We start from the raw sequence: 129,813 nt of genomic DNA, 5'->3' as shown, positions 1-129,813 counted from the left end.
TTGCAATATAAATTATATGAATCCAACTTCACATTACATATACCTGGCTACAGCATTACAATAAAATAAAATAAAAAATGAATTTAATCACACTGCACCTTCCACTAAAAAACAATAAAGGACATGGGATGTCAGTATAAATCTGTATTAAAAACTACTAAACAGTACATACAAAAAAGAGAGGGAATTATATGACAGTGGAGTAGAGGCAGGGAAGCCAGGATGTGAGCAAGTAATATTTGGTTATAAATTTAACGGTCTGATGGCATCGAGGAAGACGCTGTCCTGAACCTGTTGGCTCTGGAAACAATCCTCTGGTAATGTTTTCCAGAGAGTAAAAGACTGCATAGTTTGCGGCAAAAGGATGAGTGTGGTCTCAGATGATTCTGTGGGCCTCCTTAAAGCGTCTCCTGTGGTAAATGTCCTGGAGGGTTGCTCGTTTATTGCCTGTGAGAAACTATGCTGTTTACATCACCTGCTATACAGCTTTACAGTCCGGGGCGGTGCAGTGTGGACACCATACAGTGATGCAGCTGCTGCAGATACTTATAGCACATGTAGAGGGTATTGAGGATCTACAGAGCTGAGCTGAATTTACACATCAACATCACGCAGTATTGCTGATCTAAAGGAATTTGAAACTGCTGACTGTTTTCACTTAGGGCGTATTGATGAGAGCCAGTCTACAATTATCTCCTTCACCTTGTTGCCCTGGCCCTATATTGAAGCGTCTCACCTCTGCCTTGTATACAGACTTGTCACTGTTAGATACTATAAATATATGCACACGCAACATGTTTGTTTTACATTTTCTACACCCACTCCTTTCAGCTATCTATCTTAAACCTCTGTTTACAAGCGGCTGGCTAGAAATCAGATTTGCCCATACCCTTATTAGATTTCTGAAAGACTGAAATATTTTTTAAGTGTATTTAGATGTTATTAGTTAGTCTTTACACATTATGTCTAAAATACAATTTTACAAACATCCAAGTGTTAGTAGATGATATTTCAGAAATCCAGTTGATTTTTTTTTTCTTTCATGAAAGCACAGTCAACGGCTGTAGTGTCATTCTCAACCTGATGAAAGTGCTGCCGTGCTGTGCCTCACAGTTATGTGTGATCAGCGAGTAATGGCGTGAGCTTAGCATGCAGTCCTGGGTGTCCGCAGTGCTGAGAATGAGTGGAGGAAGTGCCAATCTTCCCCACCAGTGCTTTCAGAAAGTCCAAGACTCAGATGCACATGATGATTCTCAGACATGGTCCCTGAAGATGACAAGAATTAAATTTCAGGCTGTATTCAACTGTATTATGTGCTTTTACTGTCCACATGTGACAGAGCAGCCTGGGGTGCTCTGTGATATAACTGCAGACTGTATAAGTTGCCTGGAGGGAAGTGAGTCTTTGTGGTTTTTGAGCAGCAGCCCCCGGCATCCCATGATGACAGACGTAAGTGCAACAGGGTGTTAGTCCCTCAAGCAGGATATCCTTGGTTCCAGAGGGACAACATGTTGTATGCACTGAAACACTACAAACTGGAGCAAAGGGCAACGACTGAGTGGTTCCACTATCTGCGAGCTGATCAGCACATGCTCTTAGAATCATGCTCTCAGGTGCTTTCAGGAAGTTGTTACACCTGAGGGCTCTGCTCGCATTAGCTCCAGACACAGAGAGTGCTCTTAGACATGGCCTATTGTGTAGTCCTTACTGTAATCATCAAAACATGTTAAGGATGTGTTAAGCTTGTTTGGGAGGATACATGTGACGCACGGCTTGGCTGCCCTTTGTGGCTCTGTTTGTCCTCAATAAGTGACAGGCGATTGACAAAGTTGTGAAAGATTTCAGACACATGATGTTGTATCACGTTTTCATGTATTTCCTGGAGATGCAATTGCTTGCTTTTATTTTTTTTTAATCTTGTCTGATGAGCGTGTACATGCTGAAACTGCATATGAATATGTGTTGTCATGCTGTCATATACTATTGGAGCACCAGCAAGTTTGGGATTCTGTGTTTCTAATTGCAATACCTTATAATGTTTTTACCTATGTGTTTACCGTATATATGATTTCTTTTTTTGTACATTGTTTGTCAGTTTTTCTTTGCCAGATGCCCTGCTCAATTTTGCCTTAAGTTTGATTTTTTTGGGCGTGAACATTTTTTTCTTATTTTGGGGGATGATGCCCTGTATAGGTGGCTGCCTATGTTGCCTATAGGAAGATCTGCCGCAGAAACTCTTATTACAACTCACACTATATTGCTTTTGTGCAACATAATAGTTTTGTTCCCTGACAAACAATCGCTTTTACTGACATGACTTGTTTCAGGCTGTTACCCTGCTACTGTAAAGACCTTACTGTTTAGTTTGACAATACATGAATAGTAGGCTATTTTTGCACAATACTCACACCTGCTGTCCTGTGCAATTTCTCTCTGCAGAGTCCCCCACTTCAGAAAATAATTGCCTTTATCTTTGATGTTTTAAGTCATCTTTTTGCGGAGGCAATAACATGCACCATGATGGACTAATGTTCCACTTTACAATAACTACATCTCCTCCCAGTCTGCAGCTACATTACTGCTTGGATGTGCAAACTGTGCAGATGCATGCGTTCTTCTGATGTTGACATGTCCTGTACTGTCCCTTTGCACCACAGAATAGCTTAAAGTCAACTCTGTGTGTTCTTAAGGCATGTGCCAGTATGCCCTCTTTTACTATGCGAGTTATTTATGTCTCTAGTCTGCAGCAGTGCCACGAATACTAATTTCCATAGTTTTAGTGGGTCAAGTGTTTCTGATTTATGATTTCCACCCTCCTGGTTTCCAAACAGCATGCCAGCTTACTGTGAAGGGCCAGAGCATGTGAGGACACAAAATGGTTGGGCCAGGACATGTCTGACATGGGTGTTGTGGAGCAAAATAAATCCCCGTTAGCAGAACGGCTTGATCCAGAGCTGGTGCCAGACTTGGAGTCCACCCAAGCCGCAGGACAAGGATCAACTCTCCATGAGCATGAAACTAACACCCACACACTTTACTACCAGTCACTGTACATGAATCAACAGTCAACAAGCTTATGACACATGTCCAAGGTGCCGGAGGGCTCAGGATAATGCTAATTCCAGGGTTAAGACAGAACACTAAAACAGAGTAGCTGACATTGAACTTTGCACACGCATGCATGGGTTTTATGGAATGGACGTAATTGTTGAGTGGTCTGTATACTTTGGCCACACAGCAAGTAGCCTACAAAATGTGTAATGTAGAGTGGAATATTTAGGCAATGGGGGGGGGGGCATTTTGGCATTTTGGAGGCAAGACCTGCTGGCAGGGGATTTAGAGAGCAGAAAGGAAGTGTAAGTACAACACACTAGCTCTAGCACAGTGCTGACTGTTAAATCCATGCAAGTGATAAATGGAGGGCTTGTGAGAGTGCAAAATACCTGAGTTGATGAACACAACAGAGGTGATTTAGTAACTTGTTATGTAAGTTGTTAGAGGGGTAGGTTAAATATAGTTTTAGCCTGCATCTTTTTGGTTATTTCTAAAACCTGTTTTTGACAACCCTTCAAAAGCACTTGGTTGCATAGATTTGTATTATATTTTTAGAACTTAATAAATAAAATAATGATATTGCCTAATAATAAACATAATATTAAAATAGCACAAACATGATAGACAGAAGATGGGGTAAATATGGTACCATAACAAAACAGTTACTAAAGCTATTATTTTAAACAAAAATCATTTGGATAGGTCTTGAAAATATGTATGCCTGAAAGGTTGCTTCTGTTCTAAGAAACTCTCAATAATTTGCAACACCAAGATCTGTATATTTTCTTTACAGTCTGCACCTCATGTACCTCATGTTTTCAGGCTGCAGCCGCAGAAAAGAACGATTAGTTGGAAGAGGATATATGGTACCGGATGAGGCCCTGCTCTCTCTTTTCCCCTCTCCCTTTCGTATCTGTCGCCTTTACTGTGTTTACATTATAGACACACCCCTGACCTTCACCCAGACCCCCTCCACTGGCCCCTTAACACACACACACACAGAATAGGCCCTGTTTAGCAGCACAGTCGCTCATATCACCCTGATGAAAAACAAAACGATGTATATTGACGGGAAAGTTATTGACACATGTACACATTAGCATACAAACACAGGTTTGAACTTGCATATATAATGGCCACCCACACATGTACACACACACACACACACACACACACACACACACACACCATTTACACTAAATACCAGAGCTATGAGCACACAACCGTGAATGAACAAATGTCACCGAAATAAATAAGTGGGTGCAAAAAAAACAGTAGTGTTTATTATTATTATTATTATTTTGCTATAAGAGCGCAGAATATCAGCAATGTTTGCCCAGTGTGATTCTGTGAACTGAGTTATTCTCTATTTTTAGGCATACTGGGCCACCTCCCATACATTGCAAATGTATGGCAAGATCGCCATGTAGCGACTTTGCTTTCCAGCCTACCAATGTACTGCAGAGTAGACACACCCCTCCAACACACACGCCTCACTGCACACATTTGCAAAGTGTCAAAGAAATCATGGAGCAAAATGCATAAAACGGGGTATTTAGAACCAGGCAACGCTGGTGTTGTTATTTCATCTGCGTTATATCGATGGTTATGGTGTTATTGCTTATTTAAATTTCAATTACAGGGCTCAAAGCATCTAGCAGCAACACAAAGACACTCTGCTGCAAGAGAAAAACACGTCCTCAACGGGACGATATCCGCCCATTGAGACACCACGTCGTATCTAATGTTAGCGCGGTAATCCCCCACACCGGGCGTCCATTGATTCAGAGATCAGAGGCAAAACGATGTTGCTTTAAACCTCACGCGGTCAAAGTTGTTTACCTCTCCGTTACCTCTGACGTCACGACACACCCCTGTTTGAGGGGGCGGCCTTTCTCCATACGGGCACCAGAGCTGACCGATGAGAGCCGAGCTCAGCCGAAATGTCACCAATCACAGCACGGGAGAGACGCTGAGCCCACCTGTGATTGGTCAGCGGAGGGGCTGGGGGGGAAATCCCTCTTTTTTCCTGTAGAGGTCCTGAAGAGGGGGCGGTGCATAACAAAAAGTAATGGCCATCTATTTGGGTCCTGAAGAAGGAGGGGTATTTCTCGTCGGACTACCGTAGGTGTGATTGAGTTTTCTAAATGTAAGTGCGTACGTTTGTCCGTCAGTTATCTCCAGTTGCGTCTCGAGCGTTTTTCCGTCGGTTGTTCATCGGTCGCGAGCGCAGAGCGGTTAATAAGCTGGCTGAACTTGGTGCCGCGTTTTAGGGTTAAAGCAGCCAGCTAGCCACGCTAACGTTAGCTACTACCAGCGCTGCTGCTGCTGCTGCTGCTGCTGTGTGTGAGCCAACGTCTGGAAGGGCGTACGAGTTTGACGTTTTCTCCCCCAAGTCTCCTCACATTTCTTTGAGTTTTAGTTACTACAACGCGGTCCTGTCGCCTCCAAGCTAAACCCACCCAGTCAACATGGAGGGGACACACTTTGCAAGAGCATGAGCACGACGGCAAACGGCGACTAAAGAGGATTAAAAGCAACTCGGTCTTGACGGGGGAAAAGTTGAGCTGAGGTATGAAACTCGCATGCACAGGAGGAATGCTAAAGTCGAGACTTGAGTTATTGTAATCTCTGTTGCTCAATACCACAAGAAACAGGTTTAGCTCAGTTTAAGTGTGTTGTTTTTATCAATGTGTTAGCCTACGCTCTGCTATGTGTTGATTACAAATGAGTGTGTATGTTGCTGTTGAAAGTAATTCAGTGTTACATAAACAGAGCAACTGCAGGTCAGGTACGAGGGTAACGTTGGAGGCCCACTCAGTGACTTGCGACATGCCATTTTGCTTTTGTATTTAACAGGATTAACAACTTGGGATAAACTGAAGAAAGGTTTCAAGTCTTACCTATTGTACAAGGGCATGCTAATACCTCAGGTGAGACACTTTCATTTTGCTTTCAAGTCTGGTAATCGCGTGTGTTTCAGTCTTTTGAAAAGATATACTCTAAAATGGTCTCTTTACACGTACACATGTCCACATTTGTGTTGCTTTGAAGTTTCACATTTTTGCACAGATTTCCTGGGGATGTTGCAGTCTCGTGATTTCATAGCCATGATACTTTGATATAGTCACTCTCATCATACACAAGAAATATATATCAGTAAAAGTAACACACCAACTGCAGTCAACAAAAGTGTAATATCAGTATATTGACTAATGAATTGGAAATCTTAGTACTTTGTAAGACTTGAGTGAATTTCATGTGATCTGTCCATTTTTAGGGGTGCAGCAGTATACCGGTTTCAAGGTACACTGTGGTATGAAAATTGACGGTTATCGTATTAGTCTATGGTATTGGAAATAAATATGCAGCTGAGTGGAGAATTTCACGTTTCATATCAGTTATTTTTAGAAGGAGAACTTCTTACACACAACACACATATATATATATCACCCACACATATATATATATATATATATTTATTTTAAATGGCTTCAATTTTAAATTATAGCAATGAAACATTTGTTCATCTACATGAGGCCCATCTGTTTTTATTCCTTCAAGGGTCATTGTAACTGATAGTAATAATTCTGTAATACAGTGATACTGGGATTTTTGTTTTTTTTGTAAGACATTATCATACTGTCAATGTCTCATACCTTTGTGACCTAATTCAGTGACCCTCCTGGTCTGCCTCAAAGGGCAGTGTAATGAAATCTGCACAACTAAAAAGTCAATACAGTCTTAAGAGTGGAAATTCCTTCCTTTAATTATTAATATTAATTACTAGCTAGTTAGTGTGCTTTTAAAAACACCATAAAATCATCTTATGCATTTTTTGGGGTGATAAACACATGATTAAGTGATAAGCTGCAGTTATTTGAACTAATCAGTGAAGACTTCAGCCCTGTTGTCATGTAACATATCACCTACAGCAATTATTTGAGCGTGGCAGGAGTTCTCAGACTCTTAAACACACACACACACACACACACACACACACACACACACACAAACAGTTGCTTGGTAGAAAATTTATATATCTACACACATTCATATTTTTGCACCATAACCACTCACTTCATAGTAATGCACAACTGAGCTACTGGCTGATAAGGACATCATTAATTACCACGAGCCTCTTGTCTTTCTTGCATCTGAAATTTAAACAGCCTCCAGCTCTTCTCTCGCTGCTGCTCATCACTTCAAAGTATATCTGAAGGGGGCCAAGCGCAGCTAACAGTAAGGGGTACACATATATATTCCTACCTATTTTCCCAGTGAGCTTACTTACTACTATTATTCTCACACCTATCCGTTTCTGTTTTTGAAACAGTTTGACGCTTGAAAAGTGGCAGGTAGGATGTTGTTGTTATGTCAGCTGCTTCATCGCCTGCTTTTAGAAAAATTAATTTGGCGTCTCTTCTCAACAACTGGGCACACTTGGGATCAACGGTCACACGTGTTCTGAATTTATATGATGTGGGAATTTACAAGATAGACTGTATTATTTAGGTAAGAACAGGAGACTCAACACAAAAGAGGACCTTAAGCTTTTGAACTACTTTTCTGACCATTTGTCAAGTGATGAGAAGCTTTGGTTTGTGTCTTTATTGACTTTAACCGTGGCAGGTTGTTCATGGAGCTGCGTGCTGTGGTGATGGTACAGTCCATTAGGTCTCCTGTACAGTGAAAGACCCTGCCCCCACCCCCCTTCCGTGACTACAGTAATTGGTCGCTTCCTCTCACATGTAACCCTATAGAAAGAAAGAGGCTCCTGTACTTAACTGTAAAGACCCACTTGTATGTATGTACCTCTGTACATACGTGCTGTTTGCCACATATGTTCAGTTGCCTTTGAGACTAATGAAGTGCTAAGTTTTCCCTAATGTCTTTAGGTCCTCAATTACCTCCTGTGGTTAATGGTTTCTAAGCCAAACTCATCACACAGGTATTTTTTTATTGTATATAGAGCAGAAAAACATCTGTATACCACTGTTTGATACCTACATCAGTGGATCCAGATATCTTTTTTAACTGATGTCAGTGAACAACTCGATTATGTTTTTTTTTCTTACTTTTTAAAAATTTTTTTTTACCTTTTACATGTTTACTTTTTTATTAGAAATACTAATGGCAGTTGATTTTTATACAGTTTTTCAAGCAAAGTATTTCCTGAAAGAGAGACAGCATTTTATGGAGGTTATATAACTTTGACTTGTTGGCTAAGTGCATTTGCACCCACCATACCCACATCTCTGCTGTCTGTCCAGTCTTGTCCAGTTGACTGTCTGCGTGCACGGCTCTGCGTGCTTGAGAATATGCATTCTCTGTGAAATTCGGCATAGACATAAACAGGACTTTTCGATGTGTGTTTGAGTGGGCCTCTCCCTGCCTCGTCTCTTTCCCCTCTCCAGAGTCCAGCAAAGGGGCCCAGCATAAGGGGGCAGGCTGCCGTCACTGCCTCTCTCTCCCCTTGCAGGCCAGCACTGGGGCCTGGGCAGGGGGGGAGTGGTGCATAGACCATAGGGTTGGACAAGGGACATGTGACCCCCCACCCCTTCCACCCCAGTTTAGCCCATCCTGTGTGGGGCACAGGTCACCTTGTCATGTGCTATTACTGCTGCTGTAACATGCTGCCTGTGATCGTAGGAAAGGAGCATGATAGAGCTGAGGAGGCTGCAGGAGGGAAAACGAGAGGGCGAGAGAGAGGGAAGCGAAGGGACAGGACTTGACTAGTCTGCTCCGCCAGTTGTTTAGCTGCATTACAGACTTGGTTTGTCTACTTTGTTGTTGTTAGGTCCACATTGTCTCTTTGTCCATTGTTCTCTTCTATTTTCTGTCTGTGTGTGGTTTTCATTTTCTTAGACAATTTTTTTACACTGTGGCTTTTAATTGAACTTCCCCTGTCACAAATTCCAGATCATATTTTCTTTTAATGGTACATCTTTTCTTCACCTCCACCTTCCTCCGTTAAATTTCCATTTTCACTCTCTTTTCTGCCACTATTATAGGCTTAGATGTACTTCTATGTGTGAAACACAAGCCCCTGTATTTCCATTGTTGCCCAGCTCTTTCCGCAGCCCAGGTCATTCCAGATCTGATTTGTTTTATGTCTCTTCTGTACTCGTAGTGACCCAGCCCGAGGTATGCAGTAAAACACATCGCCTTATACTTTCTCCCCTCTCACTCCAGCCCTCTCAACAACTTCTCTCTGTCTTCTCTCTCTCTCTCTCTCTGTCTCTCTCTCTCTCTCCCTCTCTCCTTTAAATCTTTCTCCGACTCTTGCTCTCTTTTTTTTCCTTTAAGAGAAACTTTTGGCAGCATGGAACAATTTCAGAACCATTTGTGGGATTGCGTCATGTGATGTAGAGGGAGGATGCTCATTGGACTGTCAGACAGGGCCTCCTTCTCCCACTCAGGCGTTCCACAGCAATCCCTCTCTTTCCTCCAGTGCTGTTATAGGTCTGGATGTGATTCCGACTCTGACTCTTATGTGTTGGGATGTGGTCTGTAAGCTCATTGCTGACATTCTTGGGACGTGATGCCAGAGGTTTTTTATTTCCCGCTTTCCCCTTTTTCTCTTCTGCACGTCTGTGTGCAGTTAAAATGATCCCTCCTTGAAACGCTGTCTGGATCCTCCTCTTTACCCACTTTGTTATGTCTTGCCCCATCCTCAATCACATTTCATTTCAACGCCCTAGCACTAATGGCACCACTTAATTAGTTTTGTTAGATGGTGGGCGTTGGTGGAGGGTGGGTTTTATAATCACTTAATATTGACTTTGATGAAAGTTAATCTAACATCTGGGCTGCCGTCCAAATCTTTTTTTTTACGCCTGAGGTTTTGCTTAGGTCTTTTTTGTAAGAGGCAGTGCACCTGACAAATAAAACCAATGGCCACTTTCTCGTTTGGTAGTCACATACTTGGACAATGGTGCAGTCTGAAATGAAATGGCGAGTAAAACAGAAAGAAATAAGCTACCTTATGAGTGGCATTGGAATCCTGCCAGGTTCCACCTTGGCACTTATCCCTATATGAATATCTTATGGCGGCTCAAACTGCAGCAGTAATACACAGATTCATGAATAACCATATTTTAAGGACTACACTCATTGTGCAACATCATCGGCATGAAGTGTTACTATCTCTCATATTAGCACTTAACTCTCTGTCTCTCAGGTTCACGCCATCTGCAGTGAAGACTTCAATTTGGACTGATTGTCATCTAATGTCAACTAATTAGAGGGTGCAAGGTAGATGTATCCATGTGGGACGCTGGGATGCAGATGGTGCAAACAATTTACACAAATAATTGTGACACAGGTTGTGTGGTTTTATGCAAACCAAACGTTTGAGGGATGCTCCTTTGACTCCACCATAGTTAAAAATTGGCCAGGTGTTCAGTAATAAATATTTAATCACTGGACTTTTATGTAGTGCGGGTTAGGCTCGGCTTATTTAAGATATTCTGTTATATGACAAGTGGTTTTTCCAGACATGTTGATTTTAATTTAGTCCAGACCACCAAGAGCACTAGACCATTAATCCTTAGAATTGATGACTTATCAAATGTTCTGCATTAAGGCCTCTGCAGACAGTGCCATGTCTTTAAATCCAACCTGGGTACAGTTCTAACGTCACTCCCAGGATTATGAGACACATGCGTGTCACTTCAGCCATGATGTGAATAAATCAAAGGGGGAAAAGATGAGTCACTGCTCCACTGCATGCTAAGTAGCACTTGTTCTCCCTCCGCTAGTTTGTTGGGTAAAAAGAAAAGGAAACTCCCTGTCCTCTCCTCCAGAAGCACCACCAAAATTAGGGTAATGTCTTCATTTTGCAGCTTTCACCACCCAGTTAAAATGACAAGCTGGAGTCAGTTTGCGGTACTGCGCATAATTACAGCAGGCCTCATCTCTTGCTCATCGACCACTGCCGCGCTGTCACTCAGGCTACCAAGCCCCAGGCTTCCAGTGCACATAGCTTTTCCTTCATTTTATTCCTTAAGTTATCTGATAGAGTCCACAAGTCAGTTACGTCTTGTGAATGGATTATCCAAATAATGAGCAAAAGGTGCTTATTTTACACTATATGATCAATTCTCATCACTTTTGTCTGTAAAGAATTGTCATATTCTTAATACTTTTACTAGAGCTAAAATGATTAGTCAGTTAATCGAGTAGTTAATAGACAAAAAATAAGCAGTTTTGAGTATTCAATTAGCAAAGTTCATTATTCCAATATTGTCCTTATTCTAGCTTCTCCTTTTGCGTGGATATGCTGCGTTTCCCAGTTTTTTTATCATTGTGTTTCAATATCTTTGGTGTTCGACTGTTGGTCAGACAAAACAAGATATTACGTTTTCAGGAAATAGTAGTTTCTCCTATTTTCAGCCATTTTTAGGTTCAACCTAGAAGTCACCAGGTTTATCCAACGTCCCTTATAAATTTAAAAAACGGAATAATGATCCTGAGTGCTATTGTTATGGAGTACTGTAGGAATAACGTTTTTTGTCAGCCAACCATGAAGTTAGCATCACCCTGTTTCCCTCGACAAAAAGCCAATGAGATTTTTCCATTGGATTTTGGATTATTATAGAAAATCAACTCTGTAGCAAAATCAAAGTTTATGGTACTTACAGTAAGACAATCTCCACAAATGAACACCACTTTAATGGTTCGCTAGATAAGGTAAGATAATTTATTTTTTTAAGTGTCATGCACCAAAAGGTGCCCAGCCTGCATGGGCCTACAAGACACAAACATAACAAAAACAAGAATATTACCATTAGAGCAACAGAAAAAGTCTAAAACACCCCCATCAAGTTGGAAAGTGTGAGTTAGAAAAGTTTGAAAGAGAGCGACAGTGAATACAATGATGCTGTAAAGGTGAAGTAGTGAGTAGATGGTTTTCTGTGTTTGCTGTGATGATAATGTTAGCGATAACCACTGTTGTCTCATGTAGTCACTTTAGCTATTGTCTTTTTGAAGATGCATAAAAGCTTCAAATTTTCACAAGTGGGGTATTTAGTGACTGTGCAACAAAATGTGAAAATCTCATCGCTTGTTTTAACCACAGACCTTATTTCAGGCATCAGAATCCCACTGATGTTGATTCAAGGGAACTGGAAGTAGAAACATGTTACCTTATCTCTCTATTACTTATTGGGTTAGCAGAGGGTGTGTGTTGGTTATCTAATACCTCATTCTCACCGCAATTAGCTGCATGCAGTTTTTTTAAAACACGGGTAAACCCACTAAATGTCTGTATTCCCACTTCCACTGAATTTACCACTGGAGAGGGAGTCAGAGAACAGGTGAACAGTAGACAGCAACAGGAACAGAGGTCAAAACGTTTCAGTGGTTTATTCTCATGATTTATCTCTTACTTATGAAGTACCCCTTTCAAACTCGGTGCAGATGTATTTGAGTCTTTGCATCTCGCCAGTTATAGAGCTGAAATTACCACTTTCACCCGGGTGTTGCGTTCCCATCAATGCCAATCTGAGCCAGAGGCGATAAAAACCCGTGTCTACTGCAGAGTCATTTGACTGGGGTGCCGATTGTACGCATTCTCATTGCATTAAAAAGCCAGATGTTAGTGGCTTTTTAAGGCTAAAAGAGACTCACATTTACATTCAATATAGTTATACCAGTCTCTATCATACATACAATTAAGTTGGCCAGCCAACAAATTTTTCATTGTCACAAGTGTGCACCCACGCACAAACAATATCAAAATGTGCTCCTTGATTTTAAAAAATGGGAGTAAAGCAACACAAGATAAATCATACTAAAAATGTGATTCATGAATAGCAAAAAGCTTTTTACTCCTCAAGATGAGAAGCTGTCAGAGATGAGACATTTATTTATATTTAGCTAGTAATTGAAGTGGCTTATGACAGTGTATTTTTAGACAACTTTTTTAGATAATAAAATCAGGCTGTTTGTGTGTTGATTGCTTCTCTGTGGGCTGCTGCCGATTGCCTGCTCCTCGTGCTATTTCACAGCCAGCAGGGTATGCCTTGTGACACAGAAAGCGGTAGTGACAAAGAGGTCACCCCTCCCCTACTTGCTGTATCCATGTATATATCTGTTTTTACGCCCATCTCTCCAGCGTCCCCTCCACCCCACCCTTCTCTGGCCTGCTTCTTCGGCACCCCTCTCACCTCCCACAGCACTGTCACTGCTCTCTCCTATGAGCCGGCACTTCCGCTCTCTGACTGGATGCGGTCATGCAGAGGGCAATAGATGAGAGTTCATCTGAATTCTATGTGTAGTGAGGTGTAATGGACACATGAGCAGAGTAAAAACATGCCTACCACATGACACACTCAATAACATGGACAGAAGATTTCAGAGTAAATCATGTTGCTGTGAAACTGTTGCTTTAAATTTGAGAGACATTCAGTGTAAACAAAATTCAATGCTAGCATGATTAACCAACATTTTATTTTACTTACTTATAAGTATGCGGTGGTCTAACTAAGCGCAAAGCTATGAAGTGACTCATGTACTCCATTTCCACCACTGAATGTTATCACACATTAAAAAAAACACCCCCGTGAGCGTAAAAGATTCAAAGTATTTTACATAAACCAATGTAGCAGCCTAACGCTGTGGTAGAAGTGGTTCATGTTCAAGAGATTTGTCTCCCTCAGCTGATATAAGCCCATTCCTCCTCAAACTAGTCATGTGGCTGAGATGAGCTACCTTAATTACCCTCAGTGGCTCTCCACTTCACATGGAATACTTGCAACTTTCACATCACATCATTCACAGGCTGTAATTGTTCATGTTTTATTTTCCGAGGCCATTACTTTGACTCCGATATATGTCACAGTCAATAACAACAGAAACCTGCAATGACTCATATAAAAACACACCCAAAGGATATACAAAAGGTGAAATTTAAACTATAAAATCAAAAGTGCATTTTATATCTTAGTGTTAAAACAATTCCTATAAAATGAGTGTGGAGATATAGTTAAAAAGGGTAAAAAAATATATCAAAACAGGAATAATTGCCATATTTGCACTGTAAACAATCATTTCAAAGAGTGATATTTTTTTAATCCTCCATATTGGAGATTGCAGAAATGCAAAAGCTAATTAAGGCGAATTTTTTCGCACATATGTTTAATCAGATAAAATGATAAAGCAATTAGAGTTTATATCCACAAGGGCAAAGGTGAACTTCATTGTGAAATCATAATGTTTTGAAACACTTTTCTGGCCATTATTCATCATAACAGAAGGGGAAACATCTGGTCAGATACTGAATAGGTGTCACTAATCTTGGCTGCCCACCTTGAAACTATCCTGATTGTGTAGATTTCTAAGGTTGTGTTTGTACACAGACAGTGAAACAGAAAAATCCATTAAATGTCCATTTTCATATAAGATATCTCCATAACCTTTGACAGAAAACTGACCAGGGGGTGTTTTATACAATGGAAGATGAATGTGCTCAGCCTGTCTAGTTAGGTAGTTATGGAATTGTGGAATTATTATTAAAGTAATATGTAAAACTATAAGGTAAATTTGTGTTCTTCTATTTCACTTTAAAGACAAATGTTCAGATTTAAGGAATGTAGGAGTCAGTGAACAGCTTTAGTTTTAAAAATCACTGGTGCACTTGGAAAGTGTTGCTGATTTAACTTTCATGCAGCAGCAATATTTTGTACAGATAAATTGGAAAAGCATTTGACCATACAATATTACAGTATTAATTATTTATGATTAATTATATAACATAAAGACAAGAAATATTCTGTGTAAAAATCCCCTTTTCCCCCCGAGAGACAGAGAATCCCAAAAGATGTAGTAATCTTTTTTGATGAGTAATCCAACCTGTTTTCTCCAAGAGAAGTTTGTCATCAAAATGAGTTGATGAAACTTAAATGATTTTTTTCATTATGAAAATGGAGTTTAATTTGCTTATGCCATATTTCTTGTTTCCTGCAAATAAAATTAAACTGGGCTTTTTGAATGTTAATTTGATATCCCAGGATTGCATTCATGATATACATTATAACATAATAGCTGTTTGTTTAAATATTTTCTTTTCTTAAATGGAAGTAAAACACAGATGGACTTTAAATGAGAAATAATGTACATGTTACAATGTATCTTTTATGACAAGCAAAAATCCAAGGATGGAAGTAGTCTAGAAATATAAGCAATTATAGAAACTGAAGTCACAAGTCCACATTTGATATTTTACTATTGTAAATAAGTGTGAACATTCAAAAACAGATTAAAATATGACAGTGTTGTTTTTAGACATGGCAGTAAAGTCAAAAGTTATTTCTTTGTAAATAACTGTTTCAGCCATGTCATAGATGATTACATGTTAGAACAGAAACATACGTGTAGAAAGGGGATGTGAAAGACTGACTAGCCATCTATCTCCAAACTAGCAAACACAGCTACAACTGCTTGGTGTTTTCTGGATGATTTTCTATTTTTAGTGTATAATAATATTATAATATTCATATAGTTCATATGAACTGATTGAGCCTGGTGGCTCAGTGGATAGAGCAGGTGCCTCATGATAGAGGCTGTGTCCTCGCTGCAGCGGACGCGGGTTCGACTCCAGTCTTAGCCCTTTGCTGCATCTCATCCCCTCTGTCTCTCCCCCTTTTACATATGTGCTGTCCTATCAATTAAAGGCAAAAATGCCCCAAAAAAACCTTTAAAAAATAAAAAAATATTGCATGGTTTCAGGGTCATATGATACCAATATGACTTTGCCTTGTTTCCCCAGTTTAGGTGGGCTTATTTTAAATCATTATATTCATTCTTTTCCAATGTTAAGTCCCAGTTGACACTGTTTTATGTAAAACAGGTAAAAAAAATTGAGATTCTGAAGTCATTATACAGGACCTTTGTTAAAATGCATTTCTGTTTTATTTCTGGGTTTGCTAGAATCATTAAATGTGGAATACTTTTTTTTTGTTTGTTTATCATTACCATATTTCAGAGTAGGTATTTCTATATTATTTTAGAGAATAAAATGTGGCAAAAGAAAATCGGATGACCTGGAATAGTCATACATCCATAGAAACATTTCAAACAGTGGTGGATATCACTATTTGAGAACCAATTCCAAATTGTCTGATTCATTACAGCATGTTTTTCTGGCTGTTGTGCATTGCAAAACAATAATGTCATATGTATGTGCCTATGCGCTAGAAAGCTGCAACAAGGAAACAAGTCATGGCAGACAGAAAGAAACGGCCGAATGTGTGGCTTCATTTCACAAAGACAGATGACAACAGTGCTGCTTGTAATGTCTGTAACATCAGAATCTCAAATAAGACCAGAAACAAAACAAATATGGTGAAGCACCTTTCCATGCAACATGGGCTTAAATTCCAGGAATGTCATGTATTTGACACTACGCATATGTGCCACAGCTTTCCAACTGAACATCATGTCCGTTACAGAGGATAAATATCCTATGGTTTAATAACATTAAAGCCATACAGGTAGACTTTGCAGATTTTTTTGTATGACTAAAAGAAAACAAATGCTGTACAAAAGGTCTCTTTTTTTATTCATTTTAGATGAGGACATGCATGTTTTTTTTTTTTTTTGTAATTTGTTTCTACCTGTGTTTAGTTTAGAGATAAAACATTTGGGTTGATGCTGAAAACATGTGTAGCCTTTTTTTCCTCACAAAGACTTGACCGATAAGCAGAATTGATAATAGCATTGGTATAAATAAAATTGTATAAATTCCCATACTTTGGGTGTAGTGATAAACTTATTATGCAGCATAGCACGTCTTACTGTCTCTCTGTGTGCTCAGTGTGCTCTGAACTTCATATTTCTGCCAAAAATATGCTGCTGCTGTTTGCAGGGAACAACAAATCTGTTTACCACCTGAGACGTTTTTGGTTCCAATAGGTTGGAGTTTAACAGTTGCTTTAAAAGTTGTTGGACTCAATGTTATTCAACTAATACAGTCAGTGGTGATGCCTGATGTCCCTCCTGCTGCATGTGGCAGTGATTCTTTAATCTTAGTTACAATCTACAAACGCTTAATTATACCTGAGGGTGAAGAATCCATGCTTGCTTGCCCGTCATAGAGCAGGAATCAACTCTGTAAGCTAATCACATATCATAGTTACTGTTTTATCTTTATGGCTTTATGCCAATGTAACACATAAGACATATCTCGCATTATTACCGCAATGGCAGATTTGATTCTTGCTGCCGAAGGACAACATACATACAATATGCACTGTATATCATGAGTGAGACGTTCAGTAGAAACCTCAAGCTCCAAACCTGTTCCCTGGCTTTGCTTGTCCAAGACTGGAATGACTACAGATCTGGTCTAATAACCTTGTGCATTATTTAGCGCTTTCTCAATACTACTGTGCATTTAGTGTAATGGCCTGTCAAGGCTGAATGCAATCACAGAGGACTGACTTCACTGATCAGTTGATGATATGGTAAGGTAAATGTGTGTTTTCCCTGTTAGTTCACAGTGAGTGATGAGTGTGAATGCCTACTGGGATTGGATTGCCTACATGCAGTAAAACAGACTTAATGTTTTACAAAAGGCTGTGCCATTTGTACTGGTCACCATTGTGTTACATTACATTACAGGAGAGCAATAATGATTTTGCTGCTATGCCAAAAGACAAATTATATTTACACCAGCTGTAGACGCTGCTCTTTTTCTGTCGGGTCATAGATGTTCTCTGTATGTTGATAATGCGTCACCTCTCTAAACATCAGCGGGACTTTAGAAGGTCTTGTATTGAAAAAATGAGATTGACCACATGACTTTGTACCTCATTACCTGACCATGATTTCTGTGTTTATAGGCCAGCTCGTACAGCTGCTCACACTCTAAGGCCATTAAAGTAATCCTGTTTTTTACAGATATCTCAGATGAGGTTGGCAGCTCAGGGAAAATAGTTGCCGCATACAGTAAAACGTGCACCCCAAAATAAACACATTTGTTGCAATAGTGATATATAAATACTGTTGTTACAGTCATAATTGGAACAAGGGCAGCACAATTAATCACACTATTAGCAAAATTGCAATAGCCAAATTGCAGGAACTGGAGTTTTAATGTGGTAAAATGTGTCACATTTCATTGTCACTGAAGCATCGTGGTGCTACAGAGACGCCCTGGCCTACAAATCATATTCCAGATGGATTGTTTGTTACAGATCCTATCAAAAATCACATTATCACCACTGTTATATTTTTAGTGAAAGTGAAATGCAAAAATTACCACTAATATCACAGATCACACCTCAGTGGCGGCAATATCTGTCAAAGTAATGGCAATTGATTTTTTTATTTATTATTTTTTATTTTTTGCTTATTGTACAGACCTAACCTGAACAACAAAAAGTGGGCTTGTGCAGTTACTCGCACAAGCACAGACATCTGTTTTAGAGACAATGGCGAAGCAAATTAAGTTAAGATTCAATTTCTGTGGAGTACCAGACGAAACACAAACTGAAAAGAATTTCGTTCGCTTACTGCAATAACACTTTTAAACATTTTCATATGGCACATTTTCTTCTGTAAGCTGACATATAACATGTATAGTTTTGTCTAAAAATGGCAACTATGTTTAAAGTTTTTGCAACCAAAACCTGATGCCTGGTCACCAGCTTAGAAACTGTAACTCTAAGTTAGTATTAAGTCTTGCCTTGTCCTGGCTGATTCTAAAAACTCATCTTTTACAGACAAATTGGTAGTTTTATAATTGAGACTTGCTTTACATAGAATGAATGTTTTTCAGTGAAATTGTTTTGTTTTGTTTTGTTTTGTTTTTGTTTTTAATAAAGAACCTTGGCACTTCAACCTAGGATGTGTGATTAAGCCCAATCATGGAAAACACAATTTTTATGTGACTTCCTGGAAACATCCTGTTTAAGTTTGCCACATTTCATTTTTGGTATTTTCACACGATAAATAATAGCCTTAGAGTCTTAGCCAGCAGGGTTACTCACATTATGTAGGCTACACGCAGGGTGAGTGCTTGAAATGTAAAACCTGTGCCCATTTGTATTCTGTCACTTGGATGGCAAGTGTTACTGTGTAGTGAATAGCCAAAGGCTGCATTTTATTATGTCCATAGATAAACCCTGTTGAATCATTAAGACAATAGATTTCTGTAATGTGATTGTTGATTATGCAGCCTTCAGAGCCCGGTACATCGTTCTGAAGGACCTTTGACTCAACATGTGTACTTTACCTCTACCTCTGCGTGAGAGAGTGGGTGGCAGAAAGAAACACGTGTTGTGCACTGAGACAACTGGGGAAAACAAAAGAGTTTAGGACACAGCATCGCCTATCCTGTCACTAGAAACTAGTTAGTTATCATAACAAAACAAAACAATGTTGTGCAGAGTGACAGTAAATGTTCCACTGAGAGCAAATACAGTGTTATATTTGTCAGGCAGTGTAGATTTAACCCTCAACATCTGTTTTCTTTTTGTCTGAACATTGTGAGAGAGTGCTGCTCTGCTTTGAGTTTTCTTTGCATCAGCTGGTCAGAGCTCACTGTTTCAGGAGCTCAGTGATGAGACTAATAGTGTGGCGTGATTTCCCATCAACCTCTGTGGTCTGTTGTTTATCAGGGTTCAGTTTGACCTGTTTGCTGTATTCCTTCCACAAATATTTGCTGTCAGTTCTTGCTCCTTCCAGTCGTGCCCATATTTACCGTTTCACCGTACCGTAACAGGCGTTGTGTCAGATGTTCCTGGTTGAAGCATGTGGTGCTGAGATACAAGATGCCAACATACTGTCGAGGGTTGAGTCATTGCTGTCCAAGATGCCTGTAGCTCTGAGGAATTGAAAAGATCCTCTGTTTCCTTTCTTGTTTTGACCTTCTGTTTTTAAAAGGGACTACAAGTGCTCTTGGCCAGGGCTGAAATTGGTTTAACAGCAAACTGTTCATATTGACAGTTGTATTTAACAGAAAAAAACAGCATGAATAAGAATACAGCTGTTGCATTTACAGGAGTATGTGAGACCTTTAGCAGGACCGGTGGTTTTTAATTAGACATGAGTGATGGAGTGAAGTGTCAAAACATTTTAAATTATTCAGCTGGGCCCGCACCTCATTGGCTGTTGATCTGTGAGTTTGTTGAGGCTTGTATCGGTTTAGTTGCCCTCCCCTCCCTCAGCCCCTCCATCTTCTTCCATCATTTGCTTCGCTTTCACTCTGCAGAGGAAGCAAAGAAGAGAATAAGAAAGGAGCTTTGTGAAAAGGACAGTGATTGTTTGTTTATGAGGATGCTAGCCTTGCGGTGACATGCCTTTTTTCCCCCCTCCCTCTCATGAGGCCGTTAAGTGAAATAGATACTCGCGGCACTATGTAATCAAATGTAACCCAGATCCAGCATTTTGGAGTGGAAGAGGAGTTTTTCCACTTGATTCATATGGCTTCAGTTCCTCACCCCTGGACAAAAACACTGCAGTTCACTTCCAGTGGGGAGACTGGGGATGTGAATATGTCCTGAAGGAAGGGACAGTGTTTGGTTGACATGGAGACAAGGTGAAAAGAGACATGTCTCACTTGGTAAAGAGTTTTTACAGCAATTGTGCAAGAGATAAAAAACAGATGACGTTTGAAACTTTATCACTTAATCAAAAATATTATGATTGAAGGTCTTTTAAAATGGCTTTTATTTTTTTGTTCTTATATATCTTGTGAATTGCAATACTGAACAGATTATTATTAAAGAAAATATACTTAAATTTACTTCAGATGTTAGAATTTGGCAGCTTAATTCATGTTTTTTTTTTCGTTTGGTACTGATTGGTGGCAAAGTTATTGAGCAAGTGAACAGTTTGTATAACCAGGAGCTTATTTAGTTTATTTTTTCCTCTCTCTAATTTGTCTTTTTCCATTTGCCCCCTCTTCCTTTAGCGATGGAGTCCACAGTTGTGAGTACATCCACTCTGGCCCCTGATGAGTTCGATAGGAACGTGCCGCGGATCTGCGGTGTGTGTGGTGACAAAGCCACCGGCTTCCACTTCAACGCCATGACCTGTGAGGGCTGCAAGGGGTTTTTCAGGTACACAAATTTATATATAATGTCACAGTTCCACTGTAAAGCAGACAGAAATTGACATATTCAATGTATACACACACACACACACACACACACACACAAAATAGGCCCTGTTTAGCAGCACAGTCGCTCATATCACCCTGATGAAAAACAAAACGATGTATATTGACGGGAAAGTTATTGACACATGTACACATTAGCATACAAACACAGGTTTGAACTTGCATATATAATGGCCACCCACACATGTACACACACACGCACACACACACACATTAAATGTAATTACCACCCACGGTTACATAAGAACACACACAAAACCACTGACCACATCCGAGTTCGCACTAATGCCCAGCAGCAAGTAGAGAATACAAATGAGCTCGGTTCTGGAGTTAATGCCTCAGCTGCTGCCTGCTCATTAGCACATTTTAAACAGATATTCCGCTAAATTGCCGTTATATAAGCATTATGTTGCCCCAGTGTTTGATTTTAGATAGCATGCAGGCATTTTGGAATTAAAAGAGGTATGAAATGTAACACAACATCACCATGTTGGTTCTGTTACTGCCTCCGCTGCCGTCTTAAATATGTAACAGAAGTGCCTCTTCATTCTTTTTTCATACTAGAGCTGCAATGATTAATCAATTAGTTGTCAGTTTAGGTAATTTAGGTAACTGCCAACTAATGTCATTACAGACTAATCAGTCTGAGTATTTATTATTTAGAAAAAAGAAAAAAAAATCTCTGATTCAATTTTCTTCAATGTAAATATTTTCTGCCTTCTTTACTATTCAACGACAGTAAACTGAATCTCTTTGGGTTGTGGACAAAACATCGTCATTTTGGGAACATATAGATCAAACAACTGTTTGATTAACCAAGAAAGAAAATAATCATTAGTTGCAGCCCTAGTTCATTCAGTTTCTAACAGTGAGGCGAAATAACGGCAGAACGTTACCGCCTTAAACAGGCTATATGAAAGGGGCTATTGATACACACATGAGTTTTCAATTAAACTAAAGACAAAACTAGAGCAAGTCATGATTGTGTGAGCTTTTGTGTGCGTGTGCGTGTGTGTTTGTGTGTGTGTGTGTGTGTGTCTGTGTGTGTGTGTGTGTGTGTTTTACATATCCACCATGTACGTCTGTTCCTCACAACAGTGTTGGTGTTTAAAGGGAGAAAATGAAAAAGACGGATGTTTAATAACCTCCTTCCTCGTTTCTCAGCTGGCCCATGTTTGAACTCTCACCAGGCGTGCTTATCTGTGTGTTTTTGCCCACATCTGTGTATAAATGATCATACATAGTGTCCCTCGCTGACTAAATCACTACGCTTTGCGTCACTGTTTGGCAAGAGTCATCCTTTACCCCTGGATTCCTTGGCACTTATCCATATTTATGCTCCAGTCCCAGGCTTGAAGCACAAAAATATTTATCCACTTAGACCATGATTATTGTTTGTGCAGAGCACTGTCAAAGGTGCTATGGTGCTATATTTGTTATATTCACATTCTTTGCATTGAGCTCTCAACATACTTACAATCTCACCAAGCTCTGTGTGTTTAGACACATACAGAGCCTTTTTCGTCATAACTTCAGGGAAGGAATTTTTTTAACTATACTTTTGTGTGTTTAGAAACTGAGACATGTGTACGTATTTTAACAGACAGAATGTATACAATTTATTCAGGCGCAGTATGAAGCGCAAGGCCGCCTTCACGTGTCCCTTTAACGGCAGTTGCACCATCACCAAGGACAACAGGCGCCACTGCCAGGCATGCAGGCTCAAACGCTGTGTGGACATTGGCATGATGAAAGAGTGTAAGTATAACAGGTGACCCGTATGTCTTCAGGATAGTACTCTTAACATAACACTGTTTGATTTACTGCATTTACTTACATATGGAGTCTTTTGGGTTAAATGCATTGTACTTACGTAAATGATTTTAACCCTTTGAAACCTGAGCAATTTGGTTTGATTTATTGCCAAAAAAATGGGAAGAAGGCAATGAGCATGTTCACAGAAAATTATCTGAAAATAAGCACAAAAAATGAATAAAAAACAAGAAAAAGACTCATAAAAGTGCTGAAAATGAAAAAAACAAGTTGCTCATTTACTTTCTTGTCCATGTTTTCGATATAAATCAAACTAATTTGCTCATTTTTCAAAGGGTTAAGAAGCTGTAAAAGGGGTCTGAAAGCAGCACAAGAAAACTGATGTGGATCCATCAAGTTTTTGTGGTTGCCCAACACTGCTAAATGTAGATCAAAACTACATTATGGACTCATCCAAAACCACCCTCCCACTTAGACAAATGAGACATTCACATGTATATAAATGATGTTCAATTTGCTTATATTGTTTCTTTTTTGGATAGATGGTAAAATTTTAACTGCTGTTTGCAGTTTTGGGGGCCTACTGTCCCTCTTGTATTTATTATGTAATATTTGGACTAAGGTCAAGTATCTCTGGGTCTTTGCCCCCATTAGCATGTTGACATGGTCTTTTTGAACTAGTGGAGCCTCCCCACATTGTATAGAATAAGTATCTGAAGTTTAAACACACGCTGTTATGTACAATCTAGCAAGGCCTCTTCTTTTCCACACAGTCCTGTTTATTTTCATGGTCTGTAAATAGCAGGTACATTTTTTTCTTGTTTTCTCCTGATATATCCGGATATTGTCCCTGGGCCTCTTTAAAGTGAAGGCCTCTCACTTCCAGCTGAAGGTTCTTTCCCCTCAGAGTTTCTGGGAATACCACAAGAGCTGTGGCACCAGCACTGCGATTTACTGTACACGGAGAGGAGCCAGTGGCGTTGCTGTTGCAAAAACAGCAGCATGTTGTTGAGACCCAGCTCTCTCTCTCTCTCTCTCTCTCTCTCTCTCTCTCTCTCTCTCTCTCTCTCTCTCTCTCTCTCTCTCTCTCTCTCCCTCTCCCTCTCTCCCTCTCTCTCTCTCTCTCTCTCTCTCTCTCTCTCTCTCTCTCTCTCTCTCTCTCTGTGTCTGTGAGCTAATTCAGTGGTTAGAACAACAAGGAGCGAACAGAACAAAGACAATGCATTCACTTGTTCATTGCAGCAGGGGTCTCCATATGGACCGTCCCCTCCCATTCTCTTCCTCCAGAGAATAACACCCCCCCCCCCCCCCCACCCAACACCAAATTGACATAGCTGTCATCACAATGTAAAACACAAGTACCCCACCTGTTTTCTGTTTACGTAAAAACTGTATGCTTCATGCATGCTTTTGTGTGTGTGTGCATTTGTGTGTAATACTAACTCCTCCTCTTCCTCTTCGTCTCTTTGTACATGCACCCTCAGTCATTCTGACAGACGAGGAAGTGCAGAGGAAGAAGGACCTGATTCAACGAAGGAAGGATGAGGAAGCGCAGCGTGAAGCGGAGAAGGAGGCGCGGCGGCCTCGGCTTAGTGAGGAGCAGAGTCAGGTCATTGCCACGCTGGTGGAGGCGCACCACAAAACATATGACGACTCCTACTCTGACTTCTGCCGCTTCAGGGTTTGTGTCTTAATACAGTTATCTTCTCCATCATATCAACATTTGGCAGACAGATTTATTTTGAATTCACAAACCTCATGGGACATCAAACAGAATAAAATCACTGCTGATATTGTTTTGATACAGTTCCTGCTCTGTTAGACCAGTATTAGCAACTATGCTGCTTTAGATGGGCAGATTGTCACTTTCACAGGGATCTTTTTATTACCTGCATTAACCAGCATACGCAGTATTTCAGTGTTGTTGATTCCTCACATCAGACTTTTTTCTGCTTCAGCTTTATTCCACTGACGGTCAAAAACAGTCAAGCTTTGTTTTGTTTAAACACAAATTTTACACCTAGTGGCCCAATTCTCCTCTGAAACTGTGGTGAGTCACCTCCCTCAGACACCTCTGTCTATCAAACCTGTAGTGCTCTTGTCTATTTTCCATCCCACCAAATACACAAATGACCATGCTCACTTTGAATAATTCCATCCCATCTTTATTTCAGCAAATATTCAACAGAAATGCATAATCTGCATTGATGAGTCACAAACAGGACTCTGAACACAAATTGGTCGACTGTTAATAAAGATTGTGAAATGCACAGATTTTTTTTACTGCAGAATTATAAAATATTCCAATGTAACATGAAGTGACTTTTCAGTTTGGTTTTATTTTTGGTGACTTATTTGAAAATCCTCAGGTGTCCTTATATGTGCTTTTTATCCCTGCCTAGCCTCCTGTGCGTGAGGGCCCAGTAACGCGTAGCGCCAGTAGAGCTGCCTCTCTCCACTCTCTGTCTGATGCCTCCTCTGACTCCTTCAGTCACTCTCCAGGTAGGTATGAGACACACACCATGGACTTCTTGGAAATGTAAAAGTAAAAAACGTGTGTCTAAGGTTACAATGAAACTAGTTTGTCCTACACATTTACCCTATTGTAGGGCTCATGTAGACACAAATTTAATTTTGAAACAAAGAACATTAAAGGTGCGCCACCTAACGAGAATTAAGAGTGGTTTATTAAAGAAAAATGACATAACTTTCAATAGAAAGTGTAACGTGTGTGGTAGGACAAGACAAGCATTTTGCTTCTTCCTACTCCTTTTCGGACTTGAAATGTTAGTTAATGTTACTCATTGAAAATCTGTGATATACTTTGTACACTATTCATTTTGTTTGTTTTTTCACATGCATAGTTTTTTTTTATATAAATATTTTAAATAAAGTATGTTTTAATTCAATCTCACGCAGCATGTGCTAGGAGAATATTGTCAGTAGAGTTAATTCTTGCCTTAAAGGGATAGTTTGGATTTGTATGCCTCTGCTCTTTGTGATAGCTGTGATTCAAGTCTTCCGTCAGTCTGTCTGTCCCATTCTTGTTTACTGCAATATCTCAAGAACGCCTGCAGGGAAATTCTTCAAGTTTGGCACAAACGTCCACTTGGACTCAATGATGGACTGATTAGATTTTGGTGGTTATAGGTCAAAGGTCACTATGACTTTGTACATCTTATTCTCGTGATGTCTATATCTTTAGAACATCTTGAGGGAATTTATTCCAATTTTTCACAAATGTCCGTCTGGACTCAGGGATGGTTGAAGGTCAACTTCATTTTGACATCATTATATTCTGCAAAAAATAATTTTCCAGCCACTACTCAACTTAATGACTTGGGAACAAAAGGGGAGACATTTAATCAGATATTGAATTGGTGACGCTCGTTGAAACGGCGCTGATTGTAAAGTTTTTGTGTACTACTTTGTTGAAGATGTGTGTGGAGCATCCATGTTTCAGAAATCATAGCTTCTTTGCGGCAATATCCATATTTGAAGAATTGTCAACTGTCTTGGCTAAACTGTAACTTGGCTGGTTCACAGAGGCATACAGCCGTGAGGTGATATTAACGTTTTTTCCTTTGGTGTTATTAAAGGGATAGCTCTTGTTTTGTTTTTTAACTTTGGTGTTTTAAAAGAGTCAGTTCAGATTCACCACAGTCATGCAATATCACAAACAAACTAAACACCTTGGTAGACCAGCAAGTCGCAGGAGGGAGAGATGGATATAATGGCCTCAGCTGCCAGTCCGAAAGGGCTGTCTGACCGCAAGATAAAGCAGTTAAAATATTCTCAATTTTGCGTACACTTAAACTAATATTGATTTTTTTTAGGTAGGACTTTTTAAGGTGGCTAAATATATTTTGCTGTTGCCCTTGTATAAAGCAGTACATTGTTTAGCTTCTGTGGTGGTATTCCTGCATGCTTCCCCAAACTGGGGGGGGCGTGTTAACCACCACCTACTGTATGTAATACTCTGACTTAGGATGACAACCTCATACAACCCCACTTCAAAAAATCTGAACTATCTCTTTAAGACAGGATTTTTTTCCAGTTCAGCTGTTTTCTTGTTGGTGTATCTGTTACGCTGCTTTCTGAGAATCCAGTTGAAATTCTGTGAATAGCCTGTTCCCCCCAGACACCTGACTCCTACTAGTAAACATCAGTTCATTAATGCATCCGTCACTAATGGAGCGAACACAGCCAGGGACATGGTCACGTGGCTTACCGCCAACACTCAGTGGAGACAAATGACTCAAAACAACCCCAGCTAGCTCTGCGTGCTTCACATGTTGTCGTAGCTGTCACCCAAGCTTTCATCTCACTTCTACTGACCTGACACTCGTGTATTTTCAGTTGATTCTTTCCATCAACAAGCCCTCTCTGTTCCATGATTTCTTTCTGTTCTCTCAGCACTGACGTGTCTATTCACGGAGGAATAGTGTGACATTGTAATGCTTTGTGTATGAACACTTTTTTTCTCCCTTCTTTAATACTGTCTCCTTTCTTCTCCTCGTTTCTCTTTTCGCCTCCTCTATGCTCTGCTGTCTTCATCTTGCTCACTGCAGAGTCAGTAGACACCAAAATGAACTTCAACAACCTACTGATGATGTACCACGAGCAAGGCAGCAGCCCTGACTCCAGTGAGGAGGAGGGCTCCAGCTTCTCCATGCTGCCCCACCTGGCTGACCTGGTCTCCTATAGCATCCAGAAGGTCATTGGTTTGCCAAGATGATCCCTGGGTTCAGGTTTGTGTATCTTTATGTCTCTGTGTGTTTTTGTGGGGGAGCATGTTTCTATCTGCCAGAGTTTTGACTGTCACCCTGCATCAGTTGTTAACAACTGATGTTGGCCAGAAAACAACATCCCTTATCTAGAGAATTTGACTCCTAGGCTGGCAAAAAAGACTGAATGTTTACATGGACACAGATAACCCTTTTATAAGGCTTGTCTTGGTTATGATCATATTCAGGATATCATATTCCCCATATACATGAAAAATAGTAGTAACCCAGTTACCGATTACCACGTTCTATTTTGGCAGGCGCTTGTGATGTTTACACAAACAAAGCAACCTACTGTACATTTACTACCACTTGACAACTTAGTTGTTAAATCTCCCTCTCTCGCTCTCTTTCTCAACCACCCACACACACACATACACACACACACACACACACACACACACACACACACACACACACACACTATGTACTGAGTTAATATTATTCCTTAAAGCAACTACATAACTCTTACAACATGAATTCTCCACACCAGTCTGTGGTGGAAGAAGTACTGAGATTTTTTACTTAAGTAAAAGTAGCAATACCAGAAATACTCTAAAGCCCTGCGTTCAAATATTTACTTGAGTAAAAGTACAAAATAACTAGAATAAAAATATAGTTAAAGCACTGAAAGTAGAAGCGCTCTTTATCCAGAATGTGGCCAATTTTAGAATAATTTATATGGTATCATTGGATTATATGTGTTGATGCATTATTTTTATATATATATATATATATATATATATATATATATATATATATATATATATATATATATATATATATATATATATACATATTTCCATCACTTTGATGTTGCAGCTAGTAAAGGTGGATCTCATTTTAGTTACTTTATATACTGCTGGGTATCTCCAGCTATGTAATTAAAACATAATTTATTAGTTGATTATACTTAGTATTGATTATCAGAATAACAAGTAACTAAAACTATCGAATAAATGGAGTGGAGGAGAAGTACATGATTTAACTCCAAGATGGAGTGGAAGTACATAGTGGCAAAAAATGGAAATACTCAAGTTAGTGCAATTATCTCAAAATTTTATTGAAGTAAACATTCTTAGTTACATTCTGCCGCTGTCATCAGTGCCAGCCTCTCACTGTTGCTACCACAGTTTTGGGCAGGGGTGCAGAGGATAAAGATTTGCCGCCTCTTTCATTGCTGAAAGACAAAACTGTGTTTTTTTTTACCTCCAGAAGGGAGACACTGTCACTGCAACAATTGTTAGAGTTTCTGTTAGTCTAGGTAGCGTATTTGGCCTCCTCAGAAGCAGTATAAGGTCCTATGCTGTACTCTGAGACGGTATGTGGGGTTTGTTAATTCACTTAGATACAATACTCTGGGTTCTTCATGTCCATGTTAACACATTCATTGTCTTACCAAATTCAAAATGACCAATATGTGCTGGCAAAAAAAATCATCTTAGTTTGCATAAACAATTACTTTATAAGTATGCCATGCTGCTAGTTCAGTTTCAGGCTTCACTGTTTTGGATTCCACTGTGAAATAGAGATGTTTACATGTCTCTGAATGACTCTTTACCTAAATGCCCATCAAAGACTTTGTACACCCAGTTGTTTTTCTGCCCGATTAGTTGATATTGTGCCACAGTGATGGCCGTGGTCTAAAGGCCACAGATTACTGATACTGTATATGACAAATAGCTGACACGTTGTGGAAAATGTTGTTGTTCCTTCACTGGATGAGGTATATATTTGCCACAGTCATGTTGCCAGTGTGAAGTTCAGCCCTTTAAGTATGTTAGTAGGTGAATGTCTAACCTTTTAGAGTAGGACAGTCCTCTTGTACCCGACAGTGACCTATCTCTGCACGCACACCATCAGATTGTCTATCTGATGATCTCACAACATTTTTTAAAAGCATGTGATTGACATATCACAGGAGAAAATGACCTCTGTTTAAAAGATGAATGGCCCAACCTCGAAAACAGGGGTAAATGGGGAGAGATATACATGTGGAAAACACAAGCCAGCATGCTATTTGTGACTGTAAAGGCAAAATCACAATGACTGGCCCAGGGCTATTCATTGTTTCTTCCTCACATGGCAACTGCTGCCTTTCAGCGTGTTTGTCTCTCAGTGTGTTGACAGGGACAAAACGCTCAGTGTCTCAGGGGTCACCCCAAAGTCGAGGCTAGAACGAGTCAGGGCCTGTATTTCCTGAAAGCTGCCGCTCCCGCTGGCAGCGAGTGATGGACGTGGTCGGATTACCTCTGGAATGTTTTGTCCACTTATGATCTGCTCCCTAAAGCCCTGAAAAACACCCCAGACCTCCCCTGAAGATCTGCAGGGATCAGCTCATGTCTCCTGCTAGTTCAGTAGTTTCATCTAATAAACATTTAAAGAAACTTCATAACGTTACTACATGCAGGATTTGACGGTGATGACGCCTAAAACAGCATCAGTTTGATTTTTATCAAGTTAGTTTTTTATACACATGGACCCATTGCAGGTGGAGCGAGCAAACCGAAAGAAATATTTGGGATGTTTTTGTCTTCCTGCACAGCATTTATCTGATAAACCTTGAAGACTTTGGCTGACCTTTAACCTGTAGTCAGTAAACCACTGATAAGTAAATCCTTTGAAATGAAATATATACAGCTGAACTAAAATATTTCAGACATAAATTTGAACCTACTTGGTGTACTTGTTTACCAGTTACTTTATAATACTCCTGTAAAATTAAACCAGCATTAAATGATCAAGGTCGTATGGGCCCTATTAGTTTAATAATTTACTTTTCATGGTTCACAAACGTAGTAAGTGACATCTTTCCCTGCAGGGAGCTGACTGCAGAGGACCAGATTGCTCTGCTCAAGTCCAGCGCCATTGAGGTGATCATGCTGCGCTCAAATCAGAGCTTCAACCTAGAAGACATGTCCTGGAGCTGTGGCGGGCCTGACTTTAAATACCAGATCAGCGATGTCACCAAAGGTTAGTGTAAACCCGGCCACGTGTACAGTCTGACTGCTGTGAAGATGAGCTAGTGTTTAGCACTGTGCTCATGCATGCTCATCAACTCATTTAGCTCAGCTGATAGCTGAAGAAAACACATACTTCTGTTCAGACCTTAAAGGAAGCAGCCCAGAGTTAAGGAAGTGACCGGATCATTAGTGTGGGAGTACAGAAAGATCACTGGCAGTCGCCTGTGCACACACCCATAGGAAAAAGACGCTAATACAAGTTTTCTGCTAAACCAGTCTTACATATCTGCAGAGGCCCCTGTGGGCGAGGATTTCGTTTGCCTTTCAAACAAGACTCCTCTCTAAGGGATCAACCAAAGAATGCCATTCCTGACCTGCTCACCACACAAAACAACCACTGTCTGCAACAGGAGAAGCTGCTGTGTTGTGCTCTTGTTAAAGTATCACTGAAAAGTTGAGATGAAAATGACTTTAATGTAGATGTGATGTTGATTTTTTTTCATGTAATAATCAATAGTTTAGTTGAATTTAGTTGATAAGGACATCACAGCATTAGAACTGTACATTCATGCGCAAAAACCAGATGTGCTGCATTCAGCTTTTGTAGCGGAGTTGCTAATTTGCAACACCTGTCTACAGAAGGCCTCTTTTAAAAATTAAAATATAAACGAGAAAAGTAAGTGCATCCGCAAGTACACACACACACACACACACACACACACAGCAAATCCATACACACGAAATACATCCACAAACACCACAAATACATCCGCCAAAATACAATACTTATACAAATCAATACACAGAAATATATCCTCACAAAATACAAAACACTGGTTTGTCTACTGTGGTATTAAGTATGAGAACAATGTTGAATCTCTTTTAGCCCTGATTTAATGCCACTATTAAAACATTAAAGTAGTATTGCATTTTGAAATTACTAGTATACAAGTTTTTTTTGTTTTGTTTGTTTTTTTTTAAGTTTATCTCTCTTCCACATTTGGATTTCAAATTAATTCTGCCCCTTGTTTCACAGGGGTTGTTAATTAGTAAGATTTCTATGCATCATGGTCGTTATAGTTGCTGCTGAACATCATTAAGAATTTCCAGTACCCAATTTACTATCCAATCAAAGTGACAGTTTTCAATATTTTTAAAAGACATTCTTAAACTCAACTTTGAAAGAACCAAGGCCATTGCTTAATGATTAATCTCCCTTTTGTGCAAGGGAAACAAAGAAATGGCTAAACTGTTTTTAAGTCCATCAGCCTTTCATCACAATGAACACAAATTCAAACACACAAATTTATGAAACAACCTTTAATATAACCTTTCACATAAAGAACAGTTTTTCAGGAAAATTAATTAAAAACTTCTTTAGCATCTTTACTAACTGCTAACATAACTAGCTCTCCTCCTGCCGATGTCATTAGTTCATAATGTGGCATTATCTCTAGGAAACAATAGGGTGCATCCCCTGACTTGTTGATAGTGAGTTTACTACTTCTTTTCATCCCAGCAGCATCCCAGTTTGTCCCAATCACATTTTCTTTTGTCTCTGAGAAGACGGGACAGCATTAGTCTGCTTTTTAGCCCGTGCAAAATTGATGTGACACAACAGAAAAACATTGGCCACTGCCGTCAGTGCATGTCATCTTATATACCGATAGGCTGTGGCAGTCAACAAGGTGATTATCAGCCAATTCAGATGTTAGTCCGAAACATTTTTATATCCCTAATCCGAAAAAAAAGCGTTTGGTGTTAACATTATCCATCCTGAGTCAGTGCTCAGAAAGCATTAAGGTTCAATTTGCAGCCGCTGCCATAAAATGAGGAAATGAAGGTACACATGTGAAGGTCAATGAATCCTTTTGATCAGTATTTGTATGGCTTCTCATTCATGCTTCTACATTAAAGTAATGACATGTGTACACTGATCCAAATTAAAAACTTGCTAATTAAAAGAAATTCTCAGCTGGTAGTTCTCAGCGTAAACAAACGTCAGACGCACAGCATGAAGGAGAAAAAAAAATCCCCACCAGAGATGATTCCAACCGGCAAAATGAAATATTAACGAGTAAGCGGGATGGCAACATTCCCTGGAGGGCCTTTTCTTATGATACAGCGTGGAGCAGATTCTGTGTGCTGTACAGACAGTAATGATGTGCTGCGTCCTCTGTAGCGGGCCACACTCTGGAGCTGCTGGAGCCACTGGTGAAGTTCCAGGTGGGCTTGAAGAAGCTCAACCTGCGGGAGGAGGAACACGTGCTGCTGATGGCCATCTGCCTGCTTTCTCCAGGTACCGTAGCCGACTTTGTGGAGGAGGGAACATATAAAGGGGTCATGATGAATTGTTTATGAGTGATCTTGTTTGCCTCTTTCATTTCAGTACAGAACAAATTATTTTAAGTTTTTGTTTTGGCACAAGATCAATATTTATTGAGATATATTTTTGAGATTATTTGAAACATTGTTTCCATCTGTCAAGTCAACATAATTTACATTGAGGTGCAAGTCTGAGCTACATGAAGGCTTTCGTGTATCCCGAGAGCATTAGCCTCTATTTGAACGCGTGTGTATGGTATGCATTTGCTGAAGTGCATATATTATACATGTATAGTTATGCAAGCAAGCGTGCGTAACAGAGTGGATATTTGCATTCCTGTGTGTATACGAGGTGCCTCATTATTCATTAGATGTGCTCTCCCTGATCTAAAATTAGAAAGCCACAGGACCAGAACAGTAGAAATAAACACAACAGTCATGCACCTTTTGTGTTAATTTGCAATCTGACTGTTTTGGGGGAACCAAAATAAACACAAATATCCTCAGTTTTCCAATAACAATTTCAACAGATAATTTTGTTTGCTTTTTTTACAGGCATTGCAGATCCTAAAAAATCTTAAAAACGGCATTGAATTAATTAATCTGAAAAAAGGCCTTAATTGTAATTAGAGTGATTTCAATTACTTTTTCAAAAAATCTTAAAAGATGCTCAGGTTCGACTCCAACATGCGGCCCTTTTCTGCATGTCATCACACCCACTCCCCCACCCACCCCCCCCACCCCCCTCCACGCTTAATCTGTCCTATTACCAATAAAGGTAAAAGCCCAAAAAATCTTTAAAAAATGTTCAGGCATAGGAATCGTTTTCTTCTCACATTGCATTGTTAAATTTCAAAGTAATTGGTAAAATCTATTTATACCATGTAATAAATTCCTTTTCTTAAACTCGTCATGATGGAAATCCAAGCAGTGGACTCTAATGAGAAACACAAAACAGCCTGAAAAAAATGGCCAAAAATAACAGATATTTTCCCACTTCTGCTTTAAAACCAAAAAGATACTTTTATAATATAATATATTCATTGTCTTCCATTTCTTCCACTCTAAAGGGGTTCTCTTTTTTCAACATTTGACAGACAGAAAAAAGTAAACATCTGGGCAAGATAAAAGTTGTCTTTCAGTTTTTGTCATTAGAAAACTGGTCTTTAACTTAATTTCAGTTGGCATTAAAAAAGTCTAAGGTCTTCAATCTACCTCGACTTTATCTGCAGAGACCCTGTATTTAGCTTGTGGAACAGCAATACATTTCTTAAGCCTCTCCTCTCCCCTCCTGCAGACCGCCCAGGTGTGCAGGATCATGCACGGATCGAAGCCCTCCAGGACCGCCTGTCAGAGACCCTGCAGGCCTACATCCAGCTCCACCACCCAGGAGGTCGGCTGCTCTACGCCAAGATGATCCAGAAGCTGGCTGACCTGCGCAGCCTCAACGAGGAACACTCCAAACAGTACCGCTCGCTGTCCTTCCAGCCGGAGCACAGCATGCAGCTCACCCCGCTGGTGTTGGAGGTGTTTGGCAGCGAAGTCTCCTAGAACCCAGATGGGCAGAGAGGAAGCAGGAGACAAGAACCCTGCGAGGGTAAAAAGTGGAGGGAGGGAGCTGAGGATGCGCTGGATAAACTAAATGGAGGTGTGGAATAGGAAGCAAGTGGGAGAGAGAAAGTGTGTGTGTGTGTGTATGCGTGTGTGTGTGTGTGTGTGTGTGTGTGTGTGTGTGTGTGTGTGTGGGTGGGTGAGTGTGTGCGTGTTGGGTGTGTGCTTTCATGTGTGTCTTGTCTAAAGAAGTCCATCTTGGCATAACGGCCAAGGTTGTATGGAGAGCAAGCAGATGTTAAGCGTAAACAAGAAAGCTTCATTTAATACGAATTAAGCTACACACACAACTTCTGCCTATATACAGTGTTTTTGTCTGTATTTAAATCAACCAACCGCTGCTTCAAATGCCTGGACATTTTGTGTGCATACATGCACACACCGACACAACAAACACACTCAGTTATTCATTTAGCCATTCAGTTGAGCTACCTCTTTGTTTTACTGGGGTTGTTTTACATCACCTGCGTGAAACAGTAACTTTTACACAGAACAATTTAGATACAGTACGGAAGACATTTCAGTTTCTCGGTGCAAACGCAGTGCCTGCACATTACTTTGAGTTATTCATGTTTCAGAACTTGTATTTTTGTTGTTCATCTGCTTCTCTCCAAGGCAGCGTAATGTATATGACTGTGCATACAATTCAAACACATGCCTTTCGCCTTTCACCAAAGGTATGGTCAACTACTTTCTCAAAAAGCTTCCAGTACCTAAAAATAACCATGCTGCTCCATGGATGGTTTCACGTGTGCAGCCTCTCAACATGCTAGCAAGTTGTCTGACTAGCCTCACAGTCTATGAAGGAAACTGTCATTATTTTAGGTTTAAAGTACAGAGCATAGTCTGTAATTTAGGTGAGATTTTTGATAGGACTTTGGGGTGCCTGGTTTTGAGGTGAGAATTAGCCACTAAATGTGTTAGCTACTTTTACACTGCTAACTTTGTCAATCAAAGCAAGCCTGCATTACGGCTTGTTCCTCTCTTTCGAAATTGTTTTTTCATTCTTCTCTTTCATTTTCTTTGTTTCCCTGTAAATAGTTAATTACTACCACGTGTATCCTAAGCACTGTTATACCACCTTTTACTCAAGCCTATGTATTGATATACAGTATATGTTATCACAGATTTTAAAGGGCTAAGATGCCAAATCTAACTGGAATAGTAAATCGAGGCCAAAGCAAGGGGCCTGTCTTGTTAATATATAGCTGCATACCATACTTGGAATTGGCATATATACTGATGTAATTGCAATGTTTTTGTTTTGTTTTACACATCATTTCACCTCTAAAAACAATTCCATGAATTGTTCCTCCTCAGTATACAGTGAGCTCGGTTGGCGGAGAGCTTGGGAAGCTGCTTCAGACCTCCACAGATATCACACCCCTTTCGTTTCTGACAGGGAAGTGGATTTTCTAGAATGTCTGAGGGCCTGGCTGTGGTGGTAGGACACACCTCAACATCCAGGTCCTCTCGTTTGATGATGTATGCTGCGCAGCCCTCTAGTGGCTGCATTATGTAAATACCAGGTATATATATAAATATATATAATATGTCCGCCGCTGTACATAGGGCTACATAGATATTTCTCAAGGCTAATTTTTTTCAGAAATATATATGCAAAATACAATATTGACCCTTTTTTTCCTTTTTTTTTTTTTTTGATTCATTATCACTACGTTCTGAGACACTATGCTCTTTTGTTTTGACTTTGATCATGTTTTCCGGGGGGGAGGGTAAGAATGAGTTAGAAATGGCTTAAACAGGGATTGCTTGAGTATTTGACCTAGTCAAATTATTTTTTGTCTAGTGGTGGGTTGGTGTATTTGCCTAATTTCCATGGTTCATTTTCAGAAAGAGGACGAGCTAAACATACTGTGCTGCTCTCTAATATAAGCCATATAGATCACTAAGCTAGTTATACACCTGATACATTACAGTGCATCAACAGGATAACTCCAGAGCCACGGATATCCTCATTATATAATCGTCTAAACTCGTATGCTATTTATCCACGGCTCTTGGGAGATAAGCTTGTATATGATAGGAACTCTAATGCCTTTTCTCTGCTGTCAGTCATCTTTGGCTTATGCTTCATCAGACAGCATCTAATGGCTTATAAACCAAACTGCCAAGAAAATTTAAACGCTTAGGTTTAGAGGCCAGTAATGTATGGCTTGCTGCATGTGGGATTATGGTAAAAAATTATATGAGATGACATGTTTTTTTATATCAAGACAGTTCCCCAAAGAAGTGTTAAGTCAAAGTCTTGCAGATGATTTAACTAAAAGAAGTCATTTGCAGAAATGACAAAGTTCTCAAACTTTCTACATTGTCTTCTATTTGCTCTGTGACAGAAGACAGAAGTTAAAATAGTTCCTGTGATTGGGTCTCCTATGTCAGACAGAGAGCAGACCAGGGTTACTCTGTGATCTTAGAGGAAGATGGTGAGAGAGAGCATATGTTTGTCGTCGAGCTTGATGTGTCGTCACAACTGCTTTGTGAGAAGTTGTTGCTTAATTTTGTTCTGCCTGCCTGGTTTTTTTTAAACCTACCATAGGATTTTTAAGGTCCAGTGTGTAGGATTTAGCAGGATATATTGGTAGAAATGGATCATAAATATGTTTTCTTTATTGTATTATCACATGAAACAAGAATTGTTGTGTTTTTATCATAGAATCAACCGTTTATATCTCTACAGGGAGTCCTTGCTCACAGAGTCCGCCATGTTACACTGCCATGTTTCCCAGAATGGAAAAACCAAACACTGGCTTTAAATAGGGCGATTTGTGTATCTGCATTGGCCACTATAGTTAGAAACCCCTCCATAACGAGCTGAACAGCAATGAAATAACACAGATTTGTAATGCAAAACTGCATTTTTCGGTGAATTTACTGATTTAAATCATAGTGTCCGTTTGTTTTTGTGAGGAGGAGTCCTCTGCGGATAATTCGGCCCCTGCCCAAATCCTCCTGGATTTCAGGATCTTAAGTTGTCAGAAAAAAAAAAGGTGAGCACTCAGCAGCACGTGCTGGGCTAGCAGCCCTGTCTGAGGCAAGCTGAACAGCATCAGAGAAACTCCGATTTTTAACGTCAAAGTTAATTCTGCATTTTTACTGGATTTAATCACCCGTTCCATTTGTTTTGGAGAGGAAGAGACCTCTGCAAAACATTCGGCTCCCAGTAAAAACTTCAACAATGAACTCTGAAAGAATCCGAACTGGGAATTCACATTTGACACACGAGACGTTTCAGCTGGTTGCAATGTGCAATCTGCACCGTAGATGCCACTAAATCCTACACACTGCGCCTTTAAGTCCATTCTCTGTCACTGTGGCGTTATTCTAACTCTTAATCAGTCACTGTGACGCTCTGCAGGCTGTCCGTCTGGGCTGGACACGGTGATGAGCTGCACAGCAGAGATAGTGAAGTAGATGTATGTTTGCATGGTCACGTAATCATGATGAGTTTGGTTTTCTTAGTGAAAATCATTGGGATTCTGTTGTGTGTATATACAGTATGTATATAATTCCATGTGACCCCACAGATCTCCCTACCGTGATTGAACTTTAAGGAGTTGAGACTCGAGTGTCTTTAGGCAGTACCACTCATATGTATAGTATGTCAGTTTGATGAGGGGTATGATGTGCTTGGTTACTGAACACTGACTTTGAAGTTTTTGAAAAGTCTCCATGTTGATTTTCTCTGAATTGCATACTTCTGTATGTAGATATGGGTTTTGATTTAGTTCTTTATTGTTTTTGAGATAGAGATGCAGTGTTGATTTGTGTATGTCTAATACAGCCGGAGGTTTGGTGAACTTGTAAGTGCCACGGGGAGAGTTCCCTCCACACAAGAACAGGGTAAAAGAGGACTTGCTCTTGGGGATTAGAAAACCAAACAGGAAGAGTCTTGTGGATGTATCATATAGCTGTTATTTTAACAAGTAGATTTCGGTCAGTAGTGCGTAATTTCAGGGGAATTTTCACTAATCATAAGAAGGGAACTCCCTTTTTCAATTTTATGACTAAATATGTGATTAAATGCTGTTTTGGGGCCTTTTGTTTGATTCCCCACACAACATACTGTGCATAATATGCAAATACAGTTCAATGTAAATATGGTGCATCCCCAGAGTCTCCTGCTTGGTTTTACCACAGTAGGCTGCTCAGAATCTGTAAGTTTTTAACTCTGCAATGCAGCTGTTGAAAATACTGGAACTTGAAAAAAAACATGCATTAATGGAAATTCACCACCAATTAGATGGCTCCATCTTTGGGTGCGATTTCCACAAGATTGGCAACATAACACAGTAACAATGCCTGCAATATCACAACTCATGGTACACTATCACCAGCAAGCTTTACAGTTTATCATGTTAGTAGTGAAGTTTTTTGTATAACTGTTGCCATTACAAATCCTGTCTGTAAAAACATGTATGATATCATTCACAGAAAACAGTCAGCCATCTCCCACACAAAGGCTTTGAAGTCTTTTTAAATTTTCTTTTTTATGTTTCTCCCATTAGGACAGGGATTGTAATGGAATCAACTTAATTTAGTTCTTACAAAAAAGGAGTGTCCACAATGGATGTACACCATAATCTACCTAAAAAACCTACCTCTTTTAGCTCAGATTTTGCTTTAGCATTAAGCATTTGCCTCTGTTTTTACTTTTGTAATATTTGTATTCATGTTGGTATTTATTGCTGTCTAATGAGTCATACTTCAATGATTACCTCAGAGATATCTCACAGATTTTGGGAGAGTCCAGCTAATGAAGTCATTCATATTTTTTTGTACAGTTTTTTTTTTCTTCTCAGACTCAGCATTGCCTTTTATTTAGCGCACAAAATACCAGGAGTGTTTTAATATAGTGCCTGCACTCTGACCAACAAGGCTCAGACTGGCTAGGGTGACACTGCATTTACTCCACATTTTTCTCTACATCTTTGTCCTTTTGAATATCTCGGTGATACCCAGCAACGGATGCAGTCAATCTGGTTTGCATGTTGCTGATATCTACCTTATCTTAATAGTTCTTGAGGTGGAAATGAAGGGGACTTTGTGGAGTGAATGCAGCTGCAAAGAAGGAAGAACCTGAAAGACTTTGTGGCAGTAGGAGAAGCGGGAGGTGTGTTTGGGCTCCACTTGGTACTGTTAGTATGTTTTTTGCTCTGAAGTACGCCATCCTTATTTGCCCCGTCATTCCCCAACCCCCCCATACCCTCTCCGTGTCATCACCTCTCCTTCTGTCCTAAAGTCTGCTCCCGCACCTTCATCATTCCCTGCCAATGTTTGGTCTAACAAGGGAATTAGGAGAAGTGAAATCCTCAGTATCCATGCAATGCTGCTTTTATCTCAAGCACCACCAAGTTGTGTGTTATTGGCGCTACACAATGCAGGCTTCATCCAAAATGTTGCCCCTACCAGCGGCGCAGCAAGCCTCATCGGATGTCTTTTGAAACGCAACTTAGTGGTGCTTATTGGAAAAAAAAAATTTTTAAGTCCTTTCAGATCATAGTATAATTAACGGAGCAACTACTCACTTTGGTGAATTTAAACCAAGTTTATTTTGTATTCATGTCAAACTGCTTCAGGTAAACACTGAATGAAATAAGAGAGTTTTTATTGATCAGTGAATACTGAGGAACAATGTCGCCATGGTCACATCTACCCCTGAGCTGTGTGCCATAACGTGTCCCTTTTAATGCAGGGTGAGATGAGAGTGTTTATGAAGCTGGCTTCAGATGTTCCCCAGCACAATTCTAATCTGAAGGTTGCCCGAGTGTGAGATCGGCCTCTTAGTACTTAGCCAGCCATGTGTATTGATCTTCTGTAAGAAGTAAAATTCAAATTTGGCATTGAACCCTGTATTGTGAACCCCAAATAATGCCACGTTCAATTAAATATGCCTGAACCAACGAAAGCACTTAATGTAATGTTTGTAACTCATGCATACTGATGAATCTAGTAGCCATAAACTGCCTGTGTAGGTCAGCATTATATGGCTCCAATTATCGAAATAAAGTTAAAGTCACCTAAATTCTAATGTAATTGCAATTCATCTTTTGTCTCATTTTTTTCAAAGATCTTTTTTCTATTATAAATTGGTGTTTATGTAATGTTATTTTTGTCAGATGTTTTGCAAATCAAAAATAAACAGTTGTACATAGCAGTGAGCTTCTGTGTGATTCATATATGAGCTGCATGTCTTCAATGTATATGTCCATTTATCAGATTACCGCAGCTTACAGGCATTGCTTATCAAATTCTGCTTATTGTCTTTGAAGAATTATTTAGAAACGTCTTTATTAGAGAAACTATGCCCAGTTTACATAAGAACATTTCCAAGTACACCCACTATACCAGTTAAAAGGTATTTGCGATAAAGTGTGCCGCAGCATACAGATTCAGCTGTGTTGAGCCATGGTAACAATTTCTGAAAATGTTTCACCTTATTATGATGCCACAGGAGAAAAGGTTTGACTCTCACTAGACCAACCTTTTCCACCTCAAGGAGCCCCCTGATACACATAAGGTCACGGGGCCACAGTTTGCTAAGATTTCGCTCTAGGGACCTCCATCTGAGGAGATTCGGGTTGTTATACTGCAGTTGTCAGCTTCAGTTGAGAGAACCTTGGAGGAAGTGAAACCTGTGATCAGAATAGTCACTATCATGACCCATACATTAGGCTCACTTCTATAGTGAACTAAGATGTGAAAAAACCCAACAATTACTAATTCTTCTGGGGGCCTCCTAGAAATATCTGAAGGATGCTTGGTTGCAAACCACTGCACTAGACCAAAATTAAGACTTCTTTCATCCCAACATAAATTGTTTTGGTCAAGATTCATGATGCAGTTTAGTGTTTACATAATATACACATAGTGAAATATGAAAAACATACAGTGCATACTTAAATAATACAGTAGAAGAGGAAATAAATGAAAATGTTAAATGGACTTGCACAGCATTTTTTTAGTCTTCTGGACACTCAAAGCTTTTTAACACTACATGACATTTACCAATTCACAAACACATCACACACTGACCACCATACAAGGTCATACCTGCCACACAGTTAAAACATTCACACACACACACACACACGCTGACACAGCATAGGGAGCAATTTGGGGTTCAGTATTTTGCCAAAGGATATTTTGCTATGGGGCCTGGAAGAGCCTGCAAGACCTGCAAAGGGGTACCTACATGCTGCCCAAAAAGAGTTCTTAGATATTTGTTATATATTCTGTTTTTGGACAAATTACTAGTAAATCCCCTCTATCTCTTTTTATTCTCACAAATACATTCTCTTTTTCCTTTAAAGTTTTCACTTTTAAGTCTTCCATGTAGGTCTTATTTGGTAAACTTTAAATATTTTCATGCTCTCATTCAGCCACCAGAGGGCACTGTGTCTCATGAAGTGCCTGAAGGCCTCATTGACCCACTGACCTCTGATTCAACACTGATAACAGACAGAAACAGTTGAGATCATTTGGGGTATACTGGACATCCTCACCACAAAGTTGTGGTGTGTGTGTTTGTGTGTGTGTGTGTGTGTGTTGTAAGGAAGTGCAACGGTGCTGGTGACCACACACAGCAGGCTTGTATGAAGATATATGTGACACACAGACCAGTATGTACAACATGTCGGAAGAGATTTGAGCTCACCTCAGCTCACATCTCTCTGGCTGGTCATGCATGGAGCGAGATTGCATGAGGGGTGACGGTGCAGGAGGAACGAATAAAAGGTTATCAGAGAAATCCAGTCAGTGCACGACAGTTAATTGTCAGCCCTGGTACGGAGCAGAGGCACTTCTTTTGCCTGCTGATAAGGTTGCGCTCGTGCGGTCTGCTGAGCCGTTGCGTCTGTGCACGAGGTTAGATGAAGGAAAAGAGAGGCTCTGGTTGCAGCAACATCCCTTAGGTGAGGGCTTTCTGGCTGCTTTATCTCAGTACAGAGCAATGAGAAACTGTACACCGTGCACTTTTCCACAGGGGATGTATCTGTAGCTCTGCATTACCTTCTATAGATATAAACATTAATAAGCATCAGTGACAAGTCACAATCTCGTGCATCATTCAGGTGTGTAAAGGTGATCCAGCGACTGTACAATTTTAGGTTGTCCTGGCGTTTTTACATCAGGGCATGCATGTAATCTCCACAGGGGACAGGAGGTCATGTCCTGAGCACAGGTTCAAGCTCATGTGTTCTGCTACACTGTCAGGTGTCTACTAAGCGTAGTGGTGTTGTGTACCACAAAAGAAACAAAAGAAAATAGCTGAGATAAAACAGTCAGGTGATAGTGCTGAATTGTGTTGCTGAGAAGTGACCGAGTTATCATTATGCTGTAGGTTAAAATGCACAGAGAGCGCGCTGTCTGTGGTGCACAGTCTTTACCGCTGTGTCCTGTGTTTAACTGAACATCCAACATGCAGCAGCTGGTTAGAGACTTAATTAAATGCACAGAAACAGGAATTGTTTTGTTTTTATTAAATATGCCTGAATACAGACTGTGTGCCAGGTGTCTGCACATTTGGATACTAGAGTAAAGCTCAGGCCGCACATTCCTTTCCAAACCCAAATATCTGAGAGATTAATATAAACATTTTGAACGACTGACAAAAAAGTAGGCCTAATAACACTGATAACTATGATATATATTATATATATATATATATATATATATATATATATATATATATATATATATATACACACACCATACACACACACACACACACACACACACATACATACATACATATACAGTATATATATATATATATATGTATGTATGTATATCTGTGGTCCCAACAGAGGGCGCTTTTGTGCAGAGGAACATTGTAGACTTTTCTGTGTCAGACACCATAATGTTGTTCATCTTAAATAAATAGCAAACTCAAACTCAGCTTTGTCTACTACATGAAATATTTGCAATTATTTTTTAATCACATGCTGAATGCAGTTTACTCTCTATCATTTTTTTGTAATCTTGTAATGTGTGAATCTTTCTTTCTGCCTGATGCTGCTCGCCTGTTTCCTGTGGGGCACGGCAGAGCTGGCCCTGCACCTGCAGTGTTGTGGACGTGAAATGCGGCTGAACGTGCATGCGCGTGCTCAACGCGCACTTCGGTTTCGCACGTGAGGCCTGACCGACGGCCAGGGCCCCGGAAGCATTAACACTGATTGATTTTCCCGGCGCGTGCATGTCTTGCTATCTCTAACTTAGCTAACTACAGACTGACGCGTATTTAATTTACGTTATAGTGTGCATGATGAATTGTGTAGACTATTTAACTACTGTGCGATTTATCACTTTACTCCTTGAGCAGAAATTGGAAATAAAACGTTTGGGACCACATCGACCGGATGACTTAATCACATTTTAAGAAGGAAAAGCAGGGTCGTTCAACCAGGAGAGGTTCAAAATGAAAACTTGGCTAACTGCTAGCACAGCAAAAACAGCCCTGTTCTGCTTTCCGTGTCTTCTTTTTGGAGGTGAAACCGTCTGGACAACAGCTGCAGTGAGTTGCTGAGTCTAATTTATTGTTATTTCTGTGTTAAGTAATGACTGCTGTGTTGAGCCGTTGCTTTGAGCATGACACAAGTTTGCCATACAGGGGTCAGAGGGCGACTTAATGGACTTATTTCTGTGTGGAGTTGATGTAGAAACTCTCTCTCTGTGTGTGTGTGTGTGTGTGTGTGTGTGGGAGATGTAACTTGGTTGTTTGACTGTACTACATTGTGTGTAGCTTGTATGTTGACTGTCATGCATGAGGTGTGTGAGTTTTGCATTGTTTAGCGTGTACCTATGTGTAATTTAACTGGGGTTGACAGTGTAATAGGTCTACTGCAGTAATCTAGATTTTCACTATAAGGGGAGGCATAATCTATATTTATCTTCTATTGTTATATTATTTTATTTGGAATCTATGTAGATGAAAAAAACATTGGATGCTAAAGTTTTAATTCATTTCCATGTATTTTACGCTCTTTCAAACACTTTTTCTGTTTCATACACCACATTTAAATGCACAGAAGGTGGTACAAATTCACGATCAAAAGGCACTGATTTTATGAGCCCAAAAAGCTACAGTACATTTACATAGGCTAACTCATACAGTGAGTTTAAAAAGCGGCTTGTATATTTACTCAAACTTCACAGTTTTTCTTTCTGCTGACAGAAATCAGTCCCTTCAGCTGCTGGTTTATTGCCGAGGACATATATTTAGTTCCATATGTCCCCTAAAGCTGCACTAATCTATATTTTTATATATAGATTACTAAGGTGAAAGGGATCACTCGCAGTGACCAAAACTCACAAAGAATTATTACCTAAGTCTGCAGTCTACTTTACACAGATTTGCAGCATTTTATTATTATTGCAGCATTTATTGCTCATTGTTTTAGTTTTAATGTGACATTTACTGTTTTGATACTGATACTGTTTTGATACCTCATGCTTTGTTCTACAGTGCAAATATCGCACTCTTGAATTTTGAAGCTTTAATGTGTCTTAAAAGGCGGTTGCTATCAAGTGGCAAGTGGAGTGTCATCATGCGATTTTGGCGATTTTAAGCTATATGACCATAATGCAGTTAGTTTTATAGCCTAGTGCTTTTGACCTCTGGTGATTGCGTTTAGGCCTCAAAATCATAAAGTGGGATTCATTTGTTAACATGATCTTGCTGAACAAAACATGTACTCTCTATGAACTTTGCCACAGAGCTTCTTTTCAACAGTATTGCAAAATAATAGTAATAATAATAATAATAATAATAATAATAATAATAAAGGACAAGGAAACCAGGGTTAAACTAACTTCTACGTTGGCTTACAGAATAACATCATCCCTGGGGTGCTACATTTAGCAGCTAAATAGCCAGATATTTCCCTCAGAAGATAGTGGAGACTGAAGGAGCACGAAAAGTAGAGTCGTGGAGTGAACATTTAACATTCTCCAGGTGGACACAAGCATGACTCCAAAAGAATGCTAATGTTTCTCTGTGTCTGCCAGATCTGTAAACAACAAGTGTTTACCACGTTTGCCACAGCTTTGTAAGGTGATAAAGTAACACCACAAACACTCAAAACATTCATCTGCACTGCGTGCAGTGTGATGTTAGCAGGGAACGTTAATGCCTGCTGTGGCTGCAGCACCCAGCCAGTCTCTGCAGAGTCCTGCAGAGTGGCAAGGTCAACGAAATGGGACCCTCAGCAGGATGGCAGAATCATAAAGGAACTGAGCCACCCAAACAATAACCTTTATAAACTGTTGCTGTCAGGAAAGCACCATACAACTAAAGGGAGGCTTCTTCCCTCAGGCCGTCTGAACCCGAATGATGACACTGCCAAGGCAACAGTCGACTTCACTTTACCCAGCATACATTTACTTGCACCACATTTTATATTTTTTCTGCTCCTTTTTCAGTAGTTCAATTTGCACACACTATTTTATCTCTGTTTTTTTATATTGCGTTTTTAAATTTATATTTCAAGCACAATAGTGGAGGAGACAAACAAGCATTTCACTGCACATTATACAGATTTGTTGTGACGAATAAAAAAAACAACAACATTATGTCAGTGTTTGGTTCCCAGCACATTTTGTCATTTCCAAGTGCAAGTTAAAAGTTCTTTTAAACATGTCAAAGGTATTAATGTTTTTTTCTCTGATGGGCAATTTAATTCTACATAATGTGACAAAAAATGTAATTAAAAATAACAGAATTTCATTTCAAATTGTGCTCCTTCTCTGTATGCCAGACTGTGTACTCAGTGACCAGGGTCGCACCAGGACAATTTCTCAGAATGACTTCGTTAGGTTTTTGGGTGAGGCTGAGTCTAGCCATGACCACCAGATAAAGACCATCCACACACACACACACACACACACACACTGCAGATTGCCCTCAGTGTACAACCACAATAGGGTGGTCCTCGAAGGCATTTATTTCTGACTATAGGGGTATAAATATGAGTGGGTGGTTCCCTCATAGTACAGAGAGTGATAGTGCAGATCTGAGCAGCATATGTGCGCGCTGATAGACCGCAGCGTCTGTATGAAATGTAACTGTATGTTTTACTAAGAATGCCCCTGGCATAATAAGGAGTGTTTTATTTTTGCGCCCCAGCTTGGGGTATGACCGTTCAGTTGGCACACAGGCCGCCTGCAGGGGGATGTCAGTTGTGACTTTCCAGTAATAACAAGGGCGTGTTGTTTTCTGTGTGCATATCTCTTGTACGTCTGTGTGTGAGACAGAGACAGAGAGCGAGTTTTATTTCTAACTAAACAGTCAGTCACGATGAGAAAACAAAGAAAAAAACAGTCAGATCAGTAATGTGAAGCTCATGCTATGCATTGAGTGTGTGTGTGTGTGTGTGTGTGTGTGTGTGTGTGTGTGTGTGTGTGTGTGTGTGTCAGGCTGCAGGGCGAAAGAGAGAGGACCCTTTTTTCCATCTTTTCTATTGATTCTGTGCCCACTTATCTAGATTGGATGTTGGATGCCCTTTATGCAAGTCATCCAAATATCATTAGGATTAAACCCGCCATGTGGTTTCGGTTCAGAATGTGAGGAACGCATGCATGGCCCGTGGATGTTTCTCTACTCTCAGGCCCTCCATGGGGCGAAATAACATTCTCCACTCTCACAGCGCCGAAGGTGGAGACAGAGAGAAAATACATACATACAGAATATCAATAAACCTGCGTTTTATGAGAGATTCTGAGATGTAGCACTCAGGGGGCTTAAGTCACTTCGGCTCTGTAACGGTAGCATTGCATGCAAGGATCGACTCAGCGCAGGGGCAGCATCGTGAACAGTCTTACTGTTTATTATCACGAAGCTGGGTGATTTATGTGGAACGGGAGGAACATCACATTTTATACATTTTTAAAGAACAAAAATGTTAATTGCCATATGTAATTGTAACAAAGAGGAAGGAAAAACATAATGGCTTTTTAAAATTTCTGTTGTTCTTGTGCCATTCTTACTTTCCAGGGAAAAGGAAGAGGGCTGTGTCTGTGTGTGTGTGTGTCTGTGTGTGTGTGTGTGTGTGTGTGCGCGCGTGTGTGTGTGTGTAAGGAAGCGTTCTCCTTGGAAAATAATGGCTACAGAGTTGCATTAACAGCCAAACATTTCCTCCGTCTTTTCCCGTGCCCTATATTTATACTCTAAGTGCAGCACACACACACACACACACACACACACACACACAGCATGCCACTGTGTTTATTCACTTCGTAACCACTTCGGTCATGTGGTTTCTATAACGGCCCTGATTTCATTATACATGGAGTTTAGGGAGAAAGTTTCAAGAAGTGCTGGTTTATTTTTGAGGTGTGCTCCATAAACTCATTGTTAACTTAAACTGCAGTTTCCGCTAATTGAAATATTTATAAGTTAAAGGTGCACTATGCTGGATTTTCTTTAAAAAAACAAAAGTAATCTCTCTCAGTCATCACGTATGACTCACTCTCTGTGTGTGCCAGTGTATTTTAGATTCTGCCTGTATTTTCTTATTTTATTTTATTTCATTTTATTGTGTTTTCCATCTTAAGTCCTAAATCTGCACAACTACATACAAATGAAATGTCACTAGTTTTATTCTGCAGAGACACCAGGAAATTCTGACAGTAAACTCTTATCAGTGTGACCTTGCGAGGCATTTAAGATAAGAGATGCTTCACTGAAACAGAGTTAGACTGACTGCATCACACTTAAATGTTAGTGAGAATCACAAATAGGACATTGCTTTTAATTGCACGCACAGCAGACTATTGTGAACAGTGGTTGAGTAAAAGGATCTCCTCTTATCAAAAAAAAAATCAACAATTTGAGTAACATTTCTCAGTTTAGGTAAAAGCCGAGATCAGTGGAAAAACAGCTTGTATCGATGCATTGAGAGGTTTCAGGGGATTTTTCTAAGCGAATGTATAGAATGGATGGACAGAATTGCCTTCTTTTTCAGTAGTATCTCTCAATCAATTCATGTTGGCCAAGGTAGAAAACAGTCTGTCATACCTAAATGAGTTGAAAACCAGAGCAAGTCTCACACCTATCTGATGCTTGGGAAAGTAGTGAAAGTTTTTGGTGCTGAATTATGAAACTGAGAACAAGAGTCCTCCAGAATCTTTTAAGGTTGTTGCAAAGTTCAGCGGCTCCATGATTCACATGGTTTCCCCAAGTGATTCACCACTTCATGTTAAACTCAGATCTCATCATACAGTAAATGTGTAAAGCTGCTCAGTGTAAATGTACAATAACACTTAATAAGTCTGCCTTCACTGATCATACATCTATCATCTGGGAGTTTTTTCATATCTGAGCTATGAGTCTCAGAATAAATGGTGTTTATTCTGTAAAACCCTTTGGGGCAATTTTTTTATTTTCAGCTATAAATAGATAAAATGTACTTTTTTCCACTTGATCACTGTTTACATTGATTATATGTTGTGTGCATTTTATGGTCAGTCAACCACTTTGGTCCAGGCTGAAATATTGTTATTTGATAGACTGCCATAAAATTAGAGGATGAATCCCATTGACTTTGGTGAACCACTGACTTTCTCTCTAGTGCCTCAGCTAGGACAAATATTTCAACATGTAGTCGGTGTATTGGCATAAAAGTTTGTCGAGATAATCATTTTCCCCTCAGGCTGAGTTGTACTAACATCATCAGGTCAAAAGAGCTTGTCCAACAGTTTGGTTCATGACCAAATACCTGCAAAACTAACAACATTCCCATCAGCCTCAGTTGTACTTTGTACTTCGGGCTAGTAGGCAAATGTCAGCATGCTAAATTAAAATGGTGAAGATGATAATCGTTATACCTAAACATTAGCATGTTAGCATTGTCATTCCATTTTGGCATACCACTTTGCTGTAAAGACATAGCGGAGTAATGGCGTCCTGAGCAGAGGATGGAGTCACACTCCCTCTGTGTGTGTTATGATCAGAGCTTCTCTGTGGGTGGTTGCGGTAGAGGATCCTGCCAAACGTTCATGTAATGCACGTGAGTCCCTGTGCGTGGCTAGCTCACCGTCGTCAGTCTGTGCTGCTCTCCTTCTATGGTAACCACTGATGTTGAAGGGCACGCGGGAGCATAGTGCCCGACCTCCGGTTTCCCTCAGGTGACAATGCTAGTTCACTGTTGCAGTTGTTAGTTGTTAGCATGTTTATTGAGATAGCATTGTTTGCATGACTTTGCATAAAATAGAACATATTTTGTGATCTTAAACAAAAACAATGGTCACAAAAGAATACAATAATAATAATAATAATGGTGTATACAAACACAAAAAAACGTACATAAAATTTATTATCAGCTCTATCAATATAATATATGTATATATTATTGCAGTAGCCAAAACTAAAAGTTTAAACATCAAGGAGAAAGGTAGCCACCTGACTAAAATGTGCTCCTTTTGTATGTGCATGTGTGTGTGTGTGTGTGAATACAATCTTAAATGTCATTGTGTGGTGCTTGAGCTGAGTGTTTGTGGTTTCCTCAACATCTTGGACTTGAGACACTGAACAGACACATGTAGAGCACATTGCACAGAGACGCATTGCTGTAAAATGAGCAACATGTCAGATGAACCACTCTGTGGATAAACCAAAGTACAGGTTTCATTTAAAGTGTGCTACTAGGTGTGTGAGTGTGTTTCTGGGTTTTTCTGCAGTGTGATGTTGGCCGTCCAAACCAGGTTACTTTGAAAGTGAAAATGTTGCCCTGTTTGGGTGTGTGTTGGGGGTGTTGATGTTGGTATACTCTGTACACCACTACATTACATAGTGCAGTATGTACTGTGATCATTGTCAGTCAGATGTGTGTGTTCACGCCTCTGCAGCGAGGCATTTCTCAGTAAAAACCACAGTGTTTCTGATCACAACTGGAGGAAAGTGGGGCGGGGGGGGGGACACCTGTCGACCTCCTGATCAGCCCCTGTGGTCACCCTGGCCTACATACAAGACACATAGACAGAAAACACAGGTAACACAGGGTTGTCAACACAGGGGGGGTAGTAGGTTATTTCACGTTTGTCAAGAAATTCACGAGCGCTTATTTTTTAACATAAAGCTGCACAACTGCACAAAAACACAAAGCACAGGCTGCTTGCCTCTTATTCAGTTATACTCTGTGTATCTAGTTCAATTCAACATTTATCTGCAAAATAGCCTTGCTACAAGCTTCCAACCCTCAATATGGATTGTTTTGGCCAATTGTTGGTAGTGGAATAGAGCTATAAGCACAACACTGACATATCGTGCCCATCAACTACTAATTTTCACAACCAACAGATACAGAGCGACGTCATTTGTCGCACCTAATGAGTGTAAGCCCAGTACTTATTCTCTGTTAGTCTCCTCTTACTCCAGAGGGAATTATGTCTCTTTAAAATGATAATGTTACACTATGTTCACCAGTTAGTCGCTAGCTTTGTCTGTCTGCTGTTTGTTTGTTAATGCGTTTTTTTTTCCTTTTTTTTTTTTTTTTTTAAGAAAAATGTGGCTTAAACAAATGACAGATTCTGCCACTTCTTTTAGCATGTCATCTATCTCATCATCTCTTAAGAGTTTGCTCCTCTGATTAATTTATGTTTGCTTTGTCTGTAAACACCCCACCATGCTGAGTAGGAAGATGCTGATTGACACAGGACTAATATTATCATGTGATCTCTGTGTCTGACAAAATATAAGCAATTTGTGCTGTAATTTTATCAGCGAGGCAAGTTGCATCAGCACGAGGAAAGATGACAGAAGAAGAGCAACAGCGTTTAGTGAGCAAATTAGGCAGAACAAATTCTGTTGTGTGGGAGCACTTTGGATACGAGGCATTCGACGTGGAGCAGACATTTTATCTATTGTTAATTGAAAAAATATTGATTATAACAGCTGTAAAGAAAAGTATTCATTTTGTACAAATGTAACAGTTGTAAATTAAACTCCCGCTGAAATATTCCACTAAAATAGTATCCTGTTGTGCTTAAAATGATTCATGGTTAACCCTGAACTTAAACTGATGATTTTCCTGGAAAAAAAAATATTCAGAGAATATATATCTATGATTCCATGCATAAATAAAACTTTGAGGCCCACATTAAAGTTTATTAAAACTTAGATATTTCATTTTACATTCACTTAAGAAAAGAAAGCCAAAATGCAGCAGTGAGAAGAGACACGATTGCAGTGTGATCACGTTCAACAGCTCAAGTATTAAGGTTACAAGACAGAGAAGAGACCGTACAGGTGGCCAATGTGTGTACGTGTGTGTGTATATGTGTGTGTGTGTGTGTGTGTGTGTGTGTGTGTGTGTGTGTGTGTGTGTGTGTGTGTGTGTGTGTGTGTGTGTACGTGTGTGTCACACAGGTGCATCGTGAAATGTACACACAACAACAAACACAATTCAGATGCTGTGATAAGTGTCATCTAACCACGCAGACGGTGGGTATTTTCAGTAGATATGAGGAGGAGGGAATTTCACAAGAAGAGAAGCCTCAGAGGTAAAAAACTCTCCAAGCAAAGTGTTTATGTGTGATCCAGGTATGTGTTGATGATAGCGTGGAGCAACACAAAGGCAAGAAATAAATGTTAAATATGTCAATTTCTGAGCAAAGTACTTCTGCACATCTGTGTTGTGTGTTTGCATGTGTCCCTACATGATTGTGCATGTTTGTATCTTGTCTTCTGACTCTATCTCACGATCGTTTGTGGTTTTGCCATGCTGTGTTTTGTTTTTTTTCATGCTATTTTTCCTTTCCCCTCGCTGTGCGTATGCTGAACAAAAATGTAGCTTGTCTTCTAACAAAGGGAGTGGCACAATAAACCACATGCAGATGCTTTCTAGCATAAAAAATACAGACAGGGCCAGAGACACCGAAACATAACGTACAGATGTTTATCTTGGCCAGGTCTGCCCTCAAATAGGTGGTTAACAGCTTGTAAAAGTTTCAAGGTGCAAATTCATGTAGCAAATGAACACACCAGCGTCAAGTAATTTTTCCATGCTCCAGATTTAATTAATATATGAAAATGTAGCACAGCGCCAAAATTGAATTGCCAATACCCTCTTAGCCAGGGTGACTTCATGTTTATTTCCACTACCTCCCACACTCTCACATTAGGGATCTGCAGTTTGTCGTCCCTGCATTGGTCATTCAGACTCAAGTTCCCAAGGCTGTTTCATTACAGAGAAGCCACTTTAATGGGAGGCACATCCACCCAACAACGGAGCGTTTCTGCAACAGCTGAGTAAAACATCTGCTTGGCCCTCAGTCCCAGCCAGGACTTTCTGGGGTTGATTTAGACCAACGTTTGACATAAACCAATAAATTTTTTGATTCCACTTCCAGAAACGTCCACCCTCTTCGCATACTGTAACTCTCAAGCAAATCCCCCCCCCCCCTTTTTTTTAATCATGTCTTCTGCGGCTGCACCTCGCCCCTCTTCTGTGAATCAACCGCCCCCCCCTCCTGTTTCCCCCCTCTATACAGCTGTTGCCTTGCCTCATGTTGCACATTCTTTCATTCTTCAGGGCTCTGGCTGTCAGGGACCCATTACTCTCCTTCCTGCTGTGTGTGTGAGAGAGAAAGAGGCAATGTAACAATTTCAGAAGGATATAGAGCCTGAAAGACAGAGTACAGCTGCAGCAGAGCCCCCTCTCATACACAAACACACACACACACCACACACACACACACACACACACACACACACACACACACACACACACACACACACACACACACACACACTCCCCCAGCTGTTTGCCTCTTACCAATTACTGCGGTCCCTGCTCGTCCTGTCCCCTCTCGTCTCCCCCCGGTCCCATAAGCACCTTCCTATTCCTGCTATTTTTAGCTTGAGAGATGGGGGGCTCCTTCATGGCCTAATCACGGCATCCACCGTGCAACCGCCGCCTTCATATTTCCAGCGCTCCCCCTCCTTTGTCTCTCACTCCTTAAACTTCCCTGTCCACATCTTTTGGCCACAGGCTCAGGTAATATACTTGGGAATGCTAAACAAAGGAAAAGTGCAACACAAAAAACAAGCACAGACGCCGACAAACAACAAAGCAATTAGCCAGTGTTTGGTCTGCTGGAACAACCGTGACCTTTCAGGAAACTCCCCCATCCTGTGAGAGACGGCTCGCTCCACACTCAGGCAATCAGCACAACAGCTTTCAGCATTCTTGGAAGTGTGTGAGCGAGTTTGACACAGTTTGTGGGTGTATTTCCTCAAGAGGTCATCAGGACCTTCATATGAGTTGTCAACTTTTGTGGACTCGACAGCAGCAGTGTAGTTACTTTGTTTGTTGTTTTGGTATTGAACCGCTATATTATTTTGAAAACCAACCAAGTTTGGAACAGCGTATTAGTCTTGCCAGATTCATAGTCTTGTTTTAAAGGAAGAGGAAAGACTAAAGAAAGTCTAAATACAAACAAACAAGTCAATACAAATAAGAGGCAGCCTTTCTTTAACAATGATTTACATTTGTGATTTATTTTAAAAGTGTATCGAGTAACAAACAATGGTCTTATCACTGGCAGCACAGCATATCCTCACACAATAGTTTGATGATATCTAATGAATTAGCACCCCAGAAATTACATTACATACTTAACATTCTTCACAAGTTACGTAGGTTAACCGCAAAATAACTCAAAGTTCACCTGGTTTCAAACCGGACACAGACACTGGTCTCCTGGTGTAAAGTTCTGTGTCTGTTTGACCTGTCCACCACCCCAACCTCCCTCCTTACACAGACTTCTGGTCTTTATACTACCTCCATCTTTACTCCCATCAGCACATTAGTCACGTGATCACAGCCTTCTTGGTTATGTTGGTTAAACACAAGTTGTGGTACATTACTTTTCCTAGATATACACACGAACAGTGCCTCAGAACAGTCTGGAGAGCAACAGGGTTAATAATATGGTATAATAATTTGGTAATATTATGATACTATTGAGAGAGGGATGTTCACATTACTCAATCTGGTCTTTTTATGAGATTTGTAAACAAAACAAAACAAAAAAAAATATCAGCTGTAGTCTTTTGTCAGTTCCAGATTTAATTTTTAAAAATATCAGTTTTGGAATGTTGTTAAGCCATTTTGTTTGGGCAATGTTTAACAACTAGAGCTTTAAGTAAGTAAACAAAGGGTTGTGTTTATTTTTCTCTCTTTAAGCTACCAAAGAAAAAGGTATTGGTTCCTGACTCTCAGGTATGGCAAAGGCACTATTATCAAAACATTTTAACATTTCAAAGATACTCAGAACTAAAGCAAACATGAGGGATGCTTAAGCAACAGAAAGTTTTGACATTGTAAACATTGTTAACACACTGTAGAAAAGCATTTTCTTGCAAATGCTGTGAGGGTCAACAATAAAGTAGATAAGTTGAAACGCATAGTAGGAAAAAAGATGGTCATTCGCATACTGATAAGACATTTCCAATATTTTCCTCTTCTTGTGATCTGTTACGACTGCTCTGGCAGATAAAGGTGGCCCCCTTTTCCTACTGCTCCTCCTCACGCTAATCTTTCGGGACTTTTAACGGCCTGCGTGCACCTCCGTTTCCAGATGATGCAGATCCCATTGTATTCCTCAAGGACTCCTAACCTGCTTCTTATCAGCTTTGACGTTGTTTTTTTGGTCTCCTTTTCCTCTCTGGACTCTAAAAGGAACAGGTTTGCTTTTTGTATCAACTCAACACCAAACTTTGTGAGTGCCCATCTCCTATTGATTACACTAGACTGTGAGGAATTTGTGTTCTCGGGGTTTGAAAAGTGGGTTCATCTCACGCAGATTGTTTCTTTTATATATATTAAGGGCCACATACAATACATAGTCATTATTTTAAATTCATGACATTTGGTACGGACTTGTTCAAAACGTGAATCTGCTGCAGTTTCTTTCACAAAAAGCATAATAAAAGCATCCATCCATGTGTTGCTTTTAGGCTTTTGTAAGTGGATTTGAAATTTGCACATCAAAATCCTCTCCTCAGAAAGTTTGTTTGAGGAGAAATTGAGACGAAGTCAAGCTAACCTCAGAATCCCTCTCACTTGCCACAAGGACAAAGGGTCACAACCCCCAAACATGAGTTTCCTTTGGTCAGTGTGTTTTCCCAAAGGATGAAGTTACATTTGAACCAGAAAGCTAATCCATAGCTGCTAGCGCAGTAGAGGAGGGAGCCAGACCACACAACAGTCGAGGTCAGGAGGGTTGTCGACCTTTTTTAGCTGAATTTCTCCTCCGCAAACAGAGAAAAACATAAAGCATACGCTTCCTAAAATCAACTCAAGTTAATTCAACTTAACAGGTCTAATGTGTGTTAGCTGTACTGACTTGTTATGGCATTGTTATGTCTGCTGAATGGTTCATGGTTGGTCAAATGAAAGATATGTTGATTTAATAAGAGCAGAATAGAACATGCTAATAGAACATAGAACATGCTAAAATATTGGTCATTGCACAGTTAGGGGAATCCTATGTCGAGATCCCGACAACATATAGAAACACTGGAAAGACTTTCATTGAATTACGTGTATTCAAAATATTGTTTTCTCATTACCATGCTTTTACGTGTCTTGCAGAAGAATCTAAATCTTGACTATTTTAAACTATTTGCAAAAAAAAACTGTTTTAAAATCTGATTAATTATTTAATTGGACTTAGATCTCATGGCAATGTACAAAAGGAAATTATGCAAATTTACTAACCATGGTTTTAGGAGCAAATAAGCATACAGGGCTAAAAGCTGTCAAAGGGTTTACATTGACAAGGCAATCATGTTACTACCAAACACTTAGATTGTATTGCATAAGGCTGGCGTGGAGCTGCACGAGCTAAATGTGTTACGTAGAAGCTAAAACTCTAAAACTTTTTTATCCTGTTGATCACATGTATGTGATCCTTAACTTTATGTTGCATCTAAACGTAGCTAACACATGTCGGCCTTTTTGATCTCTCTGATTTTGTAGTTTTATATGAATGAATCAACAGCTTATCACAACGTGTGGGAAAACCACATGCTATGACTCAGCATTTCCGCCTGTATTTCCAGGAAAAAGTTACATGCATTACATTAACAGAATCACTGCATCTTAGAAAATGCGTGCATTTACAACCTGCATTTGTTTCTCACATTAATATGAAAGCCAGGAATGGTTCAGGTTCAGGGTTATCAGTATGTTGGCAGAGATAGCATCACTATGAAACAAACTATTGTTATTACTTACAAGTTCACAACACTGCTGAATTGTACTTTGCTAAATCACCAACATCCTGCTGCTTTCTCCCTTGTTAATGCCACTCAGGTTGAAATGTAATTGCCGGGGCGAAATAAGAGTAAGTGTGTAAGTAATCACACTGAATGCTCAATTTGTGTGTTTACACAGGAGTAAGAGCTTGACCGGGTCATGACGGGTTTTTTTCAAGATCAGTGCTACATACTATAGTTATTTCCCTTTTATAAACACCATAAGCCAACTACTGCCATTGAAAAATGTTGCTTGTCATGTATACTGTATATACTGAATTTTAGGACAGAAGTTTTAAGTTCAACAGCATACGGAAAAGAAATTGGGTAACTGGTAAATAGCTTATGTGGTTTTTACATTTATCCCTCCTGTTGAAACAACTTACAAATAAAGTCAGAGTTCTATCTACAAAACTGCTATACTGTGGTGTTAAATCAAGATGACAGTGAGACGGACTAACTACAAATTTGCTTTGTAGATTTTTGTCACAGTGTTATTCTCCCTTTTACAAACACTGTGCTTATAGACATATCACTGCTGTGATATGTCTTTCAACACTTGTAATGCGCAGTGCAGCTTTCTTATTTTTTGTCCTCATGTGTACTTTGCATCCTAAAGCAATGCTTCCTGCTATTGTCTTTGTCAGACACAAGCGGCAACACAGTCTTCAACACACACACACACACTGATACACAGGACCCCCCCCTCCCTCCATCCCGGGAGCTTCTGGTGTAGGGGCAGCACTGACAAAAAGTTACAGAGGGCTGATAGGGTAGAGCAACTGTGTCTTCTCAGAAAGAGAGAATTGGGGGGGTGATTAAGTGAGCAAGAGAAAGAGAGAGAGAGCGCTCACATGAGAGGAAGTACAGGACACAGTAAAGTCAGAGGGAGCCCGTCGTGTCAAGCAGTTGACTGTGACTCTCTCTGTCAGTGCACAGCCGGGCTCCGGAGCTGCAGCACCACTCCTCTGTCAAAGCCGGATCTATCGTCTGCTCGAGCCTCCCAGCCTGTCTGACCGCTGCCTCTCTGATTGACTGGACTGCTGAGGGACCTCTCACTGGATGTCAGCACCCAAAACTGGTAGGTGATGTTTAAAATTGGCAATTAATGTCTATCTGTGACAGAGTAAGAGCTGTGTAAAAATGTGTTCCTCCATAACGGTTTATCAACAGGAAAGTATTACTCTAAAGATTGGATTTTTAGCTTTTTGGCAGTTTCTCTGATGTAGACACATTTTTGCCCAAACAGGATTCAACAATACGATTCTTGTTGTTGCTTTGGTTCAATGTCACCCTTGTTACCGGCTGATGGTCAGCTCTGCTTTTTGGCTTCAGCATTGAGAAGCTCAGGTTTGTTCTGTATTCAGTGTAGCAGCTACATTCAAAGCACAGCGCTTTAAAATCATGTAGACAAGTAAAACGTGCAAGATGATCACTGTGGTGAGTAACAGGGAAAACAAACCGTTCCTCATTTTTTGGGGGTTTTATTTGTTTGGTTTTGGAAGTGTCGTTCCTCAGGACAGGGAAGGGGAGAAAATTGGAAACAGACCCACCCTGGAGAACTAGTCTGTCTACCAAAAGTATTAGAGTGCAAAGAATGAAGGAGACACACAACAACAGTCCCTCACTACAATGCTGAGGGAGACGAGCACAAAGAGACGGAGATGAGAACGAGAATTTGTGCAGAAAAAGGCTTGAAAGATGTTTGGTAGTGGTCGCAGTGAGACTTAATTAAATTGCTGTCACAACACTGGCTGTCCTCTGTACTGAATCACTTTTTAAGCATGGACAGCAAAAATTGAAAATAAAATGTTGACACGCTTGGGTTGTCAAGTCTTGCTTGTGCATGCATACATTTTTTTTGCCCACAGTCACATCTTTTTATAGAAATCTGGACCAACCCTGTACATCACATCACCACAGCCACATGCTTAAAACATACTTATTAGTAGAGTCCGCTGTATTGCACGTTAAGATTTTCACCACTCCGCTTCACTCGTTTTTGTGCACTGTACATAAATCTTGCTGCATAAGATGAAATGCTGGCCTCAGCCTTTCTTCCCCCAAAACACTAAAGTTTTGCTCTATTTTTACTCTCCCGTGCTGCTCCATTTTTAGAGAGTTGTCTACGTGGTTTGTTGGGCTATAAATCAGACTACAAATCCTCTGTGTTCGCGCTGTAAATAATGGGGGTATAATGATGACATTTATGGTTTGTTTGACCTTGTCCCTGCGATGATAAACACAAATTACTGTTTTAGGGAGTTTAATACTGATAAGAACTTCAGGAATACAGCCTTGACTCAGAGGGATTCCACTCAGTCCAACTTTATGTAGGCTACTCTATTTTTAAAAATTCCAGTAATTCGGATGTACCTCAGATTATCTGGTAATCCAAAAAATACTTTTAATCTGTCTCAGAATCTACTGGTAAGTGAAATTGATTTCAAGTAATATGTGAAGAATGCTCAGTTGATATAAAGCCTTAAAAGGACAGCTCCAATATGAGCATTTCTATGTTAATTTTACTCATGTTATTTTGAAAAAACATAGCTTTTCCCGAATGCCTCGACTGAATCCAAAAAAGGAGAAAATTCTTGATAAATTGAAGTAAAGGGAATCCATGTTTAACAACAGCAAACTTATATAAAAACACTGTTTCTAAGCTCTCACACAACCTGTGCAGTGCGATCCAAGCGTCATTTGTGCAGTCGTATGATCAGTGCCTCTTCAGAAAATACATATTCACAAAAACCTTACCGTTTAAAACACCTCCACACACAAGTTCAAAAGCACAAAATCGCCCAGGCATGCTACTTGTATAAGCATGTTTATGCTTAAGTGTCAAAAATGCATGTGTTTGGGAAGTACTGGATAAATGAGACTTGGAGTATACGAGTTGTGTGAGAGTTTGTAAACAGATGTTTTAAAGCAGTTTTGCTGTTCTGCGTTTTTGGATTCTTTGTCCACTGTGGAGGAATTCAAGAAAAAAATTCTACATAAAATGGGCTGAGTGATTGATATACCAATGATCATTCTGTGGGTAAAGTATTCCTTTAAAATGAGCATTACAGGCAAAGACAACCACGTGCCTTGCTCTGTTTTTCACAGATTTATAGTAGAGCGAGAAGTGAAATGATTTGTCAATTGATCAATGAGTTGATTGACAGGAATTTTGATAATTGAATCATCCTAATGCATTCTTAAGCAAGATTGCAACCTTTTTTAGGCAAAAATCCTAAATGTCTGCAGGGACAGTAAAGTGAATAACTTTGGATTTTGGCCATTGGTTGGACGAAAGAAGTCATTTAAAGACCATCAGGAGGACTTGTGAAGGCCATTTATCAGAATTTTTCTCTATTTGCTGACATTTTCTGACCAAATGATAAATCAATTATTCAAAAAAACAAACACCTTGAATCTGAAGACCTATTTAACTTCATTAGTGGAGAACAATGAAATGTCCTGTGCAAACTGGGAAATCAGCCAAACTGTATAAATAACTGCTCCATATTTCTGTCATTGTGATAAATCATCAGACGCTGGGTTTGTTTGGTTTGTAAAGGTCGAGGGGCAGGGGGTTAAGAGGCCACAGTCAGCTGGAAGTGGCCCTCAGGGACGTAACTCTCCCTCTCTCAGGGTCACTGAATCAGACTACATCTCTGTGAGGGAGTCACGAGTGTCTAAATCAAGCCGTGAGTGGGTGTCGACTGAGGGCACACAAGGACTGGAAACAATGTTGTGCGATTCAGTTTCAAAGAGCTGACATTTGTGTTGTGTACAGTAAGCCTTTTCTAAAACTTTAATATATATCTTGAAGAAGTTTTCAAAAAAACTTTTGATTGCAAAATTTGGAAACTTTTACCAGTAGGCCAGAAGGCTTCTCCGAAAGTGTCAGTCCAGTCCGAGTTTAAATGCATATTTGTTTTCAATTACCAACATGTATTCAATTTGTAACTTTTCCATCATATTTTCCAAAATGCTGAAGGAGAGTACAGTAAGTTGGCTCTACAGTAAAAGTACGGCGATGCAAAACAGATCACCTCTTAATTAAGTCCGCTCTGGTCTTGAGAGGTTTCTTCATCACAGCAGAGGCTGAGCACTCACCGATGAGCTCAAGTGAGTGAGCGCGTGCAGGGATGAAGAGGGAACTCGAGATTAGAGATTGATGTGCATGGCACTAATGAGCGGCTGACAGTAACGCCTGAATAGGCTGCTGTTTGTGTTAAGATAACAAACAGATGCAGTCATTTATTTGCGTACCACCCCCTTGTGGAAGAGTATTTTTACTGCAAGAGTCTGCTCTAATTTAGATGTAACTGCCACTGGGGAGTTTAATTGTATGGGGAAAAACTGTCAGAAATATTTTGTCATGGGGGATGTGGTTTAACCAGATAGTTTCAGAAATTACTGTACAGAGATGGAAAACCTTTTTAGCAGGACATATAAGATATAATAATAATAATAATAATAATAATAATAATAATAATAATAAGTTGCCTTTTCCACATTCCTCATTGCTTATACAGGTCATGACTTAATTTTTTTTAAAAAATATGTATTGTTTCTCTTCTTAGACTTAGACTTTTTACTCATTAAAAGTTCTTAATTTGTCTATAGTCTAATAAAAAACACTAGGACTTAGACTTTACTGAACAGCAGCTGAAAGTTTAACATGTATAGTACTTTGAAAGTCATGTCACAAACCTTTTCAAAGGGGCACAAACTGTTCTGAACTCTGTGTTTTGACCTTTTTCCACACGTGCGCATGCGGGAGTGTGAAGGCGTCATAAAGCAACACTTTCCAGCATCACAGTCAGTTTCCAGAGAAACTAGGCGAGCGCCGAGTGCTTTTTATCCCCTCTGGGGGTTGACTGCTCTGCTGTTGGGAGTGGAAAGGCTTTTGAGGCTACCCGCTGTGGCGAGCAGCCTCCAGTGCCTACTCGGTTCAAAGTTAACACACAGCTGCTAGCTGGAGCTGAGCGTGGCCTACCTGAGCAGGTGCAGTGGTCTTTATTATGCAAAGTTTAAGTAGTTCACAACCACTGTTTTACATACATATTGGAGGTTGTTTTTTTCTTCTTCCCCATTTCGTGTCTCTGCCCCGTCATTGCACTCAAGCTGATATAACAACATTGACATATCGTTGCCTTATAAAGTTGTAGCAAACGTTTTTCACGTTTTTTTTTTTTTAAGCTAGTGGCTTACTTTATTTGTCTGCTGGGAAGGTAGCAAACAATGGATTTATCAGAGCTTTTTTCACACAAAGAAAAACAAAAAAAAAACCCTGCCCGCTGCTGCTGTAAACAGCGTTGAAGAGAGCAGAGAATCAACACAGAAAAGTCCCAGTAAAACAATGGGATATAGAGAGGGCAAGGCACTGTATGTGTGGTTGTGTTGCATGTGTCTGTGTGTCTGTATGTACATGTGCATGTCTCTAAGGTAGGATGACCCCCTGCACAGTTTAAAACAAATTCTTGTTTGCGGACCCCAAGCCTCCACCCGATACCCGGAAATCTGTTCCACTGATAGCTCCACACATTCCACAGGTCACAATAACGTACTGTGGCATTTCCGTCAGTGACTCCTCCAATATCACGAACAATATCCACATCAAACTGTCTGAATCAGAGTGAACAATTACGCATGCAACTACAAAAGCTGGCACTGGGCGTTTGTTTTGGTACGTTAGCGTCGTTATGCGGTTCAAAGGCATCCCAGTGTTTGGCTTCTAATTATTTCCTTTTTCCCATCTCTAATCACTTTATCACTCTCCCTATCTTTTCCCTGTCTCTCTCCTCTCTTCTTTTCTTTCACTCTTTTTGGCAATCTGCCCTGCAACTGCTGCTCCCTCCATCACTGTATTGCCTGACTGCATTCTTCTCATTCCTACTAGCTTCCTGTAACTGGAAGAGTGAGCCCTACTGGCCGCAAAACTCCACCTTGGAGTCCTACCCATGTATGCCATATGTGTCTTTTTCCCTTTCCACTGTTCTGGCCTTCAGATTTTAAAATCCTCCTCGGGATTCTGTATAATTCTCTATGAGTGTCTGGTGACAACATTTCAAGGATGCCTTTTCCACAGCACCTTGCTCATACTGTCATCGTACTGTAAGGTGGGGATGTTTTTACTGAGGGGGCTAGTGACCGTCTTTCTCTCTATGATCCAGTCAGGTCCACATGACCACACACAACTCCAAACACTCACATACTACCCAACGGTGGTACTGCCCTTATGACGGCAGGCAGTGTAGAAAAAGTGTGAGCAGGAAAGATGTGTTAACAGAACACAAATGTTTGCGCCAACTTAATTAGACCTGTTTCTAAAAAAGTGACAGTGACTACTAAGAAGCCTTTTTGTTTAAGATATTTTTTAAAACTATTTTATGTGAAATTAATGCTTTTCATGGCAGCGATTAATAATAATTTAAACAGTTCTGAATGACTCAGTGTGAAACTTTTTACATTTAAAGGCTGTATTCCATTTGCAACACATTCTCACACTCAAAAGAAACGCAACCCACACTTGGTCAGTGACCTTCAGCATCGGACACTGATGGACCAAGGCAGCTTTAAGTGATGGTATGAGATGCACAGAGTGGTGTGTCAGTTTACACCCATTACGTGCAATAAACCTCCATTTTCACAGAAATTGTACAATTTCTGCTGATTTGATGCATCTTTTTAACATAGACTTCAAACATAGGCAACAAAAATTCAATTTGGGGTTTACAGGCAACAAAGGCACATGATTAGGGTAAAAAAAGCATCATGTTTTGGCTTAGATGTGATGTAACATCACGGGACTTACATCCTTAGCATAGTATCCTACATGTACTAGCACACTACATTGCTATTAAAATAACTCCACTTGACTTGATGTGACTTTTGGTTTCACACAGGACACTAACAGCTGTCTCCTGGGGGGTGACATTGTGTTTCCAAGGATAGCTCTTCCTTTGATTGGCTTGTACTCATTACCTTCATTGGTTGGCTTAGTTAGGGTTAGGTATGAGTAGTAAGATTTTGGGGTTTTAGGGTAAGAATGTCAGGGTAAGCCAATCAGTGGCAGAGAAAGGCAGAGTAGGGCCTGTCATGCCTTTACTATCCTAGGAAATGCACATTTGCTCCCAGTTAAAAGTCCAGACTTTGCTTAATCCGTCCACCTCCACTGACACCCACCTGCCATATGCAGAATTTCTCGCTCTTTATACAGCACTTGATCAGAGTGTCAAAAATTGCTGCCTCCAGGTGCATTTCTTTTACCACTAAAGGGTGCCTTGGTGTGTCAGTATCTGACACTGAGGGCCCCTAAGTATTGAAATTTGTTGAGTTGCAAGTGAGACCAGATTGCCATTTCATGATCAGTTATCAAGCACTTTAAATTGCATTCAAATATGCATGAGAAAAAAATCTGATGTCAAAGAGTAGCATGCAGCTACTGTCTTTCAGATATCACCTCCCACATTTGTCATCACATGTATCAACATGTGCCATTACATTAGTGCGGTGATTCAGAGGTCCGTTGTATGCTCTAGTGATGAATATGAATCATGATGTGTTGATAATTGCTCATGAAAGTATTTGTAAAGGTCATTACCAAACAGAGAATAGATGAATATTCAGATATTTCCATTTTCAGACAAAAACCCTTTGAAATTGGCTAATTTCTTGAAAAATGTCATTTAAGCAGCAACAGTTACCAAGCACTCTCTGTATCTGCAAATAGAAGAAGCTCTGTCTCAAGCATGTGCTGTTCGAAATGGAAGATCTTCTATGAAATTCAATTTGCTTCCACGTATCTCAATTGATTCAGGTCGCAGTCAGCCCCGTGACTGGGGGATGGACTGTCCTGCCAAGAGCACAAGGGAAAAGAAATACTGCTGCTGAAATTAGACTGAGTTTTGTTGATGTTTTTTTTTTCTAAATTCCGGCCATAATTTCCCCCTTAGGTACACAATTCAACTGAAAAACAGCAAAGCTATTGACTCCCTCACAGGACAGGGACTGGCCCGGTTCACGTGAATTAAAAGACTGGCTCTGCTTTATCGGTCAGAGATTGGTTTATCTTCACAGATCAAATGATGTTGACTTGTTTTTTGCAGAGGGTGGATTTAGCCACATGCAGGATGTGAGAGACAGTGAGAGTTTCATTTGGTAGAGGAGAACATGTGACAGTGGGCAGCACAGTCTAAATTAAGAATACATTTTTCTGCGCGTGTGTGTGTGTGTGTGTGTGTACCTGAATTTGCATGTAAGTGTGTGAACCTCATAGAAAAACATTTATGGTCAACGGACATGAAAATTTACCTTTGGCTTTCTAAGGTGGTCAAAAGGTTTATATTCTATTTGAGGCCTTCAATCTGGCCTAATATGCATTATGTATTTCAAATATGTTTTATTCTGTGGTTTTCCAGTAATTTTGATGACCATATTTCAATTTTGGCCAGTTTGTTTCTGTTTCTGGGTTCATCACTTCCCTTAAAAATATCCTGTCTGATGCCATAAAAGTGTCAAGATACAAAAATTTGCATTGCTTAGAGATATATTGGCTGTAAAGCCTACAGTCATAAATAATTCCATAGAAATACTAAACTCATCTGTCTATACAACAATAAAACGGGCAGAAGTGACAGGGGTTATACCATCAGTGCTCCTTTGTCTTACTCTCTGTCCAAATACCAATCGGTGCTTACTAAGTCAAAAAATATTTCATCTCTTTAGTTGTGTCTTTCAGTCAAACAGATTTTAGGACTCAGTGTTATATTCCTAAAATATTCCTGAAAGGATTTGTGTTTCTGTTGCTGCTTATGAAAAAGTAACTCCTTAATTCTGCACTTCAGTCTATGTTTACCTTCTGCAGTGCCAGTATCCCTGTGTTTTTTGAAGAGGCACTTAGCAACCAAGTGACTTTATTTAAGTATGTTGCCACATAAACGTTTTAATGCTAATACCCGACTCTTAGGTAGGCTATACTCAAGTAATACTTTTACTCTGGTAAAAATAGCAGCACCACAGTGTGGTGTATAAAATACATGAAAGCCATACTTGAGTGAAAATGCCTTTGGTAGAAGTTAAAGTCAGCTATCAGAATATCTGATAGTATCTGAAATTTACTGTACTTAGGTAGGCCTATAAAAGGTATTTTTACTATATTAAATGTACTAAAGTACTGAAAGTAAAAGTACACGTAAATACTGTTAGAAAAAAAGCCAGCAATCAGAATTCTGAGAATTGTGAAGTTAATGTCATCGTACATACACCACCTTAAAAATGCAGCATACATAACACTTGAAGAAACAGTTTGGGTTTTTTTTTTAACCAAATTAATGGATTTAAAAAATACATAATCCATTTTTTTCATTCCCACTCCTCCATTAGTCCACCTGTCTTCCTCCCCTATTTTTTTAACAAGTAACTAAAATGCTCATGCTCAATGTAGTGGAGTAAAAGTGAAAGTTGTCAGAAATATAAAAATCACATAAAGTACAGATACTCCCAAAAATAAAAAATTACACCACTTGAAATATCCTTTAGAAGTAAAATGCATGTATTAAAACTTTTATTCAAGTAAAACTACAAAAATGTTAACATTAAAATGTACTAAAAGTACAAAAAGTAAAAGTAGTCATTGTGGAGAATGGTGAATTTCAGAATAATGCACATTGCATTACTGAATTAATATTACGGACGCATTATTGTGTAAAGGTGGGGCTTATCATCATCATATATCCACACCTCAAAGAAATAGTGACACAGAATAAAATACAATACAGCAGAAGAAACATATGAATGGGACACCCCAAATAAGCTACATAAAGCTTTTGGGAGAAGGCCCCTAACAATTAACATGTAGCATGAAAAAATAAATAAATACAAAACACTACAGTCAAAATAAACAAACGAGATAAAATATCCTAAAACATGAATTACAGCCTACAGAAATTCTCATAGATCCAATAAATGTATATGAATATTATTTTACTATACTGTACACAGACAGAGAGCGCGCGCGCGCGCATCCTTATCCGGCTGAGTTCAGCAGATGGAGCCCTCACACCGACAACATACGCGGATGAAAGTGAGACTCCCAGCAGGTTTCATCAGCAGTTTCATTCACTACCGACACTCAGTGAGGAGGAGACAGACAAGTGGAGAGCAGCTCTCGGTGACGGCAGACAGCATTTCTCTTACATAATCACTGAAACCTTTTCAGGTGCAGGACTTGAGCTCTACAGTTCTGACAGCGGCGCGTGCTGACGGTTGAAACCAACGTTTTTGATTTTAAAACTCCAGTCAGGTAACTGACGCATTAACGACCAGTTTAGTGAAAAAAAAAAGCTGACATAAATGTAAAGGATAAACACTCGGCTAAGGTTTTTATTAGTATTTTCTTTTTTTTAACTTGCTGTTAGTACCTTTAAACCGGTTGTCAGACCCTCCGGCGCGGCATGAAGTTGGAAATACGTCGCCTTTGAACTCCACCTCCAAACGGTAGGCGATGTTTGTTTGCTAACATGCAGCATAAAGTAAGATTGCAAACGCAGTTAAAATAGCTTTTTAGGAGACTATAACTTTTTTAATGTATCCAGACTGCTGCTTTACTGTTTTATTGTGAACAAAAATGCCAGTTGTTCATGTTATAAGGTAAATTAAAAAGTGAGCAATTGTTAAAATTAGCTGCCTAAACTTTAAGCTTAATTCTGTTATCCTTCTCCTGGCTTGCCTTGTGTCTAAACAAAAACAGGTGTTTAAACTCACCTGTCTGATTTTTCTTTTTTTTTTTTTTTGCTGTTATCTATCTGTTTCCCCCTTTCATTTAAAGAAATACAACAATAAAACAAGTGGCAGTAATAATTTCCAAAATCACTAGGGATGCTTGATAATATCAGCATATCCCTGGTATCTGCTGAAATTGGCTTTAAAATAAAATATCAAAATCAGCCAACATGCTGATTTCTGACGATATCGCAAACTGATAAATAAATTGTAATATATATATATTTATGTTGACAAAGTCAACATATGCAAAACATCAACCTTAAGTTGAAGTATTTTTCTTATTTTGCACAATAAATGAATATTACATACACTGAAAGTATTGAATTTTATGTTTTCATCTGCTAGGGGGCCACAGTCAGGTCTACTGGGGGCCAAAGGGTACAGATTACGCTGGCCCAAAGGTCTATGCTCCACTAGTGGTGCTGCAGTAGATATGATGAGGGGCCCAATTTGGAAAGTTTTGCCCACCTGCCAATAATTTCTAATAGCTGGCCAGGCCTGAGTATGCATAATATGATGTTATTTCCATTAAAGAAGAGACTTGATGATCACTAAAATTTGGGGAAGAGTGGATATAACGATATCAGTATTGGTTATCCACCAGATAAGTTGTTATAACGGCATATCAGATATCGGTAAAAAAAAATCCAGTATTGTGCATCCCTTGAAATCAGTGTACTTGTCATGAGGTCATGACCCAAAGTCAGAGGCTGTAGTTTGAATTGGTAAATACCTCATTACCAGTCTGAACTAACTGACTGTTTAACTCAAGGTTCCCTTTTAATTATCCTAATCCTGACAGGCAACATGACTATTTTAAGTTGATAAATAGGGCACATAATTATGTAATTGTGGTATTAAGGCCTCATTGTAAGCACTAGTGTCGAATTTCCTACTGGATGTATTTCTGCCCATAACGTCATTGAAAAGTTTGACTCATTCACTACTAGGCAACAAATGTTTGGTTGTTTGACAGACTGAGGGGTGGGCAGCTGTGTTGTGGGAGTGTGTGTGCTGTATTATGACAGAAGTCGTAAAAATTGTTAGATCCCACCCAAGCCCCTTCAGTGCCTAGAAAATATAAACACACACACAGGCAGCCATGCGTGGAATAATGTTCTCATGTGTCCAGGTTCCCTCTCTGGACAGGATGAGGTCATAGCCTTAGTGCTGTTGCAGGGATACAGTTACATTAGACTCATGTGGGCCATGCCAAAGGAATCGAAACCACCTACACTCCTCTGCACCCTTTCTGTGGCTTTAGATCTAATTTTTTCCTCTCATCATCTCAGATAACCAGCAGTGATCCTCATTACTGCTTTGATTGGGTAAATGTTTACCTGAGTACATGCATGGATGCCTTTGCAGCGTGCAAATACAGTATCAAGGTATGCCTGAGTGTTTACAAAGTGCATTACTGAAAAAAGAGTCTGATTATTATAACCAGCTCTTTATGTGACATGATTGGTGTCATCTTACACAAACTGTTAGTTACAAAGGCCCTTTTGCTCCACAAGTTGTGGTAGCCTGTGGGTTTGGCTTTGTCACAGTCATAAACAGTGAATAGCCCTCATTTGGCTGGAGGTTCAAGTGAAACCTTACCACCATCATTTTAGAGAAAAGGCTAAATATTCACACTTGACACTGGAGATGTGAAAGATTATGTTTTTCTCTCCCTCTGTGGGTTCTTGTCCACATTCTTGTAGCTACACCAAGACATTTTGATGTCAGCACAAGTCGAATCTGTGCTTCTGAAGTGGACATCAGCTGCAAGTCACACTCTGGCCTAACTAGTAGTAAGGTAACTCTTTTATAAGTCACATAATTCTCATTAGACAGTTGCAGGGATGTGGTTGTTAGCAGTCAGTGTTGTTTTGACTTACTGCTGAGGTATAAAGCTGAGTTTCACTTTGTACAGTTTTTTACCCTCTAAAAGAAATTCATTGTTATTTAAGAAACATACGATGATCACGTTTATTTAGAGCCATTTCTGAGCCCTCACTTAACAGTGTGGTTTAACACATTCTGTAGCGAAACAGTTGTAGATGTGTGCAAGTTGTTTAGGTTTTCTTTTCTGAGTTTCCTTAGGAGTTGGTAGAGAAAAAATCTGGTACTTTTTGAAATAACTAACCAGTTTGTGAAATATTTGTGAGATGGAGTGAGGGCTGCATCTAACAATTATTTTCATCATAACTTGATCCGCTTTATTAATTGATTCATTTTTAGGTGTCTAAAATGTCTGGAAATAGTGAAAAATAATTTGTCAAGTCCATGTTTATATACCATATATATATATATATATAAAACCTCTGATACCTGAGAAAATTAGTTTGATTTCTTCTAAAATTAAAAGAAATGTACCTGCAAATTGTAAAACAAAGTAGGAAAAGGTAACAGGAAATGATGAGGAAAATTAGCAGGGGCTGATTATTTGATATTGTCAAAAAACTAGGGAGAAAAATCCAGTAAACTATAATTCCTATAATAATGTATTGAATTTTAATTTTTTAAACTTGTTTTCTAGGTCTGTTTTTTTTTATTTGTTTTAATGTTCCTTTTTTCTTATTTTCAGGTATTCTTCTTGTAATTTTTTACTTCCTGTCAATTTTTGGGCCATTTCTTGTTAAGCTGCTCATATCCTCCTCATATTTTTGAAAGAGATCAAGCCAATTTGCTCAGGTTTTAAAGGTTTAAAATTCCCATAGATTGCTCTATTTTTACTTTGCAAGCTGCATGGATGATTAACATGATCAGTGAGGGGTCTTCCACATCTTATGAATTAATCACTTTTTTCCATGTAAACACTGAGAGAGAAGCTTATATGAGACACTCCTTTATTAACCTTTCTATTGACCCCAGATAGGCCTTTGTATTAGTAATAATAAACACAACAAAGACCAGGTCATATTTAGTGATCAGGCCATCATCCATCCATAGCCATCATATCCATTTTGGGTATACCTTTGTGCTGCAGGCTAGTTGTGAAAGTGAATATCAACCTTTTCCCAGGACAGATAACCTTTAAAAGTCCCCAGCGTTTTCCCAGTGTGAGCCACAGCAGCGCACTGACAATAGAGACAGTGTTCTGGACCGGCCAGAGCCCCAGATCACATTTCCTGTTCCTGATTTAAGATCAACTCAGCTGACTACTGATACAAGCTGTTTCTCAAAAACACAGCAAAGAGGCCGTCTCTGCTGATGTATCATGCGAGTTTGTCTGAGAGAGAGAAAGGACAAAAGATGAAGATTATTAGGGAAATCAACAAAGTTCAAACAAAGACAGTAACGTTATCAAAACCAGCAGTAAAATCAGGCTTGTACCAGACAGCAGTAACCTTATCCTTACAGACTGCAGGGTGTTTTTGAAACAAAGACACCCTTCTCTGTACATAGCCCTCTAACCTAAAGTGCAATTACAGATTGTTATACACAGTATACTGCATGCACATGGATGGCTTACAGTTGGAGGTGGGCATGAAAACCTGTTCTCTTGGTCAAATCACCGTTTGCCAGGTGTTGGGTTTTACATGTTGAAAAAACAAACAAATATAAGCCAGTATATCAGTGTGGGTTTGAGTGTAAAGGCCACATTCACTCAGCTAACATCTGGTATTGACAGGGGTGGATTTTTGTAGGTGGAGATGAAGTGCACAGACCACTGACCTGAATCAGTCATTGTTTCTTTTGAAGCACGTAAAGGAAGTCAGATGGCGTTCCTGTCAGGTCAAATGCAGGCTCGTGTCTTAATTTGCATAACTGAGAGCAATATTAGGGTGATAATTTGTGTGTGTTATGTCTAAATGAGGGTGTGTATTAGTGCGAGAGTTCTGTGTTGTCACTCTTTCTTATGAACACCTGCTAGTTCATGAGAGTATCAGTGTCTTTTTGCAGTAACACATCATTTGTGTGTTCTCAGGCAAGACAGATTTTCAGTCTCATGCCAACCTTATGACAGTTCCCTGGGCCAAATTTAGCTGTGTTTTTCCCCTCCGAAAAAAATGACCCTTTGGAACCCACGGTAGAAAAAATGAAACCATTTCAACAATTATATGTCTGTTTTGGCTGTGAGAAATCAAGCTGGAGAATCACACTAAAGAGCATGCTAGCTTGTGACACTCATATACACATACAACTCTTCAGTGAGCTGGCGACCCCTCATCTTTTTCCCGCGTCGCCTCAGGGACACAACATCAAGAGAAGTCTTTTAACTATCTGACCTCTGAACATTTGGTTGAGGAGAGTGGCAGGGACATTACAGACATATAATGATGACTCTCAGAGAAAGAAAGAAAAGACTAGGCGATGAAGGAATCTCATATTTGCTTGTGCGATTATACTGTTGACAGACATGTGTGAGAATGTATTGCTTATGTCATGGCATAATGAGATGTTGCTACATAAGCCTCGGGGAGAAAAGTAAATGAGATATGCTGTATACCTTACAGAGGCTATTGCAATGGTAAAACATCCAAACATCCCATAATGATATATTGGCCAAATGTTTTAGACATGACAAAGATTCCTCCCATTCTGTCCGTAACATGTAAAGAATAATTAGTTGATAAAGCATCTCTCATGCAATGTTGTTACATATACCAATGAAAAATAATGCACTATAATTCCTAATATAACCAATGTAATCATGAGCTAATAATTTGTTTATAATGCACATAACCAGAAAGTCAAAGGAAGTAGTATAAAGACAGAAAGTCAGCATAATGAGGCATGTTGGAGAGGTGTATGGATCACAAAGTAGGACTTTCCTCAGGAGGACTGGGAAGTGTGAAACCAACTAACCTTTAAATTACTGTAAAGAACACTGTCACACTGTTGTTTTTTTCCTGAACTTCACCTGCTTAACTTTACTTGCCTAAACCTTACCTAACAACCTACAATGGATCATTTACAATGGATTGTTGTATGTGCATTTTTATAAAATACTATATGAATGGTTGTGTGCCTATACGCTGGATTAATTAATTGATAAATTTATTGACAGATAATTGATCTGCAACTATTTTGTTAACAGAATAATTGATTGAGTCAATTTTTAAGTAAAAATGTCAAACGTTTCCTTAAATGTCAGTATTTTAATATTTTCTTCATTTTGTCTCATCGTAAATTTAATACCTGACTTTTAGGGCTGATGGACATACAAACCAGACAGTTACAAGTCATCATCTTAGGCTCCAGGAAATTGTCGTTGACTTTGTCTGAGATTTCATAGCAAAACATTTCATGGATTAATCAAAAAATAATTTACACATTCATCAATAATAAAAAAAAAATGATTAGTTTTTTTAGTTTTGAAATTTTTGTATCAAGGCCAGATACAATATTTTACAGTAATCAATCAAACTAATAATCACAGATAATGCTGATGATAGTAATTGCTCCTGAAAATTACAAAGTCAATGTATTGTCTATCCATACCCATTTGCAGTATGGCTGATACATGACTGAAGTTATTGACAGTCACTTGCACACACGCCAAACACATACAGAAGCAAGTGTAGGCGATTGGGAATGCTATTAATACACCTATAAGCGCACATAGACACATGCCACACACTCATAAAAACAAGTGGTGTGATGCTATTAATATGCCAAGAAACAGCAAGGCAACTCAGTGTCCTAAAACACATGTGCACTTGCATGATCACACACAATAACACAAGTGTTTACTGACAGGTGACACCAAAAATAAACTGGCAAAGGTTCCATACACTGAGAGTTACACAAAGAGTCTCAGTGTTCTTTCAAGAGAAACAAATGGGCACTATTAATACACTGGCACCAACACGCGCCAACACTGATGCGCTGATACACGTGTACACGAACGCTCAACTGTCGCACAAGCAGATCCTACTTATGCAAACACAAAGACCTGCTGTGTACACTCAGAAGAAGCAACTGCAAGCTATTAATATCTTGGCGTGTATAGAACGGACACACACAAGCACACACACTTATGGATGCGCACATACGGAGATTGATACTCCAGCTGCTCGGAAGCAGAGGGACAGAATGTCCCCAGCAGCTGTGGATTCCTCTAAACGTAAGGACGGGGGAGGGACGCAGAAAAGGACGGAGAGATAGGTGGTGGGGAACTGGTGAAGGTGGCCAGCATGGTGAAGTAGAGGTCATAAAATTGCATGTGTGTGCACGTGTGTGTGTGAGAGAGTGTGTGTGTGTGTGTGTGTGTGTGTGTGTGTGTATTCCTGTGATCAGTTTCACCCTGTATAAAAACGTATTCCATTGATCAGTTTCACCCTGAATATAAACATTTACACTCAGCACAAGTTGGCATGCTTAATATCTTCAGGGTTCAAGCGGATCCTTAAAAAGTCTTCAAACGCACTGAATTCATAAAAAAATATATATATATATATATATATATATATTGGCCTTAATTGGTGTAAAACTGTCTTGAATCAATCTTTTAAGTCTTTAAAATGCCAATAATAAATGTTAGGTAGGATATAAAGAATAGTTTTTTTTTCTGATGTTGCAATTTAAAATCTACTTTCAAGTACTTAAAATAATATCTAATTTTTAAATACTTAATCAAATACCCTACAACACTCAGCACCAGCAACTCAAACATTCACTACATCCAACTAAATGACTAATGAACAAGCTTTTTTGAAGGCAAACCAAATGGATGTTATGAAAATATTGATTGTTTTCCATGTGTTCTACTCTGGAAAGTTTTCATTTTTGCTGCATTTGAAGTAACCCATCTAAATTTTCAACTTGACCAAAAAAGTCATGTTTTATGTTACAATGAACATTTGGTCAAAATGCAAACAAAGTAATAATGTTGTATCATGCTTTTTCCTTCAGTTTTGGTTATTGTTAAATTGCTCATAAATATAATTTTAAATGGCTTTTGAAAGTCATAAGCATTAAATCCAACTTGCTGTGAGACGTAGTAACCCCTGTTACTAGAAACAATATTGTTAGCATCTGTTTTAGTTCACATGACATTTTGTCACTGAACTCCTGCTCTTTCTGCTTTGCTGCTCATCTAGCCAGGCATAAACCTCAAGCCTTTTGCCAGTGTTTATGTATACAAATAGTAGCTAGCACTTAACCTGATGTGTGTGACTTCCAAACGTATCCAATACCACTGTGGAGTTCACTCCAACAATAAACAAAGCACATTTTAGGGCCACAGTGTGGATATAAATACTGCTGAGGGACATCTGTAACTCTCAAGCTGCAGAAATGAGCCAATGAAGCCATTCAACCAAAATAGCAGCTTCTGCTTGCCTAAATGAACCAAGAGGATGTTATGGTGCAGACTAACTTTAGAAACAGGAAGTCACTGTTTCTCTGTGTGTGTGTGTGTGTGTGTGTGTGTGTGCGCGCGCGCGCGCACACGCACACGCACCAGTGAAGACTGTGCATGTCTGCAGGTGTGTGCATGTAAGTGTGTGTCAGTGCTTTGGTGTGTTGCTGCTGCAGAAGGCACACAGAAAGAGGATGATGGTTGTGAAACGAATATGCTATTACAGAAACCAGAAGTTTGTCTCCTCACTATTTTTAGCACCACAACGCTCGAATGAGAGAGACAGAAGCACACACACAGATCTTATCTAGATGCAGTTCTCCTTATTTTTAAATCGTTCCAGATTTTATCATATAAATAGCATGTCTTTTCAGTTTTTTAGATGTGTCTTGTGTTCTTAGAGCACAATTGAGGAAACTGACCAAGGAAAAGAATGTTAGCTAAAAAATACCTGAAGCAACGCACCAACCAAAACAAGTGCATACTGTAAATGCTCTCTTGTACAGAAGTGAACTCTTGATAAGATGGGCGTAAGTCATCAGCAGCTTTTTATACTTTTCAGGCTCAAGATGGAAGAAACCTTGACAGTTCAGTTGACTCTAAAAATGCATTATGCGATGACCAAGCTGGCTTTTGTGTCCAGTCATGTGAGTCACGTTGTAAGTCACAGCTTTGGTGTCGTTACAAAAAACTCTGTGGGGACGTTTCTTGTTGTATAAAGTGAGTTGAGTTCAGATACGTATAGTCGCTGCAGCCTGGTCTTCGCTCTGTATTCAGGGTAAAAATATACCGCAGGTGTTTCTTTTCTGTTTAGATGAGACTGACTTCCTGATGATTTCCTTTCTCTCAGGGCAGCTGACTTGTTTGGTAACCATGTGTGTGTTTTTGTGTGAATGTGTATGCAGATTATTTCAGTCCCCATCACCACAAACACCACTGTACCGCTGCTCCAGTGATTGTCTGATTTCCTTTGAAAACACACAGACATTCTTCTGGTAATACATAGTGTTCTGTTGCAACAGGTAATTCCTGTTGCACATTTAACTTTTTTAAATTACAGTAAAAAAAAAAAAAAAACAACCCCAAAAAAAAAAACATCCAAGGCTTAACAAAACAGGTCCTGTCAACTTCAACAGTGACATATTGTTACAGAGTTAGAACCAGCTGTGGGGCAGGTTCAGATATTTTTAGAGATTAGGTTTTGTCTGACATGTCATAGCTTTGTTACCTGGCAAGGTAGGATTCCAGTGACGCAAGAAGCGTGTAAATTGCATGTATAATTTTTTACAGGAGGCTTAACTTCCTGTGTGTAGCTGTGCTCTATGATGAGCAGTACAAATGCACCAAAATTTTAGTTCACACAAACTTTTTTTTTTTTCTGTTACATGCAGAAAATACATGGTTTTCTCCACAAACTAATACTGTTGGCATCATGAACTTTGGTTATCAAGCAGGACAACAGAACTGAATCATTTTGTTAAAACTGTCAAATATTATCTGGGACTGTAAATAGTTCTGGTCTTATTAACTCCCTGCCTGTTTGTGCATGTTCTACTGTGTGTAATTATCACTTGACCTGCAGTAATAAGAGTGTGGGAGTGTTTTCTTCTTCAGAGGAATTTTGTCAACCTGAAACGCCTTCACAGACGTGAGTGCTTCTCTCTCTGAGTCAGTCCTGCTGTTGGGAGTAAGGGCTAAGTAATGCCGCCTGGGTCTGTGCGACTCACCGTGTGGTTCCTGCAGGGGGGAAGTTCAGTGGGTCTTGTGTGCAACCTTTTTATTGGAGGTTTGTTTGGAGCTGCTGCTGCACTGCTGAAAGTTAGATCTGATGTTGTGTCTGTAATTTATGTAAGTGCTGTGGACTTTATTTCAGTCAATGCGCTATTTTCTTTGGGGGAGCTGCTGTTAATTTTAATAGTAGATGCCAGTCCAAACCTTCAAAAAGCTTTGTGTTTACTTGACTTATCTGCAACTGCTATGTGGGCTTCTTGTCTTATTTTTAGTGTGCCTTATCAGTTGGTTTGATAATGTAATATTCTATTTGCTAACTCCTGGATAACTCTCAAAACAAGTGAATAATTGCAATGCAAGTATTTTTTCTGAGATACTGTGATGTGAGAGGCAGTGTTGTCATCGCAAAGCTGTTACTGTGTTACAGTGTTTTCCACAGTCAGTAACATTATTCAGCAAGGTATGCCAGTAAAGAAACGCTCACTTACAGGAATTGAGTGAGTAATGTTGAGTAATATTTTGGGTTGCAATCATTCAGGCATACGGGTTCAGTAAATTTCCATGTCCTTCCCTCCCTTCCACTGTCCCTCCACCCCAGAGGGAGCAAGGTGTCTTGTTCCATACTGTATCTGTCTAAGCTTTTGTATTGGTACCGAAACATTCCTCACTGTGTTTATTGGTTTCAGATGTCAGTCACTTTGACACGTGAAGCGGTATCAAATTATCTGTGAGCTTGCATTTGTTTTTGTCTTGTTGTTATGGTGCATCACAATAGTTCATCACTAGTCATCATTAGCCTTCTGTCTGTTTTATAAGTCTTACCGTCAGGCCCATGTTGTGCCATGCATGGGACAGTATCTTTCAAGGTGAATACTAAGGCTCTTCTAACATATTTACAGTGGCCTATAAATGGATCAAAACCTTTTCGCACTCTCCTGCACCTATAAAAAGACATCTGTCTTTCGTTAGGACACCAGAGCTTGGTTCAATTGTCTTACCCATGCTAAACTTAGCTTTTCATTTCTTTCATTTTAGTAAAACCTGGAAGGGAGATGACAGATTGATGTACCTGACCCAAATGCCTTGACCACACAATGTTCAAATCCAACTTCCCACCCTATTTCCTTCATTCTTTTTTTCTTTTGTGCCCCTCCAACCCCAACACACACAAACAACCCCACTCTTGTGCCTTCCTGAATGCAGTGTTGGACAATGGCCAGTTCACTTGAGGCAGGAAGACTTGAATGAAATGAAATATGACTGGTGAATGTGCAGAGTTCAAGTACAAGTACACATCTGGGTATACACTTATGCCAAGTAAACTGAGTGCACTCTTGATCATGTTTATGTAAAACAAAAGTCGTAAATGGCACTCAGATTGTTCTCAAACCTTTTTCTTGATTATCTGTTTAAAACATGCTCCCCTTTGTGTTATGACATCCAAGACATTTGTATTACTTTTGATATTCTTCATTTATGATGATTCGTATGAAACTCCCGATACCTTGTAATACCCTTCAACAAAATGATGTGTTATTCTCTCTCTCTCTCTCTCTCCTTCTGTAGTGGATGTGATCATCAGCAATCAGGTTTCTTTATCCATACATGGGGAGCAACCCATGGACCTAAGTGTGACCCAGAGGTTGTTACATCCAGGCCTAGATACGGCCATGCTGGCCCCCCACCCTCCCTTCTTCCTGGGACCCCTCACCTCTCAGCATTGCTCCCAGTTTTCCCAGCAGCACTTGCCGGTAAGGACAAACTTGTGTGTCAGGTTGATAAAGGAGAGCTTCAACAGCGCCAATTATAACTAGCGGCAACTTAATTATATCGGCTTAATCTATGATTCATAGTTTTGATTTGTCATTTTAAATAATCGAAATGTGTGCTTTAATCTTTCTGTATCATCAGCATTCAGTACATAAACAGAGACTTAATATGACTGAATATGCTCATTTTATTTGGATGAGGGTTAGATGCACGGAGTTAAAGACAGATGGACCTCCTGCCACATCAACCACAAGAACAAGTGTGCTGCTTTTGCTTTTACACAGGCTGAATCCTCAGCAGAAATGAATAAGAAGCATGTCAGGTTACTGTAAAAAGACCAGCCTCTCAGCATTAGATGCTGATGGATGCTGATCATGAATCAGACAGTTGAAGCTGCACCTCTAGTGCTATATTTTATACTATATTTTTATGCAAATCTTACGTACACAGTCCAAGCTGACTAGATCGGTCAGTATTAACATCTGTTTGTTGTTTTTCTTCTCAGTATAACATTGAACAGAGAGAGATGGAGCAGGGTAAAAGAGAACAGCTCCAACACTTGACACGAAAGGGTAGAAAGGAGCAGAGTGAGTATCACATGTAATATCATGTAATATATTTCTCCTTACTGTAATGTGTTTTCGTAGGTTCTCTGAAAGACCATTTGGCTGTTGACGTACTCCTCGTCTGAGTCATAGAACACTGTATGTTTCAATGAAAAAGAAGGGGATTTCCAACAGTGCTGTGATCTATTCTCAGATTCCAAGGAAATTTGTACTCATATCAAACCAAAGTCAAACAAACGCACTGGTTTCAGGAAACACTTTGAGCTGTTTTTAGTGTTACAATGTAGAGGAAGTGAAGAGAGCTCGGAGGAAAGTGACAACTATCCTGGATCCAAAATAAGAAAGTACCCGACTTCTTATTGCTACTATATTAATGTTTTAATTATTAAATCTAAATTGTTTTTTCTTTAAGAAAAACTATTTACCTTTCTCTATCAAAAACATTTGTCTTAATTTAAATTGATCAGTCCCTCTGTTGGCTGTATAGGTCTATGGCTGTACATGATCCAAATCACTGTCTTCTTCCTGATGAAGTGACTTTATTGACTGGTAGGTGCTGTGGCCAGTCCATTGGTTAGACAGAAACTACGGGAACACATCATTATGAAGAGTCAGCCCACCCATGACCGGGTCACTCCCAACCACAGCAGTCCTTCACCAGGATACAGGTAAGAGAGAAAACAGATCAATGATTTTTCAGAGTAGAACTTAGGCTTGCAAGCTGCAACACAGCACAGATTTTGCAAAAAAATATGACTGACATTTTATTGTTATAATGAAGTTCTTTAGTTTTCCTGATTTATATCATAATAAAAGTAACACAATAACACTGAAATTTGTGTTAAAAACAGCAATTTTTTTAATACCAACTCAGAAAGGAAGCAGTGTATCTTAAATTATTTTGGTTACCCAGGCTACCGGTTCCAGACATGTCCCCTAAGTCTCAGCCTACACCCTGTGACCAGCGTAAAGACCTCTGCCTGCGCAGGACAGGTGAGACACCTCTGGTTGTTTTTTTTCTGTGATGAGGGTTCCCACCCCAGGGTTAAAGCTGTTAAGGTCACTGGTGATTTTCCATTTCAGGTCTGTTCTGTTGCGGTGCTCTCTGTGTAATTTGAGTTTGACTCAGAAGTCATCCTACTGCATAGCTCAGTGGGATATTTTGTTCAGTGTGATTCTTTTCAGTGTCTCAGCAAACTGTCATTACATGACATATTCTGGACTAGAGAATGAGAAAGCGAGGAAGAAAATGAATGTACACAGGGGTGTCCTTACCAGCGAGACGAAGGAAACTCATTAAGCACCAGGCCTGCAGGGCCAGAGAGAGACCGAACGGTCATAAAAACAACAGCGAGACACAAAGACCAAAGCAGTTACATAACTTTAGAGAAGGTATTTGTAAAATGAACCGCGTGAGAGTCCAGTGGCATGTCCCTCGCCATGTGAATGAGAGTGGGAGTGGTTTTGTCTTCCTGTACATCTCTGCGAGTGCACGAACATTATTTATTTGTGTTGCCCTAGAACCCTTCGGTGCCAGCACACACACACACATACACACCCTCCAGTGCTTTTTTTGGCTCTGCGACAACACAAAGCTGCCTTTTATCTGCACTGAACCAGTCACTGATTGATTGTTTTGTTTGGGCTTATTGGAGCCTGACCAATGTAAACATGGGAGTTTTTTATGTTATTGACCAGGGCTGTGGTATTTGTTTGGTTCAGCTGTGCTGTAGATTGCTGTAACTTGGTTTTGTTACGGAAATTGAGTGCGTCCTTGTAGTATGTGCATTGCTGTGTGAAAGCATTGTTGTTGGTGTAAACGTAGTATAAGTCTGTTTATTATTAATATCTGTGCATTTGAAAGCTCAGGGTCTTTACTGTCTTTGATACCTTCGGGATTAGTATATCCGTGTCTGTATCTGTGCTTCGTCACTTATTTATGTGTGTATATTGTGTGTGTGTGTGTGTGTGTGTGTGTGTGTGTGTGTGTGTGTATGCAGTGTCTGAGCCCACGCTGAAGTGGAAGTTAAAGAAGCTCATCAGTACAAGGCCAAACCCGCTGCAGCGTAAGATCAGTGCTCCTCCCATGGTCAAGCACAGGACAGAAACTCTGGGTAAAGTATCTACATTTAGCTGCAACACTGTCTCGTCATCGTTTACCTACATCAAGTTTATGCTGCTATGATAAGCCATTGTTATATCTGTTACTTTGTTACATATATATTTTTATGTGTACTGTAGAGACACAGTTTGATTCATTTTTCAGTTTGATTTGTGCCTCTTTTGGTGCCGTTTGACCACATCTGTTCTGACAGTGAGCTGATGGGCGTGTCTCAATTCTGTCATCCAGACTCCTCCCCGAGCAGCAGCAGCAACCCAGCATCAGGGTGCAGCTCACCCAATGACAGCCTCAATTCGGATAATGGTCACCTCCCACTGGCTCATGAGGTGAGCCATTCCTTTATATTTTGTAGATATTCTTTCTTTAAGGGATAGTTCAGATTTTTTTAAACTGGGGTTGTTTGAGGTTCTTACCCATAGCTAATGTATTACCTACAGTTGATGGCAGTCAGCACACCCCCAATTTGGAGAAGCAGGCTGGTCTCAGACATGGAAGCTAAGCCATACTGCTGTAGATAGGGTGAGCAATGAAATGCATTTTAGCCACATAAAAAGTCCTTCAGAAAAACATCTATAATAGGTTAAGTATACACTACACTGAGTGTATTTTCACCACTTTACCTTTAGTCATACAGCCCATTCCAACGGGGAAGCTTTAAAAGCTTTAATGGCTTCAGTTCCACATCTTCACTCTTGTTGAAGCCACCAGACTTAATTAACAAAAATGGTGATTTTGGCTCGCGGAACACAGGAGCTGCAGGTATACTGCTGCCTCAATCAGTTAGTTGGTTTGTGTTATTGTGTGACTTTGATGAATCCAAACTCACCCTTTTAAACACCAAAGTCACACGGTTAATTTAAAAAAAAAAAAAAAAACATATCGAGGAGTCTGGCTTTAAAGAGAGCAATATAGCGGCCTCAGTTCTCACTTGGAAATTGCTGTCTGACAGAGAGGTAAAGCATTGAAAATACTCTGAGTATAGTGTACACTCAAATTGGTGTTTATTTTTTTAGGTGGGACTATTTTAGGTGGCAAAAATATGTTTTGTTGTTTGTTGTTGTTTGTTGTTACTTCTCGCGTTACACTCCAGCCTTCTTCTCCATACTGGGGGCATGCTGACTGACATCCACTGTAGGTAATACATTAACTATGTATAAGTACATCATAGAACCCCACTTTAAAAAATCCAAAGTATCCCTTTAATACTACACTTTAGAAAACTTTAATCTAACAAATACAATAAAGACTGTCAGGCAGAACTTCAGACTTTTGGTAGATGTATTGCAACTTCACTGAGTTAAGCTTGTCTTGTGAGCAAGTGAGGCAAGTCAGTGTGCAGTTTTTTTTATACAACCCTAAAGCTGACATAAATCATAGCATATAGCAATTCAGCAGACTGTCTTAGCCGCACCAGCACATAATGACGCACAGGTTAGGAAACACAATGCAGGGGACAATAAGTTTTCAACCTTTATGTACATCTGTTCTAACTTCACATTATGGTTTAATTCATGATATATTTCCTAGAAAACCTTTTTTTTCTTTCTTGTTTTTTTTATTGCTAAAAACATATTACTCTGGTCTGCCGGTTTTATCTCTGCTCTTTAAAGGACAACCACAAAAAGCTGAATGTTAACTGGGCATTAAATGCAGTACACTAATGGTGCCCTATGATTTAAACAGGGAGACCAGATGGCAGGTTGTACAAATACATGTTACTTGATCACTCCTCATCTAATTAAAATACTGATATACCATATACCCATTTTCTCTTCATTATATTTACCATAATTTCCCTTGCTGGTTGGCTTGCAGATAATTTCTTTAATGAATATCTCTGTCTGATTCAGGCACAGAGGTTGCTGGCCCATTTTAGCTCCTCTCCCAACCCCACTGCCATGCCCAACATCACTGCTGGACTTCCTGCTCAGGTTAGCAAAACTACTGTCTAGGGTTCCCTTCATAATCAATATATAAACTGTTGATGTTTTATTTCACAAAAAATACAGACCCCATGGAGATGTACTCAATCTATGAATACATGTGTATGTCAGGCTTAATGTCTAAAATAGCGCCTGCACACTTGGTACACTTATAGAACAATGTGGTGTCTTCAGGGTTTCACTTCCCTCTTGATCTCAGTGGTGCTTTCATATCTTGTCAGTCAGTCATGTGGTAGTTTAGTCACTGGATGACAATGCGAACATGTTGGTTGATGAGTTTATCTCTACTGTACATTGCAAACAGCCCATGAAGCCCTCGCTGTATGCACTGACACTCCATTTTGCTCATTTGTGTTAAGCTGCAACCATGACAAGGGCCTCCCTAATTCCTACTGACCTTTCTGGCGTTTGTGACCATCATGTCTCCTCTTATCACCTCTCTCTGCAGGCTGACCTGCGGGTAGCGAGGCCATTGGCAGTATCTGCTCTGCATCAGGTCTACCTGCCTCTGGAAGAAAGCAGTCCAGCTCTGGCTCAGTCCTTGCAGCCTGTGCTCATACTGGAACCACACACTGGACTGGTGCACTCCCAACTTGTCTGTCGTGAGTTTTATAACAATGAATGTGTTGTACAGCAGAAACAGAAATACCTTAATATGTACACGTACAGAAAACAAGCATCTAGACATGCAAGTGACAACACAAAACAAAGATGTGTAGAAAAGGTTTATACATTCTACCTGCGATTAAAGGTCTGACTTCTCTCCAGTCGGTGGATAGTGGGATTCATAACAAATGACACATGTAGCTGGATGGCTGCCCTACCTTTGCGTCAGCCATGACAATTCCAAGCAATCAACAATTTGCATACCAATGGCTTGTGTCACTTTGGGGTTATTTCAAAATCCACCATTCAAGCTGACTCGTTCATGCAAGACATCTTAGTTAACCATTATGATAAGCTGGCACCACCACTAGAGGAGGATTGGGAAGCCTGTTGCCTCCTCTTTTTTGGTGTACCATCCAGAAAAACCTTAAAAAATCCAAGTTGCTCTGTTCAAAGGTGTGTCACTGAATGTTGTCTCGCCTCAGTCTCAGCAGCAGTCTTCTGGATGTCGCCATCAGGTTTAGGGAGGAACATGTTTCTTTATCTGATTATATTTGGCAAATATTTTATTTTTTCTTTCTTTCAGAAGAAACAACTATATTTTCTGTGTATTTAGACAACTACAATGTTGCAGATATATTACATTTAATTTTTAATTATTGACTTTGCAAAAATTTTAGTCCAATGCAACATATAAATGAGGTACAACCCAAGCCACAGTCAATCAAAGAGATAGCTTCCAATTTTATTTAGGATGATGTCATAAATGCCTTACTGAGTGAAGATCATGTGGAAAAACATTGAATTCCAGGACCTTGCTGTTTATGATTTACATGTCCAGAGCAGCTTGTGAGTTACTTGAAACATGACAACTGACGTGTTCTCATTTACCATAAAAGAATTCCAGATATCATCCAGTTGAAGAGGGATACAAAATTAACATTGTCTTTAAACCCCTGAGCTTCTTTGCCCCAGTGACAGGGCTGCTTTTCAGAGAACTCGTCTCTCAAGGTGCTAAATGGACACACCTCTCCCCACAGAGAAACTCATATAGTAACAAAGATAGCAGGAGACCCTGCAGAAGCAGCTCAATAGGCAAAACATTCTTTGCTTCAGATTCACTTAAAAAGGCATAAAACTTTGAACTGGAATTAAACTCAACTCAACTAAACTCAAACTGTTTACTGACGTTAAATTTAGTCTAGGTACACGGGAACTGGTGGGGAGTGTGGTGTGGGACTCTATTGTGAAGTGTAAGCTTTTATTTTGTTGTCTGTAATCAGGAGGTTATGTAATTCATGCAGGAAGTTTTTCACCTTGTTTGTTTTTTCACATATTTTGAGATTGGGCAGTATATAGCTACCCTTCTTCAGTTTCCTTCTTCTGCCAATGGCAGTGAGTAGATTTTGTTTATTAACATGATGATTAAAATTTGATGGATATATTGCAATACGATATATGCATTTGTGATGGTATGTTCAGTTGCTTACCTGTACCTGTAAGAGAAGCACAGACCAAATTAATGTTCACATATTTTCTGTTGCTTATACATGACATTTGAATGACAAAAATAATCTTCTGCAGGCTCACCTGTCGTTTCAGTACTGCCAGTCAGAACAAAAAAGCATGTATATTAACCATTAACAGCACTCATAAGTGGCCTTTTTCACAGCAGACATTCCTACTTGTTTTTGCAGGAAAAGCAGAGGTGGAACTAATAATGTCAACAACTTCTGCATACCCTTTAGGTGTGCAAGTTCAGTAAAGTAAAGTAACAACTGCACTCCTCCTGCTAAAATATTTCAAAATGTGCAGCAGAAATGGTCTATTTGTTTTAAATCCAAAACTGCAGGAACACTGATGTCTACTGCTACATTTCTTTTACCTGACTGTGATAATATAAATGGCAAAAGGGTGTCCTCTACTGGACTTTTGACAGTGATGCAGCTTCACAAACAATACAGAAATGCACTGTAAATTCAAATATCATCAATACAAATTTTCCTTTGTATTATTATTAAGAACATGAATACATGTTCTGTATTCATGTTCTAAATAAATAAATATTGGAGTTAAACATGAATAGTTCATCTAGATGATCATAATGTCACTGTCAGCTTTACTTTCCTCCTACCCATTTACCTGTATTTTCTTTTTTTTTCCAACTCCTTTTTTTTGTTATGTTTTATGCCCCATCCATTGTGCTTCCACGTGTACCCCTCTGCTTTCTCTTATTCTGTCTGCCCCATATTTATTTGCAATCTTTTAATCTCATTCTGTCTCTCCTCCTGTCTGCAGTTCACGGTTTGAGCTCCATTCCTCTGCAGCAGCAGCCTCGCCTGTCCTCCCCCACCAGAAGGGAAGGCGTTGTTACCTTGCCCTCCCACAGGCCCTTGGAGCGTACACGCTCAGAGCCTCCGCCCTACAGCCACTCACCTCTTTCTCTGATTGCCAGCCAGCACCCACTCAACCAGCACCAGCTGCCACAGCAATTCCCCAAGAGCGGACTGGAGAGGTTCAAGCAGAATGCACACCTGAGCAAGGTGAGAGGAGGCAGGCATGGACACAAGCATGTCACACACAAATAAACTAATACTGATAGCAGTAAATCTTAATAGGGTTTATTCTGTAGCATCTTTGTGTGGACTTGTGCTCAGATTTTCCTTAAGAAAAGGTTTCCTTTAAATTTGACTAAATACAAATCAAATCAAAACTAAATGATTTATTATCAGTTGTATACAGGTGTGTGTTACTTGTTTACTTGTTTACACTGTAAAACCTATACCTTATATCAGTTGACATGCAAGTCCATTGAGAAGCCTTGTCTGAAACAGATCCCATCAGAGGACATGGACCTGGAAGAGACTGGATCTGGATCAGGTTCGGGGCCTGGGTCCATATGCGATTCAGAACCTGGCTCGATGTGTGAGGAAGTATACCGCAGGAGACAGAGCACTGCAAGCACAGACTCAGTTTACGACACAGAGTCAACTACCTCCTCACGCGACAGCTTGATCGAGCCCTCACATCTACTTAGTCAGGTACTGATATGAACTCATTAAAAGAAAATTGCATTCATGCTTTAATGTTGTTTTTTTGCTAGAGATAAAAGTATATTGACACTAACTCTCTGCTAATGAATTTCGCATTTTATGAATAATTATGTTTGTTGCCCCTTGATGGTACTGATGAGGATCAGTTAACAGGTGTATGTTAGCATTCCAATGAAGCTTGTACAGCTCTACAATAATGTTTGCAGAACTTTGCAGAAGTATGTTTAGTTCATGTAACCAATAACAAAGAACAAACAGGTAGTAATAGTTTAAAAATTGCATTCTTAGTGCTTTTGTACATAAATGTACTTGTTGGAAGCATGTTATGACATCAGAGGGCGCTGTAGCTTCATTTATACAAGATGAATGGAGAAAGAGTTAAAGTACTGTGGAAGCATGCTTGGCAGGGCTGTATTTTCTTTATCAGTTGCTTGTTCTAGACACGCAGCATTCAATTGACCAGATAATGAGTAGTTGCAATGTACTGGAGAGAGGCATTTCACTAATGAGTATGTGGAGGTTTACTCCAGTTAGTCTTTGCCATGCTCTGCTGCTGCTGCTGCAGCAGCTGCAGTTAAATGCTCCTTCATTCCTTTTTCTCCTTTTCACCCACCACCCTGGGAACCACAGAGGCAGGTGATCCTTAGATCAGGTGTCCAGCTGGACCCCCTGGGTGTGCCTTTAATTTGGCCTCATCAGCCTCTGGTTCGGACTCAGTCCTCCCCAGCCTCCACTTCTCTGCCTCCTCCACATCCACCCACAACCCTGCCTTCCCTGTCACTGTCCAGCCCCACAGCAGACATCCAGTTACGTTTCACCACAGGTGAGGGACACTTTCTAAAGGAAAAAATGTGAAAAAGAAGCCACGAATCCCATTAGCTGGTGACATATTTTGGGTACTATTCATATACAATATCATCATGAAATACTAAGGAAAGAAAATAAGATTAAGAGATGATGATGATTATGGTGTGTGGCTGTACCCGAAAGATGTCACCAGCTAGTGTGTGTGTGTGTGTGTGTGTGTGTGTGTGTGTCTGTGTGTGTGTGTGTGTGTGTGTGTGTGTGTGTGTGTGTGTGTGCGTGCGTGCGTGCGTGCGCGCGTGTGTGTGTCTGTCTGTCTCTCTGTCTGTCTGTCTGTCTGTCTAGGTCTGGTTTATGACGCTCAGATGCAGAAACACCAATGTACCTGTGGGGATAACAGCCGCCATCCTGAGCATGCAGGCAGGGTCCGGAGTATCTGGTCCTGCCTGCATGAAAGGGGCCTAAGGAACCAGTGTGAGGTATGAGCTGCACTCTCTCTCTCTCTCTCTCTCTCTCTCTCTCTCTCTCTCTCTCTCTCTACAGATCCATAACTTCACAGGCAATATTATATGGAGTATATGTATATTTTTGTCTGTTTGTGTGTGTATGTAGCGTATCCGCAGTAGGAAGGCCACTCTAGAAGAGCTGCAGTCAGTCCATTCAGAGAAACATGTGCTTCTGTTCGGCACCAACCCGCTCAACCGCCTCAAGCTGGACAACCGCAAGCTGGCTGGTAATATCAATGTTAATAATAAATAATAATAATTTAAAAATATAGTACTGTTAGAATGATAATAGATATAATTATACATGACATTTGAATGACAAAAATAATCTTCTGCAGGAATCTTATCGCAACAGATGTTTGTGATGTTACCTTGTGGAGGCGTTGGGGTGAGTGCAACATACGCACACATGTACGCGCGCGCACCCACCCACACACACACACACACACACACACACACACACACACACAAACATGCGTACACACATCGGAGAACCCTTAAAAAACACAAGTCATGTGGGAATCTTTCCACTTATCTAATTGCGTACAGCAAACATTACATGGCTGATTATGCCTCATTACGCAGTTAAGCTAATAATAGTACAAATTGCTAATGCTATTGTTTTTGGCAAAGACAACTTTGAAACCCAATCAGAAATCAAAGGCTGTAAAATCGTGAGATGTGGGAGAGAGAAGAAGAAGGGGAAAAAAGAGGGTACACATAGAGACTGTTGCTTGGAGGGGTGCGTGTCAGTGAAACTGGCTTTTTTTTTTTTAGAGGGAATGGGTGTGGGCAAACAGGGAATGAGAATACAGAAGAGGAAAAAGAAGATAAATTGCGAAGGTAGGAGAGCAGAATAGATTACGTAAAAGATGTTTTCTCCTCTTATGTAGCAAAACACGGATAATAATGCCCACAGGAAACTGTTGTGAAGCACAATGAGAAGAGAGGAGACAGATAAGAGAGGAGGAGAGAACATAGGAGAAGAAAAAGGGGGCTGGGTGTTAGTTGATAAGACGACTGATCTTCCTGGATTTCCGGACCTTGGCTGCTCTGGTGAAGAGGGGTGATTGGAACAAGATGGCAAACTCTGTGATAAAAGAAATTCCTCTGATTTCATTGTTCCACCACGGCACACCACCAATTTGAGTTTTGAAACATGGAGTAACACTGAAACACAAGACGGGTTTTATATGGAGAATAGATGCAACAAAGGGAAAGTGGATATGGGGAAAAAAGGCGGTCTCAGCAATGGTTAGTATCCACTGAAGTTAAAGGTTTCGCCATCACACATTTTTGTCGATAGACTACAAGAATGCACTGCACTATAAGAATAATGATTCATGACATTTATACTTTCAAAATAAAGGAATTTCAGGCAAAAGTAAACTTAAGTTAGTTTGACGAATGTAAATCATCATAGACAGAACTACCAATAGCTGACTTCTTATCGGCTGATAGCAGCTGCTGACTGACAATTTCCAGTGTGACTGTCAGGTAGAATTCTGCAAACTGTCCCAACTGGATGTCAGTAAATCTTGGTGAATCAGTCGAGACCAAGTCAAGTTTTGATTGAACTAACTAAAAAAAGAAAGAAAGAATTTTTTACACTGTTTTTTTATTGCATCTGCATGCAAATAATGAGTAGTTGTCTGACTTCTGAACAGTCTTCATGTGTCTCATCACTTTTGTACTGACAGGTAGACATTGATACAGTCTGGAATGAACTTCACACATCAGCAGCTTCCCGTATCGCTGCGGGATGTGTCACAGACCTAGCACTGAAGGTGGCCCAAGGAGAGCTGAAGGTGTGTCTTTAATGTCAAAACTGTATCAGTAAATACCGTGTGTTTTGTCAGGAATTTCAAAGCTGCAGTGTAAGAGGTTGTGATGCCAACTAACATTATATACAATACAGAATTGCTTCAGTGCTTCCCCTCCTGTGAATTGCTGTTGTCCGCAATTAAAATAGATGTAAGGTATATAATTTAGCCAGATGTAAGCTTGAAGATATGACCTGTGATGATTGACCCCTGAAAGCAGAAAGGTGTTAAAGTTTTTGCTTTCTTCTCACAGAATGGCTTTGCAGTGGTGAGGCCTCCTGGACACCATGCAGCCCACTCCTCCCCTCTGTAAGTACAGCAGCATACACACGCACACGTGCCAGCACACACACACACACACACATACACACCTGCATACCAGGAGCCAGGAGGTCTCTACAAAGTGTTTCAAAGGATTTATTACAGATCAGCTACACTTCTGAGTGTGAGAGAGAGAGCAAGCCTATGTCTCTCGATCTTAATGTGTGTGTGAGTTTGTGTGATGTGTGCTACCTGACTGATGCCGGAGGCAGTCTACCTCCTCCACTCGGTTTCTTTTAAAGTTTCAAGACAGAGCAAAGCACCTCAAAAGAAACTGCATGTGTGTTTGCGCTGCACTGTATGTGTGTGTATTCGTGTGCATGGATTTGTGTCAGTCTTTGATTGGAGGCATTAGCCAAGTAACCACATTCAGCTGGGGCTGTGTGTGTGCTCAGCAGTGCTTGTCTCTGGTTATTTATGGGATGATAATGACTTTTGTTGATGAGCAGATTTGGACAGCATATATATGATATAACCCCCCCCCCCCCACACACACACACACACACACACAAAGGCACTCGTGCTGAGTTTACGACTCGTGCTGACACTGCCACTTCCAACATTCCTCCATTGTTTTTCATACATCAACACTTTTTCTTTGCATACCTTTACTGAAGACAGCGAGAGTTGAGGCAGCTGCTGTGCCAAGTTGTGAGTTCATTTCTCTGAAATCATCTCACACGTCCCGCTGCAATTCACACTATGTTATCATTTGGAATGTGAAGTGAATTTTACGATAAGCTTAGTTTTGTGTTTGTCTAAAAATGTGTGGGTTGTGCGTTTCTCAGGAGTGCAAGATTTCAGACTCAGCATAATGTTCTAATATGAAAAGTCATTTTTGTTTGTCAGCACTGGAAGATGAAATACAACTTGAAATGAAACATCCTCATTTCTTCAGTATTTGCAGTAAATGTTTGCCTGGCAGGAGTTTCCCTTTGTGACTTGTACATTAGAGTGCTATGATTTTCAGAACCTGGACTTAGTAGTCACCACATGACACCGTACAATTGGAGACATGTCTTAGAGGTTCCTAAGGTCCATACGGTGATTCTATGCTATTAATTTGCTGAAGATGTCCTGATAAAAACATGTGGCTGCCTCCCTTCCTGTCTGTTTGTCCACAGGGGCTTCTGTTTCTTCAACTCTGTGGCCATCGCTGCCAAGCAGCTCCAACACAAACTCAATGTCAGCAAGATCCTCATCGTGGACTGGGTGAGGATCAACCGCAGGATCAGCATCACTGGTCCCCACATGGATAGGAATAAACAGACAAAAACACACACGCACCAGCACACAAATGTATCGTGGGTACGAAAAAGGTACCAGAACAGAAGCAGAGCAGCTCTCCACAGTAGCACTCCCATTTATCATTTATTTCATTAAGGCACTGTTATCTCTGGTCTCCATGTGACATGTCACGCATGCTCAGAGTAGACACAAAGTCGCACACAATCTTATGAACACACAGTCACACACGTGCAGATATTGATCCACAGCCAGGTAGTCAAGTCTGTTCACCATGTGTGTGTATATGAGGCTGTACCATGTCTCTACACACACACATTGCTCTCTGACATATTACGGCATCAAACACTAATTACCACTTGCTTCATCAGAAAGATTTTAAGATTAAAACACACCAACAGGGAAAAGCCTTGTAGGTTTAACAGACTCTGCTCTGCATTGGGGTGATATATTTTGTGAACACTGTAATAAAAGAATAAATAGTGACGTTGCTTTTTGTGACTTGTGATACTTAAAGCAAATATGCTAATCCATTGAGATTTTAATTGTATTTTTATCATGTGTGAAATACCTGTGTTGGTAGCTTCCTAACCTGTCATCTAATCATTGTTTAGGATGTTCACCATGGCAACGGCACCCAGGAAGCCTTCTACAATGACCCCAATGTGCTGTACATCTCTCTACATCGCTACGACAATGGCAACTTCTTTCCTGGTAGTGGACATCCCAGCGAGGCAAGTAGTCTTCCACAGCGCTGTTGTGTTGTTCCTCTTTGTTTGTGTTACTATGGTGATGGCTAGTTGTTTGTGTGTGTTTTTGTTCCTCTGCATGTACCTGAATCCTTGTGAAAACAGTAGAACAAAAGAATCACACATGAGAAACATTTAGGACACAAGTTCTCATTGTAGAGGTGATGAGCTTAGTGAATTCTTTTACTGCGACTCCTTATAATAATACAACCCATGTGAGGATGGTACGTTGGCAAAGAAATAATTGGTAATTAAGTGATCCCACTGGGACATTAGGGTGCTCAAAACCCTTGTGTTTGGCACATACTTGTCAAAACAGTAAGAATGATTGTCACAATATATCCCGGAATAATATGCATTATATAAAGCCTGAATTATAATTTGAATTTGGTTGTGATGATGGATCAGAGTCTGAACTGCACAGGAAAAAAAATGGGACAGGTTATATGTTATCTTGCAGTGTGCAGGGGTTTAAGATCAAAGGATCTTTGCTATGAATGGGCCTCAAACCAGCCAGATCAAACATATTTTACTTATACCACTGGAACTGAAGAAATGTGGTCCCATAATTTTGGCTGCTTACAATATAAAACCAAACACAAAGTGCTTGTCTTTGATTTTAATTGTTTAGAATTTCTGTTATAGTTTTCCAGCTCAACATAAAATACTCATATTGGCTTGTTTGCTTTTGTCCATTGTCATTTTGCAGCTTTTTGACTTCTTCAATCTTAAATTTCCAAATGCTACAAATGTGTTTATCCGGAGAACTCACCATAAGCCCACGCACTTTGATTCTGTGTATCTACTGTAGGTTTCATTTCCCTAGTTCAAGTTTATTTTAGGATCGTCAAGTCTTAAGATGTAAAAACTTTACAACAGGATGTGTACAGTCGGATTGCATGCCTATGTTTGCATACAGGAAATTGAGATGCCTATGAATTCTGCATGCGGTCTTACCAGAAACCAAGTGTGATGACTATCCCCAGTCGGATGAATTGACCCCAACCCACGGTGGCATTCACAACCCATTCAGTCCCTCCACATCCCCGCCTTTCGCTCTCCCATCCTCCCCCACAATAATGAGGATAAAATAGTCAATGTTTTCCCATAAAATCCCCCAATGAGGGACGGTACATAAAACGCTCTGCTGGCTTGGATGTGGCTTTGCCTTAAGTGGCCCCTCAACCTCTGTTGAGCTGTGTGGTAAACCTCTGGAGTCTAGCTGTCCCCCGTGTAGGTATATAACCCACCATGGGGTAGTGGTGTGATGTCATAGCCATAACAGAGAGTGCCGAGTACCACACAGAAACCAGTGACTGCCTAATCCAGTCCAGCAACTCTTGAAACATGAAAGAGAGAAAGAGGACAGAGAGGAGCACAAGAGACTTGGAGCAATAGCAGGAATTGTGTGTGTGTGTGTGTGTGTGCATGTGTGTGTGTGTGTGTGTGTGTGTGCATGTGTGTGTGTGTGTGTGTGTGCGTGGCTGTAGATGTGTGTGTCCATGTGCATGTGCGTGTGCATGTGGGTACATTACCAGTTGGCAGAGGACAGGAGGCCTCATGTGTTTTTAGTTTGCCCTGTGAACATCCCGTCCACTGAGAGAAGAATGGAGACAGACGCTCTGCGATGCTCATCAGCATTCTTTCAAACATCCTCTCACACCCATACACACTCATTTCTACACACACACACACACACACACACACACACACACACACACACACACACACACACACACATACGCACACAAAGGAAATTACCACGCCTTGCTGCCAAGAGTGTGTCAATCAACCTCCTCATTCTGCCCTCAAACTGACACATTGACTGATGGTGAAGGGCTTTGAGAACAGCTAAATGGCTTCTAGCAGGACTACAAAGAGAAAGGCAGGAATCTTTAAACCTTCTTTCCAAGACCCGGGCCTCAGTTCACTCTCTGCCCCCAAAATATGAGGTCAAAGTGAGAGAACGTCCATCGGCTCCGCCTGGCATTTTGGGAGTGCACGTCAATCTCAATACAGCAAATGAAATCCACTAAAATCATTTACAGTGCGTCATAAAATGTAAATAAATAGTGTAGAGTAATATACCATGCATGTTTTATTTGACATGTCATACATACCGAACCTACTAAATTCCATGTGCACTGTGCAAAGCGTACAGTCGTTCCAGTTAAATACAAATAATGTATTTTTAATTTATAAATAGAACATTTTACAGCATAAAGAATGTGATTCTAAGGCAGCAGTTTCCAAATGTGCACTATTTCCCAGTATAGCTATAACCTAGCTTGGGAATCATAAACGGGTGTAGCTCTCTTGTGGCTCAGAATGATTTATAGGGCCATTTGACAAATTGTATCAAAATCAAAATGGAGGGACAGGGGTGTTGAATTAATAGCCATGCGTCTTTCATTTAGGAATCATAATCACTCCCTTGTGTTGCCTTAAAGAGATTCAGTCACTTTTCCTCGATTGGTGCAATGCAAGGTTTTGGAACAGCCGCACTTGTTTTGTGAACATTTGACACAAATCTGTCATCGTCACGCAGTTTCTCAACTTTCGCTGGGACTCATTACTTTTTTTTTGACATTCACAGAGATGCTCTCTCTCTCTTAGTCTCACTCTCTCTTCTGTCTCACTCTGTTGTCCCATCCAGGTGGGTGCAGGTGCAGGCGAAGGCTTCAATGTGAATGTGGGATGGACGGGAGGTTTGAACCCTCCCATGGGTGATGCAGAGTACCTGGCTGCATTCAGGTAAAGAACGTGTCTCATTTAGCCACATATTGCTTTCTGTAGTATTCTGCAGTTTGTCATCTAGAAACAAGGGTCCATTCTGGAGTTTTTGCATGTTCAAGCCCATTTGCTAAAGAATTGATTTACTTTATACATTAGTCTGTTGACCATTCACAAAAGCATAATATAGTTTTTATATTGGTGAGTATGCTTTCCTACCTTTTAAGCTTAAGTCTGTCAATCAAATGAGTTGCATCATTGTCAGGGTTGTTACATCACCTCAGGTATGCTGTCAGTGAAATACTGAAATGTTAGCATGCTGGTTAAGCCAATAATAACACCAGGTACAGCATGGGAGAAAACAGCCAGATCAAATAAAAGCAGAAAGCATTTCAGTTTCATGAAGAAAAGGAAAGTGTTTTTTTTTCAGCAATTAGAATAAAAGGTGTATGTGCCAGGAGGACAAACAATAAGCCACTATAATCTCTCCTACTTGTTGAAGCCCACTGAAATTCACACCTGTGAGACACACTTTTGAGCGTATTATCGCGCAATTATACTGTAATGTTGGAAGTTGTCGATTGCGATGGATTATCTATAATAAGCATTATTACAGAGTTCCATTTACCTTGTTAGTTTGAGGTTGGTGTTGGGAATGACATCACACCCAAGTTGACAGCATTTCAGTACAACTTAGTTGGAAAACTAAGATGTTGTAACCCTAGACTGTAAATTAAGATGGACGACATGTCTGAACGTATTCCCACTGTACAAAAATGAAGCCAAATATTCCGGATACAGCCATTGCCATCGCAGGTGACTTCATTTGAAGTCAGAGTCTATGCAGTAGTTATTTTCACAGAATCGAGTTCTTGTTCATACACCTGTCCAACCAAGCACAAGCAGTGCCATTTATCACGAGCACACTGTTTGGTGTCAATAATTTCATCAAACCCCCTTTTTATAGCATCAAATAATTAATTAAAACCTACCTTGTCAGAAGATGAACACTTGAACAAACATAAGGGTGATAAAAACTACCTTAAATGACAGAAATCATCATTATACCAACTAAAATACATCAAAAGATTTAGTTTTTAGTTTGGCCCATGTCCCATCAGTTAACATGGTGTCAAGTCATCTGTCTTATACACTGTCCATGGTTGTAACCAATACCAGTTTAGCCAGGTTAGCCATTTTCAACAAGACCAGTCAATAGCAATGCATTACGCTGTATTTTGACCAAACAAACATCGTAGCTACCTTCCAAAGAAGTCGTGTGGACTGAGTGTACGACTGTTTAATGAGACACAAATAAGACAGAAGTGCTAATATACAAAAGCTTAAAGCTTGGGAATCATAAATGGGTATAGTTTATTGCAGCTTTCGCCACTGTTGATGTGCAGCCATATTGAATTTTGAGGTTGGTGAGTTGAAAATCCGACTTCCAGGGAAGTTCTACTTGACATTTCTGATTGGGAAGTCGATAATTCCAGCTTCCCAGAGGAAATGGAGCGCACCATATCTGAAGCATGTTTCATATCTGATTCCTGATTTCCTCTGAACAACAGTTAGCAGTAGTCAGTGTCTACACACTAGAGTATACACACACAGTATTAAATGGACAAAACATTGATATGGTTTATGCAATGATATTAGCCAGAACTCTCCATTGATAGTTGAGCTGAAAACAAAAGAAAACACAGATGTGTTAGTGACACTCATCTTCATTCTCACCACAATTTTCATTTCATTCAAGCCATTTTTGCTGAATGAATATGCTTTGGTTCTGCTCTACATTGTTACAAACTCTGTCAGCAACATTGGCTCGCCACCAGATGATTAAACATTATGTGAGCTCTACACAGTTGAGCTTGCAGCAGACACAGTGGGTGGGCCCCTCGTCAAAGGAAAGATGCTAATGAGCTCACCCATACTGGTAAAAAAAAAATCCATAGAGCCAATAGGCAGGCTCGGAAACACTAAGTCCAGTGTTTACTGGAGCTCTGGATGCTAATTAAGAAACAACTGGTCTTTTCCTGAGCAGGCGTCTGGTTTTGGTATTTTTCATCCAGTTTGGGAAATGGCAAGTGTTTTCATGTGTAAAACTTCCTCAGTTAACCACACTGTAGTACTGTACCGTATTGTGTGTTACCCCTAGAAAACTTTGCCTGGTATCAAAGCTCTGCGGAGAAGGAGTGTCCTGGTGGTCCAGCGGTTTGACGCACATACCATGAAGCTGTGATGTCCGGGATGCATATCCGGCCAAAGACCTTTGTTGCGTGTCAGCATCGGGAACAACCGCATATTTACTGCCACTGACAGCTATCTAATTAAGGCAAAAGATTCCACAATAATAGCAAAAATGTTATTTGGATTTACAAAACTGCACACAAGATTTTGAAGAAACAAAATACATGAAGCGGCACAGGAGGGATTTTTTTTGTAAAAAAACACACGCTACAAACATTTTTTAAGGGATTTTGCCACCATTCTGTGGATGAACTGGTGCAAATAAATGCATAACAGGCTATGCAGACAAAATTTAATGCTTCATGAATTCATGTTTACGCAATTAAGTGTCTAGTCTGGTGCCAGTTCTTTAATTCAATTTGAAATACATGATTTAGACGATGGGATGTTCCAGACTCTGTGTGTGTTTTTCTTCAGGACGGAACAGAAAAGTCGCGGTTGTTGATGATGTGTGTCTCTGTTTTTTTGGGTGTATGTTAGTGACAGGGGAAATATTGTGGTCAAGAGTGGCGGTGGGACTTCAGTACAATCAAGAGAAAGCTCAGCTGCGTGGCGATTGAGTGTCATGACGTAGTGTGTGTGTATGTGTGGAGGATTACCAAGGTGGTTAGAATTTAAGGTCAGGTTAATCACCGGTAGCACAGCAAACACACGCATAACTTCCAGTTTCAAAGGAAGAACAAGAGGAGGTATATATTTTCGACTTGTATATCACATGTATGTGCATGCTCGTAGATTCATGTGCATTTCTAGGTGGCTACCGACGAATTACAAACTACGGAGAGGAGAGCAGAAGAGAGGAGAAGAAGTGGGGGGTGCATTGTTAGGGAATCCAAAGGCGGCGTAATTAGGCCCAATGGATCCCAGATGGCTGGCTGTCAGTGACGTGAGAAGAGGGACGAGCTCCTAATAGGAACCAGACGCACACAAACGCCTTTGAACTGCCGCTGAGAGAGGGAGAGAGAGAGAAAGAGAGAGAATGAAACGCGGCATGGGCCGTGCGCTCTTGCTAAATAACTGGCAGCGGGAGACGAGAGGAAGTGAAGAGGAGAGCATAGAGGCGAGGAAAGTGGTCTCCCCTGAGTAGACCGTACAGTATGTGGGCGTCCCAGTCCAGATATGTCAAGGGTCTCATTTTTATCTGCTTGTGTCACCCCACAAAAACGTTTCAGTTTTTTGCCACCTGCCTAAATTTGCTTCGCTCTGACTGTTTTTTGATCTTTATATATCCAGGAGAGCGCTCATGCTTCTTTTTTTTCCAGCAGACGTGCTCTGCTTCACATTTAAACAGTTGCACACATTCACACCTGGGAGCTACCCCACCTTCTAGTGTTGGCCACTTACCAGGAGTGGATTGAGAACAGAGATCAAACTCTTGGAACATGGCCTCTGATAATTTATCTTTCATAATTTTCAAATGGACGGAGTTCACAATGAGGTAAATGTTTGCAGTTAACAATCCAGAAAAAAAAGGCTTTTATTGTTCAAGTGTTCCAGTTGCACATCAATCACCTCAACCATGCAGTGATTTCAGTTTTTTTTTTTAAAACTTTACAGGCACCTTAAAATTCTGTTTATTACAATAACTAATCCGTTACAGATTATTCTGATATTAAATCAATCTTTCAATGACTTCCTCTTTGTCATTATTGTATTTTATTCACTGTTCCAACTTCTCTGTTTTTCACAAATTATGAATACCTGTTGAAAACAGGATTTATTAAATGTATTATATAATTTCCGCCAGGCCACAGGCGTTGAATGAATGTTACATACGATACAGTATTTGGTTCACAGCATGTAGTTTCCTCTCTTCCTCCTCAGAGCTGTGGTGATGCCCATTGCCCACGAGTTCTCCCCTGATGTGGTGCTGGTGTCTGCTGGCTTTGATGCTGTCGAAGGACATTTGTCATCACTGGGAGGCTACAAGGTCACAGCCAAGTGTAAGCCTCAGTCAGCCGCTCATTCACAGACAACACACATTCACATTAACACACTCTTTCACACAGACACAGATACAGAGGTGAATCATCACACAAAGTGCAGTCTGAAATCCATCCTACTTATTTATACATATCTATAATGACTTCTCTGGCGTTTTTTCCCCCCCTTGGTGTAGAGTTGTCTTCCTGCAATTAAAGTTAATATCCTTATTGTTATTGCAGGATGTGATATCAGACATTAGCATCAGGTGAGAAGCACCTTGTAATGCCGGAAGTTTGATCAAAAAACCCCAAATTTCCTGAATGCAACATTGTAAGGGAAATGAAAGTTAGTTTGTGCAATGATTTTGAGAAAAAACATTCAGGAGCTACTATTTCTTTTTATATAATATGTAAATTCATAAATGTAAATGTGGAAGACATGGGCTCTGATCTGAATAGAACTGAATGCCATCTACAATGCAGGGAGAAGCATTCAATTCAAAGCTGGCATGGAAAATGACCCAAATTTTCGCTGAAGGGATCTTTTTAACCTACAGTTGGTAACTTTCATAAAAATAACTATACTGTCAATGTATTCTGACAGAAGTACATAAAACAGGCAGTCTGTAAACGAAAATCATGGAAAACGACCAATCAGAGCCAAGGAGTCTCTAGCGCAGATGTCAATCAAGTCATTCAGTGCTAGTGTACTGCAGTCAAAATATGAATCAAGATTCTGTTACTGCACCTCAAATGTTTTCAGAAACATATTTCAGTGCAATATTTAACTGTAAAATGAGAAAGTTGGTTCGGCTGGTTGACGGTGCTTCATGTTGTTTCAGCTATTTCCAACATGGAGACCACATCACAAACTGTATCATTTTACAGCTGAACAGGACAAACAGAATGACAGCTTCGTTTGAGACTACTCAGCTCTGATTGGTTGTTTTAGTTCATGTGCACTGGATTCTTGCAAATGCCATTAGAAGCACTACAAGGAGGCAGATGAATAAGATTTTTCACAGATTATCTGCCTCATGTCCTGTAGTGACAATTTCAGCGAATATACATTTATATATATTTAAAAAGATATATATTTTTATAGGCGTTACCAACTGCAGCTTTAATTGTGATAATCAATATACAGGGCAAAATCGCTGACCAGTACTCTGTCTAATAATCTATGTTCTATTCCAGGTTTTGGCTTCCTGACCCGTCAGCTGATGTCACTGGCTGGGGGCCGGGTGGTCCTGGCTCTGGAGGGGGGACACGACCTTAAGGCCATCTGTGATGCCTCTGAAGCCTGCGTCAGCGCTTTGCTGGGCATGGAGGTGAGATGTGTGTGTGTGCTTACAGTACATGTGTGTTTCTTTTATATATACACAGTATGTTTCATCCTCTAACCACTCACTCTGTGTCCCAGGTGGAGCCTCTGTCCCAGTCTGTGTTGGACCAGAAGCCCTGTGAAAATGCCGTCCAGTCGCTAAAGAGAGTCATCCATGTTCAGGGTGAGAACTCACATAACACAACCAGAGCCCTCAGCAACACGTCACTCAGAGAGTTAGCAGCACTGTGAAAAATAAATGAACACACATTTTCTGTTGTGATTAATCGTGGGTGCGTCGACAAAGAAATCAGCCGCATGTTAACACACTATTTTCATCTTGTAAGCCTTTTGTCAAGAGTCTTGCATGTTTCCAGTTTTGAAAATCCGCCGCTCACCTGCAGAGCTCGGCACTGGAACCGACTCGCTACCTGCAAATTATCGCTAAATCAATTCCAGACCTGACCCCGCCTGAAACATTAATGCAAGACTCACAACCTGACCGGTAGGCTAATGAAATGCGCGCTGTTGACCTCTGGACAGTACTATACCAGAACTGTGGGGGTGAATAGAAACTCAATAAATGTAAAATTAAATAAACATAAAAGAATGTTAAACGTTCAGATTGAGCAGGCAGAAGTTTTTTGACTGAATTATTCTCATTTGTATTTCCACCTGAGCAGACCTATCCCATGTCAGTCACACACTGACACCTCTCAAAAATCAAAACCAAGTGTAATGTTACGCATAGATGGCACAGCATGGACACATTCATTGAACTGTTCACAGTTTACATATTAAGATCATTTGTAGCAATGAAGCAGACTGTAAAATTTCAAACCCCATGTTTTATAATTTTACCTCAAAATTTAAGGACGTAAGGCGTAAATAAGGTTTTTCATAAATAGAAAGGAGGAACAGAACTGCAGAGTTTAGAGTATTTTTTTAGAGTTTCTAACTTTGATGCAATACCTTGAAGAATATTGATATTCAATGCCATTTTCAATATGCGAGAAAAAGGACATTAACAGCATACAGTTTCTTTTTTTTATTAAAAGATCATTAGAAGGCTATTACATGACAAGAACTTGTTAGGTTAATAGCAGAGAAAAGCAGATTGACTGTAGTAAACATTAACAATAAGAGAAACCAATATTTTTGACAACACTAGCAGCACCATCACATTCCCTGTGCTGCTCCTCACCTTTCACTACTTAAGCATGAAAAGAATTTTACAATATAGATAAACAGAAGATAACTCGCCAACTCTGAGACCCCTGAAAATGAGATTTTGATGTCTCTGGGGCATCCATGGTGTTAATAAAGGGATCACAGACCTTCTATATTTCACACATTGATGCTGAACCTTCATTCTTCAAGTAGACACAACTTAATTTCTAAACTTAATTTGCTGTTTCCAGTCTTCCTCCAAAGTTGTTGCAACCCTTTGTGATCTAACCTTTAACTGCACGATTTCTCCTTCACTCTCACTTCCATTATCAGTGGCTTTTACTTTCTCACTCTCTCCAAGGTCAGTCATAAGCTGCTTTAGTTGACAAGCAAATGTCACACACACTTTTGAAATGTCACAACAAATGTGAGATGTAAATGTAAAAATATTCCTGTTAATTGATTTAAAGTGAATAAGCAGACTTTCAGACTGTTATTTCTCCTTGATGTCAGCTGAAGTACATAGTTTTAGTAGAAGATGAGATCAAGGAAAAACACCTGTTATTCTTGCACCAGATAACAATCATACCACTGCCTTATACATGGGAGGATTTCAAGTCAAGACAGATTTTATTAATAAAGCCCCAAATGACACAGGGCTCAGGAGGAGGCATGGTAAAATTACAAAACAGTTACAAATTACAGGGATTTTACAGTCAACATTTGTACATTTGTAAGTGTCCAAGGGAACTTTTCAGTGTTGTTTTAAACTGAAAACATGTTTGATTCTGCTATCATTTCATTTAGCATCACAAACATTTTGGTTTAATTGTATTTAACCAACCAATAATAATTTATTATTAGGGGAAAAAAATTTTAATTCCCAATCCACCTTTTCAGTTTTCTGATTCCATCAGAAAATTCTTCAGTTTCTATTTCTCAAGGCTTTTTAGCATCTTTTTATGCATTTCTATCATCTGTAACTTTGTTCTCTTTATTCCTCCACGAAGCACACTCTCCTCCCTCTGTGTCCTCATCCCTCCTGCTCTCTGGCCACCTCTCCTCCTTTACATCCCTGTCTCCCATCCCTCCCTCCAGCCGTCCCACACACAGACAGACACGCATACACTCACACACACACGCACGCCCGCCCTGGCTCCAATTATCTTCAAACACTTCTCTGGCACACGACCTTCGCAACATCCCCTCCTGATTGCACACAAATGTTATCCCAACCAAATTAGATTAATTAAAAATATTTGCAAAGCCACAAGAATGTTAAGCCCATAATTTAGGCCCGGGGTGAAATATATGTGAGTTGCATGCGCAGCCAGAACACACACACGCTCTTAGACGAACACATTTGCAAACACTGATTGATTTTACTTCCACTGTGTGTCACAGGACTAAAGCCTGGAGACCCTGAGAGAACAGATTGAGTTTGAGTTTACATTTCTGAAATTATCAACATGGATATTTAGACCACGGGCTGTTTATGTGACAGCCAGTGCTTATATTCAGATCAAACAGCTACCACTGGTGGATCAAACACCAAGTGCTGCTCTTTAATAATGCAGCGCAGGCACTTTCCCTCAAGGAACCATTCTGAATGAAAACAACACGGGAATACCGACGACTGAGGCCATTAATCTTTCTCTCTTCCTCCTCTCCCTCTTTTCCATCTCCTTGTTTCCTGCAGGTGAGTACTGGCAGAGTGTGAAGGATTCGGCCTCCACAGCGGATCTGTCCTACCTGCAGGCGCAGAGACGGCGACTGAGGCGAGATTCTGACAGCGAGGCCGTCACCGCCATCGCCTCGCTGTCAATGGAAGCTATTACCTCTGACAAGTAGGGACGATTTCGTATTTAATCTTCACTTTTAGCACCATTACAGTACTGAACTTTACGTTTTATACAAGCTTTCTGTTTTTTCTCGTTCATTAAGGAAACAAACAGAAAAACTGACAAAGAGAGGTGATCCTCTCTGAGGTCTCTGACAGCTGCCCTCAACCGAGTTTCTATGGTAACACACACAGGCACACACACACACACGCGCACACACAGCTTTGCATTTGGACCATCACTGGAAACAGATGTCCTCCTCAGTTCGACCACTGTATTCATCGCCTCACAAAAACTCCTACATGACTACTGGCAGCAGTCTGACCACTCTGATTCAAACACACACTGAGCAAAAACTTTCACCTGGACAACATTCATCCTCTTGTCCTGGAGGGGACATCAGTCACTGAACTGAGAAAAAGTTGCAAAGAAAGACAACCAGAGACAGATTAATGAAGGATCTTCATTTTGTCGTGGCGTTGGAAGTTAACAACATGACGAAGCACAAACACAAACTTAACAAAACACAGCTCTGCAACCTTAGACATTCACCTTGTAAATGACTCCCTCAAGACCTGCGAGAGACCCCTCGGACTGTTGTAACCTTGAATGTGGGGTCAAAGGTCACCTGGGCTTACTGGAGCCAATCAGTCAGAGCGGAAGGAGTCGTCCCCGCCAGGATGTGTCCGGTGAAGGAGAACAGACTCCACGTCCCACTATGATGATGTCATTTGTCTAAATGTGACAAAGATCCAGTGAAGGAAAATATCAGGAGCTGCTGATTGTTTTTCGCACAGCGCCGCTGTGTAACGTAAACCGGACGAAATGGAGGAGACACAGCCACATCGGCTATGTTGACAACAAACATCTTGTTTGTTCATTTTTGGGTTCATTTGAATATTCACTTGACCTTTGGCACACATTTTTTGTGAATGTCAGCAGATTTCTTTTGTTTAAGACTCCAGTAAGATTGAAGCTCCAGTGAAGTCTGAGATACATATGTTTCATATTGTTTTGTATGTCCACATATTTTCTTAAATCTTTTTTTTCTTTCTTGGCCTGTCGGGCGAGCACATGCAGCGAGATGGCTGCACTTATTGTTATGGCTCCCTGGCAGATAAAAGAAGACACAGCAGACTTTGATGAGGTGCATCTTAAGAGTGTAGACATACTGTAGATTGTATCTGTGGCATTAAGTCACAGTGAAGAGCTAATGCCTCCCGTTGTTGGAGAATCGATATCAGGGGAGATTCTTTGGACGTCAATAAGCAGACGAATCACCAACGATGCCTCAGGGCAGCGCAACCACTCTGAAATGATTGTATATGTGATGATGCATATCACATTTTGGATCCAAAGACTTAATGACAATCATTCACTTCAAGTGCACTTACATTGCCCTCAGGATGGGAGGATCAGAATGACTCGGGTCTTAAAATCTTTGATAGCGTTTGTTAAGTGGACCAGTGTTTCAACCTGTGGATGAGCATTCCTGCTGTACTTTGTACATTTATTTTATTTCTTCCGTAACAAGGACAAACTGACCTTTCGTTTGTCATTAACGTAGCAGCGTTCTGTTTACTCTCAGCAGCGGGGATGTTTTGCTCCCTGGACCAAAACGACGACATTTTAGCAGTTAGGACGGAGCAATAATACTGAGATAGTTGAATATCCACACAGTGCAATTGGACACAGGTTAAGCGCAACCAAAGTTTATGAGAACAATGTGCCGTCCCTGGACTGGCATGGCTTTCAAAACTTCAAAGACTTTGAAGAGTTTGCGTATGTTTCCTTTTTTTTATCCAAACAGTTGAACGGCACCGAAAGCACAGGACGGATATATAAACAAATTCATTTCTCAAAAAAACCCTTCTATTTATACATTCAGATTCTGTGTCTTTGAAGTGCTCTTTGCATGCCTAACACAATTTTGACGGTGCTATGGATTATTCTTTTTATAGTTAGCTTTTTTTCTTTCTTTATGTTGCGTCATGTACGCAACTTAAATCCTGTCAAGTCCTTAATGTAAAGATAATGTGAAAATGAGGGTAAGCTCCATATCATGTAGTACAGTCCGAGTGTAGCTTTACATAGTTTTAAGAGAACAGTCATGACCTGACGTGTCTAATGTCTTAATTCATGCAAATGACTTATTTTTGTATTTGATCTCCAAAATGAACCCTGTGCGCACTTAGAGACCAAAGTGTCAGCCCGTGTGTGCCTTGACGTATCACGCTGACCAACCTGTGTGAAGGTAACTTTAACAAACTGGACCTTTCTTAAAACTGAAAAAAAAAGACCAGTTTCTCTTAACTGACATTTCTGTACAGTGTACATAATGACTTTTTTGTTTGTTTTTGTCTGCTTTTTTGTCTTTTCTACTGTTTGTGCTTCAAAAAAAATCCTTAATAAAGGTAAATTATATGCATTTGAATAAAGTCATTTATTTTCAATAGCGTGCTCATTTAAACTTAAATCTTTCATCATTTTTATTTAAGCAAATTTACAAGGGCGCAGGTTTTGTTTTAAATATTGGAGAGCACACATGAAATTGAGGTTGGGGGGGGCAGAAAATTCTGAGCATCAAACATTTCATTTTATGTTTTCTAGTGATTTTTTTATGCACCAGTTTGTGCCTTTTTTGCATTAATTTATGGTGTTAATGTCTTTAATTTTGTAAAGTAAAAGTCCTCTAATATTCAGTTTTTTTTGGGGGGGGGTGGGCACATGAAACTGGGGGTTTGGGGGATCCTCCACCAGAAATTAGCATCAAACACTTAATTTCCTAAATTTTCATGAATTCCTATGCACAAATTTTGCCTTTTTTGCCTTAATGTGTGGTGTCAATGTGTTTTTTTATTTATTTATTTCAAAATAAAATTCCTCCTCTATTTGCATATTTTTATTAGAGGACAAATGTACACTTAGAAATATTGACAGTGATGTGTCCCCTGCGTGTCCCCACAAAATCTACACCTATGCAGCCCGGCTTCCTCTCATGTCTGAATTCCTATTGAAAACCAACACGTAAAGCATTATTGCTCAGATTATCAAAATGTTTCACTCATACACAGCACCAAGAGAAGTTTTATTGTCCACAGGAGCTGACACGATAAAGAATATTAAAAAAAGCAATAATGCAAACAACACAAACATTATGAAACAGCAATTAGACTACTTATGGGTTTCAAATGAATCCTCTATATTATGACTGGAATCACTTCATCACTTACAAGAAGCTTTCTGCTTTTATTTTCTGCATTATTCAGTGAAGATGCTCACAGCAAGTTTGCAAAGATATTTCTTAAAGCGGCTGGGAAAAGATTAATAAGATTGCATTTTAAAATACAACTTTCTGCAACGCTCACTAAAAACAGAGAAGCTGAAGTGAGAAAAAACAGAAGTGGAATAGTGGCTGAACTGTGATCAGTGGTTTAAGACATTTTCCCATGGGCATTTTTCATCAAAGCCTTGAGTAATGCATGAGCAGAGTTAAAGTAATACAGTGTGCGTACACCAAATTCACAAACAGATACACTTTAAAACCCCCAAAATACACAGAAAGCGATCCAGTTACTACAGCAAAACAGAGTAGAAGATCTGCGTCAGATTCCTCATGCTCCTCTTTTTCCCACAAAACGGGGCCTTGAGAGCCAGAGCGATTAGCTTATTAGCATTTTAGCTGTAAACATTCATTGGCTGTGACCGCCCTCTAACCATCACTGTGCCATTATCATTAGTCATCTTAATGTCTGTCTGGCAGTGAGTCATCCGAAGGGAAAGAGTCGGGGGGATGATGGTTATCACGGTGTTACCAAAGGCACTCGAACCAGCAGCCATTTTGTTTCATTGTCAACGCAGGCCAGCTGTTTGTTTTTTTCCTTGTTTTCATCATTTAAAATGTTCAGCGCTTGACTGTCACGTCTCCTCAGCGGTGTTTCAGAAACACAGAGCTGTAAGAGTCAAGCTGCAGGAATCTCATCTCAGTGTCATGAGTCGAGCACGTGTCCAGAGTAAGAGAAAAAAAAGGTTTTTTTTAAAAAGATTTAAAAAATGGGGATTGTCTGGTGAGGTGGGAACTTTCTTCTTCGAGTTTAGAGAATTTTCCATTTGCTGGTTTTCTGCAGAGATGAGAAACATACATAAGTTAACATTATAACACTTTAAAGATAAGAAGACATTTCATACTTGTGTGTCATTCTGGAGCATATTTATATATATATATATATATATATTTATATTTATATATATTTGTGCAAAAAACAGACCACCGGTGGAAGTCTTTGAGACGTGTGTTGAGGTTATAAAAATGTTTGTGCAAACAAACAAACACTTCTGTTCAGCGGAAGGTGGAAAAATCCCTACAGCTCCTTTAGCTTCTCTTCTCTTGTTTTAACAAGCAAACATTTCATCTGGAGCGTTCTCAGTTCACCCTAATTGCAGTGTGCCTTTCCATGCTTCAAGAAAGACACACAGAGAGAAGAAGTAGTCAGTCAGAAAGAGTTAGATGTATATTTGTGGGTTTCAGCCCATCACATGACTTTCATCATGCCATAAAGGTGTAAATGTGTAAATTGACAGACAAAAGATTTTCTTTGTCATGTAATGTCACAAAGTTCAGGGCAACCTCTATTCTGCTGTTTTCTTGTTTACACAAAAGTGACTTCTTAAAACATACATTTATCTGTCTGGTTTTACAGTATTTAAAATTAAATTTCCTAAGATTTTCATGAAGTCAAACCCATTGTGTGATAGTACAGCTTTTTTTTACTTATTGTTCAGTTTCATACATTCAGTTTATGTTTATTCTGTAATTTGCTGTCTTTATCATAGTTTTTATTGGTTGTGGCGGAGTCCGCCACTTTTGCATTGGTTTTAAATTGCCCACCTGAGCACCAGAGATACACAGGTAACAATTGTTAAAGAAAGCACGTTTAAAGGTGCTTTTGGAGTTTGTTTTTTTTCTTTTTGGTGGGGGTGGGGGGAGCGTTATTTTGATTAACTCAAATGTTATGTTTGATACTACTTGTGTACTGCTTTTTTTCTGCAGTAGTTCAGTTTATGTTTTCAGTAATTACCTTTTTCTATCATAATTTCTTATGGTAGTGGCCGAGTCCGCCACAGGACATAGTTGTTTAAGAGAATGCATTTAAATGATCTTCTGGAGTTTTCAGGGGGGAGTGATTTTATATATATATATTTTTTTAAAGTACTGGAACTTTTATGTTAAATCACACATAACTGTTCCTGTTTCAAAAACTGTGCGTGTGAACATTTGACAGATCCTGATGCATTTTGGACACAAGTTATGGGGTTTGTGTTGTCTACGTGTCAAACCAGAAGTCATTTCTCCATGGCGCTCTATCCCTGCAGCTGTCTGAGCAAGGCCAATGCACATGCAAATGCACATACACATGCAGCAGTCAAATGAACACACTAATACAAACTTACACTGTCTCACACACACACACACACACACACACACACACACACACACACAAACACACACATACACAAAACCCTCCCACCTGCGCTCGGCTCACAGTTTGGCTCTCTAAAAATAAAGATGGCTATCAGAAGCCACAACTTCTGGATGAGGCTTTTAAAACGCAGATGAGCCACAGAGGACTTTACATCTGGTCCCAGATCAGTCCGTAGTGAGCGCCAGAGATTTAATATGCACAGCAGAGCATCCAACAGCTGGTCAGTCCAAACTGTAAAACACACACACACACACACACACACACACACACACACACACACAGGGACGCAGCAGAGCCAGGGGTTCCGGCAGAGGAAAGAGCAGTGACAGGCATTTTGATTATAGTATAAACAGACAGGAGAGTATTGTTTTTGTGCCAACTCAAACAGAACAATCGTCTCATTCTGAGAGACTCATCGTGAGCCAGACACCCACACATCCCAAAATCCTGCTCATCAAAATATGCAAAAGTGTCCACTGTGTGTTCATGTACATATGTGTGTGTTTGTGTGTGTGTGTGTGTGTGCGTGTGCATGCTATAGAATTGCAAATAAATATTGTCTCCTACAGAGAAAGTACAAACTATAAAGGATATTTGTACTTTTTATGGCGTGTACAGATGGTGTACAGTAATTATCTAGTTATTATCTAAGTATAAAACTATGTTTGCTGGACAAAATTACAGAAGCACCTATAATTATTATCTGCAATCTAAGACATCAACATTATTTCAGGTTTAAATCACTTTACATGGAACAAATGTACCTTGATATATTGTCAAGTGTTCCAGTTATTTTGTCCACATTCAACATATCATCTGCAATAGTGGACATGTGATTCAAGAGAAGCAGGATGTTTAAACTTTTCAAACTTAAAAAGAGGCTGCTGTAAATATCCTTAATATTTTGGACATTCTGTAGTTTTCACATAAGTGAGTGATAACCTCATATACATGTCATTTAGTGCATGTATACACAGAGTTTTAGATTACACACACACACGCACGCATGCACACCCTTTCTTTGATGTCTTTCCAACCTCATCATCTTCCCTAAACTTAGACGTTCAGGTCAGTTTCAGGCCTTGAATTTCCAGCACTTTCTGTGGCGGTCCCTGCAGAGCTGATGATAACAGGCAGAGCAGGCAAAGTAGTAGGTAATAACTACCGCGCTGCGTCCAAGGACGCTCCACGTGCAGGGGCCTTGGCATTTCATCCACAGCACTAAGTGGAGCCCTCCACGTCTGCTGCTGAGGCCACTGGAGGTTTGATAATAACGTAGAGAGGAACACCTGCAGTGTGCACATGGCCGCCGGCCGCATGTGTGTGTGTGTGTCTGGACAGTGTAATGTATATATGTAACATGTAGCCTGTGTAGCTTTATTTGTGATTCCTGGACAGCGAATGAAACTCTGTGAGAATGCATTCATGTCTGATCAAAGATCGAATACTGAATAGTTTGTTTGAAACGTGTTTACTTTGACTTGTCATCTAGCTGATGAGAAAGTGTACATTCCTTCCAGCAAAGCGCCATGATCGCCTCAACACGCTCTCTGCACCTCATCATATCTCTGTCCCCTGCTCTTTTTCCATTTAAATCCTTATCTTGTATGTTGTCATTTTATTTTGAAGGACTTCCTGGCTGCCCTTTTTTCCCAAAAAATAAAAGTTTTATAAAACTAAAACCAGAAGGGAGAGATATAATCACCAAAAAATACATCTGTAAGTGTATTCCTGTTTACTAATCTGAACACACACACACACACACACACACACACACACACTGCACAGGTAATTAAAGCCAACTACAAACACACACCACTACACATGTACATGTGCTGACACACACAGGCCCGTGCTCCTGACCCTAACCCTGGTACACACACCTTCCTAATACCTCACAACTGTTTCCAATCTAAAGGTTCCTGCTTGTCTGGGCCCCGGCGGGGCCTGATTGCACGATACAAGATCCTGAGGAGAGAGGGCAAGGCTGCAGGGAGAGAGAAAGAGAGAGAGAGAGATGTGCCTCCTCACTCTCTCTTTCTTTCTTCTCCTCCTTTCATTCTGTACCTGTGCAGGAATCTGGTGTCTGTTAAAATGGTTGAGAAAAAACAGACCCCGTGTGAAGTCGATCCTACAGATTCTGGAGGAAAACATTTGTCTTAAATACATCAGAGGTCTGTCAAACACTGGGGAGTTTAGATTGCGATGAAGATAATGTGCTGTTAGTTCAGTTTAGGCACTAAAGTAAAACAAGCAAAGTGATTAAATGTGCTGTCTTTAAATCTGTTCTCAAACTTTGATCATATTTTATCTTATTATTACATAGTTATTGTATTAATTGTCTTATTTTTATTTATTTTTATCATGACTTCAGGAGAGGTATATTCATGTACCGCACGTGTTTGGACAGGATTTATAGACATTTCTTTTATGTCTTTTTACTAACATTTTGACACGTTTTGACACATTATAAAATTATTATTTGCTTAATATCTTGTTTGATGATAATTCAATGTGAAGGATTTTGTTTTGCAATCTAAATATGAAACTGTATTCTTTTTGTATTGTTGTTATTTTGATTAACTTAATTTAACAAGAAAGACCTCTTGAGCTTAATATCCTTTTTGCAAGAGTTGCACCCTAAATGACAAAAAAGTTGCACAAACCAACACAGTATTAACATATGATGTGATATGATGACTTACATAATGTTATATGAGCTATTTATTACCAATGGTTTTATGTAACAACAAAATATCAGCCAATAATAAACAGCATGCTACATTTCACGAAATCAGTAAAATAAATAACTTTATAAATGAAATTAGTAAAAATAAGTTTAGCAGTTTTAATGAACCACTTTAAATTATCAGCATTAGATAAATAATTTATATTATTATATAACTGATATGATCTTTTCTAAAATATTTTTCTATACCTTTGAATCATTTCTTGTATATTTGCTTTAACATTTTTTTTTAATCACAGAGTTCATGGTATATTTATTCACCTGAGTGCAAAGGTAAAAAAAAAAAAAACTTGATAGTTGTGTGTAAACAGTGGCACTCATCTTGTGTTCGTGTGTTGTAATTTAGTAACTTTTTAGCTTACAGTTTTATTAAGAGTTTGTTATTTATTAATATATCTCTTTTTATCAGTGAGTTTATGCACTTTTGTAAATGTGACTTTTAGAAAAGCTTTGCTGTCACTTCTTTAGTCTAAATACAACCATGATCAAGTCTTCCAAAAAATACAGTGTCTTAATATAAAAATAAAACTGTAAATTATGTTAATGTTTCTGTGTTATACTTGCTTTTAATTTTAACATACTATACTTTAAGAGCTTTAACTAGTGACCAGCACAGTTTGTTTTTTTAAATTCCTGTCTGAGTATTTTGTTTGTGAAGTCCATCTGCCGTGTTTGTTTGTTGGGCTGAAGGGCTGCAAATAAGACGGAAAACTCTACTAAACTCAACTATTTGAATCATGGAAAGAAAGACGTCCGTGTACTGATGACATGGTGAAGACAGAAGTGTGTGTACACGTGCATGTTCGTGTTTACGTGATATCTGTATGTGTGTGTTTGTATATTGAGTCCATACCTGAGTGGCTGCAGTGGAGCGTCTTGTTGCACTGGACTAAACTGTAGGACAGACAGGGGAGAGCATGTGGAGGTGGAAACAATGGAGGGCAACTTGAAGAGGTGGAGGGAACCTTTATGGAGCAGGAGTGTATGCAAAGGTTTTGAGTTGAAAAGGCTGAGATCAAACCGGGAGGAGAAAAATTCAAAGGTCAGGAAACGGATGCAAACACAGACACAGGCGGTGGGGTGGAGATGTGGACACGAGAGGGTTTAGGACAGAATGGGATCCTAGTGGCTGGTGGACATGGCCCAGGCTCCCTCCATCCTCCAGACAGAAAAGGCGTAGCTCAGTCTTTCGTGGGCCAGGTAGTTGCAGCTGGCCAGCTTGGCGTCCATCTCGTCGCTCTGCAGCACCTGGTAGAGGAAGTCGATGTAGCGCGAGGCCAGCTTAAGGATCTGAATCTTGCTCAGCTTGTCTGAAGGTAGCGTGGGGATGATTTTGCGTAGAGATGCGAAGGCATCGTTCAGCGACTGAGTGCGTTGACGCTCCCGCACGTTGGCAATGACGCGTTGAGAGTGGAGGTCCTCGAAGGGCTGTTCCAGCCTGGGGCCCAGCGATGTTGGAGCCAATGACACAACAGTGGAAGGGCTCTTCTTCACCTTCTTTGGCCCGGATGGCAGCAGGCTGTTGGGGCTGCCGGTGCTGCTCTCCTCCGCCTGACCGAGGCTGTCCTTCTTAGGGTAGGGGGAGCGTTTTCGATTTCCCGCTTGGAGGGTCTTCTTCGATCCTCTTTCCAGTTCCTCTTCACTGGCCCCCAGACCTCCTTCAGGGGAATTGGTGCAGGACACCTCTTCTCTCATTGTACCGTCCACCGACAACCTTTCACTGCAAAGACGAGTCGCTGTGATGCTCTTAACTTGTATCAAAAAGTCTTCTCTCTCATAAAATACAGTTACGGCTTCTGAAGCTCCATCGGATTGGATGTCGCTCCTGTTTCCTGGTTACCTTGTTAAATTTCTCACTTTCACATCCCCCTCTCAACCTGGCAGACAGAACAACAACAAACCATCTGACAGGCAGGTCCACCTCCGCTTCTTTTATACCCAAACGCAAACCCAGGGCCTGCGGGCAGTTCTCTTTGGCTGAGCGGACTTCCAGAGGGCGTGGCCCCGCCTGAGCCAGGCAGAGAAGCAGGAAGTGTTCGTTAGCTGGGCGGGCGGTAGAGAAAAAGGGGTAAGTGGAGTGCTCAGCCAATAAGAAGTGCTGTGTCTAATGTTGCAGGGATGTCTGAAGCTTTATGGGTTCCAGATTTGGGGCTGGAGCATGAGTCCGCATGCACCCTTGTGTCTGCATCCTCATTCATCAACTCATTATTAAGACAGGAATAAATTGAAACATTTCATTTCTGTAAACCTTAATACTCAATACTTTAACATAGTATTTTTATGGAAGCACATTCTCAAATATTTTTTTCCTGCAGCATAAAAGTTATTAATCATGTGATGTAGAGCTTTTTTTGAACTTTTTTTTTCTTTAACATGAGAACACAACATTTGTCTGCCATGGTTTTTATCATGCTGATAACCAGACACTATAAAAACAAATCCGTTAAACCACAGCTTGCAACGTAGGCCGAGTTGATGAAAATACTGCAGATTAAACGACTAAAGGGGGATTTATAGGTCAAACAATACACTTTATGATGTGGATGTTATGTTAGGAAATGGCACAAATTACAGATTTCTTCCATGACAGACTTTAAAGTTCTGCAAAAACACACAAAAAAAGGGATTTTTCATAAGTCTTTTTGGCCACAAAAGCTTTAAGTAGATCTGAGAGAAAATGTGAGGTTGTGCAAGCATGCCTCCTGGAAAGAATGTCACAGGATGAACTATTTTTTCACACATCATTGTGTCTGTAAACACTGATGTACACTGAAACACCTCTAAAGATTATGTCACACTTAACCTGTTTTTAGTTGAAAATAATGACGTCAGCTGCTCCTATCATCTATGATGGGTTGGGAACAAGGCACAGACAGGACCCTAAATAACCCCTGACCTCAGTGGCCCAGTGACCTCAGTCTGTAGAGGTGAGAGAGCACCTAATTGTGCCATCCACGGCCTCAGGGCAGAGCCGACACATGCTTCACCGCCGCACCGTGAACCCATCTGGGTCTGCAGCCACTTAGAGACATTTTCTACACGTTGGCAGCAGGCAACAGGTCTTCTTGAGAAAAGAAAGCTAATGTTTGCTTGATCTATTGCAACAAATAACTAAATCTTGCGCAAATCTACCTTTGAATCCAAATCAGCTTCCCAACACTGTGTCCGTTTTTACCTCCATGCGTCACAACTTTGAGTGACTCACGCGTGGATCACTGAAGAGAAATCTTGTGGGGAGTTTTCCGCTCCTCTAGGCTGCAGAACTTTGGTACTTTTTGATGACAGCATACTTAATGGTAGCCTTTATATTTCAACACCTTTTTTTACAAGAGTTGTTGCACCTTTAATGTTTCCAAAACCAATTTTAAATTCCCTGTTCATAGACGTTGTATTAATACGCAGAGACAAGACAATCAGAAATTTCTGTTATTTACTAAAAAAGTTTCCTAGATTGTAACTAAACCTCATCTCATCCCTGACACGCTGCTTGACAGCTTCTAGCTGACAATTTGGGTGTGATTGCCGCTGCATTTGAAGGACGGCGTGTGCGGAGCACAGCTCAGAAGATTTTTGATGAGCCTCGTGATTGCACTGGTTTACATTTCATTCAGAGAGGGACGCAGAACGGAAAGTAGCTCGATCCCAGTTGGGTTCAATCAACTCGGAAGAGAAAAAAAAACCCCTCATCTGGCCATCAAAGCGAGGCCACGGACAGAGACAGTGAATTATATGAGATTGTATTTACATAACAGGCCAAGTCAACTCCAGGATTAACTGGTATTAGAAGTGGGGCTTATTGGGAGCTCTGGTGGAGACAGTGGAGGGACAGGAAAGTCATTGTTGCTGAGGCTAATCTCGGGAGCTGCCGCTTACCTTTAGCGAAAGCGTGGCTCCGTGCCACCATCATGGAAAAAATGAGCTAACGAAGCGAGTAGGCCTACAGGAATGTCGTGGCACATAGGAGAACAGAAGGGGAGAGAAAAGAGGGAAAGAATGGGAGAAGAATAAGAAAAAGGGAAAAGAAAAGGAGAAGAAAGGAGTGGGAGAAGGGGGAAAAAAGTGAGGCTGTCCAAACAGAACCAGATGCAGGAGTGTGGAGGCTCGTTTGATCTCTGTCCTCATAGGCTGATTGATGTTGCACATTTCATTTCCTTGTCAGAGTCTTGACATAATGTTTCACTAAACACTCAGGCCCTGCTCTCATCTTCGTTTTATTTCCACGGGGGTCATAATTAACCCTTTCTGGAGCTGAAAATAGATCATACACATATCAATATATATCAGCATATATTGGCTTACACACACGCACACACGAGGGGCTTGGATATCAAAGAAGACCGATGTATTGTCTGTTTCTGTCTCTACAACATATGGTTTGGGCCTGACTGAAATTCTGCACTGAGCAGCGGCCATGTTGAAACTTTTGAAGTTCTCCAGGAAAAGAAAAAAAGGGGAAAACAGTTTCTTTAAGTTCGTAATGCAGTCAATTCAATTACCGTCATACGCCAAAAGGTCGAAGCGTGGCGGTGATGTGCTCAGCTGGTAGGAGCGCGGCAGTGAGACCAATCATAAATGATGTGTTTGGAAATCCATGCTGGCTCGACAAAAGGAACTAATCATTAAATTCCTCCTCACCTTCACCCCGGGAGTTTCTTAACCCTCCTGGCTGCCGTTTTTTGATGTTTGCACACAGCGCACTACACCCTCCTCCAACCCATACCCACCCATCCATGGCTCCATCCCTCCTGAGGAGCCTATAGTGGCACAAAGGCAGACATCTGGGACCCATTTCCCCCCTGGAGAAGCCCTTCCTGTGGGGTATCCACTTAGAGGGGTTCAGGAGGAGCGGGATGAGGGGGGGCTGAAGGGGTGAAGGTGCATGGTATGTGGGGGATGGTAGTGATGAGACTGGATGAAGTATGTGTGTGTGTGTGTGTGTGTGTGTGTGTGTGTGTAATTAAAATTGTGTGAAGGTGTAGATTTTTAGAAGAAAAGGTTAAATGGTCAAAGTTTCAGTGAATCTTTATCTGCCCTTTCTTGTTGATGATCACATGACTTAAAGGAATGTTCAGCACTTTGGAGAATGCATATATTAACTTTTTTTTGCCAAGACTTAGATCAGTGATTGCTATCACTCTCATGTCTATGTGGTAAATACTAGGCTGAGTAAGCAGCTCGTTAGCTTAGCTTAGCATAAACAGAGGAAACTGCTAGCCTGGCTCTGTCTGAAGGTACAAAATCAGCCTACCAGGACCTCTAAAGCTAACTACAGCCAACACGGCTGCCAAAGCGCCTTTCCCACTGAACCAACATAAACAAAACACCAACACTCATTTAAATTTGGCTTTCGTCTTTAGTGTTCAAGATTACAAATTTCGCTTTCGTCTTTAGTGTGCAAGATTACAAATTTCGCTTTCGTTTTTAGTGTGCAAGATTAGCATTAATTTCCAGGACAAATGACTCAGTAGTAGCAGTAGTTGCAGGTATCAGCCCCTGCTGATACCTGCGAATCAGTAATAGTGGAAACATGACAGGCGCTGACGCGTTAATTTTCCCCCCTTTTCCGGCATGGCTGTAACATCTGTGGCTCTTCTCAGGCACAAATTCCATCTATCTCTGTCCAAGCTGCTCTAGAACGTTGCTCAAAATTAGTCAATGCCGAGTTTGAAAGAGAGACTGAATAAGTAACAGATAACAAAAAGAAGTAGCTACCATGTCACTTTCACTGGCCTCCATGCTGTTTTTTTTACTGTTTATTAACCCTGTTTTTTGGCGTGTTCCTGGCATCAAACATGACATGGGGAAAAAAACAACAGAAAGGCATTGTCTACTGGCTATGGGAAAAGGTGGCTGTTCACGCCTTTACCCTGCATTAAAATACATGTTATATCCAGATCGTATCTCGATATGATTTAATCTGATTACAATAACATCTGGTAATAATGTATGGCTTCAATGCATTGAAACTCGACTGCAATTTGGCCACCCAAAATGTATTGAAATGGAAGGCGTAAAGGTGGTCTCACTTATGTAACCATAGAGCCAACATGGACAAGATGTCCTTAAAGGCCCTGAAAAACAATTTTATAGACCAGCTTCTTACTCTGAATGAGAATGTCACTGAAAGCCAGTGTGAGTGATTTCTCACGAGAGTTTTTTGTCTTGTTTTCATCAGTGCTTTGGGATCTAATGTAAAAAGATGATATATATCTATGTAGCATATACAGTATTTGAATCAATGTATGACAGTCATTGGCTGTTTGCTCAGGTTGCCGGCCACTGTCAATTAAATCTGATCAAAGCACACACCTACACAGTCCTGATGAAGGAGATCTGCTAGTTTGTTGAGTGTTTAACTCTTAAAAAAATAAAATAGATTTTATTCAAATATTTTACTTGATGGTATTTAATGTTGTAGAGAGATACGTTTAAGTTGTATAATAAGTTGTCAATGGCTTTGAAGTGCTCAGAAAAAATGGTGACTAATAAGGAATCTGAAGTTAAATATAAACTGGCAACGTCCATCTGCTGATGAAGATCATGTGATATGACTGAAAGCTCCAGAAAAGAAACTTAATGGACCTTGAAGTGAAACACGTTAGTCAGATGTTTGCTGATACCTTTAACGTATGTCTTTTTTAAATGTAAAAGTGCAATCATGCATTAAAAACACTTCCCTCCCGCGCTGCGTGCAAGCCTGTATTATTCTTGTTTAGCTGTGACTTATCTTCTCGTATTAGACCGTAATTTATCATAATATTTAGTGCTCAAGCTTCCTTCAAATGTCCCTGCTTTCATGTGTAATTTAGCCAATATCCTGCTCTGGCTCTGATTACAGTGTTTAAGTTCTGGGGTTCGTCCATGGCACATTACAAACAGTCCCAGTGGAGCTCACAGCTGAGCTGGGGATACGGCATGCTGGGCTGGTGTGCGCTGAGCAGCAGGTCAGACTGGATAAAGCCTCGTGTGGCTTATCCTGGGACATCCAGGGAAGAAGCAGTGCATGATGGTCACAAACAGACATCCACTGTGTAGCTGAGAAAAATTTTGGCACAACTTTCCATCAGGGCACTGTTTATAAAGGGCTTCAAAGTTGTAAAATCAAAGTTATAATCCATTAACGAGAACAAATGTGGGGTTGCCAGGTTGTGAAAAACCTTTCCCTTTGGTAGTAATGAAGTTCAAAATGTGGGTAATCATTATTAAAAGTCCCTCTTCAGAATGTAAGTGGTCAAACGGTCCTTTCAGTCACAGCCTGGCAACCCAAAAGTTATTATTAATGGCTTAAAACATTTCCATGAGGCATAGGAGTACCTCATTTAAAAGTAGTATCAAAGTTTCTTTATAAAGTTTGTCAGTGTTGTACACAAAGAGATATATTAAACAAACAAGTGATAGAGATCACAAGAACCTTTTTTAAGACTTGACATGTGTGTGTTTGTATGTGTGTATGCATGTTTGTTAGAGAGGGGGGGGGGGGGAGGCTGCCTAAATGTTGCATCACATCATGCCCATATGTGGAAGCAGCAGGTCATATGATCTCTGTGATACGTGGGAAACACAAAAGGACAAATAGTTGGACAGTAACTTCTCTGTGGATAAAAAGTAGATAAAAGTAGATTTTTCCATTTACACTGAATTTGTACAGAACAGACACAATAAAAATCCAGTGCTTCTTTCAGTTAATAATGCTGATTTTAATTAGCTGTGCAGACGTGATCGAGTGTCTGGCCTATATATAGCAAATCATCACATGAAAGTCATTTTCGCAGCTGAGTCAGTTTTTCAATGTTTTAGGTTCATTTTCTTTGTAAACAATAATAAGTCAATGAGTCAGCAGACTAGAGCTGACCATGTGGCCGCTCAGTTTGGAAAATCCTGTTTCAGCGTGAACTTCAGAAATATGTTTATCAAGCTACAAGTCTGCTGCATACAGGGAAACTTCTCGCAAAAACATATGCACCTGAACGCTGACAACAAAATAGAGATAATGTGATGAAGTCTAATGATGAAAAATTTTAAAAACCCTGTAAATTCACACCAATGCAATAAAAGGCCATGGATGAAGAGGAACTCAAAAACATGCAGAGATGACATGTAAAATGTTTAAAGAAATACTTTATCCATGCAATGACCATTTGTATATCAGTTGCTCCCCTTGTGTTATGTTTTTTTTTTTCCAAATGCCTTTTTGGTAAACAAAGAATCAAAAAATAGTGAAATTTCTTGATGAATCAAAGTGAAGGGGGGCTACATTTAAAAAGAGTAAAACTATAGCAACTATATATCTGTTTCCCAACTATCAATCTACTTATTAAGCATAACCTAGGTCTCAATTATTGAGTCGTGTTCAGCACTTCTCAACACATGCATTTTTGCAAAAAAACCCCACTAAAAATCTGTCTGTTTATGCATACATGTTTTAAATGGTAAGGTTATAGTAAAGATAACGTTTCTATCAAACTGTGGTTATATTTAGAAAAACATTATCATTTGGCTTTAAATAAGTACTTTTGTTAGAAACATTATGTCATATATGTCGCACATGTCAAGTCACTTATGTAACATCACTAGAGTTGTATGATACACATACTAACATACTCAGCTACATTAGTATTTAAAGAGGGCAACTTTAATTTTAGGCCAACAGCACAAACCTTCATAGGTGTTTGACCCAACCACCCCCACCCTCCACCCCCTCCTATCTAGGCGTTTTCCATCTTCATACAACATTACACGGACTTTCTCGCTTTTTAGACTCATAGACTGTGGATAAAGATGACACGTTTTCCCCTTGTCTCTTATTTTCTGTTTCCCTCTCCCTCATGTGGGTGCGTCTGTCCATTGTCTGACCCACCCTTATTTGTATCTGTGTGTGTGTTGTTTGTCTGGAGCTGGGCAGAGTCATGGAGTGTGGCACACTGATTATCCACACACCTGCCATTCATCACTCACCTGCTGGTCATCATGCAATCAGGCCACCTACACTGCTGCAGCATAAAAGGACCGGCTCACTCCTTCACTCTCTGCCAGATTGTCTGTTTCCAACCTGTGGCACACTGTCAGCGCTCCTTTTACCTTTTACCTGTTTGCTGTCAGCTTTGCAACCCTTCAGCTTCCTGAGGACCTGCAGGATCCCAACAAACACTTAACTTGATTTCCCCCTCTTCCTGCAAAGAACTCTCAGCCCCATTCCTGCTCACCTGAGCACAGTCCTGGAATTCCGTCGCCTCAAAAGGAAACCCTGAAACACAGAAAACCACTGCTCTGCAGACTTCTCCAGAACCCAGCCAAGCCCCTGTCCCCCTTCAGAAACTCAGAGACTAAGTCAATAAATAACTCCTTGTTGCAACTTAACCATTGTTTCCATATCTGTTTGCACTCTGGTACACTGCACACTGACTAACTGATATACAAATAATCATTTTGTGGGTGAAGTATCCCTTTAAGATTCTCTCTTTGCAAATTTTCCCATATTTTGAAATTAGGATGAAACAGCTTTTGGACTCTCTACAACCTTGACTCCTTGTTCAAAGACCAAAAAACACACCCCACAAATCAGTCTGACCTTAATGTCTTTGGATAAGGGGCCTGTCAGGGGGTTGAACACTCACAATCTCACACTTCAAATACTGGTTACTGGACACATTGTCAACCTGGGATCTGCGGGATTAGCCTCTATCACGCATCCACTGCTGTCAGACTCACAGTGAAGCACTGTCTGCAAGGTAGAGAGGAATGCTGCGTTTCTACAACAGAGCTATTGCATTAGAAACATCAACAGGGCCAGCTTCAAAGGGGCGCGCCTTCACATTGAATCAATCCCCACTTCCATTAGATTAGATGAATTCACAAAAGTAACATTGCGCTAACATTTCTTTATGGTTTCTCAAATCCCTTGCTCTGGTTCTGGTTCCCCCTGTGAAGCCACTTCAAACAGCCTCTGCCATGGCATATCCCTTTGTGCTCTAAAACAGCAAATATGTGTCTCTCTAAAATGTTTCAGATGCAAGCTCGCAGTGGTCCCAGAGGCACAGACAGCATCACACACAACAACACAAGAGTCAGAGGAGGAAAAAAACAATAGCTGAGTGTAAAGGTAGGCATGTGTTGTTAACAGCAGGTCTTCAGGGACATTTTGAATGAATAAGTGATGAGAGAAGATGATAAAGATAACACAGAGACAAAAAAAGAGGAAAGAAAAAGCAGATAGTGTGGGAGAATTCCTGCAGCAGTTAATCAGTGTGGTAATAAAAAGAGACGGGAAGGGCGGCTGCAAAGGTCTAGAAACATATGTTTCAGTTTGTAAATAAAACAGTAAATTGCTATGGATATTGCTTAAATATCTGTGGGCTTTGTACCTCGCTTTGCGGAAGTTCCTCGGAAATCATTCTGGGACTGCCTTCTTAAAATGCCAAAGCGGCTTCTTAATGTCAAAGAGGCCATCTGGTTCTCGACCAATTCAAGATGTTTGCTTTTCATTTAGCATTTTTCCTCCTGACGCTTCTTTTTTTAGATCAAATGCTTTGTTTTTTTTTTTGAATCATCAATAGCGATGTTCACATTTCACAATGAAAATGTCAGCCAGCGCAAATCACAGACAAAAATCAAAGCTGCAACTTCTGGTGGAAAGTATTTTTACTCAAGTACAATTTTGAGGTACTTGTTCTTCAAAAGTTTTCTATTTTATAGATTTTGTACCTCTAGCCAACTACGTCTCAGAGGGAAATAATAAATGTTTTAATCCTCTACGTTTATCAGACAAATATGGTTAGTGGTTGCTTTGAAAATCAACATTTAACATAAAATGCATTGGATCAGCCTTTAAAATAAGCCACATTATTATAGAACTACCCAACAGAATATAAACTAGTTAAAGTTAGCATCACATGAACTAACATTAAATTGCTGCTTAAACATCATATTGATAACACAGCACCACAATATAACACTCTGATATGACAGATATGAACACTGATATGACCCGTTCTTCTGCCTAACAAGTACGTCTCCATTTAATACCATTAACACATTTTGCTGGTTGTACACTTAAATTTCCACCAATATAAAAATTTATAACTGCAGGACTGGTACTTCTGATGAAAGTTTTCTGTAAGCTGATGTTTCTACTTTTATGTACTCAAAAAATATTTCAGAGGGATGGCCACATGAGGCCACCTTAAAAATCTAGTGGTGGTACACAAAAAAACAAAATTGCTAAGTGAATTTATAGAATTGTATTGTATGCCGCTGAAGTCTATAGACTAGTTAAAAACTATGAGAGTTTAGGATCTGCATACTGATATACTTTGGTTTCATATTTTACTGTTAATATTACTCATTATCTGATGTGCATACATTAGAACAGTTAACATTTTGAGTTCCACAAAAATCACAAAATATTTACTAGGAACAAAAATACCATACAGAGGCCTCCAATTATTTTTGTTTATTTTCAAGAGGTGATGGGTGGGGCAGCAATCGTATCAGGGTGGCCATATCCCCCCTCTGGCCACCCTTTGGCAGCGCCACTGAGTGATGGAGGAAGTATTCAAATCACTGACAGTCAGTATGAAAATATTCCTTTATGAGTGAAAGTCCTACATTCAAAATCTCTCTTAAGTAAAAGTACATAAGTATTCACAATAAAATGTAGATTAAGTATCAACTAATTATGTGGAAAAGCCCCTGTCAGTGTGGTAATATTATTTATGTATATATCATTTTTGCGTTTTTATGTAAGCAGTACTTTGATGTTACAGTTGGTTAAGATGGAGCTAATTTAAACTATGTCATATATATATACTTTTGGGTAAATGCAATGCATCTTAAAAAAGGAACAGGTGTGTAAAGTAACCAGTGATAATATCTGCCAAATACATGTAGTGGAGCAGAAGTATTAAGCCATAATAAATAGAAATACCCAAGCAGGCAAGTATCATTACATAGTTAAAGATGTACTTAAGTGCAGTACTTGAAAAAATAGTACTTTTCACCACTTGCTGATAAACATGTAACCCTGACAAAAGAGCATGGAAATCTGCTGTAATTACTCATTAAGATGAGTCAGTGAGTACACATAAACAAGTCTGAGAGTGGATATCCTGAGTTTGTGTCCTTGCCTGACATCATCTGCTGCAAAGGTGTGCGTGTGTGCAGTGCAAAGCAATCATTTCCCCTGTAGGTTGTTTGTTATAGATTTGGATTCAGCTGCTGTTGCTCTTTAGTATCTAATTATACAGGATGTTTAGGATAGTTGTGTTATTTGAAAGTATAAACTTTTGTTTCCAGTCTCACCGCACTCTGCCAGACTGCCAGTCAACACTTGAGACAACTTCCTTCCTTGATTTGGGTAGAAAGGAGTCCCATAATTGAATAAAATGAAACCCCTCCTTCTCTTTACATACCACACAAACGTACATACACACACACGCACACACACACACGCACACACACACGTTTTACAGGCTGGTGTATAAACTTAATAGGACGCATTTGGTTCCAAAGCCCCCAGCTTGCTCAGTGGAAAGTGAGCCGGATTGTTTTTCAGTTTCTTAATGTCGAAGTTTATAACGGCCAGATAAAAAATGTTGCCATGGTGATTTAACCACAACATCGCAATTACCTTGATGCAATGAGACTCTGGGGGCTTACAAGCAAACCAGCGTAATGCAATTAAGATATAAGTACCACCAAAAATGTCCTTAAAACACAGAGGAAGGATGCAGGAAAGCAACAAAGAGAGTGAAATAATGATAGTGGCTTCTTAAAGATCAAAGTTTACTGATAAATAAACAAGGAAACTCTGCACCAGATTCTCTTTTGTTTTTCCTTAACAGCTGCCGGATTCTACAGAAAATTTTCTTCACCAGATATTATCCAGTAAATGAATAACTTAATGTGTTACCCAACACTGATAGCCGCTGTAATATTTCAGTAACATATTTTTCACATCAACTTCAAAGTCCTTCCATCAGACGGCTGCCTTAACAAAATCATACACTCAAAATTCTCTTACCCCCCTCCTGCCTCAAACCTTCCCTTTGAGGGGCAAAATAAAAATGTGGATGGATGGAGTAATTGCCTGACTTCAAAGTGCAGCTTATTGACCTGCATTTACTGTTGCCATTGACAGGCTGTGGGGTGTTTTTTTTTTCTTCATAAATGTAGCTCGGGTGGGTGTGAAAAGTGGTTCATTCCTCTTATGACACAAATCCCACTTTAATGCCCAACACTGACCCTCCTGACCCACGCTTAGCCGCGAGAAGGATGTGCAGCACCTTCAATATGCCTCTACGACACTTTCTCATGTTACATCAAAGTCACAAAGCTTATGAAGAAAATAATAAATTGTCTTTTGTTGCTGTTAGTCCTTTGCAAAGGAATTTAATACTTAAGAGGAACAGAAACTTTTAAAATATCACATTTCTTCTTAGAAAAAGAGGAACAGTTTTTTTTTAACTTCTGACAGGTCTATTTTCAGATTTCTTTGCAAAAACGCACCCATGCACAATGGATTTCAAAAAACACAGTTTATTAATGTGACTCTCAGTCCCACTCTTGTACAAACACACACTCCTACATTCATCCGCGTGATACATGTGGATACACAATGCCCTTCTTCATTTCTAACACATACAGAAACACAGGAAAGAAAATAATCTCATTAAGCAATGATATAAATGTCATGAATGGTTCAGATGAGGATAACATCAAGCGACACGCATGCACATTAGTGGTGTTGTGAATTAAAGCCATAACTAGGCCCAATATCACACTTACACTTACTTTGTCACACTGATAAAAACCATACAAAAAAACACTCCTTACATTAAAAATGCCCCTTCATGACTCACAAATGTATCATACCAGGACATGTGGTGCTTATTACATGAAAGCCTTCATGTTGAGGCTGCAGGATTTTGGGTGACCTGCCCTCTGCAAGACCCCGACACACTCTGTTAAAGCAGTGCTTGGATGTACATCATGTATGCACCACAGGATTGATGCATTGTGGTACGCACATTGCATCACTTGTATGTGCAACTTGTGCAACTCTTCATCATCATCAAGTACCAGAAAAAAATCAAATATAATATAAAGATGTAAGTCGAAAAAGCTCACATACTGTACATGGTGTTTAGCTGTTGGAACAAGTGTACCCTCTACTGGCTACAGAATGAACCTGCAGCTCAGAATTACCACTGAGGAGTGTGTTGTAACGCGGTAATTCCCTTCACTGAGTCATGGTTTTAAAATGAGCATATTTTGGATTTATTTTGTCATGAGGAAATTGTGCAGATGCATGACTAAGCAGAGGAAGTGAAAAATTTATCAAGGATCATATAAAATAGGAGCTGGATTAGTCTGTAAAGTGGCCAAGTCAGCAACAAACCCTGCACACAATAAAAAAAGGAGGAGGAGGAGGAGGAGGAGGAGGAGGAGGTTTGGGCCAAGAAGGCAAAGGAGTAACCAGGATCGATATTTCATCCTCTCCTCTGATTCCTCTTTAAACGTCCTTCATCACCTTTGGCCTCTCATGCTGGGAAGCCAGCACAATAAAGTGTACTCCAAAGTCTGCGTAGTCACTGCAGGATGTTTAAGTGTCCTTAGAAGTCGCTGAGGATGCTGATGTCGGCGAACTCTTTGCGGTAGCGGTGAGCGGACAAGGCAAGTAGGAAAGACCACTTGAGGCTCATGAAGCTCCACACACAGGACAGGTAGAGACTCTGAGGGTCACTCAGGGCTGTGGGAGCGACAGACACACAAACACACACCATGGCCATTAATATGCTGCTGTAACACCCTCTACTCTTCTGTTAAAGCTTTCCACAAGATGTTGGGACCTGGCTGCAGGGATCTGCTCTCATTCAGGGACAAAAGTGATAATGTCAGGGCGCATACTTAAACTTAAAGTCTTAAGAATTACACTTAAGAAGACTTTTAAGATCAGGGAATTGGAATAAATCTGCATGCGACAAAAAACTAAAACAGTCAAGTTGAGGTGGAGTGCAGTGACCAAACTCCATTGTGACTGTCCAGTCAGCAGGTTAATCTGGTCCTTTCAGTTAATTCATTTTCCTGCATTTTCTGTCATTTGTTATTGTTATTATTAACATTACTGCATGCTAAAATGCTGAAAAAATAGCAGTCAGCGTCACTTGTGACATTTTGTGTCACAACTTTCTGTTGTAAGCCACTGTGCGTCTCCACCAAAACATTTCAAATATGTATTGAAATGTAAATGTACTTTTTGTATGTTGGTGTTATGGTCTGATATTAGCATACCACAGTACACAGACACATTCGATGAAGAACAGCAGGGAAACCAAATTATGTGAGACAAGAAAGCCATGGTGAAGAACTTACACTCCTTGTTGCTGATGGCAATAGACAGGAAAGAGATGAAGGCAAAGACCGCTAACACAGAGAAGAAGACCCCCATGAAGAAGAAGAACTTGAGGCCCTTCAGCCATGTCCTCCAGTAGTCCTGCAGGTACATGACGTGAGTGATGAGGGTCCACAGTGCCAGCACACCTGAGGGACAAACAAAGTCAGTTTTCAGAAGACTAGATCGCTTTTGTTATTTGGACCTAATAACTACACATAATTACAAAGTTTCTTGAACACAACAAACATTTTATTTCCGATTGTTTTTAAGACAGACAGCCATTGTTTCCATGTTATCCCTCCATGATTTAAAAACCAACATGCAGATATGTTATACTTTTTATCTTTGTTACAGCTATGTTATTGTTACACTGGGATGTAGGACTAACAGCTAGCGGACCATGAGGAGCTAAGCAAGGTGATATATTGTGATTTTTTTTTTAAATGCTGAATTGCTTTTTATGCATTCAGAACTGTGGAATCTGTATTTGTATATATCAAAAACGGCTAGTGTTTTTGATCATCAACACAGTATCACAAAAAAATAACACCACCATACTCAAGTCTTGATATTTCCTGATACCTTTTTTTCTTTTCTTATACCCTTGACATAATAACTCATATGTAACTATCAGACCTGAATTTTGACAGTCATGAACTTCTGGTAGCGTGAGGGGTGAGAGTGCATTTTTACAAAACATCATGACACAGCACGTTTCCAATTGCTGAGTTAATGAATCACACTTCTTTCTTCATGTTCCCCTTTTTTTTAGCTGCAGAGTTGTAATTCTCCACCACATGTAAAGGTTAACCCGACTTCTCTACAGCCAGTAACAACCTTTACCGAGTCAGAACGTGTAACAGAGGGAACTGTAGCAATCTGACAGCGGCTTCAGTGTTAATGTCTTCAGTGATGGTCAGGTGCAGGTGCACATTCATGAATGCATGTTTTTTTTTTTCTTTTTTCAGAGGATAAAAATATGTCAGTTTATCATCAGTACAAGCATGAAACAGTTTGCAGCTAGTTGCCTTTATAGAAATGAAAATACAGATTCATTGAATGTGTCCAATGTGAGGACAATCTTTGATAAAAGTTACAAAAGAGCCAAGATGAGTCAGTTTGATATTTTGGAACATGTATTATAGTTTAACAACCACTAAAACTGAAGTACTTCCTGTAAGCGGATGAGAGCAGAGGTTATAGATATGGACTTGCAAACCTCAACAGTGGCTCAAAGTTCAGATCCACGGAAACACTTCTAATAATCCATTACATAACTGTGCATAAATCCGACTTTACTATCTTTATTTAGTGGACTGAACAAGAACTAGCTGTCATTTATAAAATCATTCATTTTCGCTCAGTGTAAAATTACAATGCCACTTAGAAAAGACTCCAAGATTCACACTAACATTTAGGCCCTTCTGTAGATTAATAAAGGGCTAGGCAATAAAACAATATTGGGATACGAGACTAGATATCATCTTAGATTACGGATATCATCATCTCTTAAGAGTAGTCTAAATTATTTTGTTTTCCTGTATTTTATAACCACTACATTGCTGCGACAGTACACCACTAATTTTAAAACATCGGGCAGATTTTTAGATATTTCTAAACTTCAAAATGCTTTTAATTTCCAATGTCTTAATTAGCTTCTGTAACAGTTTCCCCCCCACTTATTCCTAAAGGGGCATTTAATCAGTTAAGCTCAAAAGTGGACCCTTGCACACATGACAAGCTGAAACCTGTCAGATAATGAAAAACCTGCTGCAGGATATACAAAAAATAAAAACATTTTTTAAAAATTAATAAATCATTTTGGCCTGGTTGACACTATTTATTAGTTGACATGTATGTCCTTCAAAAACAAGCTTGACCTGTGATCTCTGTCTGACTTAAGGCTTGTTTTACAATCAGCAGGTTTAGCAGTTAGGGCACCTTCAGCCTGAGGAGGGGGTCACTGCTGTTTTAGCTGAAGGCTGGAATAAAAACATGCAGAAGCTATTATAACACATGCTTACAGGTGAAAACATGGTGTGAGACAGACACACGGTGTTTACCTGACAGTCCTCCCATGGCTGCAGTCCACGGCTGTTTGTACGCGATGTTCCACACCAGGAAAGCAGAGAAACCCATCAGCATACCAAACGAGGCATAGCCGATACTTAAGTATGTTTTATTAACCGCCATTGTCACAAAAACAAGGTGGTAAGAAAGCAGGAGCACGAGCCCGACGAGACGAGAACCGAGTGTGTGAGTGTGTGTGTGTGTGTGTGTGTGAGAGAGAGAGAGAGAGGGAGTGAGCAGCGAGGTAATAATTTCAAAACAACTGTCCCCGTGCAATCTGAGAGATGCCCCAAGAGGACAAAATGTGACGAAATGTGTGTCCTGCTGACTAATGATTGTTTTTAATCACGCGCGAGAGGGAAATCTGAAACATGACAAAGCATTTCTGGTCAGGATTTCTGTCTTTTTTTCTGTCCAGCTGTAAAAAAAACAACATTGTTACGTCATCCGAGACTAACCAACGAGCTCGTGCTCAGTCCTGCAAATACCCACCTCTAACAGAGTGAGTGGACACAGCGCCCCCCACAGGAGCAGAGGACAAACAAAACATGCCCACTCTCCACGTGGGACCCTTTGTGGACATTGGCTTTACCTTCAGATTTTGGGAGGTGCAACACACTCCAGTGCTGTATGTTTTAAA

The 129,813-nt window shown here is 40.0% G+C and overlaps 4 protein-coding genes across 8 annotated transcripts; 2 read left to right on the top strand and 2 right to left on the bottom strand.

The window, feature by feature from the left end:
• Positions 1-5,149: 5,149 nt before the first annotated feature.
• Positions 5,150-34,696, top strand: LOC121949622 (vitamin D3 receptor B-like). The gene is given in 11 exon segments (XM_042495361.1): positions 5,150-5,626; positions 5,914-5,987; positions 20,975-21,122; positions 22,809-22,939; positions 24,439-24,635; positions 25,357-25,456; positions 27,526-27,675; positions 27,678-27,705; positions 30,563-30,714; positions 32,887-33,003; positions 34,327-34,696. Coding segments are annotated over 9 exon segments (1,275 nt in total). The 5' UTR covers positions 5,150-5,626; positions 5,914-5,987; positions 20,975-20,976; the 3' UTR covers positions 34,581-34,696.
• A 23,031-nt stretch (positions 34,697-57,727) lies between these two features.
• LOC121953971 (histone deacetylase 7-like) lies at positions 57,728-105,914 on the top strand. Of its 5 annotated transcripts, XM_042501271.1 has the most exons (26): positions 67,063-67,219; positions 67,335-67,413; positions 78,293-78,477; positions 79,002-79,083; positions 79,616-79,730; positions 79,976-80,055; positions 81,063-81,176; positions 81,413-81,510; positions 83,035-83,115; positions 83,576-83,729; positions 86,032-86,276; positions 86,568-86,774; positions 87,417-87,609; positions 87,936-88,069; positions 88,203-88,323; positions 88,435-88,484; positions 89,797-89,904; positions 90,173-90,228; positions 91,365-91,452; positions 92,100-92,219; positions 94,891-94,988; positions 99,045-99,163; positions 100,343-100,476; positions 100,569-100,653; positions 103,339-103,486; positions 103,584-105,914. In XM_042501271.1, the coding sequence occupies exons 3-26, from the start codon at positions 78,346-78,348 to the stop codon at positions 103,624-103,626; spliced, it is 2,805 nt and encodes a 934-aa protein (XP_042357205.1). In that variant the 5' UTR covers positions 67,063-67,219; positions 67,335-67,413; positions 78,293-78,345; the 3' UTR covers positions 103,627-105,914. The 5 variants fall into 5 exon arrangements, with proteins under 5 accessions (XP_042357230.1, XP_042357197.1, XP_042357205.1 ...); XM_042501263.1 differs by lacking the exons at positions 67,063-67,219; positions 67,335-67,413 and adding an exon at positions 57,729-58,000; XM_042501287.1 differs by lacking the exons at positions 67,063-67,219; positions 67,335-67,413 and adding an exon at positions 69,434-69,502.
• Positions 105,915-106,538: 624 nt separating this feature from the next.
• Positions 106,539-113,600, bottom strand: LOC121954002 (twist-related protein 2-like). Its single transcript, XM_042501307.1, has 2 exons — positions 112,566-113,600; positions 106,539-107,601 (listed from the first exon to the last, which is right to left on the bottom strand). Exon 1 carries the CDS (start codon positions 113,405-113,407, stop codon positions 112,835-112,837), a length of 573 nt encoding a protein of 190 aa, XP_042357241.1. The 5' UTR covers positions 113,408-113,600; the 3' UTR covers positions 106,539-107,601; positions 112,566-112,834.
• An 11,629-nt stretch (positions 113,601-125,229) lies between these two features.
• slc48a1b (solute carrier family 48 member 1b) lies at positions 125,230-129,593 on the bottom strand. The gene is made up of 3 exons (XM_042496521.1): positions 129,167-129,593; positions 127,082-127,249; positions 125,230-126,458 (listed from the first exon to the last, which is right to left on the bottom strand). The coding sequence occupies exons 1-3, from the start codon at positions 129,294-129,296 to the stop codon at positions 126,322-126,324; spliced, it is 435 nt and encodes a 144-aa protein (XP_042352455.1). The 5' UTR covers positions 129,297-129,593; the 3' UTR covers positions 125,230-126,321.
• Positions 129,594-129,813: the final 220 nt, after the last annotated feature.

This window comes from Plectropomus leopardus, chromosome 2 (genome assembly GCF_008729295.1).
Source record: "Plectropomus leopardus isolate mb chromosome 2, YSFRI_Pleo_2.0, whole genome shotgun sequence".
Lineage (NCBI taxonomy): Eukaryota > Metazoa > Chordata > Actinopteri > Perciformes > Serranidae > Plectropomus > Plectropomus leopardus.
This window is presented reverse-complemented; position numbering and strand designations above follow the sequence as displayed.

Excerpts from the sequence above, each read along its gene's own strand:
- LOC121953971 (XM_042501263.1), top strand. Across the intron at positions 81,511-83,034 it reads ACCTCCCACTGGCTCATGAG|GCACAGAGGTTGCTGGCCCA; the intron begins GTGAGCCATTCC and ends TGTCTGATTCAG. Across the intron at positions 100,654-103,338 it reads GAGAGTCATCCATGTTCAGG|GTGAGTACTGGCAGAGTGTG; the intron begins GTGAGAACTCAC and ends TGTTTCCTGCAG.
- LOC121954002 (XM_042501307.1), bottom strand. The coding sequence starts at position 113,407 with ATGAGAGAAGAGGTGTCCTGCACCAATTCCCCTGAAGGAGGTCTGGGG.
- slc48a1b (XM_042496521.1), bottom strand. The coding sequence starts at position 129,296 with ATGGCGGTTAATAAAACATACTTAAGTATCGGCTATGCCTCGTTTGGT. Across the intron at positions 127,250-129,166 it reads AGCCATGGGAGGACTGTCAG|GTGTGCTGGCACTGTGGACC; the intron begins GTAAACACCGTG and ends TTTGTCCCTCAG. Across the intron at positions 126,459-127,081 it reads TGCCATCAGCAACAAGGAGT|CCCTGAGTGACCCTCAGAGT; the intron begins GTAAGTTCTTCA and ends TCGCTCCCACAG.